This window comes from Colius striatus, chromosome 7 (genome assembly GCF_028858725.1).
Source record: "Colius striatus isolate bColStr4 chromosome 7, bColStr4.1.hap1, whole genome shotgun sequence".
In the NCBI taxonomy this organism is placed as follows: Eukaryota; Metazoa; Chordata; class Aves; order Coliiformes; family Coliidae; genus Colius; species Colius striatus.
In genome coordinates, this window is record NC_084765.1 from 21,820,430 (window position 1) to 21,964,608 (window position 144,179).

Sequence of the window (144,179 nt, forward strand, 5' to 3'; positions counted from 1 at the left end):
GCAAAGGCGGAGCCTGATTCCCCATTCTACTGCGCAGCTTTCCACCCCTGTCTCTCTCTGCTGTGAGCCTGAGCCTGAAGCCCTGAGACTTTACCATAAGAGAGCAGCACTGACATCTTTATCTTCCGGGATTGAAAAGCATTTGCCCAGTGAGGGAGGAGCACTTCAGGGAGGGGGAGTGATTTTGTGGGGCACTAGTGCGTTGCGGGAGCGATTTGTTGGGGCTGTGTCTGTTCAATGCTACAACGACTCCAAGCTCGATTTCGACCATCGGGAGATGCAAGATTTCTTCTTGGCCCATAACTGTAAGAAGCGGAAGGTCTGGGGGGAATCCCCCTCTAGAAAAGAAAGACACCTCTGAAAAATCAAAGACAGCCTCTCCCCCCCGCCGCCCCGAGAACTTCTCCCCCAAAAGAACCATCTTGAGAAACCCCTGGCTGTCACCCACTGTGGCTGTCCTGCTGTCACCCCGTAAAGGTCGGAGGGAATCCACCTGCCGTGATTTGACTGGGAACCTCACGTGTCCCCCGAGGCCCCCATGGTCTCTTCTGGGGTCTCCTTGGGCCCACGTAGGGTCTTTGTTGGGGTTCCCATGGTCTCTCTGGAGGGTCCTTGGCCCCATGGTGTCTCTGGGGTCTCCACGGGCTCCCTGGGATCCCCTTTGTTTCTTGGGGTTTCCTCCAGCCCTGTGGTCTGTCTCCACAGAAAACGAGGGCTGGGTCAGGACGACTGTGGGGAGCGGGCAAGCCATTCTGGGGTGCCCTTGGTGCTGGCAGAAGGCAGAAGTGGAGACAACGGGGAAAGCCCAGAGCAGTCGGCAGCTGGCAGTGGAGCCCCTCAGGGTGCAGCACCCGCAGAAACGCTCCGCTCCTGAGCCGTGGCCCCGGGGTCACAGCACGGGGCTGGCACCAGCGGGGGCTTCGCTGGGGACACCAGGCAGAGGTGGCCCTGACACTCTGCACATGTATCCAGCCCTGTGACATATGCTTGTATGAAATGGCAAATGAGGATAGGGATTTGGGACCTAGAAATGAGAAATCTCTGAAGTCTGGTACCAGGTTCAGGCATCGAAGGTGTCCCACCGGCTCAGCCTGCTTCCTTTGTCCTTGCAGGTGGTATTCCAAGCTTAAAACAGTTGCTTTTTAAAAGCAAAACCATCAAACAAAAGCAAAGACATAACCGGGTGATTTTCCCTTCCCCAGTCCTGCCCACTACAAGCCGGTGGTGGTCACCACTCTCAAGGTGCAGGGCTTGGCACAGGAGAGGGCTTTTGCAGGCAGCCCACTTCTTGAGGCACCTGGTAATGCAGTTCCTGGGCAGTGCTCACAAAATGAGGACAGTTGTCCATAATGGCTATTTTTGGTCTCTCCCCAGCACTCTGTCCAGCTCCCTGCCCTCGTCTTTTACTTCCTCTCTCTCTCTGTCTTTAGCCCTTCAATAGTTCTTTCTGTGAGTCCTTGTGTGTATTTTCTAATTCCTCCCTGTCTCTTCTACATCCTGTTGCTCTTCTTTCCTTTCTCCTCTCCTGCTCCCGGTCCTCTGCCTTGTTCTATCGCCATCTTGGGCTTCCTGGCCTTATCTTCCCTCTCTCCCCCATAGCTTGTTCCCACTTTCCTGCCCATCTCTCTTGCTCAGCTGGCTGGCACTTCTCTCTTCTCTATGGGCCTCCATCCTGCTCCTCACCTGCTTTTAGCTTTTGCTCTGACTCTCTCAGGCCATCAGTCCTCTCTCTGTCCTCTCTCTCTTTCCTGCTGCTTATTGCTCTTTTTCCTCCTGCACCCTCTGTCTACTTGACAGCCATCCTTTTCCTGCTCTGTCCCACTGCCCTGCTCCTGCCCTTCCTTCTCCTGCTTTGGCTCCTCCTTGGGCGGGGCCTGTGCAGCCCCTGGGAGGTGGCCGTGGGGCTGCAGGGTCAGAGGGCCCTGGCCAGGGGCAGGCTCAGACAGCAGGAAGGAGCAGCCCAGGAGCTGGAGCCCAGGTAAAGGGGACGTTGGGTGGCTGCCTCGGCTCCTGGGCCATGAGGGAGCTGCAGCCCTGGGGCAGAGGCTGCTGGGTGTCCATGTTGGTTCCCAGGGCGCACTGGGAGCTGTCAGTGCCCCCCCCCCCAGCTGCCCGGCAGCCATGTTGGTGTTGTGAGGCGCAGTCTCAGCTGCAGCTGTGGCCTGGCTGAGGTGAGAGCTGGGGCTGCCCGTGGGGCCAGCGGGGCCTTGGACAGGCGTGGGGGTGTCTCCTGCCTGCTGCCCACCGGGGACTGGTGGGTGGGAGCTCCAAGATTGAGCCGGGCCCAGCTGGGGCAGGCCTGGGGGTGACCCGAGAGCTGGGGAGCGGGAGGAGATGGAGAGAGAGGCCTCGGGCATAGACACTGGGCACTCGAGGGACAAATGTTCTGCCTTCCTGGCTGCAGACCAGCAAGCTCACAGCATGAGGTAGGGACCCTATACCGTGGTGCGAACCCGACGTCCTTCAGGAGTGAAAAACACAGCACAGTGTTTTCTGGGGATTTTTGTTGTCGTTGTAGCATTTCTGGGATTCACGTGACCTTTACTAGGCAGTTGCTGGGATTTCAGCAGACATTTGCAGTTAAGCCTGTGCTGACTGCTGCCCTGAGGTGCAGCTGGTATCCACTCCTGAGCTTCTATTCCCACCAGACTAGAGAGAGAGAGAGTATTTTGCGTGTGTGGTGGTGAAAGCATCCTAGGGAATGGTTTTGTCTGTGTTTGTTTCCCTGGGTCAAATCCATTCCATTCTGCTGCCTTTGTTTCCCTGAGCCACGTCGGTGACTGATCTCTGCAGCCCAGTGACACTCCTGTGTGGTGTGTGGAATCCAACAGTGCATTTGGAGAAAAGGGAAGGGAGATGGGAGACACGTGTCCTTGTAAACACAGCAACAATAGGCATAAGAAGTTTTATTTTCATGAGGGATCTTTACAACTTTCCTGTTGTTCTTTGTTGCATCTTTTTCTCATGATCACCATTCATGTCTTTTAGACATGGCATTTTTAGTGCTGCTCCTCTTTCTAACCTTGGCTTATTTCAAACAGCTGTTTTTCAAGGGTTTTGTATGTGTTCCAATGAGCTTGTGCAGGAAATCTCGGTTGATTTTGTTTTCTACTTACATGAACAGCCATGACTGGAAAGCCTTTGGTACAATGTACCACGATGTCAGCACCACTCAACCTATTTTCTCAATTTTGAGTGCAAACTTGACTTTGCTTTACTTGTACCCCCTCATGTGTTTTGTAAGAGAATGAACAAGCCGTCAGTTTCAAAAGTTTCTTTTCCCCCCAAGAGTTCATTTCCCAGTCCCACTCTCCAAAGTGTGAACAAATTAGTATGAATTACCTACTGATTACCTACTAATCACACAGTAATACATAGCAATACATACTAAGAACTGCAGTGAGTTAGTAACTCCTCCTAAGTGGAGCAGCCATTCTGGCTCTTTTATATGGCTCGGTAAGGGAGAGGTGAGTTCTCACATTTAAAACAAGGATTCTTGGGATGCTTGCATAGGCTTTTTGAGTTTGTGTCTGAACAGGACATGTAGTCTTGGAGTAAGGAGCATGGCTCAGAACTTGGCTTTCATCTGAAGTTACTTGGTGCTGCAGGGCCCCGATTGTGGTTTTGGGGTCAGTCCAGTTCTGGTGTGCATGAGCTAACATAGAGGCTTGACAAGGTAGCAGTGGTGAGCCACAGTAGCCCTGGATCTGTTGGGCAGGTTGGTGACTAGTCTGCAGGGCCAAGTCCAAATTACCAAGGTGTGAATAAAGACCAGTGTGTGGAGAGCTGCTCCAAATCACATACCTTCTGAAACACCGTGACTGAGCCCCTGTGTGAACTCCTTTGGGGCTACAGTTGGTGTCTTGGCAATCTCCACCTTTTGTTTTGTGATTGCCTCTTCTCACCCTTTCTCTACAGAGACTGTGGTTCTCCTGATAGTGGCCCCGTGGATAAACACTCCTGGTGTGGCAAATATCTAGCTCAAGACCTTCATGACATGCAGCTTGGAAAAGCAAGCCTTGGTTTTCCAGGCCTTAGCAGAAAGGAGTGTTTGCTACTGCCTTTGGGAATGCTGCTCTCAAAATATAGGTTGGTACTGATGAGGGTACAGAGAGAAGTTCCAAAGCTCTTCAAAAGGACTTTAGGGCATTGGGGAGAATGCTGGATGCCTCAGGAGCACAGGGAGTGTTTTCCTCCATCCCTCTCATGTCAGGGAGGAATACTGAACAAAAGACAGAGAACTGAGAGTAGCAAGAGTGGGCTTGTTTTGCAGAAGCCTGGACTGACCAAATTGATCGTGCCAAGAGGGAAATGATGTTGCAGATGAATGCAGACTTTGTGGGCCTTAGGGGACCAAAAGTTTGGTTTTAGTTTGCTGAAAGGGTGACATGTAATTGGAAAAGGCACATGAAGTATCTGAGGTAACAAATGCGTTTGATAGGATTGCAGGAGACGTGTGATGAAGTCCTGAACTTTTGGAGTGATTTCTTCAGGCTCCAAAAATGCATAGCAGGGCTTTGGTAGGGTGCTAAGTAAAATTTCAGTAGTGCCTCAGTTCATTTGTTCTGGTGGTAACAGATGGGGGAACTGAGAACTAAGGTTACAATGAGATAGTTTGACATTCCCAAATGACCTTCTCCCTGATCTGTGCCGTGAGCAAGCGTGGAGCTCTGGTATTCGGAAGTGCTGAAGGCAATCCGCTGGCATCATTTGGAAGAACTTGGCCCTGTTGAAGGACCCAGAAATAGGGCAATTGTGATTTCACAGGAAAAGGTTCATACTGTCTAAACCAGAGTGCGTCAGTGCATGCATCAGCAGGAAACTGAGAGCAGGTGTGAATTGCCTGAAATCCAGATTTAGGTGCATTTCAGGGACTTATCTTTCAAGAGGCAAGCTGAAAACTTGTTGAATTTGTGTCTGCCAGTTTCTAAAGGAGGTAGCTTTTGGGGAAAGGCTCCAGTGATGTGGAAGGCTTGTTTCCAAAGGCTTCGTTGGCTGTCTTTGGGTGTCATTGTCAACAAATCCAGCGATCCTCTGGTTTCCTCAAAAAAAAAAAAAAAAAATTCCCACTAGCATCCCAAAAGGAGGTAGTCCCCTAAAAGAAAAGCTTGGCTTGGGAAACAGCAGGTAGACGTACAATGTACAAGGCCACCTTGACCTTAGGAAGGGTAAAATTGGGTAGCTTGGTGCATCATCGGTAGGCAATGGGAAGTGTCACGGTATGACTCAAAGTATCATTTGAAGATGGGAGGGCTCTGTTAATTTTGGGAGCTGTCCAGAATTAGTACAAAAGCAACCCCAGCTTTTGTAAAACAAAAATTCTGTTCCTGAGGTTTGTGACACTTTTGAATGCCTAGCTACTATAGGTGAGAACGTGGAACACCAAAAGGCACACACTAAAGCAAACCCATTGCAGCTCAGAGTTCTATCCAGACTCCTAGGACTCTGCTACTGGAAGGAACTGAGTATATCTTTCAATATTGTCCTAAGAGAATCGGTTGAGAGGAACTTAGTTTTGCAGGTTGATGCAGAAATTGGAGTTCCGTCTTCTCAGAAGGGCACGGAACGTTTCCTCTCATCTGAGCGCAGTCTCAGGGAAGAGCACTAAAGCCAACCACTCCTTCTCTGGCAGTAGTGAGTTGGTAGTGAGTGTGTACGAAGAGTGAGACGTAAGCTGGCCATACGCACAGCGTCTGTTGTCAAAACATAAGGCGATGACGCTCTCTTCTCCTGATGGTGGTGTGGTTTTCCGTAGTACGGACATAAAATACTGGCATTTAATAAATGGCAAATACGATGGAAATGTTGGAAACATCGGCTGCTTGGCAGTACGAGTCCAAGTTGCAGTTTCTTTTTGTTGCTATGCTGCGCTTGGTCTTGGCTGCTTTGCTCTGAACTGTTGCATCTAATTTCTTCACAGAAGTGTTGACTTTGATCACGTTATGGAGGAAGGCTGTGAAGTTGACCTCGCTTACATCCCAGAGTGGATCATATTTGTATCCTTCCCTGCTGGCCATTCTGAGGAAACTTCCGTGTACCGCAGACTGCAGAGTGTAACCCGAATGCTCAGATCCAAACACAGGAACAAGGACTTGGTATGTACTGGGTGAGTCTTGTGTGCTACGTCGTCTTCTATCCCGCAGAAGACCATATATACCATTATAAACGAATATTCCACCTAGACCGTTAGAAACTCAAAGTCACCTGAGCTGACCGAAAGCCTCTTTGGTCCAGCTTTACAGCTATGCAAGCAAGAGCAAGATTTTCAGTAGCTTTCTCAGCCATTAGGCAAGGACAGATATTAAAAGCACTTTTCTGCTGGTGGCACTGCAGTCTCTGTGGTGGTAGCACATAGCCAAATGCTTTAGAATAATTGCACTGTCAGTTTTTATCGTGTCTGCTGTACATGTGTGTGCCGTCCAGCTCTTTCCCATTAACTAAACGGATACGTTTTTCTTGCGGTTTAGTTTTCCATAGGAATTTAAGTCGCGGGCAAATCTATAATGAGCTGTGTGTGCAGCTGTTATTTTTTTTCCAAGTGATGTCCCAAACTGTTGAACTTGCTGTGCTGCGTTCTGTCTAGTGCATCTAAATCCTGTGGCACGCCTTGTCTCTGCTTGTTGTATGAAGGTGAATTTAAAACGGGGACGATATTTTCTTTACCTTTTTCTGCTCTTGAGTTTTTAGTCAGTGTGTGTAAACTATTAGAATTCAGTGCATGGCTTCAGGAGCATGCATTTGACTCACGGTGGAAATTAGTTTCTGGAGAGGCTCCCCTAATGATTTAAAATACGTTATTTTCCGCTCAGAGACAGCAGTGCCACAGATGGATCGTCAGCTATTGTCCTCAAGATGCAGCTGTACTACTTGTAATGTGCTCTGATGTCCTCAGCACGCCACCTTCTTGCCCTTGGTTTCCCTTCTTCGGGTGCTGGTAGGTTGTAAAGCACCAGACAGTAATAGTTGGAGGGGGGCCTGTATGTAAAGGCTTACTGGTTCAAATTGACCCGTCCTCAGGGACCTTTCCTGTGCAATAGCAGTGTTCTGGTGTTTGTGAAATAAGCTTCTAGTTCCAGCCCAGTGACATTCCCCAAAGAGCTGTTTGTCTCACAGAAATCTCTTCTATGGCAAGTCTTGTGGAGGGTGCACCCCCTCTAAGTGAGGTTGCAGTCAGTTTCTCTTGCAACATGTGGATGCGTATGTTTTTGGAGTTGGTTGCAGTTTTGTTCTCTTGATATTCTAGTGAGTACTTTGGAAACGCTCTGGCTTGGTCAAAAGAAAGTTGGATGCCATGCTCTGCAAGTACGTTTCTGCAAATTTGTGAGGCAACCTGGCAAACCACAGCCAGGCTGGGCTTGTTTTTCATCCGTCTTTTGTTTCTTGAGTCCGAAAGACCCCTTCCGTCTGCTCAAGAGCAGGGAGTCTAGCAGAGAGATGTGTATAGCAGCAACTACCATCCCCCTACCCCCACCAAAAGAGGTGTGCAATTGAGCAGATCTGCTGACGGTGATGAGAACAGTTTCCCCTTTTCCTTGGGCCAGGGTGTCAGCTAGCAGAAACCATACTACAAAGTTGTTACCTAGCTGTTGTCCGTCCAGCTTTTTGTATGGGTTAAACTCCGTCGATAGTCAGGAGGGACCAGGGGAACGGTACGCCCAAAGAATTGGGTGAGTGCATTGTGTCCTTGAAAGATTCTTGTCCTTTTTTCAGGTGGGACATGCTTACAGTTGCCTGATGTGTTTTCCCCAGTCATTCATGATCTTCCCAGCAGGATACATTCCTTTGTCTCCTTCCTAAGGTGATTCCAGATACATTGCAGTTTGTGCTGGGAGTTCTTGTACTAAACCAAGCTGCGACAGATCATAGAATCGTAGACTCCTAGAATGGTAGGGCTTAGAAGGGACCTTGAGAGATCATCTAGTCCATCCCCGCTGCAGAAGCAGGTCCACCTAGGTCAGGTCACATAGGAGTGTGCCCAGGCGGGTCTTGAAAGACCTCCAAGGAAGGAGACTCCACACCCTCCCTGGGCAGCCTGTTCCAGTGCTCCGTCACCCTCACAGTGAACCTCAGGTCTTCCTGAGAAGGGAAAGCAGTGGTTTGGGCCCTGTGGTGAGAGGTTGTTTCCACATGGTCAGCGCAGGAGCCAGGTAGGTGTATGGTACGGTTCCCTCTGTCCGTGCAGGATCAGCTCCTGCCATCGTGCAGCCTGAAGCAGTTGTGTGTTGCCTGTGTCAACGGAGGGATGATAAGAAATTAGCAAAAACGTCTGCACGTGCACGGTTCTGGACGGGGCGTGCCCAGCAGTTAGGAGGAGTAAGTTGCTGTGAGCTTTTTTTGCACTCGAGAAGTGATTTCACTGTAAACTCTTCCTCATGTTGTACTGGAGCACGTCTGTCCAGTTCTGTAACTTCCAAAGTGTGTTTGGTCAGCTGCTAGAGCTCATGTCCAGCTGCTGTCGAAACCGGAGAGTTGTAAAGCAAAACTCCCTTGCCGTCCCACTGTCTGTTTTTCTCCAGCTGAGGATTCTCTCTCTCCAAAAGCAAGTGAACATCTGTGTGGACGGGAAGCAGGAGATTTCCTTTCCTTCTCTGAACTGGGAGCTCGCCTTTAGGCATGCTGTCCTTTGTGCAGGCAGGATATCTTGCTCAGCAACAGGGGAGAGAGAGAGAATTGCTTTTAAAAATAAAGAGTGTAATCATGAAGCTCCTACTACTAGGACACAGACGATGACGCAGAAGGGAGCTAGCAGGGCAGCAGTCAAAACTGACAGGTATGCGCTGCTTGTGAGGTTGCGGGCCAATGTCACAGCACAACTGGCTGCTTCTCGTGAGGAGCCGGTGCCGATTTTTTCTGCATCCAGTCAGGTGGATGCAAGCAGAGAGTGAGGTTCCGTTCCCGGGTGTGAGGACAGGCAGGACATTTCTGAATCTCCTTTCTCGTGGGCTGGGCTGTGTGCCTGGCCGTGGAGCTCAGCTCTCCGGGCTGCGTAGCAAACAATGCTGAGCTTGGTAGCGGGGCAGGGAATGCACCGTCTCTTTTTTGTGTCAGTTGGTTTTGCTCTCTTAACCTTTGTACTGGGAAGCAAGTCAGTCCTAAGCACATTAACAGAGATGTCAGCAGTCCCAGGTTGCATGGGGGCTCAGCGTGTTTAGGCCACCTGAGCAGCTTTGGTAGGGTAACCCAGATGGAACAAAGAGAGCTAAGTGTCGTGTGTGTTGCTAATCCACAGCGTTTCCCTACGGCCTTTGCTGCTGTCCTTCTCTGTCGCAAGGCACTGGTCGTAGAGCACTCTGCTGCAAAGGTGATGGCTGCCCCTGCCACGCCTGTAGCATTTAGTGGGTTCCTGGGCTGCCCCAGACCTGTCTGCCTGCTTATCCTGACAGGAAAGGCAGGGAGTGATGAAATGTGATGAGAGTGCTGCTCCAAGGAGTCACAGAATCCCCGGATGGTGGGGGTTGGAAGGGACCTCTAGGGATCATCCAGCCCAACCCTCTGCTGAAGCAGGCTCACCTAGATCAGGTCACAAAGGGACGTGTCCGGGTGGGCTTGTAAAACCTGCAGAGAAGAAGCCTCCACACCTTCCCTGGGCAGCTTGTGCCAGGACGCCCTCCCCGTCACAGGAGAGCAGTTTTTCTCTAGTAGAACTTTTTGCGTTCCAGCTTTTGTCCATTACCTCTTGTCCTATCCTCTTGGCAGGTTATCTGTCAGTATTGAACTCAGGACCTAAAACATTCAGAGGCTTAAGCTTGTAGATCCAAAGGCTAACTGAAAGTGCTGCTTGGGCTCAAGACTTGGCGTGAATGACAGTGTGTTTTCCTCTCTTTACTGTGCCGTGACTCGGGAGGGTACTGACACAGAGTCAGGATCAGATCCCCATTTGAGCTGGGTTAGCACGTCCCGTAGATGTGCTGCTGCCTCACTGGTCCGTGGTGAGTGTCACCCCTGTGTACAAACTGGTGCTTTCTCTGTGTCCAAGAGAAGGCAGGAAGTCCAGGTAGCTTTCAGCCTTGAGTGAGATGGAGGGGTCTGTCACGCAAGCCAGGGTGATGGGCAGTGTTGCAGCAGAGCCTGCGACTGCTTTCTGGCTCCGCCACTGGTGGAGATCTCCATGAAGATGTGCTGTCGCAGGGAAGGCTGGTAGTGTTGTGGAGCAATAGGTGAGGTGCTGCAGTTGAGAAGTTGTTTGAGGCAGTGTGTTCTGTGTCTTGGCTGAAGTCAGGGTGCCATCGGTGTCAGGTGAGTAGCTGCTGTCGCGGGGCTTGAGTTGTGGTGCTGAAGGGCTGAGTCAGGGATCTGGATGGGTGGTGTCGGGGAGCAGCCTGGCGTGAGGGGCTCCTTGTGTGGGCAGCGATGGTGTTTGGCTGTTGGTTTGTGGAGTGGAAGGTGCGGCAGCAGCGGCGTGTCGTTGCCGGCCGGGCTGTCCTGTGGCGGCAGCGCGGGAGAGCGCGGGAGCTGTCCGTGGTGCCGCGCTCGGGCCGCGCTCGCCGGCGGCCGTTGGAGCTGTGCGTGGTCCCGCGCTCGGGCCGCGCTCGCCAGCGGCCGTTGGCAGTTGCCACACCGACGGCGACTTGCGGCTGCTCGTCCGGAGGCCTCCTGCGCATCCGAGTGGTGTCAGCAGCGGCGCTGGAAGAGAGAGCGAGACGTCCCTGCGCTGCCCCGCGGTGCCCTTCGAAGGGATCCCAACATGCTTTCGTGGCTGGCAGAAGTCTCCTCCGCTCTGAGGCGGGGGCTTTCCCAGTACTGTAAGTGAGAATCGCCCTGCCTGGAGCTCCTGGGAACCAGACCTAGCTGCTCTGCCAGCCCCCTCGGCCAAAGCTTTTGCTCGCGGTACCTGTGATGCTTTTCCTCTCTGGCCTCTAGAAGGAAAAGCGCACAAGGAGTCCCTAAGAGCAGGTCCGTGTCATCATTTGGCTGATGGTGTCAGTGAATTCTTGTCACTGCGGGTGGCCTGGGGAGCTGACAGTTGGTCGTGTCAGAAACCTTTCTGCACGCACGTGGCGATCACACCTGACTTTGTTTCATCTCAGGTGTGAAGTGTCTGGTGGGAAAGATTTATTGATGGGGGAGCATGGGAATGTTTGGAAGGGAGTTAAAAAAAAAAAAAAGAAAGAAAAGAAGCCCCTGTTTTCCCTTCATGGGGTCTTCTGGTCAGTCTGCAAACATCTTGCTGCCTTTGAACCCTGTAGTTATTTTAGTCTAGAAAGGCGTTGAATGTGCTTATGGTGGTTTAGGCCTGACTGGGTGCCAGGTGCCCACCAAGTTGTTCTGTCAGTCCTCCTCCTAAACTGGCCAGCAGGGAGAGAAACATCACAGGACAGGAAGATCACTCCGTAACGACCATGATGGGTATCTTGGGGAGAAATGTTTTCATTTGTTACTGAATATACAGAAGGCAGCAAGGAAAATGAGCAATTCAATCTGAATCATGAAACACCTTCCCCCAACCGGGGCGGGGTCCTTCTTCCCGGGACTCTCACCCCTCCCTCTCCAGCAGCGCAGGGAGGTGGGGAAGGGGGGTTGTGGACAGTCCAGTACAGATGGACTTTGCTGCTGCTTCTTCTCAGGGGAAGCCTCCTCACACTTCCCCCTGCTACAGTGTGGGCTCCCTCCCACGGGAGACATTCCTCCAGGAACTTCTCTAATGTGGCTCCTTCCCAGGGGCTACAGTTCTTCATGAACTGCCCCAGCATGGGTCCTTCCCACAGGCTGCAGCCCTTCACAAACTGCCCCAACGTGAGGTCATCCCAGACAGACTGCTCCAGCGTGGGTCCCCCATGAGATCACAAGTCCTGCCAGCAAACCTGGCCCGGCGTGTGCTCCTTTCTCCACAGGTTCCCAGCTCCTGCCGGGAACTTGCACGTTCTCCTCTCATCCTCCTTATCCTTCCTCCTTCTGCAGGGTTTCATGTCACAGCTGAAGATGAAAGTGCTGCAGAAGAGCAAGCGGCGGAACGAAAACCAGACATAGATGGTGAAATCGGCGTGTCCTGTGAGGTCAGTGAAGCTGGCAGCCCCCCAGAGCCAGCGCAGACCACTCAGCACAAGACAAAAGTAAGCCAGCAGGACTCTAGCGCTACATTAAATAGGAGAGCAGAGAGTGGCAATTCTGAAGGAGACGGTGAGACTGGGAAGCAAAGCCTGAGGAGAGCAAATGACTTTACACAGGGTCTGCAGCAAAGCATCCCTCTCACACACTCCAAGATAGCCCAGGGCACCCCCAGCGGCAGCAGCTGCAGCCGCCCTGACTGCTGGGGATATCCGTCGCCAGGCTGGGACACGGGTGTTAAAACAGAATCTCAAGGCCACCATCAGCTCTCTTACCCAGTGTGTGGAGACTCTTGGTGTTATACTGTCCCCAGCCCTCCTGACCTATGTGGTTAAAGGGGTAGAACAACTGCGAGCAGTCTCAGGAGCAAACCAGTGTCCAGAAAGTGATCCCATGGACCCTTAATTTGCTCGTTCTGTAAAAGTTGTTGAAGAAAGAGATTGAGTAACAAAAAAAAAAAAAAATCTGTCATAGTCCATAAGCATGTCCTTGCCAAAGGTGTAGCACAGTGGGGTGTGGAGCTGTAGGAAGCTGCTGTCATGAGCAAAGGGGCTGGAGGAGATTTGTCCTCGAGTGTAAGCATGAGTCAGAGCAGAGGCAGCTGCGTTGGTGCCTGGGAGCCTGGCTCAGGCACAGGCAGTGCAGTGGCAACTACAGCATTCTCTTGGTTGCTTGTAGGATCCCTTCCCTTTGCTGCCTGCTCTTCCGAAACGTGCCTGCAGGACAGCTGTCATGCGTGTTGGACGTGACAGCCGCACTTAAGGGACTGTTTCAGGGAATAGGTGTATTTGATGCACTTGTTTGCCTTCTCCATAGCCAACCAAATGCCCGTGTAAATAGTGTCTGATCCTTTCGAGTATCTGTGGCCGCTTTGACCTGCCAGTCCACCTCTACCAAGTGGCCATTCACCCTCCAAGGCAGTAGCCTCCAGAAGGGGAAGGAGCAGCAGGCTGGGAGCGTCTTGGAGTCTCTTGGCAAAGTAAAGTTCTGTGCTAGAGGAGGGTCTGTGTGCTTTTGCTTTGAGTGTTTGGTGCTGTCTGCAGTTGAAGTGATTATATTTGACAGAAAGGAATTGCATTTCTTTCCTGCTGTGTTGTTTTTGGTTTGTTTTGTTTTTAAATGCAGAAGCTCGATTTAACTGCATGTTGTTTTCCAGTATGCAAGCAAAGACTCCAACCCAAAAGAAGCCAAGGAGGAATGCCACAGAAACATCCTGGCGCTTGGGAAGCCGGTGCCATTGCCCTCTCTCCCAAGCCTTCCCCAGTCGGTGCCTGGGAAGCAGAGCTATGTGGCCCCCCTGAAGTCGCAGAGAGGTAAAAAGGACAGAGTAAAAATGCCCCGCAGCACCCACCTCCCAAAGGTGTGTCTGTGTGGTTGAGTGGGAGATGAGGCAGGTTAACAAGGACTGAAATCTCTCCTGGGACCTTTCACTCACAGAATCTCTTCAGGGTTTCCTTTCCTGCTGGTGTCAGCAGGGCTGCTGCCACGGACCTGGTTTGACAGATGTCATTTTGTGTAGGCACTTCTCTGCCAGTGGCCTTGCAGTATCTGTTTGAGTAAGCTGGCTTCTGTTCAGCCTCCTACGGCATTAGCAGCTCTGCCAAAGACGGGTAATTTAAGGAGTGGCTGTTGTGTATGGTGGTGTAGGGGCCAGAAGGAGTTTGGAGAGGCTTCTCAGAGTTGGAGTGGGTTTGCAGCACTGACGGACAGCTCTTTGTGTGTTGGCACATACGTGTGTGTCATCTTTAGGTTGACTCGTAAATCAACTCGTTGGAGTGGGAAGAGGTTGCCTCAGATCGCGCCCTCAAATGGGAATTCCCCCCAGGACAGCCCCTCCTCTGTATCTCTTCTTCTTTTCATTGCTGAGTAAACTTTGGGTTTCTTTTTCTTCTCTTTTCCAGCTGTTGCAGGATGTCAGAGGAAAAGACGAAGAGTGGGAACCTCCAGCCTGGTTCCCAAGAAAAAAAGCAAAGTGTTAAACCAGAGAAGAATGAGTGAAAGGGAGATGAGCTCAGCAGGCACAGGGTGAGCTGGGACAGAGGCTGTGAAGATGGGAGGGGCTCGGGAGTGAAAATGGAAGGAATATCCGTGGAATGAGTCGACGTTGCCAGGTCTGCTAAGTGACGAGGAGATTCATGCAGTACCTGGCTGTAGCTCCTGACTGGCACCAGTGGGCACAGGTATAAAGGGAGGACGAAAACACGGAGGAGAAAGCAAATGGAGCCATCCTTGTGTGGGACAGTACTCCGACCTCCTGCCTGATTTGATCTTGCTCTGGTGGCTTTTATGAACGGCTGCATGCTCCTGGGTTTCCTGTAGCACAGGGTGCATGACAGTGGAATCATAGAGCAGTGCAGCTCCTTTTTGGGGCAAGTTCTTACCCAAAAGGCTGTAAAGCAGATTGGTTTGTGTTTTGACTTCACTTCAGCGTACCCGTGTTGAAAATCTATTGCCTTTCCTTCTTTGGCAGAAGATGCACACTCTTGTGTGTTTTGTTTTGAATGGTTCCCAGCAAATGTACTTCACCTAGAGAAAGCTGAGATTTAGCTCCTCTGGATTTTGGCACCCCTGTGACCTTTCTGTGCCCGCCTGGGTGACCAGAAAGTGTCACCGAAATCGGGAGGAAACTTCTTCACACCACTGAGAGTTGACACGCAGGCACTGCTGTATTTGGGCCCAGCTACGTGTTGCAGACAGCTGAGCCAAACTTCCTGCAATAGTTACACGGATTAGCTGCATTTCCCAGACCTACTTGTCATATTGACATCACCATCACACGTGCGGTTTAAGTCTCGGAGGGGCTTCTGTGAGGGTGTTTGGTGGCTCATAGGGACGTCTGGTGGGCTAGAGACACTTGTTTTCCTTCCATCTTCCGTCCTTTCTGTTTCTTCATCCAGCCATGGCAGTATCCTTCAGTCTTTGGTGTTTCTCCACTTGGCTATAACGCTGTCTTTCCTGCCTGTCTGGACTGGGGGAGCTCAGCTTCTGGCCTTTTCCAGCGTGTTTGTTGCTGTCTGTCACATCTGTCACGTGTTGATGCAGATTGCTTTGTTTCTGTGCCTTCTCCTTGCCACTCTTTCTAGAGGAGAACCTCTGTAATGCCTTTGGCATTTAGGCACAAACCAAAATTGGGATGGGAGGCTTGTTTCTTCCTTGTCCTGCTCCTGCTCCTGCTCCTGCTCCTGCTCCTGCTCCTGCTCCTGCTCCTGCTCCTGGGGGCGGTGGGTCCGATACGTGAGCTGCTGCTGCTGCTGCCAGAGCTGGTGTCAGAAAGAGAAGAAATTGTGGAGTGCTCCTGGAGTCTTGGGCAGAGGCTTTGAGGGGCCGTGGCCAGCCTGGGCTTCCCAGCAGAAAGGCCTCAGGCGTGCTAGATGAAAGCTTTTTTTTCCCCGCAACTAGCATGGAATAATATGGCAACGGGCCTTTTCCTTTGCGTCGTGGCTGCTATGAATAAAGTCCCCGTGTGTGGTTCCCAGAAGCTGCTGAGTATGAACAAGGGCCAAGTCCAATACCAGCTTCCTGTGGGCTGCTTCTCTTTCCATCCTGCACTTCCCAGCCCACATCTTTCCCTGCCAGAGTGAGTTTCAAGCCTGTCTGAAGTGAGGCTGTACCACAAAGTACCTGTCATGCCTGGAGCGGGGCCAGGTTTGCCCAGAGCTCTGGCGAGTGCCTGGACCTCCAATCTGTGGCATCTGCCAGGGCCTTCACGTAGAAGGGTTCACTGAGCCGTGCTTCGTAAAGCAAGCTCAGGTGATTATTCACTGCCACAGCCCCTTCCTTGTTGATGAAGGGCTGGCTGGAGGATGTGATTCAGCCGTTTTTCCTCTTGCATGGTTTGTTATGGGGAACGCTGCTTCTTTCTTGCTCTTTTGCAGTCTCTCTCTTTTACGCGGCTCGGAGGTCAGTTTAAAGAACGGGGAGAGTGAGATTCCAGTCCAGGGCGCTGGCCTGAACTCCGAGGTCTGGGTGGCCCTGCAGACAAGGAAGACTGCTGAAGAGAGGCCTACCCCGACAGAAACGGTCCTGAGCAGGTGAGAATATGGCTGGCTTTGCTTGCGGGTCACAAAATAGAGCCCTTGCACGGGGGAGGCTGGGGGCCTGGCTTAAGAAAGGACTGCACGTTCTTGCTTGGCTTTTGAAAGGGCTATGGAGGTCAGTTTGAGCTTAGCAAGAGCTAAGCACATGTTGATTCAGACCGTGGCTTGTGCTCCAAATGGGACTATTCACGAGCACAAGGAACAATCTGTAAGGCAGGGTGGGAAAAATGAACTCTGTTTGAATTCTCAGTGATCCCAGGCAGTAATGCTGGCCCAGGATGGCATTGGAGTGGCCCATGTCTCAGGGGAGCTTTCCTTCTGTGACAATTCTCTTTCTCCCAATGCCAGTGACATCTCACGGGGTTACGAGGGGATCCCGATTCCCTGCGTCAATGCTGTGGACAGTGAGCCGTGTCCCAGCGGCTTCCAATACATCGTGAGGAACTGCTTCACCTCCCAGGTGGCCATTGATAGAAACGTCACTCATTTACAGGTGAGGACTCCTGCCTATCCCCGTCCCTGTGGTTTTCCCTGTCCTGGGGTGTGCATTCAGAGGTGATGCAGTACACTGCACCTCAGAATGGGTTTTTCATTGCCAATGGGATTGGTCCGGTCCTAATGTTGCGAGCAAACTGCAGCTGAGGCTGTAGTCCAGCTCTGGCTGTAGGAGACAGGCTCTGCTTGTCTTTGTTTCCCCTGCTGCTCTGTCCTGTGCCTGGAGAGTCAGTGAGTTGCTGGGAGCCCCTCCTTGCGCTGTCAGCCCGCTGACTGCAGCATGCGGGCCGAGGTCTTCATTGTGATACCAAAGTCCTCTAAGGGCTGTGGGTTGTGAAAGCAGAAGGGAGGAAGGGTAGGGTGAGGGTGAGCCTTTCTGAGCACAGCTCTCGGGAGGCTGAAGGGAAGTTCCCATGCCCAAGGCCTGTGTTGCAGCAGCTGGTGGTGGGATGGACTGCGCTGGTTTGGGGAGTGTTGGGGAAGCAGCTGGAGCAGCCATGTGGGAAGAAGCAAGCAGGAGGGGAGGACTGATGCATCCCATTGCATCATCTCCCCGCTGTGGTTCTTCCTCGGAGCTTCCCTTCTCCTCAGGAGTGGGGTACGGCTCATAAAGCATGGAGGAGGGTTGGTAGCAGGGGCGCATCACTTTCCTGAGAAGTGAAGATGGCTCAGGAGGATCCTTTGCCGCGAGCTGGAGTCCTTTGGCCCTCACTGCACACTGCAACGCTTAATGTAGTCGCAGTGCCACTGCCCTGGTGAGGCTATTGTCTTTGTGGCTGATGAGCTGCAGCAGGAGAAGGCCAGACTCGTGGTTTCCTCTCCGCGCCAGCCCCAGGAGTTGCTCTGTGAGTGAGGTGCGAGTGGCGTGGAGTTCACCCCTTGTCTCCTGTTCCAGCGCTGCTCGTGCGTCGACGACTGCTCCTCCAGGAACTGCGTCTGTGGGCAGCTCAGTGGGCGCTGCTGCTACGATCAGGTGAGGACACGGCAGCTCCTCTGGGGTCAGAGCAGCGCTTGGAGCTGCCACTTGCAGCGTTCGGGGCACCTTCCAAACAGCTCCTTGCTCAGCACATCTCTCTCTGTTTTAAAAGGCCTAAAGTTGTAGCCTCAGCTCTGAGGTGTGTGTGGCAAGAACAAAAGGTGAACTCGGGGCAGCTGTTCTTTGTCATTGATGGGTGTTACGGGACTGTCATGGGACCCGAGCCGTTAATTAGAACCATTTCATAACCCTTGTGTGAAATCAGCTTGCATTTCTGAACCACACGGAAAACGCTGCCGTGTGTAAAGCAGGGGAGGGGAGAGTGGAGAGGCATTCTGCCTGCTTTTGTTTGTCGTGATCCTTTGGGATGAAGGCGAAGGAAAGGTGTCTTAACTGCAATATTTCCAGAAGCGTGGTTGCTTTTGGGTAAGTACTTTTGGGAGCTTTTGGGGAGCGTTATTTAGGAAGAGAATGTGGTCCACAGAACTTGGGAGTACGGCCCTAGTTGTCGGGAAGTCTCGGCTTTATTCCAGAGACAGAGGGAACATCAGCTTCTCCCCTAGAGCACTGCAGAATGCTCCTAATGATGACACAGAGCATTTTGGCAGTGCACAGGGTGATGCCAGGCAGCAAAAATGGAGGTGGTGTCTTGCTCTTTGTCATCTGTGGGTGGTGGTGGGGAGTGTGGGGCTGTCGGGGTGGAGCAAAAGCACTGCGGAAGTTGAAGTCTGGTGCTGTGCTTAGGGAAGTCGGGCTATGGCTCTGCCCTGGGGTTCTCTGGCCTGTGTTTGCGCTTGGGGAATTTGTGCTCTTGCTTGCCCTGGTGATGACAGATCACAGGAAGAGCCACTAACCCAGTCTTGAATGCCTCTCCACGTCAGGACGGCCGACTCCTGCCTGGGTTCAACAAGAGGACGCCCCAGTGTATCTTTGAGTGCAATCCCATGTGCTCGTGCTGGCGGACGTGTAGGAACCGCGTGGTGCAGAACGGGCCCAGGTGAGAGGAGGGGCCAAGCGCAGCTTCTCTTGGCAAGAGCAACACCAAACAAGATGGGCCTCCCATAAACCCACAAAACCCCAAGACTTTGTGAGATGAGCCCGAAGCTTGGGCAGGTGCTGGGATGCAGGCAGGTTCCTTTGAGAGCGGTCGTTCTCACGGAGCCGTGTTTTGGAAGGCTCCGGGAGCTGGGAGCAAACAGGAGAAAATGCACAGCCCCTGGTTTGAGGTGGCGGTGCAGGGGGGAATGGGTGGGGGGAAGAGAAGTACTGGGAAAAGCAACGGGGTGAAGTGAAGGTGAGCGGCAGGTTTCTCTCTCTTCTGAGAACAGTGTTGCTGACAGTGGGTTTTGGGTCCCTCGGGGACAGAGTGAGCCTTCCCCAGCCCTGGAGATCGTTCACCCTGCACTGAACTCCAGTCCTGTCTGCGCAGGAGGCAGGGTGACTTACAGGCTTGTTTCTCTGCCTATAAACTGCATCATCAGTCAAATTCCAGAGAGCAGCTCTTACACCAAGACGTTTGCAGTTGCAGCGTTTCTTGCTTGTCTTTCAGCCAGGGAGCTGGAGATGACGGAGTTGCTCAATGCGCTGGCCCTAGCAGAGGGCTAAAGGATCAGAGCTCTTAGCTCAAGGTGTTGTGACTTCCCAAGGCGAAGCTCCTCGCCTTCCCCCTGCAGCCCTCACCCTGCAGAGCTCTGCTGCCTTCAGTCCCCTTGCACCTTCCCTGCCTTTCCCCGAGTGCTGCCTGTGCCCATGGAAGGGAAGAGAAATGCTGAGGGTGGGATAATGGTGTCCCACGTGCAAGTCAAGAGCCTGGCCCCAGGGAGCACCTTTGGCTTTAGCAGGGGGTTGTGCTGGATGATCTCTGGAGGTCCTTTCCAACTGCCACCGTTGTGGGATTCCGTGATTCTGTGCCCACAGTGGTGCCAGCGTGAGAACTGCCGGGGCTGGTGATTGAAATTGTCTTTGGGTGTGTGCTGATGGGAAATTGTTGCTTTTCTGCTCCTCTCTCGGGGACAATCCGTTGTGTTCCTGCAGAGGGCTGCCATTAGCATGTTTCCTTTGCTCTTTTCCAGGGTTCGGCTACAGCTTTTCCGGACACGAGAGATGGGCTGGGGCGTGCGAACGATGGAGGACATTCCAGCAGGAACCTTTGTGTGCGAGTGAGTGATTCAGCTTTTGTCATCAGCTCAGGCCAACTCATCCCTGTCTAAGGGCCTGGGGGCTGCACCCCTTTCACCTCTAGTTGGAACGCAGCCGAGCGCTCGCTCTCAGGCAAGAGGCGTTTGAGGCTTTAAACCGGTGCATGTACTTTATGAAGTGTTTTGGAAAGGGTTTCCTTGATTGCAATAGCGCGGTGAGTTAAGACCTCCTAAAGAGGCCTGGACTCGTGCTGCTGGTGGAAATAAGTGCAGGGGGTTTTTAGTACTCGTGACTGGCGTTTCCTTGAGTTGGGGCAGAAGGTTGGGGAAGAGTATCTCAGAATTTAAATTGAAACAAAAGGAAAAGAGAAATCTGCAGTGAATTGGCCAAGTATTTCTGCCATGGCAAGAGCTGCCAGATGCTCAGATTATCTTTTCAAACACAAAGCTTCAACCTGCTTTCTGCGGGGAGACTCTGAAGTCTGTCCTCAGCTGGGGCTTTCTGTCAAGTACCAAAGGTCCCCATGTGCTGCGAGTAAACTGCTCCCAAAGCAAGAGAGCACTGCCTTTAGCAAAGCCCTTCCAGCAGGATAGTGGCTGCTGATCTGGTTATGAAAGTGCCCGGGTGGCTCTGAGATGCTTTGGCCAGGCCGTGTCCCTTCTTTCCCTCTTGCTACAATGAGAGATTGAAAGCCAAGGCTGTGATTGCATCAGCATCTTATTGCTGCCTTTCCCGTCTGCTCGCAGGTACGTTGGTGAGGTGATCTCCGATGCCGAGGCAAATCTTCGTGAAGACACCTTCACGAAGGGGAAGGGGAGGGGAGGGGAGGGGAGAGGAGAGGAGAGGAGAGGAGAGGAGAGGAGAGGAGAGGAGAGGAGAGGAGAGGAGAGGAGAGGAGAAGAGAAGAGAAGAGAAGAGAAGAGAAGAGAAGAGAAGAGAAGAGAAGAGAAGAGAAGAGAAGAGAAGAGAAGAGAAGAGAAGAGATAATAGAACACGTGGACAGAAGAAGCAGTAACAACAGCAAAGCGATACAGAGAACCAGAGATGCCTGGTGACACTTCTCAGCACCCACAGCCCAACCCACAACTCTCCATGAATGTGAGACCTGCTGCCATCAAAGAAACCATCTTGCTATACGTTATATTTTGTCTTTGTCGTTGTATTCTGTTGTGTTACATAAACGCTCTTGCACAGCAGTGTTTCAAAGTGTAAGCACATGCCTTCTTATTGTGTTATTATGAAACATATTTGCCCCACCTTGTTCTGAATATTCATATGATGTCTGTGTGAACTTGCGGTAACATATATGATATTCTCCTTCCTCTCCTTGACTTGGCTGAGAAGAAATAGGCACAATATTGCTAAACCGGGGAGCCAGCCTGAAGCCCTGAGACTTTACCATAAGAGAGCAGCACTGACATCTTTATCTTCCGGGATTGAAAAGCATTTGCCCAGTGAGGGAGGAGCACTTCAGGGAGGGGGAGTGATTTTGTGGGGCACTAGTGCGTTGCGGGAGCGATTTGTTGGGGCTGTGTCTGTTCAATGCTACGACGACTCCAAGCTTGATTTCGACCATCGGGAGATGCAAGATTTCTTCTTGGCCCATAACTGTAAGAAGCGGAAGGTCTGGGGGGATCCCCCTCTAGAAAAGAAAGACACCTCTGAAAAATCAAAGACAGCCTCTCCCCCCCGCCGCCCCGAGAACTTCTCCCCCAAAAGAACCATCTTGAGAAACCCCTGGCTGTCACCCACTGTGGCTGTCCTGCTGTCACCCCGTAAAGGTCGGAGGGAATCCACCTGCCGTGATTTGACTGGGAACCTCACGTGTCCCCCGAGGCCCCCATGGTCTCTTCTGGGGTCTCCTTGGGCCCACGTAGGGTCTTTGTTGGGGTTCCCATGGTCTCTCTGGAGGGTCCTTGGCCCCATGGTGTCTCTGGGGTCTCCACGGGCTCCCTGGGATCCCCTTTGTTTCTTGGGGTTTCCTCCAGCCCTGTGGTCTGTCTCCACAGAAAACGAGGGCTGGGTCAGGACGACTGTGGGGAGCGGGCAAGCCATTCTGGGGTGCCCTTGGTGCTGGCAGAAGGCAGAAGTGGAGACAACGGGGAAAGCCCAGAGCAGTCGGCAGCTGGCAGTGGAGCCCCTCAGGGTGCAGCACCCGCAGAAACGCTCCGCTCCTGAGCCGTGGCCCCGGGGTCACAGCACGGGGCTGGCACCAGCGGGGGCTTCGCTGGGGACACCAGGCAGAGGTGGCCCTGACACTCTGCACGTGTATCCAGCCCTGTGACATATGCTTGTATGAAATGGCAAATGAGGATAGGGATTTGGGACCTAGAAATGAGAAATCTCTGAAGTCTGGTACCAGGTTCAGGCATCGAAGGTGTCCCACCGGCTCAGCCTGCTTCCTTTGTCCTTGCAGGTGGTATTCCAAGCTTAAAACAGTTGCTTTTTAAAAGCAAAACCATCAAACAAAAGCAAAGACATAACCGGGTGATTTTCCCTTCCCCAGTCCTGCCCACTACAAGCCGGTGGTGGTCACCACTCTCAAGGTGCAGGGCTTGGCACAGGAGAGGGCTTTTGCAGGCAGCCCACTTCTTGAGGCACCTGGTAATGCAGTTCCTGGGCAGTGCTCACAAAATGAGGGCAGTATAATCAGCTTCCAGAACTAACAAAAAGGATCCTACAGCATATTTTTTGCTGCTTCAGGCGGAGGTGGAGGAGGTAGTGCCGCAGCTACCGGAGGTGGAGGTATGTATGGAGGTGGCCAAATTTCCTCCTCTGATTTATGTTTTATTACTCTTTTTCTCCTTGAGAGTGAATAAGGATACCTTGTCTGAAAGTTGAGGTACCCAAAGACCTGCATACTCACTCTCTTCTGGGGTGACAGTCTTCTTGTCATTCACCCACAAATTGAGGTCTGCACATAAGCTGTCCTCAAAGGACCCAAAAATGGGCCAAATAATATGGGCACATTACCTAATGATTTTCCCCCAAAACTTCCATGCAATAATGTACCATCTTTTCCTTACTTTTTTGTCTTCTATGGGGAGAGTCATTCCAAAATTTTATCATGGTCCCCAGGGAACTTTCTAGGGAAATGTCTGGCAGCCTATCCTTATGGCCACCCATGGAATCAGAAGGCTTGCTTTTCTTCCATCCCATCTTCTAGAGTGCCCTTAACTCGCTCTTGCAGTTGTTCCCCTCGGTCGTGACCCACGCCCTTGCGGGCAATGGGAACTGCACTACCAGAGGGTCTACACTCGCTTGGTCTCCTTGAGAGCTCTCAGTCACTTGCACTCTAGGAAACCCACCCCAACCGAACAGAACCACGCAAATACTTACTCACTCCAGAGTCTTCGTTCGGATCTTTGTGCACAAAAATTATGGGGTACTGCAGGTTTATTTGCTTAATTACTGAATTTAGAGGGGGTTCGGAATCACAGGTTTTGGTAAAGGAACTTCCCACATCAGGGCCATCTGCAGATGGGGTGCCCCCCGAGTTCGGGGGTCCTGTACCAAATTTACCTGGATCAAAATCAATTTATTAAGCAAGCGGCAAATAAGCAAAACAGTGCTGGGCAGCCGGGAGACTCTGTTCCAGCAATGGCACGCAACATCCCCCTATACCAGAGTCCTTTTATACAGTCCTTTTTTGGCCAGGTGCATCACTTTCTGGAGTACTCTGCGCATGTGCTGGTTCTGTTGCTAGGGGGTCTTTCTCTGCCTCCTGGTGCTTTCAGTGGTTGTCGGAATGAAGTCAGAAGTCTTCCTCTAGTGGCCTGTTCATGACCCTTCTTCTTGGAGTCCGTTGGCTCATGCTCTATGAGGTGCAACTTATGTAAAATCTACAGTATGCGTCTTAAGCAAGCTGCACTTGTTTTAAGGTTCTGCAAGACTTACCTTTCACAATGGTCTATATGGTCCCTTGCTCGACCTGCTTTTACAATTTAACAAACATGACCTTTCCCATTACAGTCTTTGTCCTTCTGGGCCATCGCATGGATGGACACCACTTTGGGCTGCTCACTCGCCCACCCCAGCTAAGCCTCGCTGGCCAACTGCTGCCGGCAGCTTGGCTTCACATTTCTCCTTTGCCTTCCTTTACTTTACTGTGTTTGTTTTGCTTTCCTTTGCTTTTGTTGGCTTTCCTTTTGTTGATGTCACTTGTCAGCTTTGCTTTTGTTTCAGTTACTTTTTTTCTGTGTATTTTTCTTTTTTTTTGGTGTTTATTTTTTCACTTCTTCTTTTTCTACTCCTTCTCCTTCATATTCTTCTTCTTCATTTTATTCTTCCCCCTCCTTTTCTTTTCTTTTTTACATTTCACTTGGGGTTTTTTTCTTTTTTTTCTTCTTCTTCCAAATGATCTTCTTTGTCGAAATTTTTCTCTTTTTTCTCAGCCTGTTTGCCCCAGAGGTTACATCACATTTTCTGACCATCCTCAGGTCTTTTGGACCCCGTTCCTGCCTCACCAGAATTTGACCAGCCTGTGGTGCTCAGCCAGGGGGGTGCATCTCCGACTCCTCAACCATTTGCCATGGTCTTTGTCCTTCTGGGCCATCACATGGATGGACATCACTTTGGGCTGCTCACTCGGCAAAGCCAACCAAGCCTCACTGGCCAACTGCTGCCAGCAGCTTGGCTTCACATTTCTCCTTTGCCTTCCTTTGCTTTGCTTTGCTTTCCTTTTATTTCCTTTGCTTTGCTTCTTGGCTTTGCTTTTGTTTCAGTTGCTTTTTTTGGTGTATTTTTTTCTTTTTTTCTTGGTGTTTATTTTTTCACGTCTTCATTTTCTACTCCTTCTCCTTCCTCTTCTTCTTCATTTTCATGTTCCTTATATTTTTCTTTTCTTTTTTTTTTCTTTTTTACATTTCACATGCTCATTTTTCCTTTTCTTCTTCTTCTTCCAAATTGTTTTGTTTGTGGAAATTTTTCTTTTTTTCTCAGCCTTTTTGTCCCAAACATCACATCGCATCTTCTTACCATGCTCAGGTCTTTTGGACCCTGTTCCTGCCTCACCGGACTTTCACCACCCTGAGGTGTGCGGCCGGGGAGGAGTATCTCGGGCTCCTCAACCATCTGCCATGGTCTTTGTCCTCCTGGGCCATCACATGGATGGATACCACTTTGGGGTGCTCACTCGCCCACCCCCGGCCAAGCCTCACTGGCCAAATGCTGCCAGAAGTTTGGCTTCACATTTCTCCTTTGCTAGCCTTTGCTTTGCTTTTGTTGGTTTTGCTTTTGTTTATTTCACTTTTGCCTGTTCTGCTTTTCTTTCAATTGGTTTTTTTCTGTGTATTTTTTCCTTTTTCTTTGGTGTGTATTTTTTTCACTTCTCTTCTTCTTTTTCTCCTTCTCCTTCCTCTCCTTCATTTTCTTCTTCCTCTTTTTTTTTTCATTTTCTTTTCTTTTTTACTTTTTATCTGCCCTTTTTTCCCTTTCTTCTCCTTCTTCTTTCAGATTTTCTTGTTTGTGGAAATTTTCATCTTTTTCTCAGCCTGTTTGTCACAGAGCTTACACCACATCTTCTGACCATCCTCAGGTCTTTTGGACCCCGTTCCTGCCTCACCAGAATTTGACCAATGTGGGGTGCTCGGCCGGGAAGGCGCATCTCCGGCTCATCAACCATCTGCCATGGTCTTTGTCCTCCTGGGCCATCGCATGGACACCACTTTGGGCTGCTCACTCAGCAACCCCAACTAAGCTTCGCTGGCCAACTGCTGCCTGTAGCTTGGCTTCACATTTCTCCTTTGTCTTCCTTTGCTTTGCTTTGCCTTTCCTTCCTTTTCTTTGCTTGGCTTTTGTTGGCTTTGTTTTTGTTTCAGTTGCCTTTTTTGGCATATTTTTTCTTTTTTTTTTTTAGTGTTTATTTTTTTCACTTCTTTTTTGACACCTTCTCCTTCCTCTTCTTCTTCATTTTCTTCTTCATTATTTTTCTTTTTACATTTCACCTGCTCATTTTTACTTTTCTTCTTCCAAATTGTTTTGTTTGGGGAAATTTTTATCTTTTTCCCAGCCTGCTTGTCCCAAAGGTTACATCACATCTTCTGACCATCCTCAGATCTTTTGGACCCCACTTATACTTCCCTGGCCCAGTACTCTGTAGGCACAGATGTGCCTTGGACCAGCCAGCTTGAATAAAGATTGTAGGGACAAGTTAATGCAGCTGGCAAGCTACTTCCAATTATCAGAAACAGGTGCTGCAACTTAATCAGTTGGGCCATGGGTGATCACATGGGCAGAAGCAGCATATAAGGAAGTAGCTAGCAAAGGAAGGGTGGCTTTAACTCAACTCTGTTGGATGTACTATGTTGCCTGTGTACGTCTCTGCACGTGCATTACCTAGAACCTCTACAATTTTGAATTAATATTGCTTGCACCACTACAACATTTGGAGACCATGACGTGTGATCAGCGAAATTTGTTGGATTAAGAACCCTTGGCAGAAAATTGCCTGGATTCCTGTCTGAAAAGGTAAGTGAACCGATTAAACTGGTATAATGGGAAAGATGATGAGCAAAGAGGAAAACCCTATTGACACTCTCCAGCATATCCTTGCTGAGAAAGGATTCAATTATGAAAGAGAGGATTTGTTAAGACTTGTAAGATGGGGACAGGAAGTAGGTTTCTTTGTCTCCCCACAGGAAGTATATGAAATGGGGCATTGGCAAAATCTATGAGATGTGTTGAATAATGTTATTGGCCTGTGTAAACTAGTATCATCCATTCTACAACAGCTAGAAGCTGAGTGTGCTACAGCTGCTGCCAAGAAAGCAGAAAATGCTATACCATCTGCATTCCCAGTAGATGCTAAAAGGTTATTTGGAGGTAGTAACTTTATAGCGCCATCGGCTCAACCTCTAGAAGAAAATACTAAGAGACTCTTCAAAGGTGATAATGTCCAATTCTCAAATGAAAATTCTGTATGTTTATACTGTGTGAACAGCATAAATTCAATCAAGTCCTCCAATTATCAGTCAAATTCTTTCAGTTTCAGATGGCTAACTGCAATTAATTCAGTGGGGTACTACAACTCTCAGGCAAAAATCCAGTATGATTAACTGTGTGCACACAGTAAATTCAACCGAGTCCTCCAATTATGAATCAAATCCTTTCAGTTTCAGATATCTACCTGTAGTAAATTCAGAAGAGTACTCCAATTCTCAGATGAAAATTCTGTATGTTTAACTACATGCACAGCATAAATTCAACTGTGTCCTCCAATTATCAGTCAAATTCTTTAACGTTCAGATATATACCAGCATTAAATTCACAAGAGTAGTCTAGATATCAGGCAAAACTTCTGTATGTTTAAAAGTTTGAACACAGTAAATTCAACTGAGCCCTCCAATTATCAGTCAAATCCTGTCAGTTTCAGATAGCTACCAGCAATAAATTCAGAAGAGATGTCTAATTATCAGGCGAATATTCAGTATGTTTCACTGTGTGCACACAGTAAATTCAACTGAGTCCTCCTATTATCAGTCAAATCCTTTCAGTTTCAGATATCTACCTGCAATAAATTCAGAAGAGTACTCCAATACTCAGACATAAATTCTGTATGTTTATTTGTGTGCACACAACATATTCAGCAGAGTTCTCCAAATATGAGAGAAAATCTAAGTTTAAGATGTGTGCTCAGAAGTAATTCAACAGAATGCACCAAATACCTTAACCTTTCAGATATGTGCACATAAATTGAGACAATTACTCCAATTCTCAGACAATTCTGTATGTTTATTTGTGTGCACACAAATTCAGCAGAATTCTTCAATTATGAGGCAGACAACAACTAAGATTAAAATGTGTGCTCGTAATTAATTCAACAGAATGCACCAAATACCAAAGAGAAATCCTTAACCTTTCAGATATGTGCACATAATAAACTGAGAAAATTATTCCAATACTGTAGTATTCTCCAGATTAGTTTAAAGGCTAGAGTAAAATCCACATGTTCCTTACCAATGCACTGACACAGGAGTCAACCATACTTAACTGTCACTGCATTGAGAATCTCCACAGTTAGAAACCTGTGCAGAACTCTTGTATTCTTTGGAGAGAATGTACAAGAAATGTTTTCCATAGATAATCTTCTAGGAAATATATTTTGTTTATTGTCAGTAGTATCTTGCTTTTTATTATTTATTATGAGTAACACAAATACCACACACTAAGTCAGTCACCAGTTCAAAAGTATGAAGTCCACAGACTTTACACTTTGCAGATCACATAATTCTTAAACTTACTGCTACCTCTGAGAAACCTTACATGATGCATGGCTTATTTTATCAACTGAATACATAGATAGCATGTTACCCTTGAGATATGCTCCTTTTATGCTACTTCTAGAATGTAATTTATAAATATTCAGTGCATATATGTTAAATAGTAATACTCTTTATGTGGTATTGCAAAAAATTTTCAAAGGCTTTTCTGGGGACATAAATTACAAGAAGGTGTTAAATCAAGTAACTTCTACTCAAGTTTAGTGAGCTCTATAGCAGTTATGGCTCAGGTACCTCTGTAAGCAAAGGCAAATGTCCACCTTTCTGAAAAAAACATTAGGACAGCAACAGTTCTATATAAAATGACCTCTCTCCCTGAGCCTGTTAGTCATAGGGTATCTGGAGGTCTCATTCAAAGGGGTTTTTAGTACTTTGAAACAAACAAACCACACAAACCATATCAATCAAGATACATACTTTATTTGCAAGCTCCCCAGGACACATATTAAAGACTTTACTTGTTCAGTGTTGAAAGAGCAAAGAAAAGAAAATCCTAGGCAATTCACAATTGACATTGAACAGAGGACACTAGGCTTCTGAAATGTTTGGGGTTTTTTTTTTTCTTCATCTAAAAGAAACATAATAAAAGTTTTAAAGTGACATTTCTTTCATTAAGAAGATGTCAGTAACTCAAACCTACTCCACTGCAAGACTCCTCATTGGTGCTGATGTTGCTTACTACCTCTTTTAAGTATACTTCTACTAAGACTGTTTTAGAATGAGTAAAAGCAGCTGAATAATATCCAGTGGAATCAATTCCAAGAAAATTAATTTTCAACTGGAGATGCACTTCAGTTCTTTTGTTTTTTATGACTGCAAGCAGCCAAAGCAGAGGTATTGGGGGAAAAAAATAAATACCTTAAATATTGTTTTTTAATTTTCTGCTTCACAGGAGATTGTGTATTTTCACCTTTTTGCACTGATTGACTCAGAGTTGAACATTAGACTCTCATACAATCTTAATTATTGATACATAGGTGCTTTGTTCTATATCCTCAGCTTTTTAAGTCATTTAGATATGAGAACCTCCCTCAAGTTTTAAAAATAAATGTCATCACTAAGAGTTGGCAAGATATGCCTCAGAACTATGTTAGGAAGAAGGAATATTGATAACTATTTTATTTCACTTGAAATGATTCATATCTTTCCCGACAGACTCACTGGAATTGCAAAAACCAAATTAAATACTTGTGCTCCCAAAATTACCCACAGTAAACATATTTGTACTGCATAAAGCCACAGCCTATAGAGACACATTGCCCCATATAGATATTTACACTGCTGTTCTTAACACAAGAAAATGCCATTGGGTTAATCAGCAATGGTTCAACTCAAGTGTTAACAAGGTCACAAAGCTTATGCTACAGACATGACTACTCCAGAGTTAATGATTAGGTCCTCAAAAAGTTGCCAAACCAAATTAAACTCCAGCAATTGACACACACTACATCAATTACACTGAATTGTGACTCATTACACAAAGGACAAATTCAGAGTCATATTTTACACATCTTTTCATAATGTATTCCTTGTAATAGAGCCAAGAAAGGGCAGCTTGGAGGACCCAGCTAGGTATTCTACACAAGTTGTTGCTCCCATGCTCTTCCAAGTCCTCTGACCCTATGAAGAACAAAAATTACATGGTGTGGATACTGTTTCCACTCTTCTTCCTCAATGCAAATACACCTTTAGATTGAAACATAGTGTTTATTGATTTCTACTACTGAAAACAGAAGAAAATGAGGTACATAGTGACTTTCAACATAAATGATTGCACACTTTATTTGCATCTGCAGTTCAAAGGAAATAAAAGTGACAATTATATTACAATCTTGGTTGGTTTTACTTACAACTTAAAAACCATACTACAATCTTTCAAAGCATAACTAATATTACAGTAGGCTCAAGGTAGTCAAGATCTTACCCAAAATTAGTGAGTCTTAAGAATATATTGGCTTAGGATACCTTCAGGTTCCTGTGGAAAATAGGCTAGGCAAAACAACACTGCATATAACATGCAGATGTACATGTTGTTTTAGAAACAGACTATGTAAGTGCCAGTAAAATTCAAGAAGGGTAACATGTGGAAAGCAAAATGAAAATAAAATTAAAAAAAAAATCTTTTTCAGAATCTTTTTCTTGTTAGAAGAATAATAGCTACCATATCAAGTTAGAATGTATTAGTGACAAGGCACCTTGAAGCTGAAGAAATGACCAGTGTAAGAGGTACTAAGAAAGCAACATAAAACTAAACTGATGACAAGCTTTAGAAACACCAGTCCAAAATATTTTGGCTTAAGTTCCCTAAAAGGCTTTTAACTAAAGTCTTCCTTAGCCTTCACTCCAAATTTGCTCCTGTGATGCTTATAAAATTGTTGGTGTTGAAGGTGTGGTCTGTACCTGAAAACACTGCCATGAGAAGTTCATAACAGAAATCTTCTGGTGTCCTCCAGTTTATGGATATGAGCCTATGCTATAAAAGAAAAAAAAACTAACCAAAAAAACCCCACATATAACATCTTTTATCACCTCCTTAAGGACAGAAATGTCTGCCTTTCAGAGATACAGAATTTTTGCTGCAGCACACTATGATAGTATGCATGTGAGGTTCAGTTTGGGTTTTTTTTCTCAATAAAAGGAGAAATTCCCATAACATCTTTCACACGCTTAGTGCCATCGAAACACTTGGTCTGAGGCTGAATTCTTGTTCATAGGCCAAGAAAACTATTTGTGTGCAATTGACAATAAAATCATTTGGCATTCTACTAAATCATAATTTAAAGTAGAAGTTAAAGAACATATACTTAGAATTCATTGTATGAGGTCATTTGTGACTTTACCGGAGGGATTCTGTTTTCCAGATCCTTCAAAGACACATAGGAATGCAAGATACGTTGATGATCAGTACTGCAAGAGTATAAAGTATATAAATTATTTCCTCTGAAGAAAAATATTTATATTAAACAGTGCCTCCTACCAGATATATTAGGATTCAGACACTCAGAAAATTATTCTAAACATATTTGTTCACTAAAAGTTTCACTAAATTTCTGTATAGCATTAGCATGTGGCAGAGAGAACACTGAATAAATTCATCCAATGGAACCAGCTAATACTCAATGCTAGACTGTCACTGAAGTTCAATGTCATGTCACGTGTGTCTATGCTGTCTCTGCTTTCTTAGCATCTAAGTACTAAAACTTGCCAAACATCAAACAATTTGATCATTTCTCAGAAAAATTACTCTCTGAAAAACTCTACTGGTCTGGAACTGCCATCATGATTAGATACATTGGCAACAAAACAAAAGCCTTGAAGTTTCTGAAGAGACATAAGAGACGGCACTCCTAGACATGGCCTTCTCCTTAGCCATGGAAAAATTACCTTGAATAATGAATATTCACACTAAGTGCTCTATACTGCCTCAAACCATCTGTTATTTTCCTTACTCCACCATTTAATGGATTAGAATTTTTAGTCAGTAGTTCCTTCCTCCAGAAGTAAACTGCTTGCAGTTTAAAAGAAATATTGAACAGATTCATTTTCACTGCAATTCTTAAAGCTATTGTTATTTATTTTTTCTTGAAAATTTGAAGTGTGGATCACTACTCCACAGGACAGTAAGGGTCCAGATTGGGGGACATGTTTAAATACCTATGCACTGACAAAAGTGTTCAGCATTTAGATACCCCTGTGGAAGCAAGACTATCAGTTTCCACAAACATGATATTTTAAAAATATCCAAGCAAATATTATGCTTCTCAAGAGTGCAGAAGTAATCATCATTCACAGGTAAATACCTTGAAAGTCTTTTACAGAAATACACAATGAACAACAGTTTACCAATTAAGATTATGTGGGCAATCTTGTTTTATCGGTAATAATGAAAGAGAGGAAAATAAGTCCACATTACAGTTCTAAAATTAATAGCAGAGAACAGGCATTGCATCTTATGAAGAGCATGACTTTCTCCAAGCTAAGTTACTAGCTGAATTAGAATTCTAGAGAAAGAACAGGAAAGTCGCATTTCTTCAGAGAAAAATACAATTTATTCAAGATAGTTGTGAAGATGCGAGACAATCATCCTGGACCACAAAGAAAATATTCACAGAATCATAAATGCATTGCGCTCAGAAGCTCTCCATTTCTTGTGGAAAGGTAAAGGCCTTCAGGAGCACAAAAAAACGACAGTGGTTAAAACAGGCCGTATTCTTCAAGTTTCAAGATATCAATTCCAAAGTGCAGTATTTCCGCTTTGAAACAGAAGGCGGTCCCACATAAGTATTTATCTCGTATGATGCACCTTACGAGTATTGCCTTCATTCCCTAGGCTGTGTGTAGCACATTTCTTTTGTGTGTACTTTTAAGATTTTTTTTTTCCTATAACAATTTCACCGTAAAGTCTTTTGAATTTTTTCCCTTTCCATAAAACACTCCACCTTTTGCCAAATGCAAAGATCTCTCATTTTTTACCCCTAAGCAAAACCAGGAAGACAAAAAGTTGGATTTTTTTAACATATAATCATGGTTTGCATATTGAAACATGGTATTTCCCTCTGATTATTTTGTATAACACCACATTCTTTTTTCCAAGTGAAAATACTTCTTCCTATATCAAATAGGACCAAGGTATTTCTCCTTTGCATTTGTGTAGTTTTCTAAACTTGGACCTCTTTCATTTGCTTCCCTCATTTGGAAGCAGCAGCAAATAAAATGGAAGTCTTAACATCTGAATACTCCCCCTCCCTCCTTTTCCCTGTACTTTGAGAAGTAGAAGGTAAACCAGGACAGTCATCCTCATACATGATGCAGATGAGGTCTTGAGAGGTCATCTAATCCATTCTGCTAGACCCAAGAGCAAAGTACCCTTAGCATTTCTAACACATTCCTAAAACTCTACCTAAGGCAGCTTCAACTGCAGCTTTTTAGCATAAAGAGACATTTAGATTCCATACAGCAGCCACTCTCCTGAGGAAATAGAACATCCACTCCCACCACTCCAATTAACTTCAAGCCAAAGCAAAGAATTCCTGGGCAAAGAGACTCTAGCAGAGGTATTGCAGGTACTTTTTCTTAGGCTTAAAAAAAGAGGAAATAGTTCAACAAATCTACACAATATCAAGACTGAACAGAAATACTAAAGGAATGAAGAGTCTTTAGATATTTTTAAAATTTTATATATATTTTATTTACATCAAACTGCTTCATGCTCTTGTACATAGAAATCCCTGTTATATGCACTGAAAATTACCTCAATGTGAGCTGTTTCAGTCACTGACAAGGAAGAATCAATTCAGGTAAATGAAACAATCTGGCATCAAACTCAGGTGAAAATCTATGTTTCTGGGGAAAATGTGAAGGCCTTGTCTAAGTGGAACTTTACCTGCTTCAGGAAACGCACATTCTTTGTCCCACAGCAAAGTCTCAGTGGAATTGGAGTACCACACGAGTGAAATTCTTTGAAGCGTTTCTAAAGAACCCAGGCAGTAAGGAAGACTTCCTCACAATTTGCATGCCCAAGAGTTACTGGCAGTCTTACTCTTATTAGGTACCGCAAGGCCAGGCTGAAAGCCAAAACTCTTCCTCATCATGCTTGTTACCCAGGAAGGCTGAACTGGTCCTGCAGGTACTCTGCTTTCACTTAAGACTTTTTGCTGTCAAAACCAGACAGCTTTATTACATCTAAGAAAGAAAAATGCTTTCCTTTAGATCATACTGTTCTCTTATCATCCTACTTAACATCACAATTGTTTGTGCCAGCTGTCTTTGCAGGCATTAATTGGACTTCCACTCATTTTCTTTTTTTAAAAAACAAGCAAACCACAACACACAATGGAAAACAATCAACCCAATTCCCACCCTGCTTTCACCACTAAGACCTGTTGAATGCATTTGAAAAAAAAAAACCAAAAAACAACTCATCCAAAATGAAAATCAGTTGTAAGGTAACACATATTTTATAAGGAAGCACCTTGAGTCAGGAAAGTTATGGAATAGTATCAATGGAAGCACATAGCTGTTCAATACATAACCAGGTCAACTGGAAAGCAAAATATTTTTCTCCCCCTCCCTTTCACTCTAGCTACTGTTCCCTTTAAAAGAGATTACCTTTAACAAGCATGGGAGTAGATAAAAATCTCAAGTATAATGATGACAATGTGGGGCTTTTCTTCCACTCAAAGGTAACTGGATTGTACCTACATTTACCATGAATCGATAAATGTGTTTACTCGGAACATAAGAGATGTCCATTTTCAAGAAACGCTATAAAGCAAGATGAATCTTGCAGTCCTGACTAGTAAAACTGCCATAAACTTTAAAGGTGATTGAGTTTTATACCTTAAATCATTAGCACTGCTAGTTAGTAGAACTGCAAGACTTCTGTAATGACCCAATACAAGAAAATGGAAAGTTTTTCTTTATGTCATGTTGCACTGTACACAAAGAATTCTTCTCCTCTCTTTCAGAGTTTAGAATCTTTTCCAGACAGTTTTCAGGATCCAACCTTCCTCACACCTCTGAGACAGAAAAGGATATGCACATTTAAAGGCTTCATTTTTCAACAGTTTTGCAGTTATTACAAATAAGCAGCAAAACTCTCACCAAATTTTCTCTGAGGTCATATGACATGCATAAGATGCAACCAAACACCTTAATCAAACGAGGTGGTCCCCTGTTCCCTCGTATTGTTCCTTTAGCATCAAATACTGGTAATTTTCTCATGAGCTTGCTGTGAATGGATATTTACAACGACTCTGAAACATCGTCTCTTTCTCATAGACACAAAGTAGATTTAATGTCGGCCCCATTCGTGAGTGAATAATTAAGCATAACCCGTCAAGGATTAAATAGGCGCAGCACAGCCAGCACACTGGCCAGCAGCTGCTGGTGGGCTCCGCGTACCTGCCGTAGACACTACCACTGGCACCCAACTCTCCTCAGCAGTACTACTGATAGCTGACGAGGGGCCCATGCGAGCGGCCGGCGGCACGCTCCCCGCCCCCGCGGCGCACGTAGCGCTTGGCCAGCTGAGCACAGCGTCCCGCATCCCGCCGTGCTGCCGCGGCTCCCCGACGCGGCTGCGGGCTTCCAGCCCGCGAAGGGCACGCCACCGCCCAGCCTTTCCGCTGATGGGAAATACGTCCCTGCCCGCACACTGACCGCTCCAGATTCGGAGGACACGCCTCCCCGGTCCGCCTCACGGCCGGGACGCCGCAGCGGCGATAAAGCCCCCCTCCCACCGCCTCTGTCACTGCAAGCCCGCCTCCGTGAGGCGCCCTGACACCGTCCCACCTTCGAGGCGTGAGCCGAGCGCCCCGCATCCCCCAGCTCCTTGGCCGTCCCACCTTTTCTCTTTTAAACCCAGCGCTCTTCCCCCGCTACATCGCTTCCCCGACCCTGCGCGGCCACACCAGGCCGACCCCCTGTCCCCCCCGCTTCCCATTTAACAGCCTCGCAGGGCGGCGGGCGCGCGCACAACGCTTCTCCCGAAGGGGCGCTGCGCGCGCTTCACCTGATTCAGGCGCTGCCCAGCGCGTGCGCCGCCCCTCCCTCCTCCGTCCCTCGCGCGCGCACGCTCGTGGCGGCAGCGAGCAGGGCCTCGGCCCGCGGGGCGGGCGGGAGCGCGGAGCCATCCGGGTCTCGTCTGCTCGGTGCTGGCAGAGGCAGTGCCCGCAGCGCTGCCGTCCCAAGGAGGGCGCTGGCGCGGGGGCGGGGGGAGCCGCCATGCATCTCCACCAGGTGCTCACCGGCGCTGTCAACCCCGGGGACAACTGCTACTCGGTGGGCAGCGTCGAGGATATCCCCTTCACGGTAATGGTGGCGTTGCGAGAGGGGAACGGGGAGCCGGGCTGAGGCTGGGCGGAGTGGGGGAAGGGGACGGTGTTTCATAGGCCAGAGGAGAGTGGTGGGAGGTGTTGGAGGAGATTAACCTGCCGGAGCGAGGTGGTTTGCGGTGGTTTGCGAGCCCTTCTACCGGGGTCAGAAATACTAGGGTAACTAACGCGGGGATTACGAGCGGGGGCGGCGGGGCGAAGGCGAGTGGTGAGGACCGGCACATGCCTAGAATGTAGGGGGTGGGGGGAGTGCTCCGGGGGTGTCGAGCTGCGCGTCCGGCGCGACGCGGCTCGGCTCAGGAGCGGCCAGGCGTGACTGCTGCGCGCGCCGGGAGGGGCCGCGCCGCTCGGCTCTGCTCTGCCCGCCGGGATGCAGCTGCCGCGGGGAGCAGGGGCCGCGGGCGCACCTCTCGTGTCCGGCCGGGGCTCCCTGCGTCCTCGCAGTTCGACTAGGGAGCCAAGGAAGCCCCCAGATTCCATGTCCCCAGATTTTGCTGGGTGCTTCTGGGTGCTGGGGTTTTTGTGTGCGTGTGTACGGTCCTCCTGCAAAACCAAAATAGTCTGTTCTTCAGAAGCCTGTCTGCTGTTGATGAGCATTTGGCTTCAGTTACTGCGGTTAATAAAACACAAACTTGTCAAATGCTTCTCTTAAGCCGGAAGAGAAAAGAAATGGAAAGAAACACGCTTAAGTAAATTTCAAGAGTCGAGTAGTTTATATAATAAAATCTGTTTGTCATCCACAGGCCATTTTTGTTTGTTCTGTCAATTTCCACTGTAAGCTTATGGTATGCTTCTCTGTTTTTAGTGAATGCAGTGTTTTGCCAACTGCCATCTAATCTGTATGTTATTATTTGGGAATAGATTGTGTCATTAGATTTTGTATTAACATTCACAGGATTATATTCCAGGCACAAACCAATTCCAAGCTGAATGGTGCAGAACATAATTTTTAGTCTAAGATACCTCTCAGCAGACTTTTCAAGCATTTAAAGCTTATTTTAGATTATCATAGATGTCTAATTTCTGTCATGAACGCTTGAAAGTCTTAAGAAACAAAAGGTGCCATGTCTGTGTTTATTTTCCTTCTTCTGCTGCTTTTCCGCCATACTGTTATTAAAGGGACCTCTGTTACTTTTGATATTTACATGAGAAGTCACTTATTCATATAAAATATTCTCAGGTTTCTTTTTACTGTGACAGTGTAAAAAGTCAATCAACTGGTGTTATGAAAGTCAGCTTTATATTAATTCACATAATTTTCATAACAGCAAAAATGAACAATAATATATATTGTGGTTTATACAAGAATTTTCCAAGAAGAAATGTCACATTTTACAAAAAAAAAAAAAAAAAGAATTCTTTGGTAGCATGTTAGTTACGGAACTGCATGTAACAGACCTCACTGTCTTCTCTGGCTGCTGCATCTGGTTTTTTATAATACAGTAAAGAAGGAACTAAAGACGTTAGTACATTTTAATAAATGTATCTTCCGGACTTTCAGAGCTGTAACTTTCTTCTTCCCTTTTTATTCTTCCTCTGTATTTATGTAGTATTTCCTGCCATTCTAGGCCTTGATCCTGTAGTGAAGTGTATGGTTAAAAACATCTGCTTGCCAACAGCTGGGGGCCTTATATCCAGATTTGAAGAAATTAGTCACCTGTGTGAGTCTCAGTAGCATCGTAGTCTACTATCTACTGCAGGTGTCACTTTTTTAGTGTGTGACATTCTGTTGGTCCACATGAGTAATGCTTTATTGTCATATCTATGTCCCCAAAAACCATTAAGCTGTTTGGAGTCATGTAATTGTAACTCAGATCCTGAAGTACAATTTGCAATTTAGGCAAGAGATCGTTGGTACTGGTGACTACCTGTCTGTATAGCGTGTTCTTAAGACCCAATACCTGTCAGCTTCTGGAACACAGTAGAAGCAGAGCAATAAAAGGCAGGAGGTTAAGGAAGATCCACACAGTATTTGCTGTACAATATGAATCTGTATGTGGCATAGGAGCCATTGTTTGTATGCACATGTACTTTCTAATGTTTTGGTTGGTGTTAGGGCATTTGTTTAAAATGCGCGAGAACTAGTTCAAAATTGCTACTACTACATCATCATGGGGACTTAAAATATGGCTTTTTTATGTGTAAAATGAATCACTCATGTTAAAGTTACTACACTTAACAGTAGAATAATGGCTTAGGTACATGGAATCGTTATGGTTGGAAAAGACCTTTGAGATTGAGTCCAACCAGTCACCTCACACTAATGTATATATGTATTCATTAGTTAGTGGTCTTGGAGCTATTTTTTTTTCCTTTAAGAGGAAGAGAAATGTCCTATTAAGATGAATTTACTTTAGGCGATTAACTCCGGCAATCTTCGGATTCTGAGAGGAGGAACACATTCTCTTCTGACCTGATTAGGGACATCACAGTTCTCAGGTTCTTCATTCTTTCTTTCCTCTATGATTTATTCTTGGATTCTTTACATGACTCCTTGCTGGAAATAAAGATAAGCTTTTAATTGGCAAGTCAGTGTAGCTGGAGCTAAGACGATAACAGGTTCTACCTTTGGTGAAAGTCAGATAGTTATTTTGAAAATAAAACAAAACAAAAAAAAATTGCATGAGTTTTTATTTACCTGCTAAAAATTAAGAGTTAGTGACTCCATAAAGCCAAACAAATCCAAAGAAACAGAGACACTTGCTATACGTTTGCTACAAAAGTTTTGTCAATCCTTTATCTGAAATGCACATAGTGTTCTTTCCTTTCTATGCTCCCACATCTGCCTGCAGCAATCCTGGCATATATCTAGCATTTCCCAAATAAGGGTTGAAGCACAGAGGTGTTTGGTTAGGGAACTGACTTGTGGACATTGTAGCTGTATTGTGCAAGGCCTGGTAAAGTGGGTAATACACAGGAAAAATTGTTTGAAGAGTGATTAGAAGCAAAATAGCTTCATAATGCTGTTTTCTATCAGGCAGTCTAGTCTCTTCAGCCGTCCTTCATTTGAGCTCCAAAAAGGACGCTGCATAAGCAAAGGGCTTAAGTACTAAATGACAGAAGTTCTGATAATAATTGTGTGTTATTCATCTTGCTGTTGCTTCATATTCTAGTTTTAGCAAATACTTTTAACAGTGTTTCTCGAGTGAGATTACAGAAGGTCATAACTGAGCCTTCTACAGAAAGGCCTTACAGCACATGCCCTGCCTAGACAGAAGGGTGTGTTATTTGAACCTTGTAGTCTGACAGCTAATAAGTTTTTAAAGGTAGTAAACTGCATTTTCCAAGCCACAGTTGATTTTACTTAGCTTTTGCTGTTCAGCAGCTGTTTTCTGTTGAGCCAATTTCAGTCAGTGACCCTAACTCTGAGTGGGAGGTATGTTTCCAGCCTTTCTGTGATGTGGAGTAAGGTGGTTTCAAATAAAGACTATTAACTGATCTGATTCTGTTTATATGACTTCTGCTTAAGCTCAGGGTTTGGTTCCCCCTGAAACTCTGAACATAAGGTCAGTCTGGGTTTACAAAAAAGTCAGTTTAGGAAGGCCTGTGCCATAGGCTAGTAGTGGGTTGGGGTTTTTTCTAGTTATTTTGCTAGTTTGCATTACATATATGTAATCCTACTACTACTTAGCTGGAGGAAGGGGGAAGTGTAAATGTTGTGTCCATTGATGAGAGTTTGAAAATGTTTCAGAATTCAAGTGTCTTCATTGCTAATGGGAAGGTGGAGGAGTTTCTTCATCTTATATGATGCAGAACTTAACTGAGCCAGAAATTAAAGGATAAGTGTTGTTATACTGGATGACTACTGTAAGGCCAATACAGGCCTTAATTCAAGCTTTAATATAGATTTTAATAATGTATGTAATTTCAGATAGTTATGAACTTTTTATTACCACTGTTGGCTGATGCTGTTTCTTCCACTTACCATCTTGAAATGCCTCTGTACTCCTAATGGTACACACTGGAGCTTGAAGACTTCTGGTCTATTTTACTTATGCCAAATGTGTAAGGAGTTACAGGTTATAGAAAGAGAAGAATCTTCTTTTTTTTTTTTAATACAGAGAAAAAAAAATGAAGAAAAAAACAAGACGAGAATATGAAGGAATAATTGTTTTCCTGTATATTAGTTCAGTGTTCAACATTAAAATTAGAGAACCAAACCAGAAAACATGGGCAGCTGAAAGAGATGCACAGGCTGCTTTCGTATTGTCTGAAAACTGAGCATATAGCATAAACTCTTACAGTACGACCCAATGTCCTACTTCTGTCTGGTGCTCCCACATTCAACTACAGCTTTGTCATTGTTCATGTCAGTGGTCCCGGATCCTGACAGTTAGGGCAGACATTGGCAAACTAGAGCTTATTAGTTGCTTATGGATCCTGCAAGTCATCCTTGCATTCTGGTGGCTCTGCAACTCCATTTAATTTTCTCTTTCAAGTCATCAGTGACATTAGAAATGGAGGTTGGCAGATACTGTATGTGGGTGGGTTTTACTGCATTTGTTTCATTCAGTGCCTGCTTATAATTCTTTTCATCTCAGACCTCTGCTGTTCTCATCCATTACAGTATTTTAGCATCTTATTTTCTACTTTTTGTTTTTGTATGGCTACCAATTTTATTTTCCTTTTATTGGACTGTGCAGGTTATTAATCTGTAGCCACAAGTATTGTGGCCACTGTGTTCTGGCAGGAGAGACTTGTGGTGGTTTGAATGATCTCCCTGAAGGTGTTGTCATCTGAATCCTTAAGAAGGAAATACTGATGTTAAATATTACAACACTTCCCTACTCTTTGCCAACAGATGATGTTTCTACCGCATTACGAGCTTAAGGACTGAAAAGACAAAAAGAAAAGAGGATTTAATAGGAATGTGTTCTACTCAAGTATAAACATTTTAATATATTGAGTATGTTAGAAAGGCATAGAAATAATAAAATGAAAAACTTGTAATTAGATCTATAATGTTAAATATAGAAATATCTTTCAGTACAGAAAAGTGTGTTGACCTTTTCTGTTTGGAGAAATTTGAAAATTATAAATGTAAAAAAGTGAACACTTGTTTTAAAATGAGGGGACACCTTTTCTCAAAGGTAGGGTTTTAATAAATGTACTTCTTAAAGTAAATTCAATATTTCAGGTAAATATACTTTAATATACTCTAAAGAAATGAGACATACTCTCAGAATAAATAACTACACTGAGGAAATTACCTCAGAATGAAGAGAGAGCATTTTCTCAAAGAACCTAGAGACGAAGGATGATACCTGCTGCAGGAAATGTCTGTCAACTGAGTTCTGTAATGGACTAGACCCTCTCTGTTGGCAGAGGACACTTAGGGTGTGCTGAGTCACTTGTTGGTGCACTGTCAAATACATACAAAAAGGAAGAAAGGTATGAAGGACAGTAATGAGATTTCAGTTAGGAAACATATCTCTTAAGGATTCTTTAAGGAAAAAAAATTCTACTGTAAACTACTCTTTTAATTCATAGCCACCTTTTTATTTAACTTTGTAAAACCATGCTAAATAGTATAATTAATGAGAAAAATAGTGCTTTGTTGCTATTATAAGAAGTGTGGATAGGGGACATGGGAGAAGAAAACCAAAAATGTTTAAACAGAAAGGCACTGAATTGTTTTTCTTCACAGAGTCAACAGATATATCCAAGTAGAAAATATTTTCTTTCATGCATTATCAACTATACACACAAACAAACATGAATGATTAAGAACAGTAAGCATAAGCAAATTGAAGTTGGGAAGACTTTTCTTTGTGTCATTTCTGAGACACATGTTCATATCTCTTGCTATCAGGATTGCAATTAGTGATAAATTGTGTTTAATTTAGTTTGAAACTTTCAAGTCAAGTTGTCAATGCCCAGAATGAAAAAATAAGAGTATCCAAAAGGTTTATGCACTTGTTTGAAGAGATTGGTTTTATTTTTTTCACTGTATTAGATAACAATTTAAATCATATCTTTTAGGAGGTTTATATTAGTAGTTATGAGACAGACTGTTGAAAAGAAGGTAAGTCTTTAAATTCTTTGCTGCTTTAATTGCTCACCCTTTGGAGTAAATAGTAAGAGAATTGATTGCTCATGAACATGAGAAATCTGAATAAATTATTGGAACAGGAGGACCTGCTTTTATGTGTCTGTCTACATATAGGCATTCACATGCAGGTCTCCATCATCTTACTTCCTAATTGTGAACATTTGCTGGCCTGTCCAGCATTCCACACTGCTGAAGGAGTTTGTTTGCAACAAATTCTAATAAAATTTTCTCTTAAATGCCAGAACCTACTTTAGGATCTCAACTTTATTTCTCTTACTTTCTGGAAGTAATCCTATTGTGGTTTAATAATAACTTATTCCCCTCCAGGTTGGGGCTAATTATTGCATAGCGTAGTCATCAAGGGGTGAGGATATTCTGTTACATAATCTTCCTCTAATAACCATACAGCAGTTGTTTTCTTTCCTTTCCTGGTAACATTATGAATAACTGCAGTATCAGTTCCTCAGAGCTTCCCAGAACAACGGTTGTGGGCTTGAGGTCTCAGACAACCCTAAGTCACTTTATTTTTGTGAGATGACCTTGGAAATCTTTCAGACAGTCTGGCCTGTATGTAGTTTTTAATTTGGGGTGTGGAATTGTATGGTGTGTTAATGCCTGAGGCCTGAGTTTCTACTTTGTTGTTTGTATGGCCGTCCCTTTCTTGTTTTTAGCAGTGACTGTATTTTCACTAATTGAGGCATTTTCTTCAGACTTTCTCACTTGTTGCTTCTTCTCAGGAGAATCAGAGGTAGATGTAGAATGTCATGAGATCTAAATTGTCTTGTTTAGTTCCGGAGGTTATCTTGTTAAAATGACAAAGTAATTGACTGTAGAATTGACTGTGGAGGACTTGCACTCTGCTTATCTCAGCTGTTGTAAAGTTTCTGCCTACCGTGTTTGAATTAGTGAAGAACCCACCTTAAGGAAAGAGACTTCTAGCTATAACTGTCTACTTCAAAAAAAGCTTATTGGTAATTTGATGCTAAGGGAAGGATTTCTATGCCTGAATGCAGACATTCAGTGGAACAGATCATCTGGATTGATTAAACTTCTTAGACTATTTTGCCACACTAGGACAGTTGAAAGGTTGTCAGATATATGTTTATTTCTGCCGATAAAAAATGATGCAAGCTGTCATTGTTCTACTGTTAAACACATTATTTTGACTGTAGTGTGTATTGCACAGGATAAAATATATCAAAGAGAAATCTTTGTTGTTTTACAGTTTTTTAATAATGTGCACTTCTTAAAACTTGGAAAATACCAGAAATTGGATTCTTAGAGAACAAAATTACTTTTTTTTTTAAAGGGAGGAGGGGCATAATACTCACATATTTAAGAAATTTATGGGCAAATTTAATAGTAAGTGTACTTGGATAGTAAACTCTTGACTGCCTTGCTCTAAGAGGCAATGAGAATTGGAGGATAGGAATAAAAGCGACTAAAATCTAAAAAAACCTCCACAAACCAAACCAAAGTGAAAGCATACACAGAGCTTAAGTTCTAGAATAAGTTTGAGGATTGTTTTGGTTTGAGTTTTGGGGTTTTTTAAGTGTTTGTTTTTGCTGTGATTTAAACTCTGGTAGATTTAATGTCTTCATTGCTACTTTGTTTTTACCTATTTATTCTGCTGGTGCTACTGAAATGAGAAGGAATTAACCCATTACATAGTAACAGCTTGTTTCAATGGAGATTTTCACAGGTCTCTCAAAAATACATTGTCTAATAATTATTTGGTTTTTTACATACATTTTTAATTGTATTTCTTTTTAAAACTATTTCAGGCATATGGCTCTGGTTGTGACATTGTTATTCTGGCAAATGACTTTGAATGTGTGCAAATTATTCCTGGTGCTAAACATGGAAACATCCAGGTCAGTTGTGTGGAGTGCTCCCAACGACAAGGCAGGGTAAGGATTTCAATCAATTGGTATGGATTGTTTTTTCTATTATTGGAATACTCTAAATGAAATAATTAAACAGCAACATAATATATTAATGGTATTAATGAGTTAATTTCATGACAAAGGTCAGTTTTTACTGATCTGTAACTTTGAGTAATACTCCTTGTGTTACTTGGAGAATTGTTTACATTTAATAGTAGTGTTTGGGGGAGGAGGGTAGGCACGATGTTGTAGTAATAGTTTTTATTTCTTTTTAGGACCTGCAATAACAGTTGTCACAAAATGTGGACATACGTATTAGTTACAGTTTAACCCTATTCCAATACTGATACTGTAATCATTGTCTCCATTATTGTATACTTTTATCTAGGTAAAGAAGACATGGATAACTCCTGCATGTATAGAAATATATACACACGCGTCTGTGTCCCCTGCAAAGTAACAAATTATGAATACTTTCTTTTTCAGAAAAGCTGAGGCATATTTAATACATTTATAAGTGCTATAGTATGAGCCATCATAATTGCATGACCCCTTGACTGGCCATATGGCTTTTAGTCCCTCTACAACGCTAAAGAGACAGTTTAGATTGCTGGGAAAAAAAATACTTTCTATGAGTTAGGATAGTACACTAAGCAATTTTTGTTCATCTGGTATCACTGGCTACTACTGTTACCTAGTTAAAAATTTGCTGCAGTATTGAAGAGCCCTAGTTAGGATTTGGGCAGATATAACTGGCAAGGCCCTTGCTCTGCAAGAGTGCAGCCTCAGTAGGACCAGAAGAGATATTGCCGCTGCACAGGTGGCTCCTGCAAGATCACCAGGAAGCCCTGGGTGGTTCTGCATTCAGGACTCCAGTCACAATCTGTTCAGTTTTTGCAATTGTGTTGTTGCAACCTTTCTCCCTACCTCCCTCATGATGAGGGGAAATAAAATTTTATAATAAATGTTGTGAAACTTTTACATCATTTCTGTATCAAGGAAGCCAGATCCTCAATGGGAAGAACTTAAACAGTTCTTTTAAAAATCTTTTAGGGAAGAAAAAGGAATTTTAAAGGTAGTCAGAAGTACTCATAACTATATGAGTATTAGGAATATGACAATATTTAACTGTCCAAAATAGATTTACTTTTACTTTTGTTTCTTGTAATTATTATTTAGTGGTACAAAATGAAATCTGGGAACACAATGAGACCCAGAAACTAATAATTAATTTATTAGTTAGCTGTGAAGTAAACAGGATGTGAGCAGAAGTAGTGAAGGCATCAGCTTTCCCATATGCATGATGTCTTCCCAAGTTAGAGTTAAAATCTTAGAGATGGGTTTGTTCAGAAGTTCAACTTCCTTAAGGAAGTATACTTATAACACAATTAATGATATCAGTATTCATTTCACTTTTCTTGAACAACAGCACATAGAAGTAGTACTGGAAATTCTCTACCCATTTTGAAATACTAAGGAGTGGTTACTCTTACTTCCTAACTTTACATTTTGAATCTTCGTTTTTTTTTTTCCAGATTGCAGCATCATATGGAAATGCTGTTTGCATTTTTGAACCACTTGGTGTAAATTCTCATAAAAGAAATTCTGTAAGTATGCATTTCATGATTGCAATTTGGTTTAGGTTCTTAGAAGAGGCAAAAATCTATCTTGACAGTTACTATTATTATTTTATTACATTGGCACACAAAAGACTAGTGGATTAACATTTTCCACCATCTAAAATAAAATTGCATGGGTAGAATCTTCCACTGCATGAATGGAATTGGGGACTGCATTCTTAAGTTCACAATAATGTCTTGTTCTTGAGTCTCATACTAGAATGACATGGTGACAAGTTGATGTTTCTTTAACTTGAAGATCTGTGGCACAGAAATACAACTTTGACTCCTATACATGTACCCAGGCTTGTTTTAACAGCACAGCCATGGCTGAGCACACATGCATTAAGTATGTTCACAAGAAGGTTTCGCAATATTTGTTATCTATAGTGTCATCCCTTATGTTGTTATAAATGTATGATATAACAACTTTACAAATTAGTTCACGGGTGACAGGTCCAGATCTGACTTGCAGGGCACTCTATGATGAATATATTTTTTATAAAACCATTAAGGAAATCATTAAGACTAGATTCAGCAATCTACCACTGGACCCTGAATGTTTTCGCAACAGTCTTTATAGCAATTTCAAAAAGAAATACCAAAACATTTTTATTTTGCTGTTGATGTGAAATTTAATCCTTTACTGTTTTCAAACTCCAGCAACTAAAGTGCCAGTGGCTTAAAACTGGGCAATTCTTCCTCAGTTCTATGACTTACAACCTGTCATGGGATCCTCAAGGTAATGTGAAGTTTGTGTTTGTTCAGCCTCTGTAGTTAGGAGAACCTGAACAAAAATCATTTTTATTGTAATAAAATGAAAGCATGAATATGGAAATTTTAGATTATCTGTTTTCAGGCAGTGTTGGTTAAAATATGAGGCTATAATTAGCTTTTGTGAAGAAGCTGTGTCAATTGTTTGAGTCTCTTATGCAAGATCTTAGTTTAAGAATCAGTGATAAGCTGCTAACTGACTTAAATTACCACTGATAATGATTTAAATAGAATTTTAACACAATTAAAGTCAGCAATGTACCCAGACACAGATATTTATAAGATGCCTAACAATGTGTATTTATTTGAGATGTGGATGGCTATTTAGCATCTGCAACATCCATTATTAAATATGATTTATCATTCTTAAAAGGTATTATCATCAAATGTATAATAGGATTTAATACCCTATCATATTTCAAAGGCACTTTAGAAAGTTGAGTTTTCAACCTGTTTCAAATAATTCTTAATATTTTTCAGTATACTTGCATCATCTTGGTTTCACAGTTTGATATGACTCATTTTCAGGTAACAGGCTGCTGACAGCAACTGACTTTTTGCAATTGTGGGCCCCTCCATCTAGTGATGTTTTAGAAGAAGGTGAAGATGATGATCCTGACCATCCGATCAAAGATGATAAAGTTCTACCAGTTCTAAATGACTGGAAATGTGTCTGGCAATGCAAGTGAGTGAGAGAATTCTTATTTTAAGATGAATTGCAATGCCACCCATATATCAACTCTATCTCCTCTCCAAAACCATATTTTAAAACCTGCTTTTAAGTCAGCTTAAAATACCATAAAATTAAAAAAAATATAAGTTACTGTAAATAAAAATACCTCACTTTGTCAAGTGCCCTATCACCAGACAACCTAGTCAAAGCCATACTCAAACTGCAGCACTGGCAATGTATTAAAATGATCCCCGTTTTCTCATCTCTGAAAGTAAACAAAGTAGTGTGGAGATACTAGATGAGGCTGAACAGAGGAGTGGTAGCAGGCAGATGTGCTGCACTGATAAAGATGAGAGCTGCTTCCTGAATCTTAGGAGGAGGGTCCTCCAGCTCTTTCTACCCAGTTCAATTTGAGGTCCATACTATGGAAGTGCTTCATGATCAGCCATTTGTGTATATATATGGAGACTTAGGAAGCATCTGCCTATGAACCTGTTTTCTCTTAACTTCTATAAAGCCATTTTGGTTTTTGTGTCCCCAAAGCACAGGCTGTTTTCCTCTTTCAGACAGCTGACCCATAAGCTGTGGTCATGGATTCATAGCATTACACATTATCTGAAGGATCTTCACTTGAATTTCTTCCTACTATTTGTCTAGGCTTCTGTTGTGGCTTTGCCCAATTAGCAAAGAAGCACAACAGTCTTTTGCTCAGTGCCTTCCAATCCACCCCCACCCTCGTTAGGACGGTGGAGGCCCCAGTGAGATGGGAAGATAAAAACATAACCAAGGTTGTTGTGGATTGAGACAAGGGCAGGGAGGGCTCACTGGCAATTATGGTTCCAGGCAAAACAGACTCCACTACTTGACTTAGAGAGGAAAGTAGGAAAGTTGATTCTAGTACCTGCAAGGAACAGAACAGAACAAAAAGCAAAAAGGGAGTAGGATGATGAGAAAACTACAACCGGCACTTTAAGATCTCCCTTCCCCATCCCTCCTTTCTTCCTGGGCCCAGCTCACTGCTCCTCATGTCTCTACCTCCTCCCCCCTCAACGGCTCAGGGGGCTAAGGAATGGGTAATGTGGTCAGTCTCTCACACATGGGCTCTGCCACTTCTCTCTTCTCAGAGGAGGACGACTCTTCACATTCTTCCCCTGCTCCGATTAGGGGTCCCTCCCCTGGGACACAGTCCTTAATGAACTTCTCTGGTGTGGGTTCTTCCCAGAAGCTATGGCTTCAGCCAGTACAGGGTCCCTCACATGGGACATAGTCCTTAGTGAATATCTCTGGCATGGATTCTTCTCCATAGTTGCAATATCTACAGATACAGGGTCCCTCTCTTTGGACACAGCCTCTTCTGGTCATAGTCACTTACACTGATGTGGGGTCTTAAACAAAATGCAAACAAATCTCTGCTTCCCCAGTCCTCTGCGTAGGATGCAGGGGAGTCTGCTCCAGCACACCTCCTGCTCTCTTCCAGCTCTGACCTTGGAGTCCACATGGTTGCTTCTCTCTCTCTCTTCCCACTCCTTGCATGGCCACCAGCTGGAAAAGAAGGGACAGAAGAAGAAACAGGAAGCACCCTCCTCTTCTGGCTTCTTCTTAAAAAGTGATCGTGGAGGCATCTAATTGACTCAGCCCCAGAAGTGGATCTGGCTCAGAGCTGGGAAGAGTTTTGAGCAACTTCTTACAGGAGCCATCTTTACAGCCCCTTCCCCATTACCAGAAACGGCTGCCATCTCAAACCGTGACAGCTTCACTGAATGTAGAGGAGCAGCTGGGACAAACTTCACTTCTGTGACATCATCAGATCTAGCCTACTAAAAGCAATTTGGTTTATGGACTGTTCTTCTGTAAAACTGTGAAAATATTCTAAATATTCTGTCTCGCTGTGGGAAATACATTTTATATTTATGCTATTTCTCAAGTATTCTTAAAGCAAGAGCTATAAAATACTAACACATTTAATTTAAATAATGAGCAGTAATAATTGACTACATATGAAATAATACTATAGAATAAATAGACTTTATTCACAACTTAAAAACTTTATTCCCATCTTCTTTAGGACTGCAGTATCAGTTCATTTGATGTCATGGTCTCCTGATGGTGAATACTTTGCAACAGCTGGGAAGGTAGGGACAAAAAAGTTAAATATTTTTTTGCAGTTTGTTTGATAAAAGTAAGTAATATAGGGTAGTAGTCCTGAACCATACACTCAGTTCTAGCCTGAGCTAATTTAAATTATCATCTCATGTAATGCTGTATTTTCATATAGTTACATGAATTTCAGCAACGAGAAATTTAATTTAGCTGTGTACTCTTACTGAATGCATAAGAATCAACCTGAAAATCAATAACAATAATACAGACTTTTATGTGTGTGTGTGTGCATATACAGATATAAAAATATTATTTTAGATAAAGAATACTTAGATGACCTTTCAGATATGCATAAACATATCTTTCTACTTTCGTTGGAAATAATGAGGATAAACATTAAGTCATTATGATAGGATACGAGTATAATATGCACACTTCAGTAAATAAACTAGATTTTCTATTGAGTAAATTCTATGTTCGATTATCAGTTCTATTTCAGTTTAGCACATTTTCTGTCAAATTGCTATTCAATCTAAGCTTTCAGTTAATAATTCTGTTTAATATCACCCTCTCATTTGAATAATTCCCCTGGGTTTTCAAGTCTAGATAGGTAAGCATTTATTGCTTGCACTTAATGTTGGTTTAACAATGAAATGAATTTTAGGAATCTTTCTTACACTTACTAAAGAGGACAACTGAATCATAAGTAGCATTGTATTGTAACATATTGTAACATTGTAACATATTCAAAACACCTTAAGAAATATTACTTTTAGAAAATTATCAAAATATTGGCTTCATTCCATATGTTTCCCATTAATTTCTTTTTATAGAGCTAAGAATTTCACAAAGTAAATGAGGAAAATGCTTCCAGAAGTCATTTTCCATCTGTAGCACGGCTCTATATTAGTTGTTCCATGAGATACACAGATTTGATCATAATTCTTAACAGGTCTGCCTGTCAGACTTCCTTCTTGCAGAGTCTGTGCTCAGATATTGTACTTTTTGATACTTGTCAGGAAGTGCTATCTTTTATCCACATTCTCAGAAGTTTGTAATTTATTCGTTTATTTACTTTACTCTATATCTCCAATCCAGCAGCAAGTCCTGAAATACGAGGATGGGGCATCCAGTTGTGTACAATGTACTGTTGTCATGCTAGTAATGTCTTAAGTGCAACACCAGTATAGTCATACTCCAGTCTTATGTATGAGAATTTGTAGTATTGCTGTGTCAGCATTTCAGTTTAGTTTCAATTAATTATGTTAATGGTGCTCAACTATTCAAATCATAAAGATATCATAGGTTATGTTAGTAGAGGGAAGGTTGTAATATGCATCTGCTCCTGTGCCTGTGCTCAATAGGTGCAGTGATTTCCTGAAGGCCACGCTTCCTGTGCATGGGAACCAACAGGGACTTACAGGAATTGTCTTAGTGAAGAAAGCAACTGTTAATGAGCTTAATATTATAGTGTGAGCAGCAGCCTATTTCTGGCTTCTGTCTTTGCAAGGAAATGGACATGGGATTTAAGGATGCATATGTGCTATGCAGAAAATGTATACTAAACAGAAAAATCAAGGGACAACTAGACTGGAAGAAAAATTGTTTCTGGGAGTGGAGTGCTGCCCACAGAACATTTCTTCAGACCTGTAACTCATTCCAGGATGACCATCAATAAAATAAGCTATCTGAGAAATAGGTTGTCTGAAAAACTTTAAATAGTTCAGGGTCACAGATCAAGTTTTCATCAAAGATACCAGAACAGCAGTTTCCTTACTATTTGGGATTTTATTTTTGTCACACTTTAAATTATAGCTAGCTAACTCCTTGGTTTTTTATTGCTTTACCTAGGATGACTGCCTCTTAAAGGTTTGGTATCCTATGACTGGTTGGAAGTCATCTCTTCTGCCCCAAGAAAATGAAGAAAAGAAAAAATGCTCAGGGGTTGTCCACTTCTCATATGTTTATTTGGCGCATCCTCGAGCAGTGACAGGATTTTCATGGCGTAACATTAGCAAGTACATGCCCAGGTTCGAAAGTTTTTCTTTTTAAGAAAAAAGCAAGCATTTGGCCAAGTACTTTTTAACACTCTGCATAAAGTTTGGCTATCAGGAATATTAAGATATATCCACTTTTAAGAAAAAAACCCCATTATCAGCATCTTCTCATAAGCTTCTGTATTCCTAGTACAATGGTGATAGTCATGTTAACAGTAGAGATTTATTCTAAGCTATGGTCTAAGTGTTAGTACCTTCTCAACTGATGCCAGGAAACATGGATGTAAGGCTTTGTCTTCACCAAATGGTGCTATTATAATGGAAATAAAATATTGTTTAAATGATTAGCATCTAGTAACCTATTTTCTGTGCCTTGTATATACTGGTATTTAATTCTTCAATTTCATTATTTAGTGAAATTTATGCATTCTTCACATAGTCTGGCATATCTGATATGTCAGTAGTTTCATAACTGCAATTTTATAATAACTGTTGCATTTATCAAATAATAACCATTCTATGTTCACTGTGCTTTTGCCAATACCGAAAATCACTGCTTATATAAAACCTTTAGTTAGGGGAGAAGCAGAAATTTGGATGAACCAATAACTATTAAAATTCCCTAATTTCTGCTATGTCCATGTAGCTAATTTAATTACATTGGGTAGTAACCTTTGATATGTCTGTCATTAGGGGTTTGGTCTGTAATGTGTTACTCACATCATGTCTTGATGGCATCTGTCGGCTGTGGGCAGAGACATTGTTACCAGAAGATACTCTTCTCGGTGAGCAGATCTGTGAAACTAGCACTTCCAGCATTAGCAGCACCATCTCTCAGTCTGGAAAGCAGAAGGACAAAATACAACATGCACTAGAGGTACAAGTAAATACTTTTTTTTTTTTCCAATTTTTTATTTCAAGATTCTTAAAACATTAAAGGATGTCAAACTCTTAAGAATGCATAACAGAATAGTTTGAATTATTTCATATCAGTTTAAGTTTCTGGCCAAACACTGAAGAAGTCTGAGACTACGCAAGTCTGCACCTAAGCTTCATGTTCTTAAAACTCAATCTACTTTTTTCTATAGCTAGCTATGGTGATGGAAAGAGACAGTGTTTAGTACAGAATAGTAAGTGATGGTTTTGTTCTGATTGGACCTGAAAGTCTGTAATTCTAAAAACAAGTGGAAGCAGTAAAGAAACTCTTTTAGTTTTCTGATTTGATAATTGCATTTCCAAAAGGGGTATTATGGGGCTCTAAATTTCAGTGTCAGTCATATCGAGTCTATTATGTTTACAATAAGAGAAAATCTATCAATATAAAACAAAAAAAAACGAAACAACAACAAAAAACCCCAACCACCCCACCACTATTTGTAGACTAATACAGTCAACCAAGTTTTTACGTTTTATGTATCATGCCAATCAACAAATGGGGAGAGTGGAACCCAGTATGCTTCTGTTTGTTGAATCAGTTGTGCTCTCCACACATTTTCAGTTAACACAAAAATAATTCATGATAACATTATATTGCAAAAGTTGCTCCTTTTAGATTTTGTCTAACATTCATAAACAAGATGAAAAAGTAGTGTCTATTTTTATGTTGTTGGAATAGATATTAAATGAACTTTCAGAAGACTTTTTAGAAGGGTTTTGCCTTTAGAAGGGTTTTACCTTTGGCCAGAACTGGTGTACGTAAGCGTTACTGATCTCTGCTGAAATCTATTTAAAATAATCCTTTTAAAAGTAGTCTTCACTTCTTATTTAGAAGGAAGTTTAAGGATGCTTTAAGCTTCATACATGTGTGAATTTTTATGTTACATTTTTTTATTATTTCTTCCATTTATTTTTATAACTGTACCAGACAATTCACCATTTGAAAAATATGAGAAAAGGACAGAGGAGATCTTCAGTTCTTGTTACCCACACAGATGTGTTGCCAGACCAACAAGGTACAACTCATGAAGTTCAGCGTCATATTTCACACCAGGCAAATGCACTTGGACACTTCCATATAGCAGCAAGCATCAACCCTAATACAGGTAAAATACAACCACTTATTAAACCTTAAGTATATATTTGCTCAAAATGTAAAAAAATAAATGAAAAGTGCTGAGGTGCACCTTCTTTCCTTTGCCTAATTAAATACAGAGAATTTGTGGGAAGGTTGTTATTGCAGAAGTCTGTTATTTGGGATAATCTGAATACTTTCATCACTTAAAAGCTAATAAAATTCATCTTTGCACCTCAAAGCGAAAGAAACTTAAATTTCAAGTCTGCTCTGTGCTTAATTTTTGAGTAATGAGAGGCAGTAGTATATGATGAGTAGTGTATTTGCATCCTACACAATACATAGTGAATGAAAAAAAAAAGTACCAGATTTTTTGGCAGGAAACCAGCTCCTGTTTATAGAATAATGCAGAATATTTTATACAAGTAAAAGATTAAAGAGCAATCATGCCTTATCTAAAATCTGTACATGAAATGAAAACATTGCAACATATGAAACTGAGCCATTAGAACTGCTGAGTATCATTTAATATTCACATAAGAATAAATTTCATATAAATGTATTGATGTTAAAAGATCTTAAACCTTTTTTATTACAAGTGCTTGTAGAAACTTGATCTACATCTCACCTTTTCTAATATTACAGGCACAAATTATTTTCTACTTAAGTTAAATGTCTTAATTAAGAAATCTGTGTGGATATGTGTGTTTTTAATATAAATCTTTTTTGTTTGTTTACAAATGTCCACAGATATTCCATCAGTCTTGGCTGGGACAGCTTTTAATATAGATGAAGGAAATGGAGGCTTTGTTGTTCACTGGTTGAATAATAAAGAATTTCATTTTACATCTTCTATTGAAGTATTTATGCAGCATCTAAGAAAAATTTCTGAACAACAACTAGAACAAGATTTTGATGTTGAGGTTGAAGAGGAAGAAGAAATGGAAGAAAAAGAAAGAGGTTTACACATGAAATTAGATCATGGTTAGTAATATTGAGATATATAGCACAAGAATTATGTTGAAGCATAATGCCATAATTCAGTTAGCAGAGGAATTGTAAGTGGTAATGCTTTGTCACTAATCTAAAAGAAATAGACATTTACAGCTGAAATGGTTGCTGTTGCTGTAGGCATGAGAAATTCCTTGATGTACTCTGGAACGCAGTGGTGATATACGCAGTGCAAAGAAAAAAAATAAGGTAGCTTTTGCCTTTCCGTTTTGGATATTTTCCATTGAGCTGTGAAATTACGATTAAGACCTATTCTCTATTTACTTTACAATCTGATTGTCAGTAATGACACACCAGTTTATGGCAAGCTTTGAGAAGGGTTGGATGTAGCTGCATTTTAAAGTAACTCCACTGTCTCCAGTACTGGTAAGATTTACATCTTAAAACTTAGGTCATCCAATGATCTCAACTGTAGCTGTTCAGAGGAAGAGAAACATATGTTTTGAAATGAAAGATGGAAAATGGATCTTAACAGAAATACTTTACATTGCTGTTAGAGGGTCACTTTGCCAGTAAGAATGTGTGAAAATAGAAATCTGTCTACAGAAACCAGTAAGACCAATTAGTGACAGTAAACTGATGGTACATTGTGTCATCTAGATTGCCAATACAGTAGTTAAGTGGGTGATCATTCTTGTTGAATATGCAATACATACTGCTCCATCAATGATCACATACCACATATTGCATTATTATCTTCTAAATACCAAAAACCCCACATTCATTTAGAACATTGTTCATATAAAATGTGTGGGTTTATAGTTAACCAAAATAATTTTAGTCAGGGCGTTACACTTAAGGATCTGGATTTTTGCAGTTATGTTTATTATTACTTATATTGCATAATTAGAAGCAATAGTCAAATGCCAGAGCCCCATATTTTTATACGGACAGACCAAAATGCTTATACCCTTCATGTACACAAATATTCTTATCAGATAGTAGTATTAGCAGATTAGGAAGAACTATATTTTGACTAGAAACTGACAGAAAAATATTTGCAGTGGATAAAAAGATACTTTTCTGTTGCAGACTTGTCTATAGATAGAGAATCAGAGACGGGGACTGGAACAGGCTCTTCAGAACATGAAGATGGAGAAAGAGAAGGAAGCCCCAAAACATCTCTACTAGCAGGTCCACGCATGCCTCTGCCAACAGTTTTGTTAGATCGGAAAATTGAGTTGCTCCTAACTGAATGGAATAGAAATCCAGATATGCTTTTTACTATCCATCCTGTTGATGGCACCTTTTTGGTGTGGCATGTGAAATATTTAGATGAATATACTCCAGGCATCTTTCGACAAGTTCAGGTATTGTATATTTGAAATTAGTCAACAGTCATTGTGTCCTTTCTTTTCTATCTGAACATGAGTATGAATTTAATTTTAAGTGCTTCCTGTGAAAGAGCTAACATTTATTCAGATTTAAGATGAGTTGTTATATTCTAATTTTTTCTTCTTTTTTTTTTTTTAGGTTTCATTTTCTTCTAGGATTCCTGTTGCATTTCCATCAGGAGATGCTAGTTCCCTTAGCAAAAATATTATGATGTATGCTTGCCCTGTCTTTGTAAAAGATAGCAGTAATGCTGTACATCAGAAGACAATGGACTTTCCAGATAAGACTCTAGTAGATAAAGAACCAAGCTTTACCCAGGACTGTGCAAATATTAATATAATTTCTCCCGTAGTAATGATGATTTCCAAACATGTAGATGGCTCTCTGAATCAATGGGCAGTTACTTTTGCTGACAAATCAGCTTTCACTACCGTGCTAACCGTATCACATAAATTTAGGTACTGTGGTCACCGTTTTCATCTCAATGATCTAGCTTGCCATTCTGTTTTACCATTACTGCTAACATCTTCTCATCATAATGCTCTATTAACTCCTGAATCAGACAGTTCCTGGGACTCTGACAGGATAAACAGAATGATGGATCCCATCAAACGTGTGAAAGGTTCTTCTAGACAGCAACTTAAAAATGCAGCAACGCGTACATTCCATGACCCAAATGCCATCTATAGTGAGCTGATTCTGTGGCGGGTAGACCCTATAGGACCTTTATCATACACTGGAGGAGTATCTGAACTGGCTCGAATTAACTCACTTCATACGTCTGCTTTCTCTAACGTAGCCTGGCTTCCAACCCTTATTCCCAGCTATTGCCTTGGTGAGTATACTTACTGTGTTTCCCTCAGCACACCCAGGCACAGAATTTACTTGTTAAAACAAATTACTACTGTGTTTGAAGTATATCTTGTATTAACTTTTCAGCAATTTTCTTGTATTATGCAAATTACACATTTTTATTTAATTTGAGCCTAAGCTACTTCAAAACATTTCATCTGGTCTGATTGTGTCTGTAGTTACTGTGGATCAGCTGACATTCACTAACTCGTTTGAGTTAAGTAATCATCATTCTCACAAAGAACATGACCTTCCCTTTTCTCAAGTGCTTTAGGCAGCTTCACTGAGTGCTTTCTGCATTGGCCTGCTATTACTAATACAGATGTTCTGATGACCTAGTCATCTGGATTGTTAGCCACATACAGCTGCAAAAGGCAGTGGGTTGAACAGAACTAGTATTTGGATGACTTGAACATCTAAATTATTGGGAAAAATTTTAATCCAAAATTTACCATGTCAAAATCTTTTGACATGCTGGGTAGCAAACTTTGTTTAGAAAATCCTGAAACAGTACTAAAATTCTTGAAACAATGAAAGTCCAGTTAGAACACATTAAATTTTTAAAGAAATAGTCATTAACTTTACAAAACTGAAAACAATATTTGTTTAGAGGTCAGTCAGCACATCTGATCTGAAATGCTCTAGGACAATTCTTCAGTTTTTATATTTTATTTTAGGTCTTTCTATTGCAGTTAGGAAAACTGTCTCTATAAATGATACTCTATTCAGCCACTCAGATACTTATTTTTGAATTAGCATAAAGGTGCTGATGTAATAGTTATCATTTTTGTATACAGTACTAAGAATGTCATTTGTACTGTGGATGTAACATAACATTTTTCACTAATAATGCCAGGTTATTTTATAATGCTATGGCCAGTCTAACCTTTACAATGATTAAATGGGTGTCAAAGATGTTGTACAGCCTTAAAAAATACTAAATATGCTTAACAAATGCATATTTTTGATTTAAAATAAATCCATTTTCTCTACTTACATAGCACCATTGTGTGCTAAATCACACACATTCTTCTAAACACAACTATCTGCTTGCCTCTTATAATGTAAGAGGAAAACTTATATGAGAATATAAAACCTTGTATCAAGCTTGTTCTATATGTTGCAGAAAAGAAACAAAAAAGCCACTGTTAAAAGTTTATTATTCATTACTGCAGATACAGTTCTCTCTTCTGTGTTGTAGTTGTAACTGGAGAGGATAGAAGGAAATATTCATAGAGCCTAGAGATAGTAAACAAGGAAAAACACTGTAAGTTAAGAGTTTTTGTAACAGTTTACATTGGATTTCTACTCTAAATCATGTCTGACAACCTCAGGAAGCTAGTTAACATTTCTGAGCAGTTCCTTAAGGGTGACAGTGAAGAGAACTAACCATTTTAAGGAATGGCAACATTCCCTTAAGTGTACTACCATCTGGTTTTTGCATGTGTGAACATTGTTTGTAAATATATACGAATTCTGCTTAGATTATTAAACCTTCGTGAGGAGTTTTAGTTACATAAATGAGCACAGACTTATTTCAAGGTTCAAGTAATGGTGCACACATTTGTCTAAGTTTTTTGCTTATGTACTTTACGAAAATTATGTTAGAAACATTCAGATAGTCTATTACAACTCACTACCTGATGCCATTTGACTGCTATTGATTTAATCTATGAAGTATTTTTTCTGTTTTCTATTAGGTACATACTGCAACTCTGCTAGTGCTTGCTTTGTTGCGTCTGATGGCAAAAACCTGAGACTCTATCAAGCCGTTGTAGATGCACGTAAACTTCTAGATGAATTATCTGACCCTGAATCATCGGTAAGTTATGTAGCAATGGTTTGAAAGTATCAAAATAAAACCAATTTGGGTAACGTTTTTTTCCTCCTCCAGCGGTTTTTCTACACTTAGTTCTGTAATTTTTTGATGTCATTCTGTATACAGGATCTACGGCATTGTACCTTGCGTAATGACATGTTTTGCAGCTTGTAAACATTAGCAGACAGAAATGCAGCCATTGTTACTAAAAGTAGATGGATTTAAACAAAATTTCCCTGACAAATTTCCCTAACCTGTAGCAGGTGAGAAAAGGGAAAAAAAGGATTTCATTTTTTGTCCTCTCGATAGAGAGGAGTAGAGCAAGTAGTAAGGTGAAGACAGAAGAGCAACACTTGGGTGTATCCATCTAAGTTACATCTATATATGAGGAAGGGCAGAGATGGTGGGATATGAGAGAATCAGCAGGTTTTTGCTGAGGGCAGTATTAGCTCTTATTTTTTCTTGCAATAAGCAATTTTTTATCCTTTTTCTTTCATTTCTGTGAGTAAATAAAGCCTGACTTTGCACTGTTATTATATAGTAAAGCATATCTGTCTGGTTTTCCTCCTGTTATTTTATAAGCTCTCCTGTGAGACAGAGCCTGTCATTATTCAGATCAGTCTGAGGAATCTGTTTTAGGAACAGTTATTGTGAACATTACAGCAAAAAATCAGTGGAGCCTTCAATGTATGGATGAGCTGTGCTGATTTTTTTTTTTTTTTTATATGTTGTGTAAAAAAAGCTTTAGACAGAAGTGAAGCAGTATATTTGAGTTTCTCATGTCACAGATATTGTTACCTTATGAAAGGGTAAATCTTTAACTAAACAAACTTTAATTACCATAAAAGCTGGTGTGCTATCCCCGTGAATAGCTGCAGACTCATAACAGAACAAACTTGTTAGTAAATGCATTATTCATAAGTGCCAAAACGACTACAGGAAAGAAGTTTGTTACAGTTTATGCCAACAAGGAAAATTAAAGCATCAGTTTCTTGTTAATGACTGCAATTTCATTTTCTCTGAAGGAGAAATATACTAACACTTCTTATTTTGCTCTGTTTCAGAAACTTATTGGAGAAGTGTTTAATATTGTGAGCCAGCAATCTACCGCTAGACCAGGATGTATTATTGAACTTGATGCAATAACTAACAAAGTAAATAAATGGTTAACTCTTTAAGGCTACAATATTAAAATGTTTAATAGCTTTGTGTATTAATTAACCTAATCTGTTGAAAAGAGATAAAAGAGGTGATGTTTCTCTACGGTGATGCCTTCAACATTTTAGTGATATGACTTTCTTTTAGCTGCTAAGAGCTCCACTCCCACTGTTAGAGTGTAACAGTATTTTCAAAGCATAAACCTTTCTTGATGACGGGGGGAAGAAACTTAACTAAAGACTGATTTACAAATTATCATAATTGGAAAGAAAAAAATAACAATTCCTTAACCCCAAAAACTCAAAAAGATGCAACATAGTTAAACAAAACTCTAAACCTGAAAACTGGGCCTAACTATTCCAAAATGTAGGAATCATAGCCATGTATGACTAATTTTTGGTTTTTGTCTATCTTGTAACACCTTTTTATCTGTTAACTGATAGTTATAAATTTCAAACAATGAGGAGGTAGTATCATTACACCTTGTTCTTATTCACAGATTGGTCATACATGTTCCAGTGCTGTTCTCTGTTATGAAGCAGCCTGTGAAGAGTTGTATTTTACCATTTCTCAATTAACATATATGTTTCTGACATATATAAAGAAGTATTTCCATAAAATAATAAATTCAATAAATTTCCATGCCTCAAGTACTAATCACATAGGATTTTCGATTTTAAGTTAAAACTTGCAAAAATATTTTTCTAGATTGTTTTTATAGACGACTACAGGGAATACTCTTTTCTCATGTTTGTCTGAGGACAAAAAAGATGTTTTGCAGCATGAGAACTTCAACATCACTGTCTTTGGGGGCTATTTTTTTCTTGCCTGCAGGAAAGGATTTCACTGCCAGCAGCCTCCTTCAGAGAGAGGTGTAGTTATTGCAAAGAAATCTGTTGCTGTCAGAAAGGACAGCTGTTGAAATATCTGAGATAAGGAAAATCTGCAATTTATACCCTTTTTTAGATTTCTCAAGCAATTTACTGCAGACATGTCTTCCCACTGAAGAGGGATAAAATTCTAAGAGTTTTTGCTACAGTCATTTATTCAACACCTAAATAAATAAAACCAATCAGATATTAATTCATCTGTCAATAACTGGCAAAAACGTTATTACAGTTTTTTCTAGCATGGTAGATATCAGTGAAATTACTTCAATATACAAACAACAGTTTCTAAAATATGCTGTCCTTAACATTAGAGGAAAATGTTTTTCTGACAAGTTTCAACGTCATTTAAAAAGTGATGCTCATCGGTAGCTAGATTGCACAATAGAAATAATCACATTAGTATATGTTATAGTGTTCTGGAAGCATAATTTATTGCTTAATGTTTCAGTGTGGCTCAAACACACAATTGCTTCATGTCTTTCAAGAAGACTTCATTTTGGGATACAAACCGCATAAGGAAGATGTGGAAGGGAAGGAAACTGAGATATTTTTCCAGCCATCACAAGGTATAACATAGAAGTAACTCATATGGATGAAGTAGTTACCAAAAATGCTCTTAAAGAATACTAAAGTCTAGCCAGCATATGCTAGTTTCCTTTTTTGTGAGAATCTCTAGAATTCAGTCAAATACCTCATATAAATTGCTATTTACATGGTAACAGTGTTAGATCAAATAGTTTCTTCCAGAGGAAAACAAGTTTTTTACGATTATTTTTTAGAGAATATGTTAGTAAAAGATTTGGTGTTGAATGTAAACTTCATAACACTGGTAATATGTTTAAATTACAGGATATCGTCCCCCACCTTTCTCAGAAAAGTTTTACCTAGTAGTAATTGAAAAAGACAGTAATGGCTGCTCTGTTCTTCAGATGTGGCATCTTCATCTCAAATCTGTGCAAGCCTGTTTAGGTGAGTGAATGACTGTAATTTTCTTGGAGACACACATTTATTTCATATTATTTAAAATAAAGCTTGGTAGTTTGTCTTAATGAGCCATCTTTTTTCAAGCAGAAGCCTCATGTCAGGAATCTTGAGAATTATTTATCAATGCAATAGAAGCAGTAAGGTTCCTTACAAACATTGGTTCCACTCTATACCAATAGCAATATAAAAATTGTTGATAGGGTGAATACTACACTTGAGCACTGGATTCTTTATTTTAAACTATCGGTATTTCAGAATGTTGTGGGTATCTTAAGATGAATAGTCACAGCATGCAATAAAACGCAGCCTTTACATGTCATATAATACTTTTCTGCATCAAGCACTATTAATAAAGTATCTGATTATAGGATATTCATATCTACTTTTCATAAACAATTTTTTAACAGTTGACAATTTTTTTTAATATAGCAAAACCAAATGAAGCTACTTCATCAGGGAGTAAGCTTAGTGTACCTGAGCAAAAGACTGTGGATTCTTCCCCAGATATATCACCTGGCATAAGTCCTATTCCACGGTCATCATCAATTGCTAATCTTCAGACTGCTAGTAAACTCATTCTGAGCTCCAGACTTGTGTATAGCCAACCTCTGGATCTTCCTTTTGGTGTAGAAGTAATAAGAGCAACTCCTTCAGCAGGTAAATTTTACAAGTAAATTACCTCCTCAGCCTATCACATGCTGATTTACTGATACAGGAAACACAGGACTAAAAGGGCACTTCCCAAATCATTGCGTCCATGTCATGTTACTCTTTCTTAGATATATCTAGTTGCCACAGGAAAGCTGTTTGTGAAACTTATTATTCAAATAGTTGGAAACTTAGCTTCCAGTCTTAATTTATTAATGAACACTTTCTACCTGCTTGTTCATTTGTCGAGGTTAATATGTTGGGTATATAGTGGGGTTTTTTACCTGATGCGTTGATGCCGCCTTGTTTGTGTGTGCTTCTGTCTCCTTTTTTTTTTTTTATTTTTCCCCCTCACTTAGGTTTCATTGTGGTAGGCTATATGAATCTGTCTTAGCTTCCTTAATCTCATCTGATTAAAGCTTTGTATTCCTGTCATTATTCTAATAACGCTTCTCTGCATTAATTCAGTTGCAGCTTGTGTTCTTTGAATAGAGACCAGCAAGACTGTTATCAGTCTTGATACATTTGCCCTTACCCAACTCCAAATTAGAAACAGTAGGTTGTGAAGTTCTCTATCGGTAGTTACTGTTACATCTACCTTATTCATGCAGGCTTTCTCCTCGATATTCCTAATAGTAAATGTATTTATTCTAACTTCAGGTCACCTGAGTTCCTCATCAATATACCCAGTCTGCCTTGCACCTTACTTGATAGTAACATCATGTTCAGACAACAAAGTGCGATTCTGGAGATGTACTGTAGAGAAAGACCTAAACAGCAAAAATGAAGAAAGGGAAACGTATCATTGGAGAAAATGGCCTTTAATGAACGATGAAGGAGAAGACAACAGCAGTACAGTGAGCATAGTAGGAAGGCCAGTTGCTGTAAGCTGTTCTTACACAGGACGTCTTGCAGTAGCATACAAACAACCCATACAGCATAATGGTTTTGTTTCCAAAGAATTTTCCATGCATGTTTGTATACTTGAATGTGAGTCTACAGGAGGATCAGAATGGGTTTTGGAACAGACAATTCATCTAGACGATTTAGTTAAGGTTGGAAGTGTACTGGATTCAAGGGTCAGTGTAGACAGTAATTTATTTGTTTACAGTAAATCAGATGCTTTCTTGAATAAAGAGAAATACCTGGTGCCCAGTATCAAACATTTGGTGCATTTGGACTGGGTATCCAAAGAAGATGGTTCACATATATTGACAGTTGGAGTTGGTGCCAACATCTTCATGTATGGAAGACTTTCGGGAATTGTAACAGACCAAACTAGCAGCAAAGAGGGTGTAGCTGTCATTACTTTACCACTAGGTGGTAGCATCAAACAAGGTATAAAGTCAAAATGGGTGTTGCTTAGATCGATCGATTTGGTGTCCTCTGTCGATGGCACTCCCTCACTGCCAGTTTCTTTGTCCTGGGTGAGAGATGGTATACTGGTGGTGGGAATGGACTGTGAAATGCACGTTTATGCCCAGTGGAAACACGCTGTCAAGTTTGGTGATGGAGAAAGTGATGTTTTCACTACTGAAGACTCAACATCACAAGATCCACTCAAAACGAGCTTGATAGCAAAGAAGACCAGTGTAATTGAAGGGGCAGGTATTGTGGATGATGTTTTTGGCACTCCAACTGTTATCCAGGATGGTGGCCTTTTTGAAGCTGCTCACGTTCTTTCACCTACCCTACCCCAGTATCATCCAACCCAGTTACTAGAACTTATGGATCTGGGTAAAGTTCGCCGAGCCAAAGCCATTCTATCGCATTTAGTTAAATGTATTGCAGGAGAAGTTGCAATAGTTAAAGACACAGAAGCTGGAGAAGGAACTGGTCCTAAACGCCACCTTTCTCGAACCATTAGTGTAAGTGGTAGTACTGCAAAGGATACCATCACAGCTGGAAAAGATGGTACTCGAGACTACACAGAGATAGACTCAATTCCACCACTGCCACTGTATGCACTGCTTGCTGCAGATCAAGATGTCACTTATGTTTCTGAAGAAAGTTCTAAAATACCTCAGGGCTCTGAAGATCATGCCAAGAGAAAAACTGACGATCAATACTCCGATCTATTCCAGATTCAGCCTGTTACAACTGAAGACTTTCTTGATTTTGAGCCTGAAAAGAGGGAGAGTAAATCCAAAGTTATTAATCTGTCACAGTACGGTCCGACTTACTTTGGCCGAGAACATGCTAGTGTCCTTTCAAGTCACTTGATGCACTCCAGTCTGCCAGGCCTCACTCGACTGGAGCAGATGTTCCTTGTAGCTTTGGCAGACACTGTGGCCATGACAAGCACTGAACTAGATGAGAACAGAGATAAGACTTATTCAGGTTAGTAACTGACACATTATTGAACTAACGTTCTTGCTCTTCTTGGCAAAAGTAAACTCAGTACTTGGGTACTGGGGGATAATAAAGCTGAAAGCTATAATCAGTTACTCAGATTAGATAAAGTAGGAAAGGAAACCACTTAAATCTGTACTTAAGTTTCATACATAACATATAACTTGTAGTTGAGGTTCTCAACAAGTTTAGAAACACATTCTTCTCATGTTGCATATGATAAATTGTATATCTGCCTCTTGTAGTCACTTGCCTGTTCAAAAGTCAGTATTTCATATTTCACAGGAAGAGATACTTTAGATGAATGTGGTTTACGATATTTATTGGCCATGCGCTTGCACACCTGCCTTCTGACATCACTCCCACCTCTGTATCGAGTTCAGCTGCTTCACCAAGGTAATTCTTAGAGCAAAGTATTGCTTTCATTTGATCCACCTGTGCTGGACAGGATCTGCTTATGTTTGATTTATAATATTATGATATTTCTATTATTTGCGTATCCATTCTCTATTACATTTATTCCGTTAAGAACCTGATCTTGTAAAGGCTTAGTATAGACTTCCCTACCTGCGCTGTGAATAGCAAAAGAAGTGTGGCTCTAGAACAGAAGAAACATTCTGCCTCATTCAGGTTGAGGCATTAATAAGTTGCCCAACCAGATAATATAAATTATATCTATATTTCATTGTTTCTGCTGGAGGAATGAAGATATTGCTTTACACAAGTATGGCTTTATCTTACCTTAGAGATTATTTTATGGTTTTCATTGCAGCAGATTTTTTTTGCCCTTGCTCAGTCTGAGTTAATGCTGTTGTGAAACACAGGAAAGAAAAGTAATTACCACTTTTAAACAGCAGCAAAAAGATTTCTGGCCCAGAATGGGTCTGCTTCTATTGTAAATATTTTTCCTTCAGTCTTTCACCATATAACTCTAGTGCATATATGAATGAGGTACTAGAAAATGATGAAAGAAACACTGAGGAGAGGACATCCCTCGTGTTAAAAGATATTTCAGCTGTTCCTTTAGCAGCTCGACTTCCTGTTGAGGGAAACAATCTCTCTCAGATCTACCTGAGTTGGAGATCCTATTTTGCATCTCTGACATATTTAATTTGCTTGTTAACAAGGGTAAATCTTTTGACTTTCATTGTCTTGTGGTACTGTTTAGGCCTGTCTACTTGCCATTTTGCATGGGCTTTTCATTCTGAGGCTGAGGAGGAGTTGATCAATATGATTCCTGCTATCCAGAAGGGAGACCCACAGTGGTCTGAATTAAGAGCTATGGGTATTGGTTGGTGGGTCAGGAATATCAACACACTCCGAAGGTGCATTGAGAAGGTACTTCTTACTGCTTATAAATTCTAGTTCCATGCTGTTAGGGATGCCTTAACAGGTACACACAGTGAGTTGTATGCAACCACCAATACTCCAGCCCAGACAGGAAACTACCTAACTAGACTTTTCTATGACAACTGACGTTGGCAGTCTTGGCTTACAAATTTCAATATTCAATAATAAAACATAATACAATCCATGTAGGGAAAAGATATTTCTGAAGCATCTAACTTTTCCTCTCCAAATATTTTACAGTATGTGAAAGATCATATTTGGTACTCTGTTTTAAGAACCACCTTGATTTCAGATATGTGAGACAGCATATATCTATCTGTAGATTAAACAGGGAGTTAGGCTTTGAGTTCAGTAACGGATTTTATCTAAGAAATAAATATTGGATTTATTGACTGATATTTTAAGATATATGAAAGGTCTTTTTGCAAATGTTGTATTTTTTTATAACAGGGTACTATAGAACATAAAAGATCTGAACTGCAAATAAATGCAGCATTTACTTTTTTGGAGAGTTGCAAAATGACTGTTTAGTAGAAATATGCACCTATATTATATAAAACCAAAATAACACCAAATCTCATTTGCACATAGAGCTTTTGTGTGTGGGGGTCTAATAATGGATAAAATGCCATGTGGTTTTGAGAGCTCTAAAACTGTTTCCTTTAGCCACCAATGAGACTTAAATCCTTGCTTTAGTAAGAATTTTGGAATTCTTGTAACTTGAAGTTTGATGGATTTAAATAATTATGAATTTCTGCTTTGAGTTACAACCAATAATGCAATCTCTGAAATGCTTGTGGAATGGAAGTACTTACTGCTTTATTAAATTTCCAGGTAATCTGTTGTAAAAATGTATTTTACGAGTTACAGGATACTCAAAAGAATCCAGGAGCAAAACTTAATTATCCTGGTACTCCAAGTCATATGCAACTCAATTACATCAGAGTCCTATACAAAAAGTGTTCATTAAGTAAATACTTGTATTAGCTTAGGTACATATAAGTGATGGGTTGCAAGAGGAATTTGACCTAATATTACAAATTACTGTAAGACTTTTAAAGGAAGGATTTTTATTTGCATATTTGTGATGTCTGACAGTGGTTCAGAGGGATGGATATATCTGCAGTAGCACTGTTCTTCTGACTCTTAAGAACATTTACAGTGTAATGAGAGCTGTCACATTATGAATAAAACATTCTGGCAGAAATTACTGTTGCTTTGTAGAAATTGCACGGTGACTTAGACCACTCTACCTGACAGAGAACCATACGTTATTTAGCTAGAAGCAACCTGTATATTTTCAGTAATAACAGTAGGATTTATTTACTGCAGGTTGCAAAAGCTTCATTCCAGAGGAACAATGATGCCTTAGATGCTGCACTTTTTTACCTTGCTATGAAGAAAAAGGCAGTGGTGTGGGGTCTGTTTAGGTGAGTTCTGCTAACTGTAAGTTTGATTAAATCCTAATTGAACCAGGAATGCAAAGCAGAACTCATTCAAGATCAGAGTATATTTTTAAATGATGTTTTATATATTGCATTTCTTTATGCAGGTCCCAGCATGATGAAAAGATGACAGCCTTTTTCAGCCACAACTTCAGTGAAGATAGATGGCGCAAAGCTGCTTTAAAAAATGCTTTTGCTCTGTTGGGAAAACAACGCTTTGAACAATCAGCTGCATTTTTCTTGCTAGCAGGTTCACTGAAAGATGCTATAGAGGTATCTACTTTTGAGATTTTTTCAGTTTCTAATTTGACCTATCTAACTATCTCCTTACAAGCTGATCTATGCTGATATTTTTCACCAATTTTGGCAGCACAAATTGTATGGCATGTCCACACGTGACCCCCTTGTGCCCTGCAGACATACCATTTATCTCCACACTACTGTGAAAAACAGCTTGAAAGCTGATCTGAAGGCCAGAATAATTGTTGAGATACATCAGTCCTAAGTGGAAGCACTGTTGGGAATACCAGTCATGACCCTTCTGGCAAAACTTTGATCAGCACAGTTAAGTTGTAGCACTCTGTTCAGCCTCCAGCTATTCTGCAAGACCTATTGTAACAGCATTAAGTAAAAAACAAGTCAGAGCTCTTCTGAAGCATGTCTAGGATTGCTTTTTAGTAGAGCTGTGAAGTTGCCTGCCACAAGGGAGGGGAGAGCTGTAAGCGGGATCACAACCTAAGCAGTACCTCTCAGGAAAGAACAGGAACTGGAGAACCTTTAGTTATTCTGCCTATTTATATTCAGTGTGTTTGTCTTTACCTAAGAATGTAACAATTTTTCCTACAGATGAGATAGTATGAAGAATATCTTTCCAGGGATGTATTAACATTAAAGTTGGAAGTTATGTGTGTTATACTAGGTAGAATAAAAATAAACATCTTTATCTTCTGCCATATTAATTTTTGTTACGCTCAGCTACTGCTATGTAAATCATAATTCCTGAAATTGAAGGAAGTACACCTCTTTCAAAACAAGAAAAATGTTACTTAGATATATATCACTTAGCACATTTTTGACCCAAAGATGAATATATACTCTAAAGAACAGATATTGTGATAAATAAATTCTGTTCTGTAAATATTTATTCAGTTTATTGTTATTTTAAGTAACTACCTTCCCTAACAAAGCAACCTTTTCCCTATTTCTTATTATAGGTATGCCTTGAGAAAATGGAAGACATCCAGTTGGCTATGGTTATTGCTCGTTTATATGAATCAGAGTTTGAAACCTCTGTCACATACACCTCCATTCTTTATGAAAAGATTTTGGGTTGCCATAAGGATGGAGGTGGGTTCAAATGTACTAAACTGCATTCTGATCCATTTCTGAGAAGCATTGCATACTGGATAATGAAAGATTACACTAGAGCACTGGACACATTATTGGAACAAACGCCTAAAGATGATGATGATGAAAACCCAGGTAAGGGAAAAATATTAGTCTGATAGGACAAACTTCTGCTGATTCTTAAAAAAAATTCTTTTTCCAATTTCTTCTAAGGATTTGTCTCCACTACCCCAGTACCAAACTTTTTGCGGTCAGATAAGTTCAAGAGGGCCTTCTTTGTTTGGTAGTTCCCTACAATACTGCTCTACGACTGAATACTAACTGGTCTTTATGCCAGTGGACTTAAATTCTCATTTTTGTTCCAATGAATTAAGAAGTGTTTTAGCAGGATTTCCTATCCTGTCTCTTATGAGATTAATGTGAAGTGACAGGTAGCTATATTTTCTGTGGCATACTCCCTCCCTTGAGGAAAATCTCTACCTGTCTGATCATCTCAGCTTTTTTTAAGCTTAGATGAGTGGAATATAACAGTAAAACAAAAGAGAGGATTTAGTATCTTTCTACTCATCCATCTCATGCTTTTAATCTTTCTCTGGGGAATAAGTAAACCTGTTCATCTTATTTTGGCAACTAGACCCAGAACTGTCTTTGTTTTTGTGTTTTGAGAAATCTCTGTAATGCAGGACGTACTGCAAACCAGAATAATATAATTTTAAAGCCATTTTCATAACTGTCGTATCTGTTTTAATTCCTTAGTTATCGTCAAGTCATGCAATCCTGTGGTATTCAGTTTTTACAATTATCTTCGGACCCACCCTTTGCTCATCCGAAGATACTTCAGCTCACCAGAAGGGACTCTGGCCACCTTAGGTCTAAAAACTGAGAAAAGCTTTGTTGATAAAATTAATCTTATAGAAAGAAAATTATTTTTCACTACTGCAAATGCTCACTTTAAAGTGGGCTGCCCTGTACTAGCTCTTGAAGTCCTTTCCAAAATTCCAAAAGTAAGAAAGAAGTCTACTGTAGCTGCAGAGAAAGACTCATCTAGTCCTCCAATACAGGCTGGTGTTGCAGATTCCAAAGCCATAAAGGATGGTCCTGGAAGTGGTGATACAGACTGGTCAAAGCCAATTTCAACTTCCTTTGCTTTGGAAAGCACTGTTGAATCTTCAGCACAATTTGACTGGAGTCAACCAGCAGTAAAATTTGACGATGAGCCTCTTACTCTTGATTGGGGTGAAGACAAAAATGGGTCAGATGAAGAGGACAAGGATGTTGGTATAATAATGAAAAAGTCGAAATCTGATTCTAAGAATGGAGAAGATGATGAGAGAACCTCAGACACCAACATCCCACAAACACCACTTGGGGAGATTTCTGATGCAGAAGAAACTGAGGTTGATGTTATTGCTGAACAACTAAAGTTCAGAGCCTGTTTGAAGATCCTTATGACTGAACTGAGGACTTTGGCTACAGGTTATGAAGTAGATGGAGGAAAGCTCAGGTTTCAGCTTTACAACTGGCTTGAAAAAGAGATTGCTGCTATGCATGAAATATGCAACCATGATGCCGGAGGAAAAGACTATTGTAAAACATATACCAAAGTAAATGGGGATCTACTTGATCATGATGATATTATGGATAAACCAGATATCGGTTCGTATGAACGGCACCAGATAGAAAGACGCAGGTTACAAGCAAAACGAGAACATGCTGAACGACGGAAGTGGTGGCTGCAGAAGAACCAAGCTCTTTTAAGAGTTTTTCTAAGTTACTGCAGTCTTCATGGGGCACAAGGTGGTGGTTTAGCATCTGTAAGAATGGAGCTCAAATTCTTACTGCAAGAGTCGCAGCAGGTAAATCAAATTCAACTAATTTCTGTTTACAGGTGTGAACAGTTCTAGACTGTCAGTTCTGTCAAATGCTTAAGGTTGTGCCTGGATAGAAGCTTCGTACATTCTGCAAGTCTGAATGGTCGAGATCATTTTAATGTTCTTGGAGAAACAACTTGGTATCTAAGTGATGGTGCTTTTCCATATTCTGATTATTTTGCTCTTAATAATCTGTTATATGACATTGAGGATTAGGCTACCTGTAATTATGGAATATAAATGTTGTTCATATTTTAGCTGTAGCATTATAGTTGTGTTCCAATGAAATGATAACTTTTATCACAATGTTCCGGGTACCTATATAATAAATTAAATTCACAGTTTCTGAAATATGACAATTTCACCAAATCAGACAGGGTAGTGGTCACTTTTACTGTATTATGACATTTGCTAAATTTATTTTATACAAAAAGAGAGATTTTCCAGCAAATGTTAATGATTAACCTGAGCTACAGCAGACAATATGATACTGGGCAGGTCATTTAACATGCTCTAGACCTAGATTTCTCACATTTCAAATAGGAGCAGTGGACAGCCATTTTGGTGATACTAGGCTTAGCACATACTTTTAAGAATAAAAATTAACCACAAAATCTGTTCATTTCAACCTCAGAAACTCAGAGTAGAACAAACAACTGTTGTTACAAAACTCATACCACTGAATATTATGTCAATTCATGCTACTGCAAGTACATTTTTAGTTAATGTTCCTTAATAGACAATCCAAACACTTCCCAGTAAACTACTTAAAAGTACTCTTCCTGCACTAAATCAAAAAGTGTTCCAGCAAACTTGACTATCACGTCTGATCCATGTTGTTATAGTAAATGAGAAGCTCCTTGTGACGACAGTGATGGTAAAATCTTGTCTGTACTGAGTAGACAGCAGTGGAAGAGGATAAATAACCCTGGAAAAAACATTTAGCATGTAAAATTACCTTCATTTTTTTCTTGAAGCCATAATTTTAAATACAGTCTTTTCTTTTAAACAGGAAACTACTGTAAAACAACTTCAGTCTCCACTTCCATTACCCACAACGCTACCGTTGCTTTCTGCAAGCATAGCATCCACAAAAACTGTGATAGCTAATCCTGTGCTGTATTTAAACAACCACATTCATGATATTCTTTACACTATTGTGCAGATGAAATCACCCCCACATCCTAATGTTGAAGATGTCAAGGTAATGAAAAACTTTTGGGAAATGATAAATGAGTTTTTATAAAATAAGGAGTGAGCATGTAAAAAATAAAATGTGATGTTTGAGGTAACTTCTCAACACCCTTTGACAATACTGACCTCCCTTAACTAGCATTTTCAGTTCACCAGACTTAACCACTTGCTTTCTGACATCTCTTTTAATCTCGTGAGTTCTCTTTCATCCAAATTCTATTCATTCTCAGAGAACTATTCCAAATGTTGAATGCTCACTAGAACACCAAATTCTTAGTGTTTAAAACGATTGTGCAAGTTAACTATTATTCTGGTCAAATCCTGTAGGAAGAATAATGAAGGTAGAGATAGGAGAGTGTAATTTGTCTTACGTAGATATTACAAACATTCTTCTATTTTTTAAGGAACTGTGGTAAAGTACTTTTATCTGACTTACTTGGGTGAAAAATTCTGTTTGGATTCATTAATGGGTAGGGGGGTGGGTGATGGAGTGTCAAAGAATCTGAGACAATGACACAGTTAATTAATAAGAAGCTGAATCATTATTTTGTATGCTTAGATCAGTATTCATATTAATTAAAATAATTTCTATTGACCAAATGGAAGCTGGGAAAAAAAAAGGAAAGTAAATGGGTTGTTCTACTGCAAGGCAGTTGTTTCCAAAACTGTAAACCAAGCTCATTTTTGCAACAAAGTGTGTTTAATCACTCCTTCAGTATACTTATTCATTCCAGCAGTTTTACATTAGATAGAGTTAATTATTTTGACATAACGTTAGAAGGTTTTGACTGCAATCAAGTGATTTGAACAGTTCTGATTTTCAAAGTACTGTACTGTATACTTAAAGTAACATTCCTGCATAACAATGCTGTTTAGAAAGAATTGTAGTTTACTCACCTTTTTTATATACATATATATATATTATGTATATCTTATTGGCACTTTTTATTTTAGGTATACACGCTTCATTCTTTAGCAGCTTCACTCTCTGCATCCATCTACCAAGCACTATGTGACAGCCACAGCTACAGGTAAGGCAACAAACTTTCTTAACATTCCTACACTTGGAGCATAATTTGTGTATCCAAAATGGAAATACTTCATACACGTATCTAAAAAAGGGATTAAATGTCTGTGTATGGATATAGATACTTAGAAAGTTTACATATTGCTACCTTTGAAATGCCAGATCGGTTTTACATGGATAAAGTAACACCGATCATTCAGATTTTTTTTCCAATAAAAAATAGGAAAATCTGGTGTCACTGTCACTTGGGATGCTTCTGAAAAATACCTGACTGCTGTTTTCCGCAGCACATTCATTGCTGAATAGGGGTGTAGGGGAAATGTTAGAGCCTAACTGAAGTCAGGTTTCAGGCAGTTTATATTCCAAACTGGCTCCATAAGAGAATGCTGTAAAAACATTTTAAAAAAATCTTCAGAACAAATACATTGTTAAAATTTTGGAAAACACTTTTTTTATATATATAGAGCTGCACACATAACATTAAAATTGATAATGCCATGGGACGTTTCAGGCTTACGTGAAAAATGTGTTTTGTGCACAGTGAAATTCTAAAATTCTTGACTTAGTCCTATACAATTTTAAATGTTGCATTTTCCAATTAAGATGGGAAGCATGTCTATATACTATACTTCATTACAAAAATATTACAAAATCCTTTCTCATCAGAAAAAAAATAATTTGTGAAAGGCTGAGGGAGCTGGGGCTCTTTAGTTTGGAGGAGATGGAGGGGTGATCTTATCAACGTTTACAAATACATAAAGGGTGGGTATCAGGAGGATCGAGCCAGGCTGTTCTCAGTGGTGGCCAATGATGGGGCAATGGGTACAAGCTGTAACACAAGAGGTTTCAAAGAAATACAAGAATTTCTTCACTGTGAGGGTGAGGGAGCCCTGAAACAGGCTGCCCAGATGGGTTGTTGAGTCTCCTTCTCTGAAGACTTTCAAACCCACCTGGACAAGTTCCTGTGTGACCTACTCTAGGTGGTCCTGCTCTGGCTTGGGGGTTGGACTGGATGATCTTTCAAGGTCCCTTCCAACCCTTAAGATTCTGTGTGGTTCTGTGTGTGTATTTAGCAGTCAAACAGAAGCAAATCAGTTTACAGGGATGGTTTATCAAGGACTGCTTTTGAGTGATCGACGCAGACTGAGGACAGAAAGCATTGAAGAGCATGCAACTCCAAACTCATCTCCTGCTCAGTGGCCTGGTGAGACACAAATAAGGTTACTTTTAGCACCTCTGGACCAGAGGCATGTTTCAAAATTATTTCACTGTCTTCTAATACAATGGATGAAATGATAATGTTTCTGATTTAGTTCTCAAGTTAATTATAGCCTGTAACTTACTCATGTATCAAAACAAAGAAATTCAAACTTTCTACATGGCAAACATCTTCGTTGAAAGAAGAGACCATGATCTTTAGAATCACCTCAGTTAATTATTTGTTGTGCTAAAATGTTTTTCTTGTCAGCCTCACCCTCTAGCAAAGCTGTTTGTGTTAGCTGTTTCTCACATTTGTGCTTTACTTGATGCAATTTCAAAACAACTACTCCCAGTGTATGAGCATAAATTTAGTATTATGAGGTCAGCTGTGGAAACAGTGCAGGGATTTCATAGACAAGCTGTAGTATTTGCTGAGAGGTACAGACCCAAGAACGCTTTTTAAAATTTTTATCATTATGATTTTAAGAAAAATATTAATATAGTATGTTTCATCTGAATAAAAGTTTCATGTGGCTATTGGTGTATGTTTAACATAAAATGTAGAGATGAAACATTTCCTTTTTTCCATTTGTCTTCCTACTCACTTAATGTAGAACTATTTCCCTTTTCTCTTTGCAGGTGTGAGTTCACTTATAAATCTCTTAAGTTCAGCTCAGGATGAAGATCAACCAAAGTTAAACATCCTACTTTGTGAAGCTGTTGTAGCTGTCTACCTGAGTCTCCTTATACATGCCCTTGCAACCAATTCATGTAATGAATTATTTCGACTGGCAGCCCATCCTTTGAACAGTCGAATGTGGGCTGCTGTTTTTGGTGGAGGAGTGAAACTTCTTGTAAAGCCTCGAAGGCAGTCAGAAAATATTCCAGGTACTATGTTCTCTAAAGGTCATACTGATGATTTGCATTTTATACCTTTTAGTAACCTAGAAGGAGAGATTTCCTTCCTTTTTAAAGACAAAACCCAGGCAAGCAGAATTGAAGTATCTGCTGGCAGGAAAACTTAGATTAATTAAAAAGCAGAAAAAATATTAGTTTTGCAGTTGACCCTTGTAAAGGCACCTGGCACATTTTGAATTTGCCATTAAAACTGTACACTTCTTACATTGCAAATATAACTGTGAGATGCTTACTTGTAACACTTTTTAGGACTGTTATTTTTTACTGAAAAAACATATGTCATAAATCAGTGGTAATATTTTCGGTGTATGAGATGAGTGTTATTGGTTAACAACTGCAGTTAACTTGGAAACAATATTTCTGAAACCAATTTTTATTGCAAGGTATGATTTCACCTTGCACAAGATCACAGAGAAAAAATGCCAACTTTATCTGTCAGAAAAATAGCTCATGCATATCTAAGCAGCAACTAAAACCAGGAATTTTGCAAAGATGGATGGGCACGTCTTAATATACTGCATGAGGAAAAGCAAAAGTGGAGATTAAATTCGGGCTCTGGAGACAAAGGCGAATACAACCATTTGTCAGAGACTTCACACTGCAACAATACTGAAAATCACCTCACATAGGCTTTCAAAACAATCATGAGTTTGAAACATGCAAAAATCACATCACATATCTGAAATATAAAACAAGGTAGTAATAAGGCAATGCATTGTTATAAGTATGCACAACAGATATTTGTCATTCATAACTCAGGGCAGTTGTTTTCACAAGATGTTAATATGAATAACTTAGAGAAATAATTTTTTCATTTGAGATATATTCTGTTTTCCTTTAACCTACAAGCTGCTACAGCTTCTGATGTTTCAGAGGATGGTAATGAAGGTTTGTAAAAACTTGCAGTGTAGTTAGTAGTGGCTCTTTTAAAAAAAGAAAAGAGTTTTAAAATATCTGTCTCCTTTGTAATAAAGTAAGTGTAATCTTCAGTATTGCCTGGCCAGTAAACTGTAAAACAAATTCTATATTAAGACATTTTAAATCATAACACTTTGAATATCTAAGATTTCAGTTGTCAGTCTGTCTCTCTGTGCAGGTTTTTTTTTGCTGTCTTAGGAGTTCCCTGGTTGTATTTTCAATAACTATTGCTACTTGGCAGTTTACAGTTTAATGCAATTTTATATATTACTTTTTATTCCTCAATAAAATTTCTTAATTGGTTTCTTTAGAAATTTTTCAGCTAAAAGCTTTTTACTTAAAAGCTGCATCTTCCAATAAGTTAATCCAGGTAATAAAATGCATGTCTCATGAGATACTGAGCATATAAATGCCACAATGATTGAATTTTTCATACATGAACTTTTTGTACGATAACACTTACTTTATTTTCCCTGGCCTTGATTTCTGAATCAGTAGAAATTAGTACCATTAACAGTGGTTTTAGTTGCTTCAATTATAAACCAGTCATTTTTAAAGATGCAATATTAATATCAGCTTTTCAAATTACCTGAATATAGCACCACCTCTTCCATCAGAAGAAATGGATAAACATCGCCGTCGGTTTAATATGAGAATGCTGGTGCCAGGAAGACCAGTAAAAGATAGCACTGTACCACCACCTGTGCCTGCCGAGAGACCCTCTTACAAAGAAAAGTTTATCCCTCCAGAACTCAGCATGTGGGACTACTTCATGGCAAAGGTAATTTAAAATGGACTACTTGCTTACATTTTAGGGAAATATATTTATAAAGTTAAGTTGTTGTCATTGAAACTCTTGACAGTGATAACTAAAGGAAGTTGAATATTAAGAGATCAGAAATTTGCTCTTATAACAAACATTTATTTTGTATTGCAGCCATTTCTTCCTTTATCAGACAGTGGTGTTATATATGATTCCGATGAAAGCATTCACAGTGATGAGGAAGAGGATGATGCTTTCCTCTCTGATGTACAAATCCAGGAACACAAAGATGCCAATTCTTACAGGTTAGCAGAAATTGCCACCATTTTAGAATATGTCATGGGGATTTATTAATATTTACAAGTATATAAATGGTGGATGACAGGAGGTTGGGACATCCCTTTTTTCCATTGTGTCTAGTGACAGGACAAGGGGTAATGGAATGAAGCTGGAACACAAAAAGTTCCACTTAAACATATGAAAAAACTATTTTACTTTGAGGGTGATGGAGCCCTGGCACAGGCTGCCCAGGGAGGGTGTGGAGTCTCCTTCTCTGGAGGTCTTCAAAACCTGCCTGGACATGTTCCTGTGTGACCTGATCTGGGTGAACCTTCTTCTGCAGGGGAGTTGGACTAGATGATCTCTAAAGGTCCCTTCCAACCCCTACCATTCTATGATTCTATGTGCCTATCTTTGCTTCCAAATTAAAGAAAATGCAGGTCCTCTGTGTCATCCAGTTTAAGTCAAATAATTTTAGTACTGTGGATAGACTTATCTGTGGCAATGGGATTACAGAAGTGACAAATTCTTATCACAACAACAGTTGCCCATGTACTTACCTAAAAAAAAAAGGGGATTAGGAAGTCAAAGCTGTAAAGAGTGGAAAAAACAAATGGAAAAACTCCCTGTATTCATTAAGACAAAGAACATGAGGATCCACAGTGCCAGCTCTAAAATGATGATTTATGCTACTGATTCGAGCATGATCTTTAGTTTTCAAATGAGGGGCAGCTTACATAGAACACTTAAAGAGAAAATGTTGCAAGATAAAATGAAATAAAGTGGATGACTTCAGCATTACAATGACAGAGGAAAATTATGGCTCTTCTATGTGTTCAAGTCTCTCATTAGTCCTTACAGCTATACTGTATAGGATTTGTATCTTTAATATCTGTGAGACTTTTTCAGTGTGGAAGCTTCTGCCATGAATGCCAAACTCAAGTAATGTCTTCCCTGTTTTCATGCTGATCTCAAAGAGAATTTCAGGAGGAGTTTCATGGGGGCACGTACTTAATTCTTAGTCTTGCAGTGGTTCACACATACACACTTTTATCTGGGGGAAGAGTACGATAATCTGGGATATGTAAAAGAGAGAAGTGAATACTATCTGTTACAGTGAGGTGCCCTCAGAGGCATATCTCTGTTACTTAGTTAATATATAAGTAGCTTTCTCTCTAGTAAATCTCACTGCACCATCTACACTGTTCTTTTCCTAATCTGTGTATTTGGTAGAGGGAGAAAAATATTCTGCAGATAACTGTTAATAATGTTTTAACACAACTAAATCTTCTTTTCATACAGCTGGGCTCTTCTGCATCTGACAATGGTAAAATTAGTTCTGCACAATGTTAAGAACTTCTTTCCCATTGCTGGTCTGGAATTCACTGGTATGTTAAATTTTGCTTTACATTTTAGTTTTCTGTGTAAGTGGCATTCTGTCAGGCTTTGCTTATTAATTTTCATTTAATATATTATTTTTTACAGTTGCCAACAAGTACATTTCCTTTCAAGATTTTTTTTTTTTTTTTTGGTTGGGTGTATTCTGGGTTTTTTATACACACCTTTTGGCTTTATTAATATTTCTGTTTAGATCTGCCTGTAACATCACCATTGGGCATTGCTGTAATAAAAAATTTGGAACACTGGGAACAGATTCTTCAAGATAGAATGGACCAGTTTGAAGGCCCACCACCAAACTACATCAATACTTATCCTAGTGACCTTGGTGTAAGTGCAGGACCAGCTATTCTCCGCAATAAAGCAATGATTGAACCTGAAAACACACCATTTAAGTAAGTAATTTTTCTTAGAAAAAACCACAGTCTTTAATCATAGAAATACTAAAGCTATTTCCCCCTAAACAGCCAACAGAAAGTCAGCTGGATCTTAGTTCTAGCCAATGCTTTACAGAAATCACCTTTTCCCCTGTCCCGTTGTTCCTTCTTACACATCTGTCTCCTGCAGCAGCCTTTACTTATTCTGCATCTTTCACAACTGCAGCAAAAAAAGGAAAATAAGGAAAAAGCAGAGCTTGGAGGATTTCAAATCAAGGGCAACAGCTGCTGCTGGGAAGACTCTGACCTCTTTTGCGATTCCACCACTAGCAGCTGTCTCCCACCCTATGTCGGCAACAAAAGAATAGTTGTAGAATATATGCAGGTGTCAGGAGGAGGAGAGAAAGAAGGTTGTACTCTGCTCCTTGTAAAGCCAATCCTCCTGTGTTTAGACCAATGTCATGCTTGCAGGTATCTTTAAATGCAGATGGTGAACCACATTTTTAACTCAGAAATAGCTTGCCTTTCTCAGTACAGTAAAATACAGCTTTAGTTTTCTCACTGTCTAGGACTTTAGATTTGCATCACTGATATTACTGTAAGATCTTACTAAAATATTACAAACATACACTGCTTCTTCAGAAATATTCTCATGTCTAAGGCAATGAATTTTATTTGCCTTATGATTAAAGTGTAGTACTTGGGAGTTAATAGTGTAGTGTGGATTTTGAAAGGAAAAATTAAAAAAAAATCTGGATATTTAGCTTGAAAAAACTAGAGCTTAAAGTTTTTCCTTTTTTGTGTGTGTTTTATCCAGATCAAAGGATTATTCAGCTCTTCCAGCAAAAAGGCTCTGGCATTTTCTTGTGAAGCAAGAACTTCTTCAGGAGACTTTCATAAGATATATATTTACAAAGAAAAGAAAGCAAAGTGAGGTAAACAAAGGATGTAACTTGTTTTTTTTAAAGAAAGCTCAATTATAACTGTTCCTCAGTCTCTTCACTATTTATTTTTCTTTCCATTTTTTTGTTGGCATTTCAATTTCCTTTCTTTCATTTAACCGTGTTTGGATTTTTTTAAACTCAACATGATTCTCATGTTGCTTATTGAAATATCAACTGAAACAAATAGTTTTAGACAAGACATACCTTACCTTACCTTTATGTGTTTGATTACTGTCCTAATAAACAGAACATTTGCAATAACGTTAATAAGTAATAAATTTGAGTATTCATATAACAATTTTCTGTGTCCTATAGAAAAGAAATTTAAATGAGCTATTACTTTGTGTATATGTATATATGCATGAGAAATATATACATATAAATTAATATTATATAGTAATATATAATATGGGGCTTTATGAATTGTACCAGTTACAACTGAAAATTTAAACCAACACACAAGTACCATAGGAAATGAGTATACTATTTAATATCTTTAAGAATTCCTGTAAGTATGGAGTTTGTGTGTGTATTACTCTTCCATTTATTTACTGTATCATACATTTTGTGTTCATCTAGGAGGCATTACATTTTAAGTGAGTTTGTTTAGATTCCTGTCTTAGTTTCTGTGCCTTTTATAAAAAGCAAAAAATACATTTGTCATCATTGACTGACAGAGTGGCCTTTAAAATCTAGTTTGGAATGTTTCATTCTTTTTTTATATTTGTTTGTGCATGTGTTTTGTGTTTGTGACTGTGTGATGTTATGTAGTCTGTAGAAGATCGTGTGGAGCAGGTCAAACAAAACTGCGTAGCAGAAGATCACAAAAACAAGGTAGTATCCCTTCTCCCAAACCTCTAGCACATTCTTAAAAGTTCTGTGGAACTGGCTCTTCTTTCACTAATCTGACTAACAGAAGCTATATGTTCTGTGTAGTCTGTGTGGCAGGTTTTAATTGGTGAATTAACTTTGGATGTCCTGATAACTGGGATCAGTGAACACCTTGTAAATAGTGTTGCACACACAACTTTGTGTTTCTTACGCTCAAATATCATTTTCGGCTTCTAGAACACTAAAGAGTATGAAGTCTAAAGTTTAGCTTCTTAAACAATGCTGAGGCCACTGAACTTTTCTTGCATGAATTCTGTATAGATTTTTGAAGTCCGAATGTACCACTACAGAATGGATTTTCAGGCTAATTGAAAATTCTTACAAATGTTTTGTAGGTTGAAGCAGATCTTGGCTACCCAGGAGGAAAAGCAAAAATCATTCACAAAGAATCAGATATGATAATGGCATTTGCAGTTAACAAGGTAAGCCTCAAACACTGCAATATACTACAGTTAAGTGTAATAACGAGATCTTAATTATAGTTAGTACAAATTTTCTCTTTGTGCTGCTTAGGCAAACAGCAATGAAATTGTTTTGGCATCTACACATGATGTTCAAGAACTCGATATTTCAGCTCTACTGGCAGCTCAGTCCTTTATATGGATTGGGGAAGAATATGACAGAGAGTCTAAAAGGTAAGATTGTTTCTTTGTGGTTATATTAAGCCTATGGGTTTACCGTGAGGCTGCATATCTAATACCTGTGTCAGCACGAGTGGGTCATACAAAAAAGTTAATTACTTCAGTAGATTTCAGATTGTTTTACAAAAGAATAATTACTGTCTGTTTCACACATGCAGAAACTAAGGCTTTGCGGGGTTTCAGTATTTTGGGCATGTCTGCACTGCACACTGAAGTAAAATCCCGTGGTGCGTAAGCTAATAAAGGAAGTGCTACCTTAGAAACACTGCAACTGCATTTTTACAGTGGAGGCTAGTTATGGTGACTGTACACACAATGTAAGTGCAGGAATTATCAATTTACAGTCTCACTAGAGTCAGTTCCTCTACCCGCTGCCATTAGGCTCTTGACAATGAGATAAGCAAACAGCACTGGTAGTGAAAAAAAATTTTAGTTAAAGCGGAATGCTGCTGTTCTTTTACAGTTCTGATGATATTGACTTTCGTGGTTCTACCACAACTCTAACTCAGTCAACTGCACCATCATTTGGAGTGAGTCAGATACAACCGTCCGCATCTATGCCATGGTTAGGCAGCGGTCAGACTAGCACTGGAGCTGGTGTGGTAAGTACTTGTGTTGCATGCAGCTCAGAAGACTGTTCCTTTTTCTTAGTGTATGATTTAGTAGTGAGACCTAGTTTGCATTAGTCATCATACTGTTAATTCACTGATGATTTAAGTCCTACAATGACTAAGACTTGGCCTAAAAGAAGGCCAAGCTAATTTTTCTTGTATATTGTGGCACAGAATGATCATGACATAGAAAATAATGGGACAGTCAGGTTTTTCTTTCTTAAGGGAACTTTCAGGTAGGATCTGGAGTTTCTTGGACAAAAACAAAAGAGCCAACCAAAACCAGAACAATCCCAAGCTTTACATTCTTGCACTGGGGCTAATAGAAAAAGCACAAACATCAGCATTTCCTCAAGTTCGTGGCATAATTGAAGATAATAATATTATTTGAACTTTCCTATCTAAAAAGCTGTCATAAACAAGCTTTACTATACTACAACTAAACATAATGAGCTCAGTGGGTGTTTTTTAATGGGGGGACACTCATGACATAGAATTATAAACAAACTTGAAAAGTGTATTTGTATCTTTTTTTTAAAAAAAAATATTTTAATTTTTGTTTTATATGAAGCTTATTAAAAGAAATCTGAATAACGTCAAGAGAATGGCTTCACATCCAGTCCATCAATATTGTAAGTGAATCACACCAGTACAGAGTAGATGATTTTTGATGAAATACTGTAGCATTAATAAACATGTGTCTTTCCACCTTAGATCTTACAGGAGCACAGGATGGAAGTGTTCGAATGTTTGAGTGGACAAGGCCACAGCAATTGGTGTGCTTCCGTCAGGCTGGCAATGCCAGGGTTACAAGGATGTATTTCAATTCCCAGGGTAATAAGGTAAGTACAGCATTTAGGAGGTTGCTTTTTTTTCAGAAGGAAACATTTGGTTTTGCTATTGCCTCTGAAACAGTTTTAACTGGTGACACACAAAATCGTTAAGATATTCTAGAATGGTGGCATACACACTATTGTGTCCTTCATTTTGACTGCATTTGGAAGCTTTGTATTAAACACTGACATTCATTCTCCTTCTTCTGTCAGCCTCACACTGCTATCCCGTATCTCATCCGCCATATTTTCAGACTTTGTTCTCTCTGTTCAGAAATTTGTCTTCCTATGTGGTGACCCTTTTAAATTAAACATTAAAAAAGAAAATATTTACCTTACTTCGTAGAAGCAAACTTGCATCAATCTAAGCACGGGTCTTCAAGAAATGCTTCACACTTTGCACTCTGACCAAAAACAAAGTTTCAACTGAATGCCTAGAAGATATATATAAAATACTGCCTGTTAGTTGAAGAATGTAAGTATACTCCAGTACAGTGGAGAGCAGAGAGAGATCACGAGAGCCCATGCACTTTAGCCAGAAATGACTCTAAAGTATATGAGATAAAACAGTGGATAAAGAAATTAGGAGGAACACTCACCTCATCAGTTTTTCATACTGACCATTCTGTTATTTCAGCAGGTCTTGTCAGTATTTTACTGACAAACTATTTAACTTGATTATAGTTAAAAGCATTAAAAAGGGAATTAAGGGAGTTTGGGCATGACTGTAAGATAGCTATAAAACAGCAAAAGTCAACAGTTACAAATAGTTGGAAATATAAAGTATATTCTAGCATACCTGTTTTCAGGTAGCAGAATATCTCATTTAGATTTTTTTTTTAAATAGCGTTTGAATTATGTTTTGAGCTATTTAAATCTTAACATCACGTGGGAATGAATTTTAGTTAAGAAATTAAGATGTACTAGTTGTCCACACTGCTTCACGTGGAGGTCATTCAGGGAGGACTCATCAAAACTGACTGAAAGGAGAAAATACAAAATATAATTCTAAGTATTTTTTAAAACACTTCCTGAAAGGTACAGGCTATGCTGTATAGAATATACAGTGTTAAGTTCCTATGTGACCTGATCTAGGTGAACCTGCTTCTGCAGGGGAGGTGGACTAGATGATCTCTAAAGGTCCCTTCCAACCCCTACCATTCTGTGATTAAATTATTTTGTTTAACAGGTATCTCTGTCATGTCACCATTCATGATCTAGTAAAGTCACTCCATAATTGTTCTTACCATGCTTTTATGGAAAACTGTCATGCGTTTACTGTGACTTTTCACGTACAGTCATGGAGTAATGGTGCCTTTGTAAGCTTTTACGTTTAACAACAAGGTTTGAAAAATAAGCTTCCTCACTTTAAAAAAAAAAAACAATTTCCAGAGCAGAGTTATATATGTAGGAGAGTATCAGTCATTAAATAATCATTAAACTGTCAGCGCTGAAATCACTCAGCTTCTAAACTTTTTGTACGTGACAATCATTGCTGTTGATATGTAATGAGAGGCAATGGTTGGGTAGTTTAGGTGGCTTTTTCCCTGAAGTCATCTATTTACTTTCATGAAGTAGCCTTCCAGTAACCATTATGTTAAGCTAATAACTGCAACTCATCCCTTCCAACCCCTACCATTCTGTGATTGTGTGATTCCTTGCAGTGTGGTGTTGCCGATGGTGAAGGATTTCTAAGTATTTGGCAAGTAAACCAAACCACCTCAAATCCTAAGCCCTATCTGGTAAGTGAACAGAATTTTTTTTTGTTGTTATGTTTTTTATAGAGGGAAGTTAAGTCTTTGAGACTTCAGATAGGACAAGAGCATAAGAGTTTCATAGATGTTTTTGTTCTTACTTTTTTTAAATTAGCATTACTTTATCAAAACAACTGCAGAGTTTCAGTGATACGTATTTGGAAAACTAATTGTACAATAAGAATAAATTGCAATGTAGCTACAAACACTACTTTAGCACTTGATTAACATAAAAATCGGAGCTCACAGTAACAATTTTACCAACCTGGAGACTTGGTAAAAACAGTTTTCAGTTCTTTTCATTGCTTCTTAACAGTACATGAACACTGTGCTTAATTTCAAATTCAGGCTATTGTCATACACAATATTGTAGATTTGTTATAATTTACCTACTTTAGCATCTTCTTATTTTATACTGGATTTTTAATCCATCACTCCATTCTCTGAGCTTTCAGACTTCATTGCCTGTCAGTTTTTAAACTTTGTTTAAAAGATTGCTTATGTTGTGCTATCGGTGGCATGAGACTGAGAGTAACTTTTGATGCAGAATACAACTGATAAGATGGCATCTTTTTTGTTTGTTTTGTTTTTAATAGAGTTGGCAGTGCCACAGTAAAACCACAAGTGACTTTGCATTTATAACCTCTTCAAGTCTAGTTGCTACATCGGGACAGTCCAATGATAACAGGTGTGTTTAAAGAAACAATGAGGAATTTCACCAACACTACCTATTCATCTCCCATTAACTTGCTAATCTTGTGCATTAATAGATGGCTGACATTTTAAGGCTCAGTGCTCTAAGTTTTGTTACAGCTTGAACTTGCTAGACGATTTCTTTGAACATCATGCCTTCGTTTACTTGTTTTCCAAATTTAATTCCTGTGAGGAGTGGTCAAGAGTTAACTATTTTTTCAAGGTGTACTTCAAATTCACCTAGTTTGACATGCTGCTGTTGCTGGGAGGACAACATGCTCAGCAAAGGCAAGATAATTCTTTTTTTCTGAAAGGAACAACTTCTGTAATTTCTTGGGACAACCTAGGATTAGTACACATCTTAAAGGTAGAAAGTGTAGTTCTACTAAGAAGCATAAAAGAATTAAAGCTCTCAACTCTCGGCTGCTCTCCAATGACAGCCGAGAGTCAAGGGCTCCTTGTTTAGTTCTACACTCTAGACTTTGACATAAAATGTGAACACTCTCTGAGTCACATTACCCCATGAATCACTTAGCAACATGCCATAACTTTTTTTTTTCCACCCCCTCAGAAACGTGTGCCTCTGGGACACTCTGGTTTCATCTGCTAACAGTCTTATACATGGTAAGTACCGCAATGGAAATGAAACCTATGGAAATACAGCATGTGTATACATTTCAGGCAAGGGGAAAAGTTTGCACTGGGCAACTGGTCTAAATGTGTTGCATAATAATGCATTTAAAGACTGAAATCTACTTACAGTTTCAAATCTATTAAGTTCTGACATCCTTCTTCTTCCAGCCTTTGCTTGTCATGATCACGGTGCCACAGTACTTCAGTACGCACCTAAACATCAACTCCTGATTTCTGGAGGTAGGAAGGGATATGTCTGCATCTTTGACATCAGACAGAGGCAAATCCTTTACACCTTCCAAGCACATGAATCAGCTGTTAAGGCCCTTGCACTGGATCCTTCTGAGGACTATTTTGTTACAGGCTCAGCAGAAGGTAACATGAAGGTAAAGATATTGGAGGAGCTGAATGGTATAGGGGAGTACTTAGCTGAAGCAGTGTATTGACATGTTGATGATCATGCTGTAAATTACCAGATGAATACAGTAACAAGTAAAACAAACCCAAAAAACTCAAACCCACATTCGATACAACAGGTGCTTTCCTTAAATTTAGAATGTAAACTCAAATATACTAACATCCCTCTAAAGCAAGTAGGTTTTGTTCTCTGAAGATTATTAAGCACTCTTTTTAAAGTTGCATGACTGAATTTTAAGTGGATAAAGGAAAGTGCATGATTCTGAAAGCTTTGTTTTTCTTTCTTAAACATTCTGGTTTTGCCTTTTAATATTTGTCTTTGTAACCTGAGGGCCAGTCAGTAACTGGAGCATCGTGTAAAGCTTCTGTAGCACCAGTTTCCTCTTGATGCTGTAGCTGCAGACAACTACTCAGGTGTCAGAGTAGTAAGCAAAAAAAATAAACCAAAATCAAACCACCTCCAAAAAGAACATACAAGAACATAATACAGAGAAGAAGAATACAGTTTCTCTCACTTTAGCTGGACTGCATACTATTTAAGAGGTTTTCTGTGCCTCTGCACAGTTTGTGGCCTGATCTTGATGTCTTGAAGTCTGCAACTTAGGACACAACAGAGAGCTCAGGCAGCTGTGCTACCACTCAGTGTACTTATTAATTACACAGCTTACTCTCTGCAGCATTCCTTAGCAGTAAAGAATTTCCAGTTGCTGAAAAGCTGACAATAACCATCTTGAATAAAAATGCAACCTGTCCCTTTCTGCAGCTTTTATGGGGGCAGAGGAGTGGGGAGAGGCACAGGGATAGGCAACACAGGACAGCCTTGCCCTGCCCTCATCCAGGGAACCTCTCTACTCTTGGACTTGCAATTGTAGCTAATAGATAAGAAAAAATACTCTTTGTCTTTATTGAATTGAGTTTAGCCAGGATTCTAATACCTTAGGGGGGGAAAAAAAAAAATCCTAATTTTAATCTCCTTTTGTTGTTTGTCATTTTTTTTCAATACAGGTGTGGAGACTGACTGGCTACAATTTAATTCATTCCTTTAAAAATGAACACGCTAAGCAGTCCATTTTCAGAAACATTGGTGCTGGTGTGACCCAGATCGAAACTGTGCAAGGCAACCGTATCTTCTCCTGTGGAGCAGATGGCACGCTGAAAATGAGGGTTCTTCCCAATGCTTTCAATGTACCTTCAGGCATTTTTGACATTCTGTAGTGTTACGTGAGCTAATCTTGGTTTCATATAATGTCCCTTTAGGTAGCTCAAATCACAGTGATACGCACTGTGGAAAGGAAGCCTGCTGTTTCCTTCCACAACAGTTACTGCAGCACTAAATAATACAGGGGAAAAGATTTTTTAAAAAAGACTTGCAACAGGTATATTTTGAGTATGCCCATAACGATCACTGGGGTGAAAATGCATGTACTGTATTGTAAAAGCAAAGAATTAAACCCGGCATGGTCAGAGGTGGGTTATTGCTCAGTAACCCCCAGGCTGCATTTACTAAGTGTAGTGTAAAATGCTGACAACTGTCAGTCACTTAAGCACTGTGGCTCTACAAGTCAGTAAGCATTTCTGATGTGATTCTGGTTATTTTTATTCCAGTTTTCCCCACTAATTGAAGCATGTGTACAACTTCTCATTGTAAAATAGTTTAGTTTTACTTAAGGGTACTCAGTGTATTTGATTTTTTTTGCAAGAAAGTGTAATGGATGCAAATGCCGTGGAACATGTGCAATCAAGAACGTACTGTGACACACGTATCATTTCTGCTGAGACTTTTTTCCCGGTTAGTATTACTACATGGTTGACACTGTAACTTGCACATCAACACACTTTTAAATGCAATGTTTTTTTAATTTGCACACTACTTTCCTTTCTTTCTGACAGCTACATTTTCTATTGGACACCTGCCTTTACTTTAGGAATGTATTGTAAGCACTAAATGTCTGTAGTAAAGACATCCATGACTCTAGCCAGCTTTTAGGTTTGAAATTCATTTGTCTAGAAAATATGTCATTAAATGAAGCTGTTAAGAGAGTACCAATGGAACATATAATGCCACATTTCAAATGAATGTCAGGCTTTATGCAGCCAGCTAGTAAATAGTGGATAAAGCTGGTAATTAAATTATTACCACAATATATTGTATAAACTATGCAGAGGTCAATATTGTTTGCTTGTAATATAACTAGCTACTGTTGTCAGATGTATTTTTCTGTTGTAAACAAAAACCATGTTCTTAAGAGACTGGAAAGGATGTCTGCATATTTAAATGTTAACAAACTGTCTTATTCCTCCAATGAAAACTTTGATGTCTGTGCTGTATTGTAAAATATACTAGAATAAAGAGCACCTTTCTCCAAAGGTGATTTTAAATTGCAGGCTGTGAAGTATGAGAAGTATGAAAAACAAGAAGAGTAAATGTTATTGTTTAGTTTTCCCTTTCTAAGTTAAATAAATTACTTTTATTTCATGGAACTGTGCATTCCAGAACTCTTTGTTACATACAGTTTATTTAAATGTAACCAAACCTTCAGTAGATTGAGTGGATACTGCCTCAGCTAGCTTTAACTTGACTGCCAAGCTTCGTTGGGTTTTTTTTTTTAGCCAAAATATCTATTTTACTAGTACTGTTGTTAATTTTTTTTAAAAAACTAAGCACTACAACAAAAACTTCACATCCTTTAAAAGTCAAAAGCCCATGTACACAAAAAAACAGAGCCAGACTGTGAAGTTTTGCACTCTTTATAGGTACAGATATAATTCTTGGTGTATGAGCATTGATGTATATAATAGTTCAAAGTATTAATTATGCTTCATTTCCACCTTGCATCTCTCCTTGGCACACAAGGCCTAAATCCTGGCTTTAGTGAAACCAGCAAGAATGTGGAGAAGATGCAGCCCAGAGCCTACCATCACTGTTTCACACACTGAAGCTTAGGTGCAGCAAAGGTATTTTTCCAGCACCTTTTCTAGACAAAGTTCTGCAAACATAGATGTTCCCAAATTCATTAATCCCTTTAGTTGTGCCTGGATGTCACATTAAATGTCTCAGTGCTGTTCAGAGTTCAAGTGAGACTCTGCTTCTAAATATTTGTATGAGCTTCGTGAACTTTACCAATCTACACAGGCAGCTTTGAACCTCAAGGAGGGGTTTTCAGAGAATTTGATTTTGAACATATACACACCAACCAACAGGAGAGATTTACATTATGTTAAATTTAGAAATCTGAAATACTAGAGATAATTAAAATCAAAAAGCTCTTTTGTTGCCTCTAGCTCTCAAAAATCTGAATAGGCAATCTCTACATTAAGATTAACAACAAGTTCAGTTACTAAGCACTGTGATGAATACATGTATTCCTGCTCCAGATATTTTTCTAAGAACAGCAGCAGAAAAGTATATCCTTCATTTAACTCTTTCACTTATCTGAACAAATATATGCAAAAAGAATTTTTTCAAATATACCATACTATAAATAACTTTAGCTGTAAGCAAGTCGTAGTGGTATAGTTTTCATGGCAGTGAGGGGCAAGGAAGAGTCTGCAGCAACACAAGGAACTCAAAGGGTGTTAAAAAGGGAACTTTAATCATAATTTTTACATCTTCTCTTCAGTTTTATACCTTGTTACTTTTCCTCCCATGCTCCATTTGCTAAAGACAATTTCCTGGATATTCAATACTTAATAACGCCTTCATTCCTATTTTCCTTGTACTGGGATGGATTTCACTTGATTATATAACAGTTTACTGGACTTGTCTAATTTGAAGCTTTCTGCTTTTTTGCTATTCAAACAGCTATTTCCATCCACGTTATTTTTAAAAGCTGTGCATCTTTGTCCAACAAAAATGTTCACAGAGAATCAGTGGAAAGTATTAAGTGAAAGTGATAAAGGTATTGTAACAGAAGTTCATTATTTAGACATTTATACTAGACCATAATGACTGAGTAGAAAATGATTGCAGATAAGATAATTGCAACTGAAAGTTATAAATAGTCTCTGTGGAACACGTAACCATAGAGTAATCAACGTACATTTGAAATAATTATTGGCTGAATAAAAGGGGAAAAACAAAAGCAAGTCTGCTACATGTGTGCCAGCTGCAATACTGAACAGCTAATCTTTTAAAAAGATGAGAAGGGCCTATATAATTGGGGTGTGGGCCCCTCAGCTCCCTTTTTTATGCACACTCATAAACCACCCTCAGGGAACAAAAAATTATACCAAGTGAAGAGACACACCCCTGTGTATATCATGTGGCTTTAAATAGTCAAACATGGCTCCTGTACATGACATTTTAAAATATATTCATCTGCCAAAATGTACAGGGTATACCATTAAGCTCCCATTTTCCCACGTATACAAGTTCTTATCTCTTAGACTATAGGAAAGCATAGCAAGAACAGACTGTGAAGACCGTAACTCAAACCTTGCATCAATCTGTTTCTCTTTCAATAAATCAAAAGCAAAACTTACTGTCGTATCCTTAGTATCAGTAACATACAGAACACCACAGGCTATGAATGCATTACCAGCCTTGGACTTAGGATAGGTGGTATTGATATGTCGAATGACTGAAAATGTTTCTTCATCAATATGTGCTACTATTATATTTTCATCGGTGCTTGAGGCATATATAATCCAAAGACCCTTCTCATCCACTGCTACATTGAAATACGTCTTTGAGTTAGAAAAGAGGTAGTTACGGCCATGATATAAGGCATTTTCAATTAGCAGGGTGCCCAGCGATGTCTTATCAAGTCCAAGTCTGAAATGAGATAAAGTAAGAATTTGGTATGTTGTGTTAAAAAGTCATTTATCCACGCGCTGCTTGGCTGAATCAATTCAGAATGCATCATTACTGATAGAAGCCTTGTTGAAAATACTTGAGTTCAAGGACCATTCTGATGTCTTTCAAGATTAGGAACTCAGCACCTTCCAAAACACTCGGAGAAAATTCCAAAGTAATAAACAATCTAAAAGGTGCACAAGAGCATGAACTCGCCTTGGTAGGTCTCACTTTATTTAGTCTATGAGCTTTATTATCACTAGGATGAAAGAGGCAACTAAAAGAAACGGCGATGAAAAAGAATTCAATACCAGGTGAAGGTCCAAACTTGTGAAATTAAATCTGCGCAGCAGTTTGCTTTCTACTAGGTGGGAACTAAAGGGAGAAAATGTGATTGACCAAACCAGCATGAATTCTGGGCAGGTTCACCTGGTCTTAGAGTTCTTCTTTTGAAAATAGTTCAGATAATGCAGTGATTTGCTCAAGTAAACATCAAAGGAATAAAAATTCTACTTTTATAGAGCCAAAATTCTGACCTGATGCTTGCCTCCAACAGGACAGCCTGAATGTCTCATCTCTGATGTATAAAACTGGTTTTATTCCTTCAAGTTTCTTAATAGAATGATAATCTCAGGACAGCAGCATTGAGCAGCTAAATTGAATTCCACTACTAGTTTAAGAGTGTAATCAGCTACTATCAAGACACATTTGCAGTTAGCATTTAATCACTGGATAATGCAGTGCTTTATCAAAGGCAGAGAGAGTATGCTTTTATCCTTTTAAGTAATGCCATCTGTAATGATGCACATTTCATTGTCTGACTTCTATCTAACTGTATAGCTCCATTCCTCAAATAGAGGAAACTATTACTCAGTGCAGGAATCTGCTACAGTTGCAAAAGTTTTCTGAGTGGTTTAATGACAGGAACATTTCAGATCCAGGAACTTACAATAGAAGGAAAAACACTGGAAGAACAATTTTCCTATGGTAGAGGCATTCATAGCACACATTAGAAAAATCATCCTAAAGAGAGTCAAGAATTACTAACTAGGTGATTACCCTCAGCTTTTGTAAAACTCACGACTGCAGCAACTCCATATTCCAGCAGCATTTACATGCGATAAATGAAAGGTTCAAGGCTGGAGAAGGTTTCTGAGAAATGCGTGTCACGCCCATTGATCTTAAAGTTGCTTCACAGTTGTAAATAAATGTCACGCAGGAACAAGGGCTAGAAGAGCAGCCCTTAGCAGATATATAGTCATAGAAATGCAGACTTTCTTCAGATTTTTTTTTTTCTATAAAGAGCCAACAAGATAAATAACATCTCAGAATTCATTAGAAATGCGCAAGATCTGCAACACAGACCATCCTGTCTTTTCCTCTTTTATGTGAAAATCCTGAGAGGACCAGAAAAGTGGGGTCAAACTCCAGAAAGGGCGCAGAAAAGTAAAATTTCATTCCTAGGTTGTCTTCTGCTCCTTCAGTGAAAGGCAGGCTAGCCTAGCATTCCAAATGGTTCCAAAACTTTTTAATCTTCTGGCACCTTGTGGTAAATGACAAGATATAGAGTAATATCTTCATCAACCACAAGGAACTGGAGCTACAAACACTTTTCTGAATGCTAAAATGAAGTAAAAAGTAAAAGATAGGAAAGCATGTTATGAAACAAAGGCAGGAAAGGATGAAGTAATCATAGTATCAGTAGGATCTCACCGTCATAAGAAAACCCACCAAAGGTCAGACACATACAGCCTTAACAGCTATTAAATATGACAAGAAACTGCTTTTAAATATTTTTTTTTCCAACACTTGCAAAATGAACCAACCAGGTGCTCACCTGTTCTTTCCATTAAACCAATACAAAAACTCCCAGAAGTTTTTCTGCTAGCCAAAATCAAGGACTTCTCTGTCACAGAATTCATAGTGCCTCATTCTTTCTGTGCTGAAGGTGAATAATCTTTGAGTGAGTAACTGGACAGAAAGGCCATCTCTCAGCAACTCCTTAAGAGAGGTTTTAAAAATTCCACAAATAGCTTGTGTTCATCTGTACGAGCAAGCATTTCCTAGTTAATGGTACCCTAAGCAAAGGTGAGGAACATCTGTCCTATCACTGTGTATTGCTTAGACTGAGTTATTAAAAAAAAAGCCCTAAATAATATTTAAAGGAGGTTGCCAAAAAGTGGGCTTGTCCTTGCTAGAATAAATATTCTAGAACCCAAGCAGCTTGCTCACATTCCTTGGCATCCGAGTGGATATAGGAAGGCGGCACTCACACCTGCGTGGGAATAGACATCAAAGTGTAGTAATGTTCTTGGCTCAAACATCAGAGACCTGTAAGAGAACTTGAAAGTAGATGCAATCTTTCACATGCTCCTAGATTGTCTGTCTTTGGCTCTTCCCACAAAAGGAGATTTTGATTTTGATTTGTAGTGTCTGTCTCTGTCCTCAGAAAAGTAATTCCCAGTTCTAACTCAGGGAGATACATTAGGAGAGCTGTAGGAGCTTCTTATGGTGAGGAAATTATACAGTGGAACCACTCCTCCACACAGGAATGTGCAGTTCACCAGGTCACCATGTCCTCAGCCGGTGCCTGAGTGCATTCTTCTGCACTAGCAGTATTAATCCAGCTCCTATCAGCTAAAAGCAGTGTATGCCTCTGAGAGCACAGCATGTGCATCAACCTAACAAGAAGCCCCAGAGAGCAAAGTTCCACAAGTGTGTTATAATCATATAACTACTTACCTGTGTCTCCCAAACTGCAGCTTAACCAATTCCTACTCTGATACAGGTAGATGCACAGCTTATTTTTTAAAATAAAATACTTCTTTCTGACCCTCAAATTCCTTAGTCAGTTCCCATTTCTCTCTTACAATTATGAACACAACAAAGCAATTTAATGTTTACTAGAAATCCAGTGGACCCCAAGTTGTCACATGGCAACTTGTTAATCTGCAAGTCCTGTTGTCATCACATACTAACCACTCACGTTAATCACTTAGACACAGATAAACTGTGCTTGAAGAACTGACTGTCACAACAGAGTAATGCACCTGGACTCCTCTCCTGCAGCATCAGCACACACAAGTGGAATGCCAGTGGCTCACATTCTAGTTACAGATTGAAAAGAATTAATTGTTCTGTTCTCAAAAGAATTCTGAACCATTCCTCTATTCTTCCTACTCTAGATGCGACAAAAAACAAACATAGAATGGTACAAGGAAAGTGGCCTGCTTTTCTGAGGTTCACCTCTGTCACTTTAACCCATTGCTCCTCCTTCCCCAACATCACTTGCCTTAAGCCAACTATGTATAACTTACTTCAGAATGACATTGGTTCCTCCCTTTTGATAGTACAGATGATTGTTTTGTACTGCATGACCACATCCATAAAAGAATCCTGTGATGTTAAGGACCCTGTAGCTGTCATTCAGCAAGGCATTGGAATTCTCATATTCTTTTATAGAGTTTCCTAAACAAAGGGGAAAATGAAAAAAGGACTATCATTTGGTTCATCTAATTTTGAAACATCTACCCTAAAATTCAGTCTCTGTTGAAAGTCAACCTCAATCAAATACCTGACAGACAACAATTGTATTTGTGTTTTCAATAATGATTCACCTTGTTGGAACGTGATAAACTAATCCAGAGGCAAACACAAAACAAATCAATAGAGAGAGTGTTCAAGGGCCTGCTTCCCATAGACCTGGTGGGCCCTAATTCTGAACACAGCTGGTAAATTTATAGAAAGTATTTCCGTTTTCCCCTTAGAAATTTTCCTGCATCACGCAGCATCTGATTGCCTTTTCATATAACTAGGCACAAAAATTAAAACTCCAGGCTACAATTTAGGGAAGTAAAGCTGTAGGAAACTGCTGAAAGAAAAAAATAAAAAGCCATGAACAACAGATATCTAAACTTGGACTGGTTAAGAAAAATATAATCCTTTAACTATTTTAAAAACCTGATGCTGACCCTGAAAATATACAAATGTCTATAACCAATCAGTCAAGTATTATACAGGTATTATAGAAAATATTGTGAAAAAGAGGTGAATAAAAAACCCCAACATACTTGATTAGAAATATTTGTTTCAGATGAGAGAATTAAGAAAGCAATGATAGTATAACTACTGATTTTTGATCAGCAACTATTACCACTAGTGTACCTGAAAAATGCATGGTAAGCCAAATCCTTTCGTCACTTATATTTGCAGGTTCCCGCATCCAGGTTCCAAATGTTTGCTGTACACTGACAAAGTGAACAGGACTTCCCACAGACGTTATGACACATTCTGGTAGAGAAAAAGCACATGTCCATTACCTGTGACATTAAAACAGCAAGTAGCAATGAGTCATGCTGTGTAGCAGATTACCAGTTCTTTTTGAAGGACCAGGGGTTCTGTCTTCAGCTTTTCCAGACAGGGTATCATCATTTGGTACAGCACATGTCTCTCCTAGAGTGGAAAGAGAAAGGGTATATCAGCATTTTTTTCTAAGTTGACATGACAGATGTGCACATCAGTGACTCCACTAAAATAAAGGAATGACAACTGGGATTTGTTTCATCTGGGGAAAAAATCTTAGGTTAGTCTGGTCAAAAAAATGAGCTGAAAAACAGGACTGGCGCTCACTTCTGCCACAGAAATGAAGTTTCAGGATGTCTCCCTGAAGTTGCCAGCCTGACAGTCAACTTTGAGGAGCAACTCATTTTGCTCAATAGATTTAACCCCCAAGGTGTGCATTTGAGTAGCTGTTTAGAAAGACAGAGTTGCCCCTTTCCTTAGATAACTTTGAAAAAATGAGACAGCTAGCAGCTGGCTGATTTAGCAGTAATACTGAAAAGGCTTTCTTGGGAATAAATGATGGCTGAAGTCAAAAGCTTCTTGCCCAAATCTCATACAACAGCAGAAGGGTTATATTCTGTAGACAACACTGGAAGTTTTGCTTGTGCCATTAATGCCTGAGACACTAATAAAGTAGTAATGCATACACTGAGCACACAATGCATAAGAATGCAGGTCAGGCATCCATGCAATTAAAGCAGCAATACAAAAGACTAAGGGAAATGATACGCTATATTTCTTACACACGCAGAAATGGATCATACTCAAAACAAACACCTGGGAACATTTTCCCCCACCCCTCAACAATTTAAAGAGTAACTGGATTGGTTTTGTCTTACAATTTACTGTTTAAAAAAATGCCTGAATGAAATTCTGTAGCTTTTTCTATAAAGCCAGACACCTCTTCTGCATTGAAACATAATGTGACATATTTCAGTTTGCTTAGAATGAATATCCACAGAGAACAGTTCTCAGCTCTTGGACGAATATATCCTCATTTCACTGTAGCCTTGTTTTCATAGAATGGTAGGGGTTGGAAGGGACCTTTAGAGATCATCTAGTCCAACCCCCGCTGCAGAAGCAGGTTCACCTAGATCAAGACGCATACGAACGTGTCCAGGCAGGTCTTGAAGACCTCCAAGGAAGGAGACTCCACAACCCCTCTGGGCAGCCTGTGCCAGGGCTCCCTCACTCTCACAGTGAAATAGTTTTTTCTTATGTTTAAGTGCAACTTTTTGTGTTCCAGCTTCATCCCATTACCCCTTGTCCTGTTACTATCTACTATAGAAAAGAGGGATGTCCCAACCTCCTGACAGCCACCCTTTAGATATTTATAGATGTTAATAAGATCACCCCTCAGTCTCCTCTTCTCCAGACTAAACAGCCCCAGTTCCCGCAGCCTTTCCTCGGATGAAAGATGTTCCAATCCCCTGATCATCTTGGTGGCCCTGCACTGGACTCTCTCCAGCACTTCCCTGTCCCTCTTGAGCTGAGGAGCCCAGAACTGGACACAGGACTTCAGGAAAGAAAGGACAGATTATACAGCATAGTTGTATTCTCCTTTAGGTTACACCCTCTCCTTGTTCATGCAGAAGGAAACTACTTCAAGACAAAGGAAGAACAATACATATTTCTCCCACCCATTACGTAGGTAGGGAATTTGGTGGTATGACATGGAAGGTTGGTATGTGACCACACCGTATCTCCAAAATAAGGGACGCTCAATCCGACCACAGGAAGATGAATGCCTAGAGCTAGAATTTAGGTATCACTTTAGATCCATTTCCATCTTCTGATCTTAAAATGCTGGCAAAATATGTCAAAAAAGAACCCACTAAGTGAAAATTATAAACTGCAATGCACATGTTCATTTCCTTGGGCTGAGTCTAATAGATGCAGTTAACTGGATGGGCAGTTCCCTATACAGCAATTGATCTAAGACTACAGAATAGTCAAGGACCAAGTCATAGTTTTTGTAGTGAAGCCAAGTGCACTATTTGTATTTGAGAATATTTACAAAACTCCCCAAAGACTTCCAGCTGCATGTGAAACAGCAAGCAATTAAAATTAAAAAGACAGTTTTCAGTCAGAGACTCTTACGTGAAATTTTCACTGGTTTCTTTCCATCAAAAAAAAAAGATTAAAATCCTACTGATTCCTATCATAAAATATTCTGGCTGAGAGTTAATGGAGTTTACAAGACATTAAAACTATTGATTTGGTCTGTATGGGAAAGATGGAGCAAGAAAGTGTTGAATAGGATGTTTTGGTTTTTATAGAATTAGCTAACAGTACCATTGAGAACAAATACTCTTGAGCTTTCCAACTAATTATTCTCTTCTATTAAAGAAAAAAATGTTACCTGATTAAAAATTTAATTTAAAGAAACATAAGTTAATTACAGTTGTGAACTGGAATGTGGATTCACTTTTCTTCAAAGGGATATAACTATTTAATTACAAAAGCTTGCTTATTCTTTGAATCTTTGTAATAAGGTCTCACAGTCTAGTACGCTCCCTGAGGAAGATCCCATCACTGCAGAGCTGAGTGTAACTCCCATTTGTACAGAGGGATTTAAAATCCATCAGATAGATAACATCCTCCAAAGCACTTCGGTCTGCTTCAACACTTGAAAAGAGACTGCCTGAGTAGATATCCAATTATATCTTGTACAACAGTTCATGCATTTCTGAATTTCAGCAGCGTGGGATTTCTGCTCCAACTATCTACTTTCCACTGTAAGGAGGCTCTTTGGGGTCTCTCCTGGTACTTCAATACCCAGAATCTCCTGATTGAGGTTCTTATGTGCTACTACAATTATAATTACATGCTATATTAAAAGAAGAAGCAGAAATAATTGATGCATGTTCCACTCAGTGTTAAATATTCACCAGTCAGTAGCATTTATTAATTTTTTTTTTTTTTTTAAATTATCATCTCAGCAAATGTGCAGAATGATGGTGACATAGAAATGTACCACCCTCTTAATGCTGACACACACAAATTGCTCAGCTTGGTTCACACTTAACTGCACAAAGTTCTTGAGTTCTTCCCTTTCAGTATGCAAAAAACTATACTCCCAATTACAAATAAACCTCACTAGGCAATTTCATCTTGCAAAGTGTATCCTGGTTAACAGGTGATATATTTAAATGCAAAATTAAAATTCTGCATTTATAACCTAAATATTTCAACTGCACTTCTCTTACTTTCCAAATATACCCCATCTAATAGAAAACACTATGTGTAAACACTTTGCCTGAATGTGAGCATAGCACAATTAAAAGACTGTTAATATACTGGGGACACCTTGCTGCCTTACCAAAACCATATTTCAGCAAAACACCTAAGCACATGCTCACCTTTAACTTTGTTCAGTTTTACTAAAGACAGCAAAGTTAAACACGTGCTCACTCTTTTGTGGGACTTGGAGCAACAGTTTTAATCATGAACCTCTTCATAATACTAAAAGGAACACCGGAAAGAACTAACCTGTGCATTTGCTGCTGTATATGTTCTCCTGAAGTTGTGTTTTGCCTTTACGTTTTCCTGGAGGCCCTGGGGGTCCAGGTGGCCCAGGGGGCCCTGGGGGTCCAGGGTCACCTTTTGCACCTACGTACCAAACAAAGTACAATGTCACAGGCTCTGTAGGCAACAGACAACCCATGTGATGGACTTTGACAGATCTCTAAAACAGCTTCTCTCTTCTCAAGAAGTTTCTGCACAGAGAGAGATGGTGTGACAAACTCACTGAAGTGCTGTTTGTTAGAAGATGAACCATACAGAACTTACACAAGTTGTAGGACATCAGTGCAATTTATCTGTCTTGATTACAGGCACATCAGAGAATTATAAAGCACTGTGGCCTTTTACTTCCTCTATTGCAAGGCCTGAACTACAAATGCTATATTAATTTTATACAGCTTGTATTTGGGGTTGCCTCATGTATTCCTGAGTGCAAATCTGCCCCTCAGTTTCTAATAGAAAAATAAAACCGCACTTCAAGAAAGAGCAGGACGAGGTCATCTGTCTGGAAGCATACAAGGAGGGAATTCATGCACATCTCAACCCAAAGCCAAAACAGAAGAGTTTTTTCTGAAGATTTACATTAAAAAGAGAACACAACCTCCTGTGTAGAGCAGTACTCAAACTTCACTATGGATAACACAGTTATGCTAGTTGGTCGTACTCTTGTAGATCACATTCATGCTTCAGAAGCAGAATATATCTTTTCCTGTCAAAAACACTGCTGCAATAGAATTCCTAAAATCACTTCTTCCTACCTTCCAGTATCACATCATTGTTTGCATCCCCCTTTTCACCCTTTGCTCCTCTTGCGCCTTTTCCTCCTGGCATGCCATCCTTGCCAGGTAAACCCATCTCTCCAGGTTCTCCTTTCTGGCCTTGATCACCTTTTGGTCCTTGCACACCTAGATATAAGAAGCATTTCAGTACCAAGAACATTGTTCCACTATCAAGCATCAATCCATTTATTTGATACAAAATGTATTTACTGTAGTTGTGTTTTTCACCTGTACTTAACTGGGTACCCATGATTTCTTCTGATTTCAAAACAACATTGTAACCTAATATGAAGGGAAACTGTGGACAATCTACAATACACACTTTATCTAGTGATCCCTGAGTTTGGAGTATGACATGTACAGATCCAGGCCTCATTTAACACTGGCTGGAGAATTTCTGTGTAAGTAGGAATACTAATGGAACATGTGAAGTAATATATTTATTCCATATTTGTAAAGAAAGGCATTTTCATGGTTCCTCCAGACTTTTTCTTAATTCTGTACTAACACTACAACACACACTGTACTTCTAACATTTTCCACTGTCCCAACAGAGCACAGATAGATCTACCTAGTAACATTTTTACATAGCTACTATAACCCACCCACTGCACTTGTTAAAAGTGTAATCAGTCCACATACTTTCGTACCTAATCATTAAGTGAAGTAACACATTTAACAAGATATTCCTTTGTCCTCTGTGATTCAGTTTCACAGTAAGGAAAATAACAGTGTGTTTGTACAACTGACATATCAAAACCTTGCACTCTCTGCTGTTGTTAGAGGACAGCTAGTATTTTCTCACTTTAGGAGAGAAAAACAAGACAGTTGTACAAATAGAAATGTCACTGTTCTTGCAGGTGCAAGTTTCAAATACATTTTATGTGTTAATACCTCATAAGAAAACGCTTGGTTTTCTTCTCATGGTAGAATTGATTTTGTTAAATCAGAAACAGAATTACAGTTTTGGAGTGAAATTCGAAATCTATCTGTCACAATTGCCACCTGACCCTCTGGAAGACTGGTTTTCACTTTCATTTCCAATTTTTTTTTGTAGTGTCTAAAGACACAGTAGACAATTCTTCCACTTGAACCCGCCAGCAGGCCCACACAGCTACGTGCAAAAGTCAGACTAATAGGTGGCCACTATAAGTATCAGCCTACTAAAAACAGCCTGTCTACTCATCAACATATCCTTCCTCTTCTCTACATCTCTTAGTTCTACCACACTGATTCCCTTTTGTCTCCTCACCCTCCTGACACACACGACCTGCTGCTTTCTCACTATGCTTTATCCATCAGTGCTTGCACGTAGCTGTTGTGCCTCAGGTAAGTCACTGGATAAATTACTGCTTTATAACTTTACAGTAATTTACAGACTCTGAGCTCAGTAACTGCCTACTTGCCATTTCAGCTACCATGCAGTGATCTGTACAATCCAGCCAGGCCTACTGCTGTCCTCTACAGTCAGCCTCCGTCCTGTCTCATCTCCTCCTGTACCAATGAGCTGGACAGCTAAGAGATGACAGTCTTTCTGTTAACAGTTCTCTCGGTTCTTAGCAGAAACATGCCACACTGAAATCACTAAGTAAGGCCAAATAGTTTCCTTGACCAGCATGGAAAATTGCTTGTGGGCTGAACACAGCATATGGGCTACTTAGCAGAGCTGCTCTATCTGTGTCAGATATGTCTGTGTCTGTATCTGCTCTATATTATAATGGTACCATATAGAAAAGAAGAAAAATATAGACATGTACTGCTCCTGCCATAGTTATTATGAATCTGGAACCAAAACTATGGTAATAAAACAATTTTCATGCCTAAACTCTGGCTTTCTCTTTTGAAGACATTTGAAGTCAAAGGGCCATTATGTTGGCAGGCTGAAAGAATGAAAGTATTCTTACATAACAGTATTCACCAGCACGTTCAGAATACTGAGATTCGATTAAGTGTCTTCAATAGCTTTAATTTGCAACTCTGTATAATGTATGTATACCATTTTCCTCAATGTGGAGTCTGTCTGAAGTAATCTGCTAAAGCTTTGTGTAGGACAATGAACACTACAGGCTCCCGAAACATGCAGCTTCTTTGTAGACACTGAAATCCTTCTCCCTGTACAAAGGTCTAAAAAAAGCCTACATTTGAATACAACAGGAAGAAAGAATTTCTTTTTAAAACAACCACAAAAAAACCCCCAAACCTATTTTTCCTCTTTTTCCAATTATTCCTGGTTCTCCCTTTTGTCCTGGTACACCAGGGACTCCATCTGATCCATTGTAGCCAGGCAATCCATCAAGTCCAGGAGGCCCTGAAAAAACCAAACAGCATAACTGAATTCTCACTGTTAAATGCAATTTATCCTTAAATCTACTATATTTACATATAGTATATTTATATTTATATCTATTCCTTAGGCATACAAACTCCACTGACTAGCCATCACGTTCTTCATTCCAATGGAGTATCCTCCTTAAAAATAAAATTAAAAAAAAACCCAACCAACCCCCAAAAAGTCCAAAATAAAACAACACAACAAAAAATCACCAACCACCACACCAACAAAAATCCAGCCCACAACAACCAACCAAAAAACAATGAAACCAAACCTTAAGGTAATGTGCTTATTTGCCCTGACCTTAGCATAACAAAACTGCCTGAAATGAACGCTGCACACATTTTGCATTAAGACAGAACAGATCAGTATTTTGGATTCTACTTCAGGGACAAACACAGTGGAACCCATTCTGTTTCTGAATTTGGCACTGACTATAGCATCTTCCACAAGCTGCATAATCTGTAACGTTGCTTGTGATATTGACCAGACTAATCTAACACAGGAAAATCATTTACCTGCATGTCCAAAATACTGTACTGTCAAACCATGACAAGCTGACAGAGAAGACATCACTCCCTCTTCATTGCTATTTGAACTCCCCCTCCCAAAGAGAAAGTACCTGACACTCCTCTGATGCAGAGAATGATTCTAAGCAGACTCACAGCTAAAGAAGCACAGAAAGTGAGTAACCACAGAGCCTAACAACTACATGAGTGAGATGAGAAAGAAAGGAGGACAAGTTATGGAGGAGGCAGGAGGGTGGAACCAGTAACCAACATTTTTTTAGAGAAATGTTTTTAGTGTTAAATTGTAATATCAGTTTACTCACTTTTTAAAAGATATATACTCATCCCTTCAGCTAAATACTACTTAAACACTCTTCATTCCATCTGGGTTAGATTAAATACATTTTAGTATATAAGAAACTGTGGTATACTCTCCCCTAGAAAAGTAAAATGCCTAAAACCTCCTCCTGCTCAGATGGGGCATGAGTGAACCTAAATTAGAAAAACTATAAATGCAGGTACTTATTCAACCCTCCCTTGTTCTAATTAGCAAAGGAAGACTATTCTATAAAACATACATTTCTACATTTCAATATATTGTATCAGCAACTGTTTCCATTACCAAAAAATGTTACTGCAGTTGTCCAAGGATCTTACCTGGAGGACCTGGAGGGCCTACAAGAAGAATAAGCAAAGGAACACAAGAAAGAAGAAATCATGAGTTTAACCTAGCAGGAACACCAAAAGCAATTCCACATTGAACTGATAGGTATTAGATCAGAACAGTAAAAGGGGAGGAAAGCCCCTCAAATTGCAAAATGAATCCTTATGAATTTAAATGCTTTGCACCGTAAATCACTGTTGAAACATTAACAAAAACTCAGATCTCCTGAAAGAGTATCTTTAAAAGCAATAACTTCTACATATATACCCTGCTTGTTGCAAATTTCAATTGATAGAAGTTTCATAAAGAAACACTTCTTAATGTAATAGTGCTGTCAGAAGCGTAGGTGCCTTTACAATGTCATGGACATCAGGCATCTAACAACCATTCCCTTTATATAAGTGTTCTCTAAGATCCTGTTACAGTAGGATAATAGCTTTACAATACTGATAAATGTCACAGCTAAAAATCCTGTTGAAAGTGCACATTAAAGACACATGCTACACTTCTCAGTGTTTCAGATATTTCATTGCAGTTCATGATTCGGGTTATTTTAATAGGAAGAATAAAAAAGTCTTGTCATACTTATTAACTACATCTCAATCACAGTCAGGCTATTCACATGTAATCGTTCTCCAGACAGGAGCTGGCTGCTGTATTAGAAACAGAACTTGCTTCAATTTTTCTGCAACATGGAATATAAAAAAAATCTGTCTCTCTCTGACTCAGTTCAAGTATAGGCCTCAAGAAGAAATTATAGCTGGCAAAAGTAAAGCAAGAGTAAACCAGAAAATGTTTCTGTACCAAGATTTATCTTATGTGATTGCCAAGACATATTAAAAAAAAGAAATCCCTAGTAATAAAAAAACAGAACCCAAACAAACTGCAAAGCAGGTTAGGAGAATACAAAGAAAGGTGGTACTTGCAATTAAGGAACCAAATTAGGTCTGTGAACAGTTTTACCCAGCCAAGAAAGTACTGTCTTGTTTCAACAAAACTCTCACAACAGAAAATAACAGTAATTACTGGATTTCCCTAAAGATGACAATTTTCAGCACTAATTAGAAAGCATTATGAGTAAAGTGAAAATCATTTTATAATACCATTACAGCAATTACCCCTTTTAATCAGTACTGGCAGTAACATCAGTTAACATCTTTCTGCCAATTTTCCAGTAAATGACCATTTTTTTCCACACTACAATGTTAGGTCCATTAACGCATTCAATTACTTCCTCATCTCAAAAACTGAGGATCTTTATTATCCTTGTAAAAGCATAAGATAAATTAAAAAGGTGTTTGAAAAGCAGCAAATGTTACAGAGGCCTACAGCAGAGAAAGCCAGTGATGGAGACAAAATTTACTAGCGCCAAAAGAGAAAAAAGATGCAGAAGGCACCAAGTAGCATGAATTCAGAAGCCTGGAGCCCAAAGAAACAAACTTTTAGGTTGTCTGTGGCTCAACCCTCCGTTGCAATCAGAACTGATCTAAAATTTCAGATGCAGTATTTAACATCTGTGTGTACTATGGTAATTCTCATTTATGTTCAAATCAGTTGGGGAAAATAAACTTTACAGCCTTTCGAAAAGACAGGCAGCAAATGAAACACTTTCTTAAACTCGTAAAAAGTGGCTTATTTCTAATATTATTTCCCAAAAGAACATAACTGTCTCTTGTAGACTTCACAGGTTGACCACAGACCTTAAATTGCCTGCTACCTGACATTCTCTTCACAAAATCACATAGAAACTTCTCCCATCCCACTCATCAGCTGCTCCAGCTCCTCACCAGTAACATGCGAAACCCAACATCCTGTTACTGTGGTCCAAGGTAGGAGAGACAAACAGCAGTTTCAACAATGGAAACAAGTCTCTACACCCTGTATATTCATCCCATGTTAGCCTCGAAATGTGGGGATATACACAAAAACACCAAGACTAAATCTCAACTAGTATTTTAAATATGCAAGCGTATATAGTTAGCTTAAGAAAATTATATAGGAAAGAAATAGCTCCAAGTAACATCAACTGAGCTCCTTACCTTCTGGCATTTATGGTAAGTAGGTATAGGTAAGTCCCAAAGTAGCAACTACTAGCTTTTTTAAATAACTACCTCATTTGATATGTGAATTTCAATAGAGTGAATAGCATAGTTCTTTGACATACTCAGGTCCTCTGAAAACTGCAATTCTGTATTCCTGGGGTGACAGAAGTATAATGCTTAAGGCAATAAACATACCTGTTAAGCATATTCCTTTTGTGCTGTTACATAAATCCACCATCACTCGGACCTAATATTGCAAAGAAAGTAAAATTCAAAGCAAGGAATGCCATAAAAGTATCTAGTTTACTTTGCCTAAAGAAGTAATGTCAATACTAAAGGTACCACTGTCTACTTTGGGCTTAAAAAAAGAAACTATTTAGAACTCCTATAACATTGTGACATTGTCCATCTCCTCAGGCAGGGATTCTCCCATGGGAATCTGTTCAATATACCTCATTTTGAACCTTACTGAAAATACAAAGGAAATACAGGGCAGACAACTCCATATATCATCAAGGCATTGAAGTCCACATATTGCTGTAAAATATGTGTGGCTGTCCAGATATTGACTCTGTAACGGGAAGGTATTAAAAGCCAGTATTATTTAAGAAAAAGTACACTCAATTTGATTTTATATTCATATCAAATGATGAGCACTTTTCCAACATAAGATTTCCAGAAAGAAAGATGATCTATGTTCTAAGTAAGTAATTTCTTATCTTGGAATAACCAAGATCTATTCCAAATTTGGAATGGACCCTCCTCCATTCATAGAGTCATAGAATGGTAAGGTTCAAAACACTTCATCCCAACAATGGCAGGCTTTATAAAAAACAAAGCGAAAGAGACACTCCTACAGATGCTTTTAATCTAGACTACAGTTTATCAATTTAAAAGTCATATTTACATAATACATTATTTTGGCTGGGCAAACATTCACGTTACACATCCTGCATGCTGAGAGTCAACACTCAAAACTGTTTTGCAACTCATTGAAACATCCAACAGAAATGAGAATATTACAAACATGAGCAGTGGAGGGGCCTCAATTATTTAGGGAAAAGTCTAATGTTTAGTCAGAAAAATATTATTATTTCAGGGCTGTGCAAATATGATAATTTTTAAACTATTCGCCCAGAGTTGCACATGTATTTACCTTTGTACAATTACTCTGTTTGCAAGTAATGGAATGTACGAGTCCCAAAAGACAGAACAAACAAGTACAAGACAATCTGAAAGGCAGACTGATGTTTAATCCTGACAGGGTTATTTGCCTCTGTCAACCTTTACTTTTGAAATTAATGCACAATTAGCTTCAAGGGGCAAGTCCAACAGACTAAAAGAATAGACAATTATTTTGATGGCAAGGATCCTTTTGCAGCAAAAATCAATCTATTCTTGATTATGGATTTCAGTTCTGTCAGATAAATATGGAGAATTTACCAGATTTCAGACTGTACTGGAACAGTCCTTGTTTTGAGAAGTCTTAGGCTCAATTTAAATTAGCTGAGAGGAGATAACCAGTTTTGAATATCAGAATTCACTTGTTCTCTTTCCTCTCACACCCCTCAAAAACACTTGGCTTCTACTCTGTATTCTGTAAAATACACGTTGTCCGTGTGTGCTGTAACTCAAAATGCATTTTAATCTCAATCACAGAATGGTTTTGTTGAGGTTGCTGATGTGATTACAATTTGCTTTGGGGACCTCCAATCAACTCAGCAATGTTATTTTTAGTAATCAGTGCAATTCAGGTGACAAATAAAAACCACAGCACTCAAGGAGTGTGTTACAGCAATCAGCCTACAACAAGAACCTTCAGCATAACCAAGAAAGATGAGTGCACTAGTCGTCCAATCAGCCAGTATCACCTTTGCCAGGACAAAAAAGCTTCAGATAAAAGTATCATATTTAAATGCTCAAAGCTTAGCTTTCTCATGAAGAAACAGTGAAAAAAGAAAAGATGACAACCTAAATTATGAAGCAACTACTCAGATAATTAGATATCTGTAAGCCAGTACTCTTACATTGTCTTAAATCTCAATTTCAAGCTTACTGCTGACAAGCTTAATGGACAGTTAGTCTCTCATCAGCCTTTCTACAGCAGCCAATTTGTTAATTTCCTATTTTTATTCTCTTACAAAATAAACGCATAGATTTATAAATACATAAAGGCCCAGAACCAAAAATATACTCACATTATTAAAGCTAAAATACGATTTTTGATGCTTAAAGTTATTTCAAAGATTCTTGAACACTGTTCACAACAGCTCTCCCCTGAGCAGCAGTTGTGTAGAGCAGCAGGATGTTGACACCTGCAGTACCAACCTGCAGAAATCTGTGCCTTTACTACAAAACAGACCCTGCTCAGGCAAAACTTCCATTCAGGGCCCACATTCAGAGTATGGAACATCATTCTGAGGCTCGCCAATGTAGTTGGGATCATCTAACCAACTGTAAAGAGCTTTGTCTCACACTACAAAAAATACTCTTGTCTTCATATTACGGTGGTGGGAGTTAGACACAAAATATGAAAATGCAGAGTGGGATGAGGGGTGCTTGAAAATTTGTCTAAGGACTTTTTTCCCCCTTGAGTAAGTGAGTCTGCCCACAGCTACACATTCTTCTGAGCAGCAACCAGAATTACAAATATTCGATGGTAATTTTGTAAGAACAAAAAAACCCCTAAGCAAATCCCTGCAAGAGACATACATTTAAATGAGGCACATGGCACAAAGCAGTAGTCACAGCAATGATTTAAACTGTGAAGGTACACCAGTGAATAGTCTTGCCACTTACTGTTAAAACATACGCCATGTTACTCGGTGCTACTTGGAGAGGGCAAGAAAATTTATTTACTCCTTATGTGCTACCTAATGACAGTAGAGCAGCGTATTTAACTGCCACTGTCACTAGCCTTGTGCACCTAACAGCAAATGGCATTAACAGTGCTCAAACTCTGACAGCATCTGAATCTTTTCACTGGTAATTTTATTTGTGGATCCCTTAAGACTCAAAGAAGTGTCTCATGTTGGCGGGAACAAAATCAGCTGCCAAACAAAGATGATTTCTTAAAAGAAACAGGAAAAGGTTTTGACTAAATGTGTTGATGATAAGCTTAAATACAACACACCAAAACATTTCACCAGAGTAGCAAATTTTTTAACACTACCTGATCAAAAAAAAAAAAATCTAAAGAACACATCCCAGGTTTTCCCAGTTGTTCAGGTATATATGTTTCTATAAAGTTATTTAAGTTTTTTCATCTGAAATATCCCTGCTCAGTGAGTTGGGAATTATGGTTCAAAAATAATTAATTACATTCTACTTTAACCTAAAACAATGACTTTTTTTTTTTTCTGAATTGCCAAAGAACTTAAATGCGTATTATTCATGTTATTTTTAAGACCATTTGTAGTACAAAATCATGTGATTTTAGGACTACAGAAATGAAACACTCTGGTAAGACGCACAGGGTCCAGTAGAAAACATTGCCACTTCGGTAAGGGGAATTAGAAACTAGAACCCAATGTCCTTCAGTCCTGCCTCTCAACAAAAAGACATTCTTTGACTTGCAGAAGTCTTGTACTGCAAATTCTGAACTCAAAGCTCATGGACCTAAATGGCCTTAGCTTAAAAAAAAAAAAATATTATTTATTCTAAGAACCCAAGCAATTGCACTATCAAAACTCTATGCTGTGAACACCTACACTTGGCAACCACACTGGTTCTAATATTAGTAGAGATGTTACCACTGCAAAATCATCATTGCAATGCTTTATTAACAAAAATGCCAACAGAACGCTGCTGAAAAGGTATTTCTGTAAGTAATTTTCTAACCAAGTAACATTAGTTACATCAGTACGTGCTTGAGTTAGTTTTGTCTGCTTTTCTTTGTGTGCCTGTGATCCTTACTGGGATTGATTTTCCACTAACGTTCCCAAAATAATAATATTTTTCTTGCAGTTCTTCTCACTCAGAACTTAAGAGCTTTCCAATGTATTCAAAATTTTTCAAGTATATGACTAGTATAACTTTTCAACTGCACCACCTAGTTCCTGCTGAGCAAGGATAATCTTTCCACTAAAGTGCAAAACAATATGCAGTTTTGCCAGAGTAAGGACATACAGCTCTCTTCTTCCAAACCATCAACTATTACCTTAAATTTAACATGATCAATTTGAAAGGAAAGTGGTGGCAAAGTAACATCCAGTACCTCCCTTGAGATGCTCAACACAAGCAGCTTCACTCCATTTGTCTACATAACTATCACTTTGAAAGTTTAGTTGTAACTTGTAAGCTATATGGCACATTAAGACCTCAGCACTTGCTTTTGACAGTAGGCAACTACAGCTTGTTAGGCGCTACACTCTTCCTTCCAAGCATCCTGCAGGTATTTCTGCCCAGCGGAAACCCTGAAGCAGCAAGAGCGGGGTAGACCTGGCACGCCAAGGAAAACGTCAGTTTGCCTGTCTCAGTACCAGGACAAGCCTGGGCGTCGCTGCCCTCGGCCGGAGACAGGTACCCACGGCCCAGGCCGTCGCCGCCCAGTCCCCACCCTCCCACCTGGCCCCGTCCCTGCGCGGGCCGCCGTGGAGTGCCCGCCCCCCGCTCCGCCGGGACGGGTCGGGCGCTCTGGCCCTACCGGCACCATAGCGTAGGTCATCAGCATCACGGTCTCCTCACTCTCGGCGCGCAGGTGCCCGCGGGTTCGCTCCCCGCGGCGGCTCCGCTTGCTGCGGGCGGAGGCGGGGGCCGCCCGGCTGGGGCCCGGCAGCCCAGGGGGGCGGCCCGGCGGACCCGGCGAGGGACCGAGGGTCGCGTCGGGCCGCGCCGCCTCCAGTTGCCTCAGCGCTTCGCCCAGCTCCCGCCACTGCGCCAGCAGGAAAAGCGTGCCGGCGGCGCTGAGCGCCGAGAGCAGCCCCAGGGCGGCCAGCAGCCACCGCAGCGCCCGCCCGCTCGCCGCCTCCATCGCCGCGGGCTGGCGCGGCCAGGCGAGCCGCCGCCGCCGGGAGGGATTTATGCCCCCCCGCCCCGGGCGCCGTGGGCCGCGGGCTGAGCCGGAGGGAGTGGCGGCGGGCCGGGGCAGCCGGAGCGGGGCGGGGGTAGACTGCGGCTCCGCCGCCTCGCTGCTCTCACACCGCGACCTTGGCACCCGAGGGCACGTCGCCTTGACCCAGCACAGCCGTGCAGGACCGGGACGCAGCCCTGAGTCGTTTCCAGAGGAGAGCCTGTAGTCACGATTTGCCGACTCACAGTGCATGCACCTGGCTTGCTTCAGGTGTCAGCAGCCTTCCCCAGAGCTGCGATGCAAGCAGTACCTCGTACCACGTAGTGAAAATCCCTCCTTTATACATGTGCTGTCATTCCACAGCTCATATAAGCACTTTGCCATCACTAACAACATTTTTACCAGTCACTTTAGATGTTCAAGCACAGGCTTCTCCCAAATTATCCCTGCTAACCCTTCCATGACACAATGTATCTTTTATACACCAAATTTTGCTCCCAAATCATTCATAGTAAAGGTAAGAAAAAAATTATCCAGAATGTCACTGTTGAACAGTAGAATTTGTCTGATTATGAAGACTTCGTGAAGAACATGAAAGCTACTGAACTCTGAACATTCTTAGAAAGTTGTTTTTCAAATGGACACTTTCATTTCAAAGACAAAGCGGTTGTGCTTTCTTACACTGTCACTACAATGAATCTCAATAAATTCACAGCTTTTGAATAACAAGTTTCCTACAAAAGAGAGTTCTTGACACTAACTTTGTCCAAGTGACAGTTCTCTGCAGAGCTTTGCAACTGATCAGGTAGAACTTTTTTACACTCTAATTGCAGGTCATTGACCTGCAATTCATACTAATCCCGTAGAATGCTGAAGGTTGAACTAGTAGGTCAAATCAAACTTTGATACATGCAGTTTTTCTGCAATTGGTTAAACGTAGCAGAGAAGCCAAGGCAGGAAAGTTAGTCCATCATATTAAAGTTCTCATCTGTCTGAAGTAAAAAATTATTGCAAAAAGCAGTAGTGTCATTGCATTGGGCACTCTTTTCTTCTGAAGCTGTCATGATGGGCTTAGGTAGAGCAGGGTGATAATCAAGGGGACAAACCATCTCATCCCATAACGACAGACAAGACAGAAGAAAGTCATCATCAGTTCAAAGGTGTAAGGCTTACCAGTATAGAATCATAGAATAGTTGGGATTAGAAGGGACCCTTAAAGGCCATCTAGTCCAACCTCCCTGCAATGAACAGGGACATCTTCAACTAGGTGAGGCTGCTCAGAGCCCCATCCAACCTGACCTTGAATGGTTCCAGGGATGGGACATGAACCACCTCTCTTGGCAAACTGTGCCAGTGTTTCATCACTCTCATCATAAAACATCACTTCCTTATATCTAGGTTAATTCTGCCTTCTTTTCATTTAAAACCCTCACCTGCCCTTGTCTTATCACAGCAGGCCATGCTAAAAAGTCTGTCTCTATCTTTATTTATAAGCCTCCCTTTGGTATTGAAAGGCTGCTGTAAGGTGTCTCCATAGCCTTTACTTCTTCAGGCTGAACAATCCCAACTCTCTCAGCCTGTCCTTTATAGGAGAGGCATTCCAGGCCTCCGATTATTTTTGTGGCCCACCTCTGGACCTACTCCAACAATGCTAACCTCTCAAAATTCTGAGCAGGTGCCCTGTACTATCACTGCACAATGTTAAAAGTCTACTCTTCTGCAAGCTGTAACTCAGGATCATGAAGGTCTCTCTGGTAGCTCATACGTATTGCAAAGATATTCAAAATGCCCTTTTCACTCTGTATACTGGACAGATTTGGAAAAAAAAAAAAGTTTCACTGTATTGTGCAAATACTTGCTACATTAAGGGCAAGAAACCAGTCATACTCTCTCAGATCCATTCTTGTCAACTTCTGCCATATTACAAAGTTTTTTGCCTTTCTGTATTCAACAAAATAAGATCGGGATTCTAATGCCTGAATTGGCATTTTCAGAAAACAGTACATTATTTAAAGTTTAATGGCTATTAAAAAAAAAAAAAGCCAAAACAATCCAAACAAACAAAAAACCCCCAACTCAAAACCCACATTGTCAGAACTGTGACTTCATTCTCTGGTTCCATTTGTATTCCCACTACTAGTCTCCAATCTCACTGAAGTTTGAATTACTGAGCTCTTTACCATAGTGTTGCAGACAAACCGTTTTATGTAAGAATGTGTCCCACCAGTAAAATGTTGACATTTTAAGGAATAACAACACAACCAAATATGTATAAACCACCTGAAAAATCACTTCTGAGGCCTTGGGCTTTGCAGACTATTCTGAAGGTATCACAACGTTCTACTTGTATGTGAATAGTCTTTCTGATGCTAATGAAGATTACAAGAATAATTGTTTACTCTGCAGATGATAGTTTATCATCAAAGTGCATATTTGAGTTTTGCTTATAGTATTAATCTCTTGAAGGAAAAAAAAATAACACCATCTTGCATAGAAATTCCCAGAAGACATTATTATCTTAAGCAAGCTTAGTTTCTAATTTCATAGATCTAATACAGCTGATCATCTATCATAACAACTAAAGCTTTGCTTCTGAGAACAGAAATGGAACTGCACTCGAGAGACCATGCAGCATAACAAACAGAAATACTTCATTTTTATTGTCCATTTCAGAGCATAATGATTAAAAAGAGTATAATAATCATGATACCGTTTGGAGAATAACAGAAGCAGTATAGCACTCTTGTTTCCCCATCTGTCTAATCTTGTAGGATATTCTCTGCATTACAATCAAAGAAATTGAATGTTGTTCTTTACAAAAAACCCAGGCCATTGGATTACTGTGAATGTCACATTCAAGACTGCTGCATGCAACCTGCTTAGTTGACAGAGTTGCAAGATTCTTCCCCAGACTATTAATTGCAACAAAGCTGTTACCCACAGATTATACACAGTCTGTGCAGTACTGTGCTTACTTTGCTAGAGCAAAAACTTTTTCTTCTGTCAAGAAACTGCTCTATTTTTGAAAGATGGTATTCAGTTTTGTGGCAAAGAGTTTCCCAAGCTTAGACTGCTTAGAACATCCCATTAGCTACCTCAGAGACAGAAGCAGCTGTCTTACTGGGCTGTGGACATGCCTTTCCCAGCTTTCTATCAAGCCTCTCCCCACACCGTATAACACTTCATCAGAGTGTCTCTGTTTTCTCTGATCCACTGCTACCACGCTATAATCCTAAGTCTCCTATATCTCTTGTCCCTGTACATCATGCCTGACATTTTCATCCATTCATACAGCACTTGTGATCAACTGCAATCCAGCTTCATGCTGCTGATAAGTTCTGGAAACCTTGCTGCTATTTCCTTACCAAAAGGATCAAAAAAATATGTCCAGTAGCAATCTAAACAAGTATGAAAAAACTGTTCCCCCATGTACACATCAGTGTTTTTTTCAGGTAGGCAGAATACCAGTAAGCATCATTTCAATTATTTCCTGGCATTTCAGAATTTCTCTCTAAAGCATGTCCTCATACAAATGTGCAACATAACTGATGTGCAGTGAGGCATGGCATACAAAGATGATGTCAGTCTGCCCAAGTTATATGGGAACTAGAAAGAAACTATTGATATAAACATGCAAACTGCAGATATGACATCACCTTTATGCTTTTCACAATTTCAGGTTAGTTGTACAGTTGAAATAAATTGTTAGGAGAAAAAACATGGCTTTATGAGAGGCATTTTTCTATCCAAACTACACGCTATATATATAAAATAAAGAATATAACTTGATTATTGTGAGGCTGAAAGTGTATTCAGATGGTGTCACACTTAACTAATACTCCCACTCATATTTAACTTGCAAAAACTGTTATTACTGAAATCTCATCTCTTTAGGCAGCTGTCCCAGTGACAAAACACACTGGATATCTGTGTGTTATTTTCACTTGGATAACTAATGCTGAAAGATGGACAGTGTTGCTGATGATGACTCTCTTCTAAGACAAATAACCAAGCTTCCTCTGATGATACCGTTAAAAGATTATACAGATTATTTCTTTATGAATGCTTTTATAAAGAAGGTAATTTATTTTCCTGACCCAGTAAAGTGGGAAAAAAAAAAAAAGGTTTTATAAAGTTCTCATAACCTCCTTGATAAATTACAGACTTTATTGAATCCCTTTCTTCTCAGGAAATGATAGAGGTTTAATATATTTGTTTTAGGATTCTAAATCTACTCTACTCCCCAAGTCTACAACATAGAAGGAAAAGATCATTCTTTGAACTCTCAAATTGATTAACAGTTAAATGCTTTCCAGTGAGATTCTTGCGATTTCCTTTGCAACAGATGAGACTGGTAACTGTTGCAACTATGTTTGGCATGGAAATACTCAGAAGGTAAGCCACAATATAAGCTATAAATGTCCTTTCTCATCTCTGTTATCACTGTTCAAATCATGTGACAGTCCCAGCCAAGCAGCTGCAGAGTTTTTCCATCCAAATCACAGTTGAAATTCAATATTGGCACTGAAACCAACATTGTTCCTATAGCAAAGGCTTGAAGTGTTAGGAGGCTTCTGATCACATGCAAAAAGAAAGGCTTGATTTTGAAATTCATATTAGGTCCTAATCTATTCACGTTCAGGGAAAAAATGGAATACGTAGGTTTGAAATGTCTGCAGTAACTGTAGGTCAGCTACAATAGCAGACTTAGTGATTCAGACTACACTAATCTCCATAATTAACCTCACCCCACAGAATTACTTCAGGCTTGTATCACTGACAGACACCAGAATGCACCCACTCAATTTCTGCAGATACATTCCACACAGATTATAGCATAGTGGATAGACAAGGTTGCTTTTCAAGGAGAAAAAAAGAAAAATAAAAGGCAAAAATTTAACAATTAGTGGAAAAGAATGTACAGAAAACAGTATAATTCTGATCATATCAGAGCAGGGTTTTTTTCATGAAAGAAGCCTGGAGTGAAAGGTATTAATAGGAAGAAAGGTGTGTGGAATTATTTTTTTCATTGGTATACTTTGGCAGGAAGACTTAATCATTAATTCAGTTCCCGCAAATGGATGGGCCCTAAACAAATCTATATTATTACCAAAACAGCAGCCCAAAAAAGTTACAGATTGAAGAATCCTGGAATAAGTAAAAATAGCTATAGGAAGGTTTTATTAGATAGGGCAACATCCTTTCACAAAATCTTTTACAGACAAATAGAAATTCTGAATGGGAAGAATTGGAATTGCTAGATAATGCTTAACAATTGCTACTCAAAAAGCTGGAACTATACCTCAACCTTTTCAAGCTTCTATTGTGTATTTCATTTGCACAAGGATATAAAACTCCTTAAGAAATCAACAACATGTACCTTAAGTATCACCTCTGATTTTAGGAAAAACCTACTTCATACAGAATTACAAGAATAAACAAATTTATGCAAAGGATATACCAGCTGTTGGTTTTTTAATATCTGTTCTTAATAATAAATCATAGATTAAGAACCAATTAAAAAAAAATCTTACTATGTAAGCCAAGCTAGTGTTTAAAATTCAAAATAAAACCCACAAATATCTGCAAGCAGTGCAGCACAAAAAGTACCATTCAATGACATCCGCAGAATGTTTCATTTTCTTTGAATGAACATTCAGTCATCTTGGAGGAAGATGCCTTAGAGATGCATCATCAGTGCACTGGCAGCTAAAGACTATTTTCTCCGAAATCTGGTCAGCATTCCTGCAACACATGTTAGAAAAAAAAAATCATAGAGAAAGATGACTTAAGGAGCAGGGTCAAACAGAAAAACACAAACATCATAGCTATAACACATTCATAATTTATGGGAAGAAAAGTAACTAATCTTGAGAGATGTGTCACGTCCTTGTAACAGCACTGAAATTTGAAAACAATGAACAGAACTAAAGAAATCCACAGGTGGCCACCCTTGAAAAATAGTGCTTGTTTTTTGCAAATGATCCCACAGTTCAATGAGGAATCAAAGGAAGAAGAGGACACTCCTCAACCACCTCAAAACCCAGCCAGGAATTAAATACAGAATACTCATTTTCACACAAATTATTAAACCTAAGTTGTCTCTGTATTGAGGGTGGCACCCAAAACAACAAATTACAGTTTTGGGGAATGGTATTCCAACAACATAGGAACAATTCAGAGTGTTAGCTGTGGGAATTCTCTTACATCATCCACTTTCCAGGAAACTGTCCAAGGAAAAAGTGTGAATATCCATATGGCCCAAGGATGCCACACTGGAAGAAGGAAAATAGCTGGAAATAAAGTAGAGCAGCTTCAGAAATTTCTCCTCCTCTCCATATGATATCATGTGTTCATTGCATCCATCCTGCTTACGGCTGGTATTGCACATAGCTTTAATCAGCAGTGTGTAGCATTGCACTATCTGTATCTCTTGGTAACCTTCAATCAGAAAGTATTGAATACAAATAGTATTCCAGCTTGTTTCCCCATCAATTTTCTAACATTTATTTTTATTTACCATGATGATTCACAGGGAATTAAAGCTATCTTTGCCTATTTGAGCACTTTTAACCTATTCATTTGGTATATCATTATATACACTGTAAGAGTATAAAGCCAAGAGAAAGAAGTATCACTATATAGTGTTTCACAAATCATATAGAAGAAATTTCAAATAATAATAATCTACTATAGGTATTCACAACTTTACAAAAACTGATCACAATAATAGGCACAAAGACAGCTGCAAAAGCAATGCACCAGCAGCACTGGGATAATTTATAGATGGCAATGTGGTCACAGAATATGCGCAAGAAAAAGAGAACTGCTAGCTGTATTAGGTAGATTATAGGCACTATATTAAGTCAAAACCACAGAACACATTATTTGAGGACCTGATAGTAAAACACATTGCAACTTTGAAGATATGGAGGGATAACCAAAAGATAATTGAAAGACTATGAAAGACAGCAATAAAATCATGCATTAGAAAGACATTAAAAATAATTGTATTGAAGAAATTTAAATTGATTTGCCATTTTTATCTTGGAAGTCTACCAATAACCTAGAGTTGGGTCCTGTTTATTCAGAAGAGTTGTAACTTCTATCAGTAACCAAATAATTACCAAGTATTTATTATCAGAATGAAAATCCCATACTCTAGATTAACTGAAGAGGAACGTTAAATAAACTTATCAATGACATCTCAGTGCCTCTTACAGACAGGCATGAAAACTAATCACAGATCACAGAGACTTCTGCCTGAGAAAGATGAATCACATAGTAAAATTACTGCTTTTTTTCTGCTGCTAACAAAGCAAGTCCAGAGGTTAGGTTTAGACAGATGTGTCTGAAGTTAAGGAAAATTAATCATATTCGTAGCAGTATTATCACTCAGGGAAAGTGAGATAGTAAAGATAGATCTTATTCAGACACATTTTCTAAAAGATTGTCTCTATTTCAAAGATGTGTAATCTCTTCTTAAGCCATCACACAACAGAAATAGGAATCAAGCAAAGCTGCAAAAGGTGCAATCCTTATAAATTAGATTTTTATTATTAGACTTTAAATTTAAGTAGGGGGTTTATATAAATTATCTGCATGATTTTCTGGAAAGTTGGCACATATAACTCAATAATAGAATGTACACATATGAAACAGCATTTTGGATGTTTTGCTTTATTTAGGGAGAAAGTATAGAAGGCACTGAGGCTTTTCCAGGGGGAAAAAAGGATGCATTTATTCTCCTTCCCCTAAACACTCATGTTTCAGAGCTATGTACGTCTTAATTTGCAGAGTAAAAAATGTGCAAGTCTGAGCAGATCTCAAAATGGCACATGGCTATAACACAACATTCAAATTGTTCTGGGAATACAGGATGGAGGGGGCGCACTGGCAGAATACTTAGTTCTTTTACAGTCATTGTAGCTACAGCCCACGTCAACAAGCAATTTGGCACATTCCATGTCTGGGAAGAACCCCTTCAGATTGCACTGTCTGAATTTATGTTCCTTGTCTCCACATTAAAAGATCTGAAGATATCACTAAAGACTAAATAATGATACAAATCAAGACTCAAAAAAATAGTCACTTTCTAAACAAGTAGACAAAGTCAGAAAGACTTTTAAGAAAAGAGTAATTTTATCAGACTTTTGAACATGAGTGACAAACTGGATGCTGTAGGATTGCAGTCTCAAAGATGCTGAGCGCCCACACCTTCTGCAGGTGCAGAGGTCCTCTTATAAGGAAGGAAGAGGCTGGGAATAATAATCAGATCTAACAAGATTCTTGATAGCAGTAAGAGGTGGTACTGGCAGGTACCTTTTGTATTACAGACACCAGCAACAGAATATTTGAGCAGCTGAGCTTGAATTTTTCTGCTATACAGCCTTTTTTTACATGGCCTTTTAGCCTTCAGCTAACATTTATTTTGCTATGAAACCTAGACTATACTATTCAATGTTTCTGTAAAAGAGGAACTTGAGAGCTAAGTGTAGTCTTGGTCCAGTATCTCAGCAACCAAGAAGTAATATGGATGTTTTTAAAGCTTAACAAAACATTATAAACTAAGGACTTAATTACAGGACAAAGGCAGCAACATAAATTATGTTGATTTCTACCGATGTACTACCATTACATTTTTCTACTATAACAGCCAATTAGTAGGGCATTCAGGAAATACTTCAGTATTTATATTTAGGAGATCACTGCAAAATAAGTTTGGGATTCCTAACAGCATGTTGGAAATTTGCATATTCTTCAGCAGTTTTTGTCACTATACAATTGCATACTCTTTCCACTTTTATTCTTGCGTCTAAATCAAGATTTGGATCTTTGTGTCAGCCATGATAAATAGAAATAAAACATATTTGTCTTTCAGAAACACACTTTTTTTATTTTCCAAGTTCTTCTTTCTTGCTTGCCTTTTATCAAGGTTTTTTTCTTGAAGCAAGTAAAAGAAATCGCACCACAAACAAGAAGTGCCCAGGACATTCCTCATTTTATTTGTTTCCTCTGTTTCCCCAGTTTTATTACTCTGTGGGTATTTTTGCACTGTCACTATGAAAATTCTACATTATTTCCATATAAACTAACACTCACATATTTTAATAAAATCTTTGCTAGTATGAGCATGCCCCCCTCTGCATTTTTTTGGTTTTCTTGTTTGTTTAAACAAAATATGTTTACAGCATGTGAGAGTGACTCATTTTATCAAAACAACATTACCAAGAATACAGAATAACAATACTGACAGCAGCCCAGGGCCTTGTATTTGTATCCTGCACTTTGCAAGGAAAGTAATCTGAACTGCCTAACTGGGTAGAAAGTTTCTTTTTAAGAACCCTGCAGTTACTTGTTGGCTATAACAAGAGAAGAGTTTGTCTGTGACAATGAAAAGGACTGTCAGGAAACCAGACCAGATAAGTGTAAGCAAGCAGAACAAGGAGGAGGTTTTGCTTAACGTATTGTACTTTGTCATTCATTCGCACTCTCAGTGAGGATTCAGTTCCAAACTATATCAACAAATGTTTATCTTGATTCAAAATAGATTCAACTGCCGATAGGGCAAAAAAATCTTCCCATCTCTCTCTATGTATATAGATAAACATGATGAACAAACTAAAATGGGAGTTTAATTTCTGCCACGTATTGATTTCTATTTTCAGTGATTTCTATTTTCATGTAACAGAGCTGGTTGTGTTTTCTATTTTTATTTTTCACTCCATTTCAGCCATGTCCTACTTGTCACTTCTTACACACACAGATTAAAGTAGAAAAAAAAAAGAAAATCACTCTATTTCGTTTCCTAAAAAAGTTTTAGCCTTTCCTCCATAATAGAAATTATCAAAAAATGTATTATATTTAGTGTGGTTTTTATCTGTAAGTAAATACAGATTTTTAAAACTGATGTTAGGAGAGGTTTAATATCAATGCAATTAAATGCATTATACAGTTCCTTCAGGTGTGAAAGCTGGATATCAGTGACTAGATTACTCAGTAAAGGAATGTTAGCGGTGAGGTGGAACAGTAGCATCTCCACAGCCAAATCAGTTTCTTCGAAACTTCTTAATTTTTTTTGGTGACAGTTGTAGTGTGATTCTTCCAGCAGAGACCAGATGCAGCCTGATTGTGGGCTAGCTTTTTTTTTTAATATCCTTTTTTGATACACATTAGAGGCTGATGAGTGTTTTTGCATACATAACTGACTGTGAAAAGCTGCCTGGTTTATCTATTTAAATAATAATTTTTAAAATAATTCTCTTATGCATGAGTGATTATCACATAAGTCTTACAGAATTACAGAGATGTCTATTACAGGTAGGTAGATATGGAGTCTGCTAACAAGCAAAGATGAGGATTACTGAATAATTAATTTTTTATATGAAGCCACAATATATACATCAATGACTGGTTTGGTTATTCATGAAAAAAGAACACTTATAGTCTAGAACACTCTAACCTGATTTTTACTGGTTATCACTCAAGCCTTTGATCAATTATTTACTTACTTTTTATAGAAAATCTTGGCATCTCCTGAGCCTAAAAGCATAGTCTAAATCATTAAGAAAAACACAGACATGTTTATTATGTATACCAGCCATTTCATCTTGAACAGCAAAGCCAGTGTTTTCAGTCATCCAGCTGCAGCAAAGAAACTTTCATCTGAGAACATTTACTAAGGAGCAGAGTGAATTAGCACAGGCAGAGCACCAAACTAACCTGGTAATTCTTCTAGCAGCTGCCAAGGTGTTTCCATCAGAGTTCACTCAAGTATTGTTGTGGAGTACTGCACCGTGCAGTGATGTTGTGAGACTATTTACAAAAGCTTCGTTTAGAACCGCTAATAATCCTGAGTTCTTCAGATATTCAATTAACTGGATTCCACCAATCATTGAGTCTGCAGAGAGCATTTTGCACTGTATCCCTTATGTTGTTGTCTCAGACAATCTTCATCGAAGAACCAAGGGAATAAATAGCAGTACTGCTTCTTCAATTTGAGTTTAGCTTATTAGAACTAGGTTCCTAGAAAACACATCCTGTTTTACTTGTATGCACAAACCAGTAATTGTGAGCAATTTTGTAATGAACAAGTCAACACCTTATTGTAGGACTAGCTGATAACAATAACAGGGGATTCAAAAGTCTTGCCTATGCAAGCTATGATAAATATGCTTTGTTTGCAATTCATACCTTATCAGAAAGGATCCTGATTAAGCACACTTAGGTCATGTAACTTTAAAGTAAACAGTAATTTTTTACTGATCATGGCATTTGGGGATGTACTCTGGGTCATACACTACATTATTCCCTCAGAGCTCATGAATTCTGAGCTCAGAACCAAAGGGGAATTTTGGCTGTTTTGGTACGTGCTCACATGTAACTTTTTTGATTTTGCCAACAGCTTCTTCTATAGAAAATTACAATTATTGCACTGTGTTGTATAGCATGATGTTGTAATATTCCATCAAACACTTATATGAGAGGACATAAACATAGGTGTGTATTTCTCCAAAATAGATTTTCAGTCTTTACAAGGTGAAGGTAGTATGGAAGCTTAGAAGGATATATTTCAGCACAGAGGGAATTATTTTGAAGGAACACTTTCAGCCTGAAATTTTAAATAGCTTTATGTTGGATTCATTAATGTTTACAATATTTTCTTCTCCATAGACCATTTTTATAACATTAGCTTCTTACATTTGGCAACATGAGCATAAATGGAAAAATCCAGAATTTATGAGAAGCTGATCAGTCACAACATACTTCATGACTTAGACTGATATACAGGGAAATTTCTATAACAGTAAAAAACCACTTACTGAAAAACTCTCTTATATAAGCAATGTCCTGTACACAGAAAATGCTTTTGCAAACCTACCATGCCTTCCAGCAGTAAGATGGTTAGAGAGCAGGTGCTGAGAGGTTGCTCTGAACCCTGTCCACTTCAGAGCTTGTGCAGCCAAGATTGTCTTGACAGAGAAATTAGTACCATTAACAAAATAATCATCAGCACTTGAAGAAGAAGCAGTTTAGAGGATTCAGAACAACTAGAAGTGGTTACTAGGATTTTCATTTCGTTATTGTGTATCTTCTTTCTAAGCTAAACTTCAGTATTGTATTGAGTGTTTTAATTCTACTGAGGAAAGGCCTGTAACACCTTCAGCAGTGAAGATGTTCACTCTGTAAGCACTCGTATAATGACTGCTTTGACTCGTTGGGATTATGTGCACTAGAGGTTTGGCTATACTTTCCTTTTAGCAAAAATTTAACACTTTTATTCTGACCTTTTGGTGGAAAGCATTCCTATTTGTTAAAAAAAAAAAAGCCCAAAACATCGCACAATACATCCAAGTGACTATTAGAAAGAATTCTATATGATACAACAAAAGCACAGTGGACTCCTGTTTCCACAACAATGGCCAAACAGAAATTTGCTTGGGAAAATTAAGTGGATAATTAGAGCATTTTTCTAAAAGTGTCACCAATAGACAGCAAGTTTATTCAAGCTGCTGAAGTCATCCCCATAAAAAAGAGGGAAGTCCACTGGCTTCAGTGGATTCATTGCCTCTTACCATGTCTGGAATGATCTCAAGGAGTAGGAGGGTAGTGCCAGCACCTGACCAATATGCAGTGATTATATGGCTGAACAGCCAGAAACTACACCTCAGCACTCCTTCAAGACTGCAATCTTATCTTTCACCCTTTAAAAACAGGTCAAGAAACTGGAATTATGGTGCAAACAAAGCTCAGAGAGGCAGATACTCCCAAATTTCCCTAGTTCTCTATAGGATAAACTGATAGGAGTTAAGAAAGGGAGCAAGTTTGTTTGCAGGTCAATCAAGTAAATAATTTGAACTACAAAACAGTGCTTAGTAATTTAGACTCTTGAAGAGGTAACCAGCAACAGACAAGGTCCAGAAGTAAGGAAAAATCTTAATAATGGAAGAAAGAGATACATAGCAGCACTGTGTGTTATCTCTTTGGGAAATTCCCCTCAAAGACAAAATGAAGAATCTCAATCCTGCCAAGAGATTGAGAAAAATAAACTATTATAGAAAAGGAGAGTGCAGACATTGCACTGGGCCCACAGATGTATGTATGCTTAGATTAACGCAACACAGATAAGCTTTTAATAATATCTGTTCTCACATACACATACCATTTAATAAATGAAAGAGTTGACTAGAAGTAATAAAATTATGAACAAAAGATTTTTCAACTCTTACATTTTCAAAATCTTTGATGAAGAATTCTTTTAAGCTTCGTGTTGTGCGAAAGAGGAAATTAATTTAGTGTCATGAACTGCTCAGGCACTCAAGCAGTTACAATGTAAATTAGATGATATTAACATTGAATCAGCAGGATAAAATTCTGAATAAATTAGATTTTTATAAACAATAAGATATATTTTAATAGCATACATATTAAAGATATTAAAAATTGAATAAAAACAGGGGAAGAAGATGAAAAATTCAATAGAATTTACTCTGGCTCTGTGGCTGTACAAAGTTTAAGTTCTGTGTCATTTCTATTGGTGACGTCACATAGGAGAATGCTGCTCATGACTTGCAGAGATGGTCATTCAACTATGGCAGCAGCTTACTCATAAAAAACCCTAAAACCAAAAGAAGAGGGAAAAAAATAATATTTAGCTGTGAAAGAAGCCTGTAGGAATCTGAAGACTCATCTTAAACTACACTGAATGGCCTGCACATTTTTCCATGACAAGGGAATAGATTGACTCACAAAGCACCTTTCCCCACACCCCAAAGAGCTGCTCTCAAATTAGTCTCATAGAATCATAGAATCATAGAATGGTAGGGTTGGAAGGGACCTTTAGAGATCATCTAGTCCAAACCCCTGCAGAAACAGGGTCACCTAGATGAGGTCGCATAGGAACATGTCCAGACGGGTCTTTAAGACCTCCAAGGAAGGAGACTCCACACCCTCCCTGGGCAGCCTGTGCCAGGGCTCCATCACCCTCACGGTGAAATAGTTTTTTCTTATATTTAAGTGGAACTTTTTGTGTTCCAGCTTCATCTCATTACCCCTTGTCCTGTTGCTATCTACTATAGAAAAAAGGGATATTCCATCCTCCTGATATCCACTCTTTAGATATTTGTAAATGCTAATAAGATCTTCCCCCAGTCTCTTCTTCTCCAGACTAAACAGCCCCAGTTCCCGCAGCCTTTCCTCATATGAAACCAACAAAGTGAGAAAATCTGAGAGAATCCTCACTATTTCCATCATACCAAGGACAAAGAATTCTTCACACACCTCTTCCTTTTTCTCACTAACTGCAATGCCAATTCAGGAGGAAAAAAATAATGTAAATAAGTCGAACAGCTAACAAGCTGAAACTGTAGATGCTCAGTTACTTAATACAGAGTTAGTTTTAGATAGCACATCTGTGACCTGTTCCTGTAATGCTTCATTACAGGTACTTCTGACTGTGACAAGAACACACTGTCCTCATCTTCAAATAAGGAGTACTTCTTGAATTAACAAGTGTGGTATACCATAGCCTGAAGATCTGAACTTATGCTGTCAAACTAATATAAAAAAAAATAACTATACTAACTCTTTCCATTTTGACTTTCACTAAGAGGGTTTTTGATGCTGCTCTATCAATCTGATATGAACAGAATGAGAGGAGTGACTTTGGGGAAAGTCACCAAGAAAATACAGCTTCATTTTATTACAAGGTTTGAATCCTCTTAATAGGCAAGAATGGCACTGAATAACAGCTATCTAATGCTTATTTCAAAAGGCAATAGCAATATATAGCTGCTATATATTTTTTCTCTTTCTTTTTCTTTTTTTATTCTTCATGATTCATAAAGCCAAATACTTCCATTTGGCACTAGGACCCCTTTGATAAGTAATTAAAAAAAAAAAACAAAACCAAAAACCCTGATTAGATATATTTGGAAAACATGGTAGATAAGTGAAAGTTTTCCAGATAACCACTAATCAGTATTAAGGGTAAGTTATTAATACACAGCACTAGCATATGTTTGATTTCTGAGAGAAAATTTTGAGGTAAGAATGACATGAGTCAGACCTTAACGATCAGACTTTAAAATCCATTTTCTTGAATCTTACTTTATAATTTCTCCACATACTTCAAAGGTCACCTTATTCTACTCCCATTGACATGAGGATAAAAGCCTCATTGTTTTGAGCAGAAACTTTACTGAACTTTACTCTCTTTTCTGTGCTCCTCTGAGTATATAGCCTTTCACAGTCAATATAAGGAAAACTACAGCTATAGAGTCAACAGCATTATACTCTACCTATGACTTAACACAGAGAGACTTTTTACCTCACCCTTCTGTCATGTTTTGCATGAATGCTGTAGCAAAGCTTTAAAAATGGAACATGGACATCATAACAATGCAACTACATTCAAATATGTAATCATTCCATCATCCATCCCCTCTTCCTTTCCTATCATACTATTTAACCTCAAAAGCTTTCCATTTTTCAGCCTTTTCTACATTGTAACATATGTTTAGTGTTAAGAAAATGCTGTTTTGCTATGTTAACTGTCATAAGCGCAAGGAATATAACAAAATATAATTGAAAGTTACTAATAAGTCAAGCTCTTGAATGTTAGAAGAAATGTCAAAATTATCTCCTCACTCATCAAACAAAAGACAAAATAATTCTTTAATCTAATAGTCAAACAAGCAAAGAACTGGTTGTGCTTTGTAAGTATTCCTAAAAGACATATCAATGAATGCCATCATTAATAACTTCACAGAAGGGCTGTTAAATACTGAAATATTTTTCAAAATCTAGTAATAATATTCCCAAGTAAAGTCCAAAATAGCAATCAGTTCATGCAGTAGCAGTTGAGGTAGACAATTCTCAAGTATCAGTTAATATTCTGAAATGCTGCAGTGAATTACTTGGTTTTCTAAATCTGTAACTGAAATATCTATTAACCAAAACCATGATTGTTGTGTGCAACTCCTTCTTTAGCTGATACAGCTCTGTGGTGAAAATGACCCTCAAAAGAGAAGATGAATTAGCCCACTACTTCCTGTGCAGCTATAAACATATGTATTATTAAAAAAAGAACGGTTGTAATGAAGCACACAAACACCAGGTGAAATCTGACTTTAAGAAAAGCACATATACACTAATGGCTCCTAAAGAAGTGGCTTTCAGCCACACCACTTACAGTTTTTCTTGCATCTCACCTGTTCTAGATTAAATAAACTATTGAAGAGGTTTCTTTGATTGTCAAGCCCACATAGAGCATGTTTTATAAAGTACTTTCATTAAAACAAAGAAACAAACAAACACTATAACCCAAGTCCTCAAAGGTGATAAAGTCTGAAGGCTTGTACCTATATCTCAAGGTAGTACTGGCGGAAAGTATTTTGAGAGGCACTTGTTGACTGTTTCATACCTGATAGTCTAATGAGCTTCTCCCAACATTTTTCTTTCTTTTGGTACTCTTAAAACATTTGTAAAGACTTTTCAGCAAGTAGAGGTTCTGGAGAAACATCCTGTAGCTAGTGGAAGGCCTACTTAAGAGCACTGCACTAGACACACAGATATTTTTATTTTTGTGTATAATACATTAAAACAGAGTAACAGCCACTGCAAATATTTAGCTGCTAGATGCAGAAGTATTACAGCAAGCTTGTGCAGAAATTTTCTCTTTGTCAGATAAAAAGGAAGGAATAGGAGATGCTAGTCAAAATTTTTTACTAAGTATGGTCCTGAACTACAGATGACAAAAAAATGGGATCTAAAAAACCCTCCCAGACAACGATACAAAGTTGAGACAGGTTGGATTGGGACTGAGAAACAGATATGCACTTGGAAAGGTGTCAAATGAATGGGATCACAGACAAATTAAAGCTGAAATGGACATCAGGATGTCCTCTTTCTTAATGCAAGGAGCAACTACTGTCTGAGAAAAAACTTGGGCGTTCCAGGATGATTTTACATGGAGAAGTGTACACTCCACAGAACCCTCCAGTGTATAGAGCAACTTCATCAAACCAGGGAGCAAAAGGGAACAGATTCTGGATTGTGTTCTTGTTCCAATATGGTGGTCTTTCCTTGCCATAGTGGATGCAGATTATCTGGGAGGCTGTAGAGGAAACTTGAAGGATTGTTTCTTCTATCATCTATTATTCTTCAGAGAGACACAAAGATGCATATTATCTGACTCTTTTGGCTTATCTATGGGTTTTTTTCTAACCCATTTAAATGCAAAAGAGAAACATAAAAGGCAGAAGGCAATTTTGGCTTAGATATTAGAGAAATAACTAGATCTCCACTGAAAGAGCAGAAACAAGTGGCTAATGGCATGCATCTAGCCCATTCTACTTTTACTTTACTGCAATTGACAGACAATAAGAAATCAAGAAATCACAACACACAGCAAACCCATTGTGTCTAGTTGAGATAGACCAAATGACAAGTCAAAGTTACTCATCTCTGATTATTTTCTTAATTAAATCGTATTAAAAGCTAACTTTCTGCATTCACACCAAAGAGTTTATTTGCCCAGAAAGTCAGATAGGAGATGATTACAGGTGACTGACTCACAGATGTTTAAGTAAGAAAAGCAAGGAAATTCCAAGAGTGTTTTCCAGAGAATTTCTCCATCAACATTAAAGCAGATAGTTTAATTTTGACCAAGTGTGACAAAACAAGAGGAATTTTTCTGGCTTCCCACCATATTCCCCACTCTCGTTCTCAGGAATTGATTTTGTCGGTTGAAGTGATACAATTTCCTGATCTGTAGTAAACTAGCATACAAATAGGCCTGGATTCAGAGACCTTAATTTCTTTCAGCAGAGCCCCAGCTAGAGATTTCATAGTTTACTGTGAAAAATGGAATTACCTACACAACTACAGTTTGCTTTAAAATATGTGTGCTTTCCACCATTATTACTCTGTTCACACAGCACCAAAAAAACAAATGACCCCCCCTATATATAAATAAAATTAATTTCTTAGCACCTAACACCCAGAATAACAGCTAATGTGTTTCACTGAAACAGACAGGCCACTGTGACACTCTAGATGTCAAACATCCACAGAGAATATTTTCCAATACCCTCCTAAGTTTGGGGGTTTTGGATGATACCCTAAAAAGTGAGTTGTGAAAATTTGAGAAATATAATTGCCAAATCAGCCTGGTGTTAGAACTGCAAGCAATGTAAATCTTCTACAGCTAGGCATAAAACAAAAACTGTGCTCAGTATAAATGGATTTCAGCCAGTCCCATGATATAAGAATTCTTAGACGATCTTTTTAAAGAGAAGCCAAATTCTAAGTTGTATTAAGAAAACTTTGCTGGGGAGAAAAAGAAGATTATGTCTACACTAAGTATAATGTTAGAACAGGCAAATAGGCCAGCTCCTTCCAAGACATTACATAAGAAAAATTCATGCATAAAATGTGAAAGGAGTGATTTCTAATATTTTGCACTACTAACTCCTTCAAAATTCACCTGTATATGTACACATTGTTGTTTGAAAGGGTGAATTTACGACAATTAATAGATAAATTATTGTAAAAGGATAAAAGAGCGACTCACAGAAATACTACTGGAAGAAAGATAAAATAGGTTTCAGAGAGCAATGAGTGCCATCCAAATGAAGGAGCTGCTTAGAAGCAGCACTTGGGCATCTACAAAGACAGCGCTGCAAGTCTTGACTGGAAAAGGAAGAGAATAGCCAAAAGCAGGTTGCCTACAAACATTCTGCTGTACTTGGCACTTTACTAGTGCTTATTACTATAACATTGGACTGAAACAGAATCAAAAGAAACAAAACTTATAAGCAGTTCACCCAGAGAATCTGACAAATTTAACATTAGCTATTCCTATGGCTGATACACAGTTCTAAAGTAGCACAGGAAGTATTTGAATACAGATGCTTGAAGTGGTCTCAGCTCTCAATACTTGAGAACTGCCCAACCCCTACCATTCTGTGATTCAGGATAACAAAAAATAGTATGTATGGAAAGTTAAGAGAAAAAGTGGGAGTGAAATGTCTGGTTAAATTACTACAATGTCTTTCTTGAAGTTCCCAGAAAAAACAGGTAGCCAATATTGCAAATATAGGGATGGCTAAGGCTGTCACTTTAAATTCCTTTATCCTTAAATAGTGTAGGGGAAGCAGGGGGAAGAATGCTGATACTCTCCACTTGGCCTCTGGTTTTGGCCAATATCCGAGATGGAGCACCAACCTAGATGGATCTTTAGTGTGACCTTGTGCTTACAGTCTGTATTCATACAGATGTCTTTGTTGTCTTTTACCCTGAAACAACATGGAGTATATTAGGGAGAGCTTTACCAGTGGCTATCCATCCTGATGACTGCAATGAGAATATTAGCCTATAAGAAGAATTAAGGCCGGAGCCTTATCCCATCCTAGCGGTTTCACAACACTGATTTTTATATTAGTGATTTCATTTCCACTGATTAATTGAAGTTATTTTCTTTCTACAGAGTTACTAGACCAGATTCAAACCCTTATTAATAAAATAAAACTGCAATCAATTTTATCAGATGAGCTATAGGCTCCCTACAGGGTTATGTACCCTTGTGCTCAACTATGAAGAGCATTTTGTGTCTTTTTTCCTCAAAAGTCTATTGTAAAATATTTAGGGAATAAAACTTGCCTTATTTTTAACGGTATAAAAAAGAACTTTGTTAATTCAGTGAATGCCTACTCAGACTCTGAAGAATTTGTAGTATTCAACCATAGGTCTTTGTAGTGAACAACAAGTCCAATCATTCTGGTTGCATTATACAAAGATCCGGGAATTCTTTGGCATGAAAGAAATACATTTTCTCTGATATATGGAAATAATATTTGATTTAAAGCTATATCCCACAGCAGTTACTCTTGACACAACCTCATTTAACTATAGGTAAGGGTTTTCACATTATTTAACCTCTTTTGTAACTTCATGACCAATTCAGCTGGCTTCTTACCCCTGAATTAAGATTCACACACAAATTCTTTCTCTCAGTAAGCAGACAGCTGACACTGACAGAAGAAGGAGCCACAACAAAAACTTTACCAGTTTTTTCAAGTTTATAAGTCAGAACTTTTGACTGAATGAATTATTATGGAGCAAGGAATTGAAACATGCTTGGGTAACTGGCCAGATCATTTCTGGACTCCCCTAAACCTCAAGCAACACATGTTGACAAAGAAATAAATTGTATTGGGTTTTCATTTCTTATACTAACTTCATATTTTACAGAATTCCTCATACTGAATATTTTAAAAACAATATGAATAGTTAAGTAGTTTATTGTTACTATTTACATGCATAAGACAGGATATCTAAGGATACAGGTGCTTCCAATCTATTCTATTCTTAATCTATTCTTTGTTGTAATTGCAATTCTGCAATAATGAAAGGATGCCTCCCAGAGCTCTTTATCCAATAGCTGTGTTACTCTCTAATACTAAAACTTGACCCAACATGTATAAGGTGATATACTATCTCCAAAGACAGTGAATAACAGCTGCAACCACTTGAGGGTCCAAGGTACCATAACTTCACTTCATATCCTAGATAGCATACAAAAGCAATGATGTGTTTGCAGTGGCAACAAATACTAATTTTTACTTTTGATAAAAATATGTGAGGAGCCTGAAGAAAAGTAGCAAGCAAAGTTCAACACAAGCTGTTATTTTTCTCAGTAGCTAAACCCAAAGCAAATCTAAATGAAGCAAACAAGTTTCAAATCACAAGAAAGAGCTGGAAAATTTCTATGGTAATTTTCTTACACTGCTACATAAAGCCTTCTTAGTTCAGTATTCATGAAACAATTATCCATCTACTCCAGAACTGATTATTCATATTAATTTTTCCATATTAATAATCTATGAGAAATATAGCATAAAATAACCTAAAAGTAGTCTGGAAATTTAGCTCTTCTAGAATGTAAATATCCCTGCAGTAAAAAGATCTAGTTGGCTTATTATAAAAAAAAAAAATTAAGGCATGATTTTCCTCAAATTTTGTGGGTAGGCTTAAAAATTAAAACCAGATACCATCTCTTTTTGAAATCAATCATAATTTTAACATTTTCAGTATACCAGATACTATGCAACAGGTTTTAACCATTATCATGACCAGTTCTAAATACAGGACACAATAGAATTGTACACTAAAGTTCTGACTATTTCTGCTTCTACTGTAAACAAGACTCTGCATGATAAATAGATATGGAAGTGTGTGTGCACATGGAAAAAAAGAACAAGACTTCCATTCTCAGACTGAAATTATGTTGGCTTCTGGTTGTGTAAGCTGTGTATCCTCAATGAGGCTCTAGTAATGTCGGAAGCATTTCTGCATGAATCCAGTCCTTATTCTCCCCAAACTGTCTGCATTATTTATTTACTTACTTAAAGAAAGCCTTCTCAAAAGAGAGTCACATTCAATAAAATTCTAGTCTTCTTCCATCCTTCCCTGACCTAAAAATATTCCATCACTAGAACTATTGTAGGTAACTCTTAAATACCTTTTGTTCCAAGTGAGATCATAGTCCTTTAGATGTAAGACCCTTTTACCCATTAGATGAGTTTTCGTATTAAAAGTGCTCTAATTTGCTTTATTTATTCCTTTTAAATGCTAATGCTAAAGCCTTGAGTGAAGTCAGAGAAAGGAGAATGAAAACATTTTATGTGAATCTTTTACATTTGTGGCCTGACAGTGAAAGACAAGCATATGTAGTGTCTTACTGCCAAAGGACATAACATGGCCTTGCTGAAAACAGACTTGAGCGACTGGATTTTCTAAACTTGAGAGGACTAAGCAAAGAAACAAGCAAACAAAAAAGATTATTTTGATCCATCCACAAAACAGTCTATTTTGACTCATGGTGTAAATTTATAGAAGAAGCAGCTGAGTCAGCTAAGGATTTCCCATAGCAGAAATGGAGAAAATTTGGACTTTTGTAGGTGTTCAAAAACACTAAGTAACAAACACAAGTACCTTATTCATACTTCTTTGTTAGTCTCACCTTTTAATAACTTCATCACGTTTTCTTATAGATCTTTGGTCATTATTTTAATGTTTCCTGTAATTGCTTAATGCACTTCTTGGAAACATTTGGATTTTGGCAAGTTACACTTGTTTAAATTTCCCAAGGCTACAACAAAAAAGAGAAACATCACATAGGAGAGAAATCAGCCTTTAGTTTGTATAGTAATTCTGAAAAGTTACCAAATTAGGAATATAAAGGAAACAGTATATATTGACTATCCTATATATTTTTGTAAGAACTTTGCAATATCAGTGCCGGATGGTATCTTACAAACTTTGTGCATCCTAGTTTTAGAATAAAACTTTTCGAATTTGCTTCCTTCCTATTGGAAATTAAAAATGCATTTAGACATGATAGGCAACAAATTATTGTAATTTCTTCTACTTGCACCTCCAGTTTAACGACAAATCTCTTTCCTTGATATTCAGAGCCATTAAGCATAATTATAAAAGTTTGTTTACTTTTACGATTCACTCTCCAGTTACAATTCTAATCAGCATTAGGCAAGCATATCTCTATCACTGGCTGTTTTGGAGCAGATACATTGAGCTATAGAGGTAAAATTACAAAATTTTCTTCTCAATAGCAATCGCCCCTGATCTATTACAAAAAAAACAAACTTCCATCTCTAAGCAACTGATCTCTTAGCAACAAGAAGCACCTGCATAAAAGATGCCACAGATAGTGATCACCAGAAAACCTGTTCAGATCTTTCAAAGGAACACATCAGTAACAAAGATAACACTCCTCACCAGTAAAAATCAAGAAGTAACAAGAGGACATAGGTAAGTTTTTAATTCATATTCTAGCATTTCTCTTCAAATAGTAAGAGTAGGGCATGACAGAAATGTTTATTTTGTTTTTGAGTGGGAAGTATGCCTTCTGGAGCTGCATTGATCTGAGTTACTGTAATTAACTTTATGTAAATCATATGTTGTTATTATTAAATAGAAAGGGTTTTTAGCAGAAAATTTGCAGGTCTTCAACCAAATAATTTTTATTAAAATAACAATATTTTTTTTATATTTTATAAGTATTCTACAAAGTTTCTTTTTGTATAAAAACGGCACAATGTTCTTGCAGAATAGTCATCCTCAGAAAGTATTCACTTCTCTCAACCATTCAAGCTGACTACATTATACCAGGAAGTATTACAGCTTTATAGGTTTTAAGGATACAGGCTTCACTGATTAAAAAAAACAAACCTGTCCAGTGTTTCTGTGGTCTCTGACTTCTTTCTATCTACTCTAAAGTGGATTTTGTTCCATTCACTATGTTTCATGCAAAGGTGTGTTAACATGGTAAAGTAGAATACATACCATGGAGTAGATGCTGACAACTGTTGATGAAGTACAGCAATGTAGAAGTAGTTGGAAAGTGATTGAATTTGGACAAACCAACATTTCTATGCATCATAGTCACAGGTGGGGGAAAAAAAGATTATGAGTGAGGTTAAAAAAACATCCTCAGGTAGGACAAGCCTGGAACTGACTCAGGCAATTTGTTTATTCTGTCACAGTTTGATGTCTCTCCATTGGTGTTTGCTAGGGAAAAGTGTTGTCTTTCTTTAAGCCATTACATCTCAATTAATAATTCTTTTTTATTAATAAAGTCACTTGCAGGAAGAATGGTCTGAGAATAGTCCTGCATTATTCCTTAGTCTTCTTTTTGTAAATGCCCAGATAAATTTTCTTCTGGATTAATTTACATACTTTGATAGAATACTTAGTATTTATAGCCAGAAAAAGAAGCTAAAAATTTAATTTGCATTTCTTCCAGTCATCTTTTCTGTGTCAAAAAACTTTTTGCTTAAGTTGGTAAAAATATTTTCTAGCAATACAAGTGCTACAGCAGAGACACAATTACAGAAGACAGAGCTGCCTTCTATCTGCCAAATTAGAAACAACCACCCACCTAGTAGTAATAGCAAACTGATAACAGCTACGTACAGAAAACCCTCCTCATAAATCTCTGCTTTACCATAGTCACAACATGAAAGCCCCCCAAAAAAATGTGGTAGAAATTTCAGTTGTCTGTCCACAATCCATTATCTTGTTAGCTTTGAGTTACAGTTTATAGTGTTCTAAGGAAACTTTGAAGTAGACGGGAAGTAAAATCCTGCAAATGGTTTTATATCTCTACAGCTCTTTTTGATGGCTTACAAGCACTGACATACCTATTCTGCTTCAGATGTATATTTCAGATTAAATCCTTTTACCATCTACTGTGGATAGTACTTTCAATGGACATTATGTTGGTTCCTAAGCAACAATGAGATCTTTTGTGAAAGGTACTAAAACTGGCAAGTTATTTCTCCAAATCATACATCAGACTGCAATTAAGATCTTGGAAGAGGACATAGTTCAAATTCTAATTTCAGATCATCATTCTTCTGAAAGAAAAATCACCATATAATTACAGATTGCTCAGAAAGCAGAAACTCTTATTGTACAGTCATTTGGGAAGCACATAGTGTACCTTGCCTCATACATCTATGTTGTACAAATACCTAACAGAAATAGTATAGACACTAGCCAGAAAGGAGAGATGACTACTAAATTTTTAGTTACACAGAGCAGATTCTCTCTCAAAGTCTTGCTTTCTATAGGCAATTGTGGGTTTATGACTGGCTAGTTATTTTGAAGGCTCAACACTCTAGAGGAAAGTGATTGTCAAGAATGTGAATATTTAACCTCTGATGATCAGTTTAAACATCTAAAGTAACTAGTAACTAATTTCTAGGAGGATATATTTGCACCAAGACTTTCTGAATATCAGAACAGTCACTGGCTAGTTCCAAAGACAACATCCAAAGCCATCTGAGAGTATATTATAAATACTTTCTTTTGGAAACTCACTAAGATCAATGAACAATAGCAACAAAAAACAGTCTTTTAACCCTTTCATCTTAGTCACTGTTTGGTTATATGTCAGCAATATCAGATCTTTGGCATTAAGGGTCATTAGAAGGATCCAATTACTTTTTTGGAATGTTTAAAGGCAGGACTTACATCTCCAATGTATCAGAAAAATCATTTACATAAATCACAAGCAGAAGAGTAGCCTGCAGTATACCTATTTGATTATCATCTTTCAGAAATTACAGCCCCCAAGCTCATTACAGTGGCTTCAGATGGCTCCTCCCTCATACCAAAATGTGTTTAATACATGACAACTTCTGGTTGAACCCAAAAGATACCTGAGTAAATGTCCTGGAATGACAGGCAAAAGATAGTAAGTTCACAAAATGAAGGTTTCAAACACCATGTAAAGGCACAGAAAAGAAACATCACCTTTACTTCAGTTGTCCAAACAATTAGAAATATTTGAGTCCTACATTCACAGAAGACATTTTAACATACTTATTTCACTGTCAATGGGTTCAATCTGCATTGACCAGTTAAGTCACAAACACATGCTAGTACTAGCTGATGCCAGGTGCAGCTGCTTGAGCAGGGCGTTTGGACTAGATGATCTTTAGAGGTCCCTTCCAGCCCTTGCCATTCTATGATAACATGCTCTAGGGATAGATTCAGTGACTTTAAGAGAACAAGACAATCCCTGTAATCAAAGCTTATGTGACATATGCTGTACATCTGGTGATAACTGTCCAATTCAAAGGTAACACTGTCATAGGAAGGGTCACTAAACTTAAGAAAACTACAATTCTAAACAATAGCAGAGGCATCAAATACAGCAATCTTTCTTATGTCATAGTACAGACATATTCTTTCACCACCTCAAAATTATGGTTGTTCTGCATTTCTGTCTCGCCCTCTGACACAATGTCAGGTTTTCATCTTCTCTACTTGTCAAGAGCACCTTCAAATTGCCAGGATGATTATTATTAAATTCCCACTGTTAAGCTTCTGCTGAAAGCAGAATAAGCATAATAATGATCTTCTTCTCTCTTTTCTCCTCCTCTAAACTAAACAGATAAATTTATAAGTGCCATTTAGATTAGATTTCGTCCTAAGCAAGTGGTACATTTACAAAGCTATAATGAACATTCAACATTCCTAGAATACATTTCCATAGTAATTAGATGTGATAGACCTCTGACTACACAAATTCTAGCCTCCTGACTCAAAAAATCACTGAGAGGGTTGTTAAACACTGGCACAGGCTGCCAGAAAAGGTGATGGAATCCCCATCCCTGGAGATATTCAAAAGATGCTCAGAGGAAATACTGAGGCACGTGATTTAGTGGTGGGCTTGGCAGCGTTAGCTGAGTGATTGGACTTGATGATCTTAAAGGTCTTTTCCAACAAAAATGATTCTATGATGCTACAAAATCTAGAAATGGATGAAAAAGGTAACTATATGCATTGTATTAACTCCTTAACTTTCATGTTCTTTCAAAAGAAGAGTAAAACATTTAACTTTGAAAGGGCTGCTCTGCACTTTGAAATTGCAATGAAAGCATAAGACAAATGTCACCTGGAGCAAAGGATTAGATCACTAAAGCACAGATTCAGAGCCAGTAAAAATGTTTTTAAAATATTCTAATTAAAGACAAAGAATGTCATAACAAGAGTAACACAGATGATCAATAAAATGTGATGGATATCTCTCAGTGTATCTTAAGACAATTCATAGAATCACAGAACGGTGGAGGTTGGAAGAGACCTCTAAAGATCATCTATTTCAAACCCTCTGCTAAAGTAGGTCCACCTAGATCAGGTCACACAGGAAAACATCAGTATGAGTTTTGAAAACCTTCAGAGAAAGAGACTCCGTATCCTCCCTGGGCAACCCATTGCAGTGTTCCATCACTCTCGTAGTAAGGAAGTCTTTTCTTGTATTTACGTGGAACTTTTTGTCTTCTGGTTTACATCCAACAGCCCTTTTCCTGTCACTAGGTAAAACAGAAGAAAGTGCTGCCCCATCCTCTTGACATACACCTTTTAAGTACTTGTAATTATTAATGAAGTCCCCCTCCTTAGTCTTCTCTTATCCAGATTAAACAGCCTCAGATTCTGCAGTCTCTCCACCTAAGAAAGATGCTCCAATCTACTGATCATCTTGGTGGACTCCACTGCACTCTCTTTAGAAGTTCCCTGTCTCTCTTGGGCTGGGAAGTCCAGAACTAGACACAGTACTGCAGATGAGGCCTCACCAGGGTAGGGTAGAGGAAAAGGGGAACCTCCTTTGACCTGCTGGCCACACTCTTCTTGATGCATCCCAGGATGCCATTGGCCTCGAGGGCACATTGCTGACTCATGTTCTGTTTATTATCAATCAGGACTCCCAGGTCTCTCTCTGCAGAGCTGCTCTCCAGCAAGTCACACCCCTAGCCTGTACTGGTGCATGGGGTTGTTCCTTCCCAGACACAGGACTCTGCACTTGTCCTTGTTGAACCTCATGAGGTTCCTCTCTGCCCAACTCTCAAGCTGGTCGAGATCCCACTGAATGGCAGCACAGCCTCTGGGGAATCAGCCAGTCCTCCCAGTTTGGTGTCATCAGGGAACTCACTGAGGGTCACTCTGTCCTCTCATCCAGGTCTTTGATGAAGATGTTGAATGAGAACAACCCCAGAACTGACCCCTGTGAACTCCACTCACCACAGGCCTCTTGGTGCCATTGATCACCACCCTCTGGGCTCTGTCATTCAACCAGCTCTCCATCCACCTCACTGTCCACTCATCCAAGCCACACTATCTGAGCTTTCCTATGAGAATGATATGAGAGACAGTGTCAAAGGCTTTGCTGAAGTCAAAGTAGATGACATCCACTGCTTTCACCTCATCTAGTCGGGCAGTCATGGCACCATAGAGGCTATCAAGTTGGACAAGCAGGATTTCCCTTGGTGAATCTGTGTTGAGTACCCTGATAACTATCTTTTCCTTTGTGTCTTTAGAGATAGTATCCAGGATGAGCAAATACAAGAAAACCACTATTTACCTAGCTAGACATAAGCCTTCTAGTTGTGAAATGCACAACAAAAACTATCTACATGCTTATATCTTAAAGATTGAACCTTTACATTCTGCATGAAACCATCAATCTTAATTGAGTGAAAGAGACAATATGTAGAATCAGCTTCTAGAAAGGCTACAACACTTTATCTGGAGAAATACTTACTGGGATCATACAAACCAATGGACTTATTTTTGTGTGAAGTAAGTCTATTTAAAATTTTATTTTTCCAAACTACTTAGTTAAACCAAAGTCAGTTTTTTTAGATACTGCTAGTACTGGTCACTAACATTCTGGGATTTATAACAAATAGAAGATATTTTTTTCACCCCATGTCTCTCCTGACAGGTGAACCACGACAGAGAAAAGAATTGCAGCACTCAAAAATGGCTCTTCAAGGATTTCAGGCAGCTTTATGAGCTCCATCTCAAAACTATCAGAATTTTTCAGCTCCAATTCTATAATAGCATGCATAATTTGCTCTTTTACTGACACAGTCATTAAGTAGAAAGCTTTGACTGGAATAAAAGGGATCGACAGAACTGGCCTTTAGTCTGTGGACTTGTTTCTGTACTGCGAACCCTGTCACGTTTATCATACCACCTTTTTCAAGAAAACGTTTTATAGAACCTGGAATTTTCTCACAGCGCTTTATAGGCAAGACATAAAGAAAAGTAATCTAAAGGGCCCTCTGCTGGCAAATGCCTTCACAGCCGTAAAGATCCACAATTGCTATCAGCCAGGCAGCCTCTGCATATCTGTTTTGTCAGAAAAAGCATTTCCTTATTAAAATACTTTTTCCTCCCACTGTTTGACATTAAAAGCTTTTTTGCCCAATCCCCTCTCTGCCGTATAAGTAACAATCAGAATCAACAAATCCCTTTAACCAGACACATACCTCAACCAGCTGCAAGGAAAGGAGGATTACCTATAGATTTCTAGGCAAAATCAGCAAAAATCATGAAAGCCTTTTTCATGCACAATGGAAACTCTAACTTTTCTAACATTTCTGAACTTCTTAAGTCTGTTCAGTGACTACTTACTATACTGCAGGTTTTTTTAGGAGTGATTTACCTCAGAGACAGATATTAAAAAATACAATATATAAAGGAGAACAAGCAGTTCAGTTGAAATATTTCAACGTGAATTTCTTATGTTAGGCTTTTGTAATAAATAAAAGCATTAGAAATGCAAACCCTGAAAGCCTACTTGGATCATACTCTTTGAAAAGAGGCAAAAGAATTCTCAATGCAAGAGATGTCAATTATGTGTTTTAAGAGCTTGAGGAACCACTTTGACTAAAAATAAGGCTGCATCACATTAGTTCAAGAGTATAAAAAGGATTAAAATTTAGTACCTATTATCTACTTGAGAGCATGATCCAGGAAATAAAAACTAGAAATCTAGCAGCAAGGTGCACACTGATGTATTGGATATTATAACCCAGAACAAGATATTTTATTCTTTTACTAAAAAATCATAAATTTGTGAAGTTGGGGTAATCTAGACCCTAAACCTCTATCCATTACAATCTGCATATTTTTAAAATATATAAATCTGCCTCTATTTGTCTCTCAGAACAAAGTTTTAGCTATGAATAACTAACATCAAAACACAGGGTAAATTTTTAGAGAATAAACTGCTTGCAAAATACACCCTGCAAATATATCAGCACCTTGAACTCTATCAGGGCTTAACCTAAAGATATAATATTCATAAATACACATTTGTATGTATAAGGGTGTTTATTTCCTATCACCCAAATGCGTAACCACCTAGGTACTTTTCTTCACAGGGAAAATGAGGCAGAGAAGCTACTGTACAAACACCTCAGAATGTCTTGGAGATGAAAAAAGCAACAAAAAAAGTAAACTATGTTAGAAAAAAGCAACAAAAACCTGAAATTATATGCCCTAAGTGTAATTATTTCCTTCTATAATGCTGGAAGCTCATATAGTGAAATGGACTGAGACTAATGAAAGTATTTACATTTACGTGCAGGCATGCTTTTTTCTTGTGATAACAAATAGTACTCAGGGAAATTTAAAGCTTGCATTTTACTTGCACTGAACAAACATCATTAGGGTGCAACAGTACATTAGGGAAACTATAAACACCATGACATGATAAAAACATGCTTGCAGTCACAAAAAAATGCAAGATAGTACAACAGCTGAGCATGTACAAGGTGTGATAGATGCACGCACAGCCATAAGGGCTGTACTGCTAGCAACTGGAATAGCATACCTGATTCCAAAAGGTCATCTGGCATATTTTGTCATGGTCATTTTGGATCACAACAATACCAGCAGCCTTGCATAGCAATCATCCAAAATACTGGAGCATTGCATGCATCTGCAAGAGCTTGAGTCACTGCTTACTCCCTTCCCTGAGATTTTGCTTGTATTCTATACATTTTCTGCTTCAACCATAAATACTAACCTTCTACATCATACAAAAAGAATCTATCACACTCTTTACTTAGTTGAATACAATTATAGCACTGGTAATTACTACAAAGTAGTACTTTATTCTGCAGTATGGGAATAAAGCACAAGATCTGAAAGCATTTCCTGAAAGTAAACTGTAACAAAAAGCTTTCTATTAAGTAAATATATCCTTCAGTTTTTAAATGTTTTCAGAGGAAGGAACAAAGGACATCTATTCTTTATTATTGTTAGAGCAGAATTAAGGTGTTCTATTAATAAATTACTGTGCACATGCAAACAGCATCTTTCTGTGGTTATGAGAGTTCTCATTCACAGAATAAATCTTCCTTCTCAAATCATAAAATATGAGAAGTGATGGTACTTAAGTCAAAAAACATGCAAAACAACATTGAAGGAATCCTTCTACTGCCCCTATGCCTAACAGACCTGCCCATTTGATAGTTTTTTCTTTCCTATGCTAAGTTGTGTTTACTGCTCGAGGAACTATATGGTACCAGACAATCCACGATCCTAACGACATATGCTACATGTTTAAAAGTATTTAGCAGGAAAAAAAAACCCTCAAAACTGTAAAGAAATGCAATACATTATATTACACTCAAAGGTTGTCAATTTAAACAAACAAACAAATGAACAAACAGCATAATACATTGATGCAAAGAAAAACCTGGGGTATACTCTATGTGCATCACAAAAAAACCTATCATAGTTATTCTGGAAATATAAGGTCTCTGGCACTACATGTATGCAGGAAAGAAAAAGTCTAAGTAACAGAGATAAAGGCTTGTGAGTGAACTCATTCAAGGCTTCAAGATGTGCTGAAAGTTTAATTTCTTTTGTTTTGGTTAGAAATTCATGAGGAGTAAACCTCAGTATTGGCCAGCCAAGTCAGTATCAAAGATAAGAGTTCTGTCAGTCAAGGTATCCAAAACTATGCTTCAACCTCAAGGTCAGAAAAGCTTTGTTATTTCCAAGCAAAAAAAAAAAAAAAAGTGTCTGGTGCACATCTGTTTCAACTGGTGATGCAGTTTGTTCTGGCAAGGAGTCCAGGAAGTCACTCTCGTTATATAATGAAGCTACCTCAAGAGACAATTTGCTCATTTACAAGACCTACAAAGGGCTTGAGAGGTACCAACTAAAGTTATATATATCTTCAAGCTTTGAAAAACTCTGCCTCTTTCCCCTTTTGCTCTCTCTAAAGCAAAGCAGAATCTCTTGGAAAAGATGGTACTGGAAACTCTGAATCCAATGCACTACAACATCACCAGCCTAATCCCAGATACGATGCCAGTGGCCACAGTGCCCATACTCATTCTTGTGTGCTTTCTGTTTCTAATATGGAATCATGAAGAAACTTCATCGATACCAGGTAAATTAACTTTAGCTATAGTATCACCTAAAAGCTGTCTGAGTATTTTTTGTTTGCTTGTTTCTCAAATTTAAATGCGAAAGTAATGCTGAATAATGATTCTATGCTGACAAAAGTTTATTGTCGGTTTAAATACTATGGCTTTTAGAAATAACTGATAAAAGAAGTCAGACTCACTTTAATCTCAGGACTTCCATAGTAAGCCTGACTTGGCTATATATAAATATACAGCATTGAGTTTTCTGCTCTATTATGTATATGCTAGAAAGATAATAAATACATTCTGTATACTCTAGTTGTTCATATTTTCATGTGCTTCATAAAGTACTATTTACATGGTTAAAATTTAAAGCTTTCTAAACTGTCTTTAAGAAATAAACTATTATATATTCAGTTTTTTCTCTCCATGTTTGGCACTGAAGACCCTTCCAGAACATCAAATGGCTTCCTTTTTAGAGGGTCCCTTCTGTAATATTTTGGGGGCTTGTGGCAGACATTACTAATTCAGCCTATTTTTCATTAGATGCAATGTAATGACTAACTGCCTGGATGAGAACAGTGTACACATCTCACAAAGGTGTTGGACAGGAATAATCCTAAACCAATGCAATGGTATCTGAATGAAATTCTGAGAAAAGATCCCTACCAAATATCCTTCAATATGCTAAAACTCCTTGAAAGTTAAAGGATAGGGGAAAGCATTCACAGAAGCTTAAGCATTCTATTTGAACACTTGATTGGATCAATAAGAAGATAAAACTAAATTAATATGATTTGAGTTTACAGGGATCTAAGTAGTCTGGGGTCTTGCAATTCATATTCATAAATGATGGAGCCATAAGCAACTTACACATTTTTAAGCAGTATACCAAAGTTTTGTAAGTACTTAATTCACTTTGTTTTATGGAATTAGATTTATATTTTACAGACAAAAGGGGCAAATTTAGCTTTCCTGGAAGAAGGAAACTTCCTTTTAAAAGAAGTAATTAGTGGAATATTCTCTCCTGCTGTCTTCACTTTCTCTTCTTTATTGTCAGAGGGAAATCTATTACTGAGTTACAGTCAAGGGATTTGAGAAGTTTGTTGACTAAATGGTTATTAATCCAACTCTTAACTCCTACTGGAGCATGTTCACATAAGTTCACAGCAGTAAAGATTTTTCCTTTAAATATGTTTTATCACTGCAGTATTAATGACTTGAAAAGAAATAGAATTAATTACATCAAAATGACATTGACTTTTGTAGGTGTTACTATGACACTTCACTCAAAAGGTTTGTTAAAATCACAAAGTAATAAGCCAGATGCATTTTTTTCTGGATCATTTCTTCTTTCTGATATCTAGCCCTTGTCCCTACAAATGTAAGCTATCTCAAAACAGCAGTTTGAAGTCAAACAAGGTAATGAATGTCATTAATTATATGCACATTAGGACTATGGGCTTCCACAGATACTGAGGCATAAACAACATAGATGAAGAAGACAGAAATTCAGAACAAGACTGTGTAAGTGATATATATTAACTGCCCAGAGATCTTGACTGTCATGTTAAGAAGCTCCTTTCAAAAGGGTGAGGCTCAGATGTATATTGTTGTCAGTGAGCACTGATGAGACCAAACTTTTCTCACTCTCTTTCTTAGGGCCAGGATACTGTATGGGAATCGGTCCCCTCATTTCACATGGGAGATTTCTCTGGATGGGAGTAGGTAATGCCTGCAACTACTACAACAAAACATACGGAGAATTTGTGAGAGTTTGGATCAGCGGTGAAGAAACATTTATAATTAGCAAGTAAATCCTTATTTTCTATCCTTAATAATATGAAGAGTTCTTTCATGATAACTTTTTCTTTACAATCTTTTTGCTACTTTTTTCTAAAGTAGAATTTAATTATTATTTTTTAAAATTACCCTAGCAGAGTTCTTTTCCTTTCTGCTGTTCACAGACCTTCTTCTACTCTTTTGTTTCTTTAAAAACCCTGTTATTGAAGTCTACGTGAATTATCTCATTTTCAGTGCAAAGGAAGATTAAGCACTGTGGCTTAATCTTAAAAAAATTGTTTACAGTCTCTATCACTACTGCCTTTAATATTAGGATTACATACTATACAGGAACTTTGACTGCAGTGCAGGATTAAGCAACATTTTAGATTCCCGTGTTCTTAAGTTTCTCCTTAAAATGGGGGTATGCTTGAAGATTAGAATTAAGTCAATTAAGGAAATGTAGGATTATAGAATTATGAATAATTCCACTTCAATTGATACATAGTAGTAAACATAATGCTAAACTGCAGTTTATCATTTTATTAGCTCCAGTGGATGGCTGCTTTCTTCTTCCTGTGCATCTTCTGGATGCTTACAAGTTATGCCATGAAGAAATAGTAGTAGCAAAATCATAGAATCATAGAATGGTAGGGGTTGGAAGGGGCCTTTAGAAATCACCTAGTCCAAGCAAGACTCATGACCTTCTTATTGGAAAATCATATTTTTAAAAGACAACATAGTATAGAAGACTCTTACAGGATTTACCATATGAAGCAAGTTAACTTCATCTCTTGTCTGACTTTACCTCTGTCAAAAGAGATAATCATGACAAGAAAACTATTTGCATTGCTATACTACATAGGTGTAGCAAATATGAACTAATGTATTATAATGTTTTTGATAACATAAAATGCTATAAGCTCTTATTGCTGTCTTCCACTTTCTGTACTACCAATTCATTAGAAACAAATCAGGATTGCTGACAAACAATGTCATAGATGCATCAGACTTCATTAAATATTTTCATAAGGAAAATCTTCTTATACAAGGTTGTACATGAAAATTCTTCCTTAAAACATTACAGTGTGTTTCCATGTTGAATGGAAGTAAAATGAGCCTCCTGTACTCCTAGAGACAGCTGTCACAATTCAATACCATATTT

At 39.4% G+C, this 144,179-nt stretch overlaps 3 protein-coding genes across 5 annotated transcripts in view; 2 read left to right on the plus strand and 1 right to left on the minus strand.

Annotated features, from left to right (window-relative positions):
• The first annotated feature begins 35,567 nt into the window (after positions 1-35,567).
• Positions 35,568-87,911, plus strand: DMXL2 (Dmx like 2). 3 transcript variants are annotated; one of them, XM_062000235.1, is made up of 44 exons: positions 35,568-35,783; positions 43,643-43,768; positions 45,280-45,351; positions 46,027-46,105; positions 46,666-46,822; positions 48,876-48,942; positions 50,762-50,940; positions 51,601-51,784; positions 52,772-52,949; positions 53,669-53,902; positions 54,962-55,239; positions 55,403-56,099; positions 57,817-57,938; positions 59,000-59,089; positions 60,432-60,549; positions 60,833-60,952; positions 61,397-61,624; positions 62,276-63,955; positions 64,253-64,363; positions 65,136-65,305; positions 66,650-66,747; positions 66,870-67,035; positions 67,977-68,244; positions 68,866-69,965; positions 70,993-71,184; positions 72,129-72,205; positions 73,275-73,405; positions 74,041-74,289; positions 75,837-76,018; positions 76,175-76,305; positions 77,582-77,667; positions 77,871-78,072; positions 78,872-78,989; positions 79,770-79,832; positions 80,225-80,311; positions 80,403-80,524; positions 80,994-81,132; positions 81,713-81,773; positions 81,856-81,983; positions 83,639-83,716; positions 84,325-84,416; positions 84,993-85,045; positions 85,223-85,440; positions 86,477-87,911. In XM_062000235.1, exons 1-44 carry the CDS (start codon positions 35,697-35,699, stop codon positions 86,684-86,686), a joined length of 9,228 nt encoding a protein of 3,075 aa, XP_061856219.1. In that variant the 5' UTR covers positions 35,568-35,696; the 3' UTR covers positions 86,687-87,911. The 3 variants fall into 3 exon arrangements, with proteins under 3 accessions (XP_061856219.1, XP_061856220.1, XP_061856221.1); XM_062000236.1 differs by having other exon boundaries at positions 61,472-61,624; XM_062000237.1 differs by having other exon boundaries at positions 85,223-85,429; positions 86,477-86,602.
• Positions 87,912-89,037: 1,126 nt separating this feature from the next.
• On the minus strand, positions 89,038-109,475 carry GLDN (gliomedin). Its single transcript, XM_062000238.1, has 10 exons — positions 109,104-109,475; positions 104,654-104,705; positions 102,410-102,427; positions 101,112-101,219; positions 98,891-99,037; positions 98,100-98,219; positions 94,638-94,718; positions 94,431-94,556; positions 93,584-93,734; positions 89,038-90,245 (listed from the first exon to the last, which is right to left on the minus strand). Exons 1-10 carry the CDS (start codon positions 109,428-109,430, stop codon positions 89,786-89,788), a joined length of 1,590 nt encoding a protein of 529 aa, XP_061856222.1. The 5' UTR covers positions 109,431-109,475; the 3' UTR covers positions 89,038-89,785.
• Positions 109,476-140,904: 31,429 nt separating this feature from the next.
• The window catches only part of LOC104550673 (aromatase), a 14,837-nt gene continuing 11,562 nt past the window's right edge, over positions 140,905-144,179 (plus strand). The window contains exons 1-2 of the mRNA XM_010208731.2: positions 140,905-141,255; positions 142,895-143,045. Of these exons, the coding sequence (XP_010207033.2) occupies positions 141,111-141,255; positions 142,895-143,045 (296 nt within the window). The 5' untranslated portion in view covers positions 140,905-141,110. The remainder of the gene's footprint in view (positions 141,256-142,894; positions 143,046-144,179) is intronic.

What these genes read in the sequence shown, in the direction of transcription:
- DMXL2 (XM_062000235.1), top strand. Translation starts at nt 35,697, where the DNA reads ATGCATCTCCACCAGGTGCTCACCGGCGCTGTCAACCCCGGGGACAAC. An exon ending in TCGAGGATATCCCCTTCACG is followed by an intron (nt 35,784 to 43,642) that starts GTAATGGTGGCG and finishes AAACTATTTCAG; the next exon opens with GCATATGGCTCTGGTTGTGA. An exon ending in CTAATGTTGAAGATGTCAAG is followed by an intron (nt 71,185 to 72,128) that starts GTAATGAAAAAC and finishes TTTTTATTTTAG; the next exon opens with GTATACACGCTTCATTCTTT.
- GLDN (XM_062000238.1), bottom strand. Translation starts at nt 109,430, where the DNA reads ATGGAGGCGGCGAGCGGGCGGGCGCTGCGGTGGCTGCTGGCCGCCCTG. An exon ending in TGGAAAAAGAGGAAAAATAG is followed by an intron (nt 99,038 to 101,111) that starts GTTTGGGGGTTT and finishes TCTTATATCTAG; the next exon opens with GTGTGCAAGGACCAAAAGGT. An exon ending in ATACAGCAGCAAATGCACAG is followed by an intron (nt 94,719 to 98,099) that starts GTTAGTTCTTTC and finishes TTTCCACTCTAG; the next exon opens with GAGAGACATGTGCTGTACCA.